The sequence below is a fragment of the Amblyomma mixtum genome, chromosome 3 (assembly GCF_055824585.1).
Source record: "Amblyomma mixtum isolate Tamu chromosome 3, ASM5582458v1, whole genome shotgun sequence".
Taxonomy (NCBI): Eukaryota; Metazoa; Arthropoda; class Arachnida; order Ixodida; family Ixodidae; genus Amblyomma; species Amblyomma mixtum.
This window is the reverse complement of record NC_143014.1, coordinates 303,513,556-303,657,734: the sequence shown is the minus strand read 5'-3', so window position 1 is coordinate 303,657,734 and position 144,179 is coordinate 303,513,556. Positions and strand designations below refer to the sequence as shown.

Sequence of the window (144,179 nt, the reverse complement as noted above, 5' to 3'; positions counted from 1 at the left end):
ATCAAGGGCGCATTCGATAATGTTCAGCATGATGCAGTACTAAATGCACTCGATGAATGTGGTATAGGCGGACGTCTACACAATTGGATTGCAAGCTATTTGACAAACCGGACAGTCTACATGGAGACTCTTGAAGGAGACACAGCAGATCATGTTGCTTGTGGTGTTCCTCAGGGAGGAGTGCTCAGTCCAACGTTGTTCAATCTCGTGCTCATTGGCCTTTTCAAACAACTACCGAAGACTGTTTCGATATCCGCCTACGCAGACGATATTTGCATATGGACATCAAGTGTCACGCGTCCCCAAGTGCAAGCAAGATTGCAGCGTTCGGTTTCCATTATGTCTGCGTACTTGCGCCGTCAGGGGCTTGAACTTTCGCCAACTAAAAGCGTAACATTGGCTTTCACACGAAAGTTAATGGCGTGGTATCCGGTCACAATCGACGGGCAAATTGTTCCATACGTAACACATCACAAATTCTTAGGTGTTACGATAGACCCTGCCCTGTCCTGGACGAAGCACATTTCTGTGCTCAAGAAAAAGCTCGACAGCTTTGCAAGCATTGTGCCGTGTATGGCAGGAAAATGTTGGGGTCCCTCTGAGCGATCTTTACTACACGTGTACCAGGCGCTGGTAGTCGGTCTTCTCAGATACAGTGCACCCGTTCTCTCGGGGGTCAGACTATCAGGCCTGCGGGTGCTTGAAAGCGCGCAGGCTCGTGCTTTAAGAGTATGCTTGGGTTTGCCATGTAAAACTTCTACATGGGGCACATTTTATGAGGCCCGCGCCTGCCCAGCACGAATTTATTTTCAACAGGAGCCACTTCGTGTGCATTTGCGGCATCTGACCAGGCAATGTCATCACCCCCTGACCAACATTAGTGCGGTGCGTTCAGATGCAACCTTTTCCAGAGCCCTTTGGATGCAGCGCAATGCGGTGCCTTCGAACTACGCGCCACACCAGATTGCGGAGGTGCCACTTTGGGCAGTACCAAAACCATCTATACGGACAACAATCCCAGGGATAACAAAGAAGACACACATTCCAACAGTCGGACTGAAACACCTGGCGCTGTCATACATTACATCTATGTATACTAACACCCAGCATGTTTTCGTAGACGGACCCGTGACGACCACTTCTTCAGCTGCAGCGGTGATAGTGCCAGGAAATGCCTCATGTCACCGTTTCAGGCTCATGCACAAAACGTCCTCTACGGCAACCGAATTGGCAGCCATACGAGAAGCCGTCCTTTATATTGGTCACCAGCCAGCGCAGCAATGGACTATATTCTGCGACTGGAGATCGGCATTGCAGGTCGTACAAACTTATTTAAAACCAAGGGCATGCGAGCAGCTGGTTCAACAGATTGTGCTTTTGTTAGCCGAAGCTTTCCACCGCGGCCATATCATAAAGTTTCAATGGATACCCAGCCATTGCGGCATAGCGGGAAACGAGCGTGCTGACGCCGAGGCTCGGATGGCACATAGTGATGGTGCTTTCATTGAGATAGCCTTTTCTAGATCAGACATTGGAGCCTTGTTGGCGCATTTAATGCAAGCGGCAATGCAGTCGCACTGGCATGATTCGAGTCATCAACAGGACCGCGTCTGTAAGCTTGACGCTGGCTCACGATTACATTTGCATCTATGGTGGTGCGACGTCATGGGACTTTACTCCACCGGCTACGGCTTGGCGTTGCCTACACCAAACACTATCTTCACAAGATCGCCATCGAAAGTAACCCAAATTGCGCACAGTGCCACACTCCAGAGACTATTGGACACCTTCTTTGCGAGTGCCCGAACTATACTGCTGAAAGAACATTGGAGGCGACCGTGAAACAACTGGACTCTCGCCCTCTCTCTGAGGAAACTCTTCTGGGCGCCAGGACGAGACGTTCTGATTGGTGGCGTGTGATGAAGGCCCTGCTCAACTTTTTGTGTGAAACAGGCCTGGATACTCGTCTGTGACTGCCTGTGCACAACCTACATGGTTCATAACATGTGTCGGTGTTTGTGTTGTAGACACCAGTTTTATGAGTTTTATGTGCGTGTACTAACCGCGATGCGAGTGCCAGCCAGTGTGTGTGTGTGTGTAGACGTCACCCGTGAAACTCATTGTATTATGCCATCATCAGCCATCATTCGCACTTTCCTTTTCCTCCTCTTCCCTTTCCCCTGTGTGGAGTAGCAGGCCAGGGCCATGTTACCACCGGCCGACCTCTCCACCTCTCCGTCATTAAAATTCCTTTCTCTCTCTCTCTACTCGCAACACGTGCCTCGGCGCATAGGCGCTAATTAACCGCTGTAGCCTGACAAAGAGCGGGTACGCCGATCTGGAAGTAACGTCCCTGTCCTCCCCATCTTTGGCCTGCGTCTCTCCGAGCCTGCGTGTCATTGGAGACACAAGACGCTGGAGACACAAGAGCAAGAAATGGAGAGAGAGATAGAGCAGAGTTCTCTCCAGCTACAAGTTTGGGCCAATCAGCTACCAGGACGCTCGCAAAAATATTGTCCAAAAAGACAGACGTTCCTCACTGCACGAAAAGGGCGGGAATCTGTACTCACGACTGCATTTAAGAGCTCCTGCCTGTTTTGTTAGCGGCGTTCCCCATTTTGATGTCTCTTGGCATGTAGCGTGTATTTCGCTGCAGCAGGATTTAAGTATATTTTTTGCTGTTTTTCCTGTAAACTCTCCGTCTCCTCGTCATTGTTCTTGCCGGTCGGCGACTGCGGACCCGCGTCCAACAACCACTGCGGACCCGTGTCCCAACAACGTTGTGGGCAGCAAGTTCTTTATGCGCGGCTGCAATAGAGAATGCGCGGCCTGCAAGGAGCAGGCATCTCTCTCCAGAGCTACCAAAGACGAAACGCGCCTCAGGGCGAGGCGAAAGGCCATTCTCCGTACAAGAAAGTTCTCGTGAAAATCAGTGCGAAAAGCATTTCGACAGAGGTTACGTCACCCAAAGCAGTTTTCCGAAAGCATGCTGCAAAGCCTGGCAAGTACACCCTCACAATCGATGAAGTGCTTGCATTGCATTCTATGCGCTGAAAATAAAGTGGATCTAAAAGCCGATTTTCTAAATTACTGCTTTACAATGAGGATGCGAGAATTCAGTAAACAAAAATCTCAACCGCGCTCGCTTGGCTGATGCGACGGAAATGCGTGGTGGTGGTGGTGAAAACTTTTATTTCATGAAATAGAGTTTGGGAGCCACAGAGTGACCCCGCTGCATTGTCGGCGTCCCTAGTCCGGGACACCGCATGACAAGGCCCTGTCTCTCGCCCGTTTCACCAGAGCCCTTTGGGACTCAAGCGAGGAGCAGTTGAGGAGGGCAGTCTCCCATGCCTCTCTGGAAGGGGTAGGGGAAGGGGGGAGTTGGGGATTTTGAGTACATGCCCACACCATGTGGAAGATATCACAGGTCTCCCCACATTGCGCGCGGGCATCGCCCATCCGTGTTAGGATCGTAATGTTTTATGATTGCATGACAGAGTAGAGTGCCTGTCTGCAGGCGCCTTAAAGTTCGCTCCTCCGTCTTACTCAGCCCCTTTGCAGCAGCCTGGAAAAGGCGGTGGTTGTCGCTATAATGCGTTATTATTTCCTTGAATCGCAGCAGCGGCTGGTTAGTCTCCGAGCCAGAAGAGCTGGGATGAGGAGCCCAGTGAATAAGCGCTCGGGCAGCCGCGTCAGCGGCCTCATTACCTCGTAAGCCCTGGTGGCCAGGAAGTAGTCATCGTTACGAACTACGCTCATGGACCACACACCGATTTATTTTTAATTTCTCTTCGTTCTAGGCGTCGTCGTTCTCGTCATCTTTTAACGCCGCGACATCGGTCATTCCTTACTCTATATATTCACAGTTCCCTGGGAGTCCTCATACCACTCTTGGCGCAGTGGCGTAGGGGTTAAGCGATGCGCCACTGCTCTGCGATGGCAGGTGCTGCCATCGCTGGGCCTTGTGCGACCCAGTTTGCTCTTCCCGGGCAACCTCTCACGACAAATTATTAACTGCCACCTGCAACGGTGGGCAGTTTGCTCACAATCCGGTAGCCAGGGGTTCACTCCTAAGGCTTCACTCTGTTTACCGCGACATGAACCCTGCAATGCTCAGGCATTAAAAAATATATCTGCCAGCAACAATTTGCGCAACGAAAAAGCTTGCGAAGCTGGTAGCTAAGGCGTCAAATGTGAAAGACGATCTTGGTTCAAGCAGCAGACCTTCGAGCAATTCGAGCCCATCTCTTGAGACTTCAAATTTCCAGCAGCGCGCGTTGGCGCAAAATCGAGGGCATGGAGCACGTGTGCGCGCTGAAACTTGCCACAGTGTTTACGCATGTCGGCCAAAGAAACCAAATATACACGGTGTTGGTTGTGTTTCATTACTTCCGTGGTAGCTTTTCTGTTCTTTAACTTTTGTTTTAAGCATGCAAGCAGGCGAATGCCACTTTCCTTAAGCAAGATCATGTTACCTGCTTGTAATATTTGGCATTGCACTTCTGATAAAAAATAACAAATAGCGACTACAAAGTTTTCTTTTGTTATTACATCGCGTATACAATTGAGAAATCGAATACTATACCCTTCAGTCTGTGCAGCAACGCGAGATTTGAGCACAAAGTTGGGCGAGGTGTTTTAGGTTCATTACGGAAAAACGCGTAAAGACGAGGATAGAACCCAACTGTAGGGTAGCATACTGGGCGTCGCCTAGCTAACCTGCCTGCCTTTCCGTTTATCCTTCTCTCCCTCTCTTTCACTCACATTAAATGGACTATGAAACAGTTTTTAAGAGTGCTAGTAAATGTTTTTAATGCGTAGAACGAATGCTTTAGAACATTCATTTTAAGTATCAGCTCTTGCAACGAAGCCGCCGATTTGTTTTCGTGGGCTGATCGATCAGAAACTCGTGGGCTGATCGATCACCGCGTATTGACAGTTTTATAACTATTCTGTTGAGTGTTTGGTTTATGGGGCTTAACGTCCCAAAGGGACTAAGGCTATTAGAGACGCCGTAGTGGAGGGCTCCGGAAATATCGACCACCTGGGGCTCTTTAACGTGCACTGACATCGCACAGTACACGGGCCTCTAGAATTTCTCCTCCAAAGAAATTCAACCGCCGCGGCCGGGATCGAACCCGCGTCTTTCGGGTCAGCAGCCGAGCACCATAACCACTGAGCCACCGCGGCGGCCGATTCTGTTGACTGTGTACTACCGTACACAGTCAACAACCTTACTAATGTACTACCGAGTGCCGGCGATGTCATGGTGAGTGGCAGGACACCATACGGTGGTTACAGTCACGACAGCCACGATATCAAGGGCACATTTCCCCAGCCGCGAAAGCCGTCTGGCAGTGTAGCTGCGCGAACACCTCGGGTACCTCAGGCGTGTGCGACGTCACGGCCTTCGCGCGCATGGTTTCGGTTTGCAGAAGTCTCTGTCAGTGATTCCGGAGTCACTCGCCGTGTCTTCTGCTTACGCCCGAGGTGAATACTTCTTGATGTGGCGTCGAACGCGGGCGTGTTATTCTTAAAGGCGTGCGCTAGCGAAGTGCCCGAAGCGCATCGGGCTACCAACGCACGCTGGACGCACGCCTTGCAAGTAGCCAAACCGAGTAGCGTAGCAGCTTTGCCGCTCGGCGCCCGCGGGAGAGAGCGATCAAATACATCACGGGATACGAACTGGCATCTCCAGCCGGGGGTGCGGAAAGATCGTAGATAAAGCCTCCCAATTATCTCCTGTCCATAGCTAATCCTCCTATAGGTCAGCGAAACGAACCTGTACAACCCGCCGCGGTGGCTGAGTGGTTATGGTGCTCGGCTGCTGATCCGAAAGATGCGGCGGCTGAATTTGATCCGATGCCGCGGCGGCTGAATTTCGATGGAGGCGAAATTCTAGAGGCCCGTGTGCACGTTGAAGAACCCCAGGTGGTCGAAATTTCCGGAGCCCTTCACTACGGCGTCTCTCATAGCCTGAGTCGCTTTGGGACGTTAAACCCGATAAACCAAACCAAACCGAGCGTACTACAGGGACAAAGGGGACAATGGCGTGAGGACAGAATTGGGGCTCCTGTCATCGTAGAAACGGGCCCTGCAGCCCGGATTAGTCCGGCAATCACTGCTAATGCGCGAATAGTCATTAGTCCCCACCATCCCCACCTACGAGTTATTTCCGGCGCACAAGCCGAGCTCTAACCTGGCCAGACTTCTACACACTCAAACACAAATAAGCCTATATGGGAATAAAGAGCAAGTAAGCTGTCCTTTAGCGCCCTGACTTTTAGGAGCAGAGTATGCTGCCAAATTGCGAGAGGATTTCGATCACTAAATATACGGAATGCTTTCTTTTGGGCGACTTAAGTATATTCCCCATGCAAAGCCTGATGCAGTCACCACTGGGAGAAAGCTTTTAAACGCGGCACCGGAGGCCTTAATGTTAGCGAATAGACTACGTTGACACCTTGGTTAAAATCTTTGTAACTGACCGAAATTCGCATGCTTTGAAGAGGAAACTTATTTCTGTTGCCAACTGTAACTATTCTGTAGTTTTAGTGATGGACATCTAGCCCAGGACTTGGGCACCATACCCTGCTCGGTAAAGGGTGTGCGTATAGAGAAGGACAGCTCACTCTCTTTTCACTCCTTTCTTGTTTAAAGTGCAAGCGCTGGAATTTCGTCTTCAGCGATGCCGAAGGAGTACGCTGCCTTGCAGAAGCGCTGGCTAGCCGCAAAAGCCAGCGACTATAGGGCCCCCATCTTTCTGCTCGTGTGACCGGCGAATAAACATCATGCTAACATGCTGCGTGTCCCGCCGCACAAGTGGATACAAGGGAAACAAGAAAAAAAGACACAATTCTTCGTGGCTCCACGTGATCCGGAACTCCGTGCCACGTGGGCTCGCGCTATTCATCAACTAGGCAGAACAAGTCGCAGAACAAGAACAAGGGCAAGTTGGACAAGTCGCACGCCGTGGTCAAATCGCACAACGTCCTGAAAATGTGCACTCTCATTATCAATAGGCAGAAGGTTTGGTTTGGTTTGGTTTATGGGGTTTAACGTCTCAAAGCGACTAAGGCTATGAGAGACGCCGTAGTGGAGGGCTCCGGAAATTTAGACCACCTGGGGTTCTTTAACGTGCACTGACATCGCACAGTACACGGGCCTCGAATTTCTCCTCCAAAGAAATTCAGCCGCCCCGGCCGGGATCGAACCCGCGTCTTTTGGGACAGCAGCCGAGCACCATAGCCACTGAGCCACCGCGGCGGCCAATAGGCAGAAGGTGGAGATCGATAGGGGCAGCGTTTGCTTTCGAACAAAGTATAGGAAACTCGTTCCAAGCGATGTGGGTGCACACAGCTGGCTTTTCGACCGCAGCTGTTCAGCACATATATTACCTTCTAAACCAATTTTGCGAAATAGCCTAGCGAAATAGCAAGGCAGCGGCGACGCCACGAAACACTACCGAGATTTTAAATTGAAGCTGGTTCTCGTAACTTTGGTGCCAGGAGCATTGAGGCAATCATTTCTTTTCCTTTTTTTCAAAGTACATATATATATAGTCAGTGCACTGGAGGAAAATTTTGTATGTTCTCTGTGCACCACAGCCCTAAACTGCATTCCTTTTTTTTCATGTTTTAAACACTTCAGGCTTCTCTAATACTTAGAAGAGCATCTTTGTCTTTTAGAGAGTTCATAATGATTGCCTACAAGCTTTCGCTTCACGTTTGCTGATCTTTTAAGGACTACTAAGTCGCGTCGACTGCCAAATATTAATTTACAACGAATTAATATTTGCGAAAATTAGCACTGTACCCACCGCATCGCAGCTTTCGCCGCTGCTCCACGGTGGCAGCCGGAAGCTAGTTTGGACCGCCGCGCCACATGCACCAGAAGGCGCCCCAGTGCCATGGAGATACTCATAGTTGTAAACCGAGAGAGAGAAACAACTTTACTACAGTAGAATGACCGGATTTAGGGCAGGTGGGCTTGGTGTGGCCCCCAGGCTGGGGCGACTTCCTTGGCCCATGAAACGAGTGCCAGATGGATGGGCTTGTCTGGCCTTGTGAGGAGTTCGTTCCATCCCTCCTCGGAGGGAGCTGGCAGTAAGGTTCGAGGGGGCGGGTTTCCCGCGCAAGCCCAGAGTATGTGGGCCTGGGTGGCAATTTCACCCTGGTTACAATTTCGGCATACGGGGTCGTATTCCCCGTCTGTGATGAGTGGAAGTCTAGAATGACTAAGTATCAAGTATGTCTGCAACCTGCGGAGCAAGGTGGCTAGCGCTCAATTTGAGTCAGGGTGGGGAGGCGGGAATTGGCGTCTCGCAACTTTTCCATGCGCCCACGCGCTCCCTCCCGCGACCTCCCCATAACTTAATTGCTCTCTTCGCTCCTCCTCCAATGCCACCCCTGTGCGGCGGAAATCAGAGCGCTGGATCGGTGGCAGCGGATCTCGATAGCTGAAACGCATAGCCGCTGCATAGACCTCGTATTTGAGAACCAGGCATTGGTGCAGCAAGTCGAGCATATATCCATATATTTCTCCGACCGCAAAGCTTCCTTCATGACAATCAAGAACTGTTAGTGGAAGGTTTCTTGAAGAAGGAATATGTGTGAAAAAAAAGTTGCCTGTAATTATACATTTATATCTTGCTTTAATTCTTTGCCTCAATCTATCGGAAAGCTGATGAGCCGCGCTCAAATTTCGCATTAGGAAGAAACGGAATCGCGTCGCCAATTTTTTTGCGGATTAGTTTTGACAAGGCGGCTAAGGACCGCTATCGGAACGGGAGCCGTCTATGGAGTTGATGTTGAGACGGTCAAGTATGAGCCACCCGTGTTTGGTGCTGGAGAGGTGGTGGATTTAGGCAGTCTTGTGTGCCTATATGAGTTCTGTGAGCGTGTTGTAGATGCTGAGTTGGAGGGGATTCTGTGTGCTGGCGTTCTGGGGTAGCCCCAGTGGCACTTAGTACGCTGAACGTATAATGCTGTACACAGCTTCCTCGTCCTTCCGGCGAAAGTGATAGTAGGGGTAGGAGTAGACTATCTTGCTAGTGAGGAAAGCTTGTGCGAGCCGACAGAGGTCGCCCTCCTTCATACCTTTCTTTAACAGGTGGGCAGCATTAACAGCATTCATACAGCATTAACAGGTGGGCAGCTAAGGTATTTAAATATTTATACAGAAAGAGCCTTGACTCACAGTGGCGGAAAAGAACTAGAAAATTAACCAGTAAGTATGCAGGTCATGAGGACGGAGAAAGAAAGAGCATTAAACGACAGGTTAAAAACGCGGAAGTTAAAAATTGGATGAATTCAATGGAAAAGAAACATAGTGTAGAACTATATCGATACTGGAAAAGGCAGATCAGGAAAGAATTTCTCTATGATAACTCAAGAGGCAGTGCCCTACTTTTTGAAGCTAGGTCAGGGTGTCTTAGAACGCGCACCTACAAAAAGAAATTTAACGAAGAAGATGACACATGTGCAGTGTGTGGTAGATCTGTGGAAGCAATTGAACACCTCATAATCAAATGTGATGGTACCCATCCGGATGTCGATGCAGGCGCAGTCACTCTTCCTGGGGCCCTAGGGTTTGAAGATAACAGTGGTCATGTAAATAAATCTGCAGTGGAAGTTCGCAAAAAGCGATTGGAGGATTGGTGGCAGAAAAGCAGAGATGTGGCATAAGGTTAGAATTGTAGGAAACTGTAGGTAAAGATGATGGCGATTCTTAATGAGAATTGCCAACACAGTAAACAAAAAAATAATAAAGAAAGAAAAGCTGACCATGGTGGCAATTGCCACCACCCCGTTTCAAAGGGGGCGCTCCTATCCATCCATCCATCCATCCATCATACCAAACAACCATTGACTACTGTCTAATGCCGCAGGGCATCTATACATGATTTTAGTTTCGATACCTGGGCGCCGGTATGGTATGTTTGTTTTACTCGAGCGCCGCCTACCGCCGACGCCATCTTGGGCTGATAATTTGCAGCCGGTGGGCTGCAGCCGAAGCAGCATGCGATCTCTGAAAGTGTCATTCGCCCGTTTTATTCCTGCCAAGCCTAGAAATTTTGGGTGGGCGTTCGCCTCGTGTCAATCCTCGTGTGTGCTATGCCATTAGCTCCTGCAATAACCAATTGGGAGCAAGCGACCATTCCTCGACGCAGCGAACGATCAGCATCGGTGAGTGCCATGCTCGCAGTTCACGCGTGCTTTTTTGTCGCCGGTTGCCTGTAGGGCAAACGTGGCACGGTGTTGCATGTTAGAAAAACGAAAGCAAAATGTGTTGAAACACAAGGTCGCGGAGGGCAATGATTATCTAGTTTTTCGTGGAGCGCAGTTTTTCATGAACGCTTTCGCTGCCTGCTTGGACTTGGCGAGTGCGTCAGTTTAGATGCTAGGCTTGCGACAGAGTACCCGGTTTACAAACTGAACATTTTGGAAACAGCGAGTACATGACCGAAACGAATCCACTTCTGATGATTAGAATGTTTGTTTGCGGAGATACGCGCTATGAAATTGAAATTCGGCCCCTCCTGCCGCTTGCGTACGGCTGTTCGTACTAAGAGCGATACAAGCTAGTTGACTGAAAGCGATTCGCATTCTCGCCTTCTCCGCTCCCGCCAGCACTTACTGGTGCACAAATACCAGAAAATGTGCAGTTACACAATCTAATAGGTTGGTACGCTAAGGAACGCTCCCTAGTAGCACGCTTTGTTGCCTCAGTGCGGCCACAACGTTACCTTCTAACATTGCCTTAACGTGGCTAGCGTCCTCTTTTTGCCACGTTAACGCAACATACATAAGACAACGTTGGGACAATATTGCTCCAATGTTACATCAACTTTCAGTCAATGTTAAAGCAACTTCTGGAGACAATATTAATGCAACATTGCTACAACATTTTCTTAATGTTGATACAACTTTTTATTCGCACACATGCAACATTCCCACGACAATGTTACTACAATATTGCTGCAATGCTGTCATAATGTTTCAGAAACATTCAGACAGCATTCTAAATTACTGAAATATTTCAGCGACCAATAATGGCTGCTGCTCAATAAAGTGATCTCTTGAAAGACTAAACTGTGTACAATGGCATCATCATACCAGAATGGTTACAGCAGCTTAAGGTCACAAGAATGAGCAATTGAGCATTACTCCTTGCTACACAGTAATGCGGTGCTTATACAAGACTGCACTGCACAACACATTGTTTTTCCATACTTTCCAGACCGGTTACTCTAAATAAATCCTTAAATGTTACATTCATTAGCTCTCTACCAGTGCTCCCATCGTTTAGATGCAACAAGATTCCATGACATGGTTATTCTGGCAATTAGACTGATTTATTTAAACAGACAGAAATATAATTCCGAAAAAGGAAGCAGACTTATAATACACTCAACATTTACACAAACACATTGGCAGAGCTTGAAAAATGCAACACGTGGGCTTACATTTTCACGGATATGATTTATTTATTTACTTCATAAAGAAACTTGCAACAAATCTAAAAAAAACAGTACACATGTGAGCTACTCGGGAACAAAAACCAGAGCTAATGTTTGAAACAGTTACTAGGCACATTACCATAGCATGAAAACGTGCACACACCTCTCAACTGGCATGTTATAAATACAAAACACTTGAGTAAACTATTTACACAACAATAGCACACCTTGAAAACATGCACCACCTGGACTTTGTATTTCCCAAATATAACACATTCATTTTGTGCACAAAATTGCAACAAATAAACAAAATAGCAGTTAACCTAGTTGGCCATTCAGAAACAAGGAGCAGAGGTATTATGAACAGCAGAGTTAGTTGTTGGGCTGTTTAACATCACTGATTTAAGTGCATAGTTTTCCAGACCTACGGAACACACACACACAGATACGTGAGCCGCCGCGGTGGTTCAGTGGTTATGGTGCTCGGCTGCTGGTCTGTTAAGACACGGGTTCTATCCTGGCCGCGGTGGTTGCATTTCGATGGAGGCAAAATGCTAGAGGCCCGTACATGCAATCTGCATGCAAGAGATCTAAAGAATGAGGACAGGTTCCAAACTTGTCAAGCACTGCAGTGATTGTACAGATTTTCAAGTGCGAAAATCCTTAGCAGAAGCAGACCACAAACCACATGTGAAGCGACAGAGACGCATCATATTAAAAAAGCTGGTTCACAATGTGCGAGCAATACTTCAATTGTATCATATAATGCAGATATGATGTTTCTTTCATAGTTTTATGATAAAGGTGCGATAAGTTTGTTTTTTTTCCTGCTGGGCTGGTCTGAGGGCATTTAAGCAGTGTCTGCACCGTTAAATAACCAGTTGTCAGTGAGCGCTGTGTTTTATCCTTCTTCCCAACTTCACTAAAACGGCAAGTTGGTACATACTTGAAGAAAACAGCGCAGCAACAAGCACAAGAAAGAAGGGACAGGTGCTGACCAGCAACTCAAGGTTTATTGAAAAGGAACACTTAAAATATACTCACTTTACAACCAAGAGCGCACATGAGCTGCGCAAACAACACCGATAAGCTATCAACTTCAGTCATGGTGGTCAAGATTCAACAGTTCGCAGTCATGAACGACTGTCCGTCCTTGTTCATGATGTGAACTATTGTATCCTGACCACCATGACTGAAGTTGACAGGTTATCAGTGTTATTCGCGCAGTTCATGCGCACTCTTGGTTGTGAAGAGAGTATGTTTTATGCGTTCCTTTTCAATAAACCTTCAGTTGCTAGTCAGCACCTGTCCCATCTTCTCTCTTGTTCCTGTTGCTGCGCTGTTTTCTTCAAGTATCCTTCTTCCCTTCTTTGGTCATGCACCGTTGCACTGGAAAACTACAAATTTAAAGTACTGTCAACATTTGCCTGAACAATTTAGCCCGTCTAAAATAAGCTTGTCTTCTGGTAGCCTCCAGCTGCTCACAATGACGGTCTCTTCTAATTCATGATGTCACAAGCGAAGCTGCATCCCTGCAAAAAAAAAAGAACGAAAAATTTCCTAATATAAGCATACACGTCTAATAACAAATCTTCTACACTCCTCAAGGAACACAGACATTGGACAGCTCTGTTTAAAGAACTTATGTCCAGTCACTTGGCTCAAACCAAAATAGTGAAAAAAAAGGCCCTTCCCTGGCACCGCGAGCATAATTTAACAGCCTGAGCAACAAATTGTTCTGAAAGTGGCTAAAAAATGCATTCATTACATAAAAGACATAGACTATTCATGCCACCTAAAATTCCTCCAAAGAAAGCAAATAATTTACAAACAAAAATTCCCATTCCCGCACCTCACAGCAATGGCCAGTGCTGCTGTCTCACTTGAATCTTGCCTTACAAGCGGACATACTGATGTCATCCATGGGGACGACCATTCAATTGCTTAAAACCACAAGGGCGTTTGTAGATGAAGGCGTAGCCGGCTGGAGGTGGTTGCACATCACTCCCTTTGTCTTCCCTCAATTGTGCCATGGCAGGTGGCCGACAAAGTAAACCGAGCGAAGAGGGCAGGCCCAGCCTATAGTCTTTTTCAGTGCACAATTTGAAAGGCAAAGTTGCTAACGGCTGATTCTTCCTGGGCTACATAAGCTAGATCACAAACTGATGATGGGTGCAGGGGTCAAGTGGATGCAGCTAGCACAGGAAAGAACTAATTTGGGGAATATGGGAGAGGCTGTCGCCCTGCAGTGGGTATAGTCTGGCTGACGATGATGAAGGATGATTGAATACCAATGAATATTTCACTTTTCTTACCCTTGGCGCAAATCGCTGCACAGTCCCATAAATGTTGGTTATAAGGGTATACATCTGATTGGGAATGAGAGGGCAAAGACTAGTATAATGCAGCAGCGTCAGTTTCGAGTGAAAGAATAAATTCTGGTTCCTTGCTTAAAATGCCGCTGGATTTATGCTATCTTCCAGTAGAATGCATGAGAACTGGTGTAATGCCCTCGCACAAAGTGCAGACGTTAAGGAACATGCACATGTTCTTCCAGAGAACGAAACATTCTAAAGTAGTGATAATGACCATCGGTCATCACTGCTGGATCAGTATGCCTCTGCGTCTTTAGTAATTTTCTGGCATCCGTGGGTAACTCTGGATGGTATGGCTTCAGCACTTTAAGCAGGAAATGCAGGTGAGAAGCAGGCTATTAATTGCCCACACGCGCAAGTCGTGCTCTAGACATTGAGTAGCGGCACCAGACTCAAGTGTCATCCTATCTTCATAAACCACCAACTTCTTATTGTCAGAAATCCGCGACAACTCCTATGTTGCCCTTTCTATGTCAGAGATGCTGCTAGCGGTGCTAAAATCCGACAAGTGAGAACTGCGGCTTTCAACTGCGTCCTCGCCTGGCGCTGATAAAGAGGATAAAATAATATTATGGATCAAAAGGCATCTTGATACTGTTCTGCTCATGTTGCGTACAATCTGCTGCCATGACCATTATCAAGCCTAACAACAGCAAAACAGTGTTCTAGTTCGTCGTGAACACCCTCTGCTGTTCTTCGGCGTCGTTGCTGAATGGACACTTCGGTTAGCGAACACTTCATTCTCTTCATGATACAACGAATGTAACACTTTATCAAATTATCACGAAGAACCAACACAAGTCACAGCACAACAATGGAAGTCTAGAAATCACTCACCGTTGAGGTCATCCTCTGGGCAAACCTTTGTTGTTTCAGCTGAATTCCAGTGAAACCACAACGAAACACAGCAGCGCGGGCACGGCGACCGCAAGAAACTGTACTAGAAGAACAAAAAACGTGAATATCTTGCCACGACTGCCGCTGACACGCAACGCAGGTTCTCCGATGAGCGCGCATCGCAGGATTAGACAGTTTTAGCTGTGCGTCCGCAAGGGCTTAGCGTACGCAAGGAGCTTGCGGGGACCGTAGTGCGCATGCGCAGAACGCAAGCGCGATCCGTGCGTCTTGGTTTGGTTGGTTTGGTTTATGGGGTTTAACGTCCCAAAGCGACTAAGGCTATGAGAGACGCCGTAGTGGAGGGCTCCGGAAATTTCGACCACCTGGGGTTCTTTAACGGGCACTGACATCGCACAGTACACGGGCCTCTAGAATTTCTCCTCCAAAGAAATTCCAGCCGCCGCGGCCGGGATCGAACCCGCGTCCTTTGGGTCAGCGGCCGAGCACCATAGCCACTGAACCACCGCGGCGGCTCCGTGCGTCTTGCGTACGTACGCAAGCCAGCGGACTTTGCGTTGCTTGCGTGGTTAACGTTGGCAACATGGCGGCGCCCTGCACGCCCGCTTCGGACCAAATACTGCATCGCCGCTGCATTTTTCGACGCGATAGCTCGCTCTAAACGGTTGTATTCACTTTTATTTTGTGCATTCTCACCCCTCCGTAACGATATATGGGACAAATAGTCATCGTTTTTTAGATAAATCCAAGAATTTCTTGATGTTAAGCCTAACTATCTACTGTGTACACCAACGTTCTTAGACAGTTTCAGTTTCGCAGCTCCCTATACTCGCCGCTTGATGGCGTGCCTATAGTGGACGTCGCTGGAACTAACGGCGCTGCAGTCGCGCTTTTCTACACATCTCGCGCGTCGTCTGCTACACCCTCGTAAAGACGGGCGGTGCCGCGGCCATATCTGCAGGTTAGTTAATTTTTTCCGGCGTGACCAAAAAGAATATTGCATAACTGCTGTTGGTACGTGTCGAAAAGCTGTTCCGCTTGGAGGGTACAAGGGTACAACCTATGGGGTTGGGGCGAACAATATCTAAAGGAGGCAAGCACGATCGGCGCGCTCACCTTTTAAGTGTCTATAGTCCCAAACTTCTCGTGTGTGTCATTGTATATATTATGTTCTTTCTGGCGGTTATAGCACTTCACACCAATCTGTGCAACGAAATAATCTACCGTTTCTTGTGTTCATTAGGTTCGAATAATTGAACGTGGTCTGAATAAGGTAAGACAAACTTGTTTAAATGTTTCATTGTACAGCTCTTTTACGGCACATCGTTCGTTAAACTGCGCCATTTTTAAAAACAATTTATCGATATCTTGAGGAGAAAATTATTTTAAATGTCAAACGCTTCCATGGAAAGAAAAAAAAACATCTTGCTTTGTAAAAAGCGTTCCATTAATGGGTGCTTAAATCAGTTTTGCTCTCTTTCTCGCTGACTGCACTTCATCATTTACCAGCATTTCAGAGTTCATTTTCCTGGAAAGAAAAGTGCATCCTCATGATGACGTAAAACTTGATCACTTTAGGAGTGACTTCCTGGCAGTGAGCATGACAACCGACTGCAGGCACAGAGGACTCTTCAAGCTTGTCTAGTACCTCCCAGAACAGGTCGCCAAATACAACGCGTCTCTCAAGGGCTTTGTGAACAATGTTCTCTATCATATTTAATTTATGACTGCGTACAGCCTTTTCGATGGCTCGCGAAGACATCCTGGCTTGAGCGACCTCAGGTCAGTCAAGTGCCTCTGAACAACATCACTTGGGCTGGCGTGTCCAGGAGCAGTCGTCAGCGTGACCTGGCAATCCTTACAATGCACTGCCTTAGCTATCTTCTTATGCACATATCCTGCTAAGTAATAAACAACCATTTCTTCTGGTCCAGCTCTTTCGTATCCATGCTCGCCCAAGTCATCACTTTCACTCGAAAAAGAGTTTATGCTGAACTCTAGCTGAACTGTATGATCGATTTCAGCTGCTTTAAGGATGTCATGAACGCAGGCGCTGCAAAGGTGGGAGGTCAACCAGTGCTATTTCAATTCCTTGATCTGTAAGCTTTGAGAGCGCTGCTTTCAGTGCCACAACATCGCTCTGTTTTTTCTCCCGGGCGGCAGTTGCTCGAAAAGCTTTCCTCTTCAAGTTCTGCAGCTTCTGGCCCTTCTTAGGTGCTGACATTTTCTTCCTCGCTCGAACCTGTCTTCGAAAACGCAAGCAACGCGCATAGATTAGCTGTTTCGAAAAAACATAACAGTGTTTGTGATGAACAGCTTCCGACTTCGTCGGCTGTTCATGGTTTGTATTTACTCCTGCACAGATATTTAAGCCATCTGTTTCCAGCAGAATGTTCTCAAGGTCAGTGACAAGCTACAGTTTTTAACAGCTGCTTGTGCAGCTTGTTGTAGCCGTTCACGAAGCAGTTACCATCTTCCACGCCTTGGGAATGACTAGACGGCTTGCCGCTATAACTTTCTGCAGTAGAAAACTGCATACACCTTCCCAGTTATTTCGTCCTATATAGAATCATGTTGCCACTCATTATATGGTAGAGTCGCAGTCGCCAGGTCACCAATCGTCAGTGCAGTCGACGTAGTACTGGTTTCCGCTGAGCGGGAAAGAGGCACACTGCCGGCTCTACGCAAGGATCGCCTGAGGAGGACGTACTGTCGCTGCAAGAATCTTCACACTTATCAGTCTGCATGACAGCACGCGTTTTTGGTGACTTCCGTCTGAATTTCACAATTTTTGGCTTTGAGAATCGGTCTGGCAGGCCGGGAAAGAGTCGAGGGACGGCACCGCGCACTAGCGCCCAGTTCCTGCGGGGAATTCGGACCTCTTGCCTATTCACAACGTGCTTGTACTCCTTGATCATATCTTCATGCTCAAAATGACGCTCACATATCTTAGACGAGTGAGAGAGCCGTCTGTCCTTGCCATGCAACGTCTGCTCCCACCTTTTAAATTCGCTTGCATCGCGAGGCGGTTTGAAAAAATGATGACCGGTGGCACCGTTTCTGTTGCCACTTGTGCAGCCGGGCGCAAAGCAGGATGGCATGTGTACCTCTCGCTTGAAGTCACCAAGTGCACATATTTCCCCACAAACACGTTTTCACAACACTAACAGCACCACCACACGGAAAACCAGCTTGAAAATCTGACTAGCCTGTTGTAACTGCAGCGAGCGAAACTCCCGCGACAGCAGACGATGTAGAAAAGCTCGACTGCAGCGCCACTAGTTCCCGTGACCGCCACTTTAGCCACCTTCCGAGCGGAGCTGCGAAACTGAAACTGTCTAGGAACGTTGGTGTACACTGTCGTCATAGCAACGACCTCCGGTAAAGTACTTCTGCAACTTAGCGCTAGAATTTATATTTTCATTTGATTCAATTGATTTACATTAAAAAAGAAACAAAGCCTTCGAATGCAACCACCTTTGCCATTAATAAAAGAGGAAAAAGTTTCCTCAGCACACAGTTCAGGAGCTTTGACTTGCTGTCGCTAGATGGCGCCACCGTACCCTAAGCTTACCGGGCGCTACGCTAGCCACTCCCAACTAAAACTGTCGTTGCCAGGACGGGTGGCACTGCGCGCCCGTAGCGTACGCACAGCTTTTGCGGACGCACAGCTATGACTCTCGGCGCGGCCGCGGTTTGGATTTGTGATAGTGATCTCCATGGCCATTAGACTGCGGGGCGTCAGTGAAACCAGAACTAAATTTCTTCGGCAGTTTTAATTTTGTCTGCGTGTTTAATTGAAAAACAAAGTACTTCCAGCTCATTAAAAATATTTTAGTTAGAAATATATCTTTCTACATCAGTGTCACAGAGTGCAAGTACACTTGGACTGCTCACCATTTGCATACACACCACATGCAAACTTGCCCTCGAAGTAAAAATAAATAAATTAATACTGTCATGGTGAGTAGAAGTGATCTGGTACCGGCTTTTCTATTTGGGCTTCAGAAATAGCCCGAGAGGGCAGAAAATTAACCTATAGCATAAATGTTATATCAATGCCATCGTATGTGGTTCAACATTTATTCATCATTTGGCAATATTGCTGCAATGTGAAAAGACCACTTTAGGGCAACGTTATCAGCATGTTGCTTGGTAACATTGCAGCAACATTATCTAATGTTGAAGAATGTTAGCGCAACATAGTACAACATTGGCAATGTTGTTGCAACGTTGCAGTAACATACTGTGCTACTATGGTAGGATACAACTTAAAGAAACAGCAGTTGCTAACACTGGGCCGCGGTCCGCGGCGTCCTGTCTTACTCCGCTGGCCAACCGCAACTGTAAACGAAACCAGCCTTTTAATGCTTGATTATATCAAACAATCCACGTGTGGAAATCCTAGAGCTCATAATTTTTTTCTTGTGATAAGCTTCTTGTTTACGTAACAAGAAACATTTAACCAGCGGACTACTTTTTCGTCGTGGAGGAATTCTGTGCGCGGAGGCTGAATGTGGGCGGAGCTTCACTGCAGACTTAATTTGTATCCGACTATAGGGCTATTGCCACTTGCTGACAGGCAGAATCGCCGACTTGTGTTGAGAATTCCAATCTCAGTCGGGTCGGGGCACTGCTCAAGTCGCTGCGTTTGTTGTATCTCTGGCACGGTTATGCATAGTGTGGATTTTTTTTACAGTGCATTCGATGCGATTTCAGGCGAATAATTTATTAATGGCAGAGTTTACCGTCCTGTGCATATGCCGTGTATTTTTTCATCTTACGTTGCCATGGCTGCATTTTTTCTCACTTTGCAGTTGGGTAAAAGTTCATGTCGCCGCTTCTATTCATGCCATGCTGTGCAAATTAAATTAGTATTTTTGCCCTAACGACATGTTTATTTTTTTCAGGTGGCGATCCCCACACCCTCCCGATATTGACGATCATGTGGGGCGGCGAAAAGAAGTTGTGGCCAAATTTGTGAAGTCCTCACATAGTGTACTGCTGAATTAAAAAAGAGCTCTGCCAAGGCCGTCCAAATACTTGATCTCTTAAAATTATGCACAGATTGTAGTTTGGTAACCCAGGCGCTGCGCTTCGTTCCGCGCCCGATATTAGGCACAAGCAGTGGGTTTGTTTCTGTCTGCATTTCGTTCACAAACTGCGCGAACGTTTAGCTCTTTGTTGGCGCAAGTATTTTTTGTTCACCAACTACGTCCACTGCCAATGCAACTCGGGACCGGCGGAAAAGCGGTGAAGAAATGGCCACCGCAGACGTGATGAGACCTTCGCATAACATGATGCGCGTGCATACTGGCGGCGTTTGTTTTTTTTCTACTTTAGTCTACTTTTTCCGCAACCGACAATAAAATAGTGATGTCTAGAAGACGTTCGTGTTCCGTACAACATTGCGGCTTTTGTTGTACAGACGAAAACACGCGCTTGACCGGTAGCTAAGCAGCCGCGGACGTTGCTCCGCGCGCCGGATTATCAGCCCAGGGGAGGACGGCAACAGTGGGGTGTCGCGCAGCGCACGTGTTTGAGAGTATTTCTCCCTTTCTTGCCCGCTCCTCGTAAAATGGTCTATAGCAAGCTCACAATAATGGAAATAGACGAAGAGGGGAAGTACAGCCTAGGAAGTGATCATAAACGTATTAGTCTATAGTTGGGAGCCCTAGTCAAAAGAGAAATGCAGCGAAGTCAAAAAGACAACGCAAAATTAAATGATGAACAAATAGCGCTAATATCCGCCGATAGAGAAGAATTAATCGAGAAACGCCCCATGGAAAAGTGGGATTATAATCTCAGAACTGCTCATCGCTAGAAAAATGAAACAAGTGAAAGGAGTAAACCGCTGGAGAGGAAAGAGGAAGCCACGAAGCTGGTGGAATATGGAAATTAAGCAGCCCATCGAACAACGACGGGTGGCTTCAAGGGAACACAGAGAAGCAAAGAGGGCGCAGTTATCTGAAGAGGAAATAGGCGAAAAATGGGAATCTTATCGACAAAAGAAACAGCAATGGCTGGCTGAAGTTAGCGAGGCAAATAAAGGGGGGCGAAGAAAATTCTGGAACCATATAAGCTGGTTGGGAAAAACAAATCAAAGAACGCAGGGACAGATTATGCTGAGGGAAAATGTTGAGGGAGACGATGCTGTGAACTACATTACGTCATTTATAGCTGCGTCTTTTAGCAACGACAATGGGGTAATCTCCCCAAGTGAGGCGGCAACACAGGACAGAACAATAGAGAACAGCTCAGAACTGACTAGTCTTAACTGGGAAAAGGCGGGAGCGAATATTCCTAAAACCACATCCGCAGGGATAGACGAAATTCCAATTAAGCTGATTAATGAACTTGGCCCAAGAAGCAAGGAAGCGCTGATAAAAGCATTGGAGACAGTCATAACAAATCAGCAAATTCCGCACAGCTGGAGACAGAGTAAAATGAATTTGATTTATAAAGGGAAAGGAGATAAGATGAACATAAAATCCTTCCGTCCGATTACGGTTTGGTATGGGTTTAACGTCCCAAAGCGACTGAGGCTATGAGACGCCATAGTGAAGGGCTCCGGAAATTTCGACCACCTGGGGTTCTTAACGTGCACTGACATTACGATAACGTCTGTTATGTACAGGCTGGCAATGCAGGTGGTGAAATTAAAAATGCAGTCATGGTATAGAAGGTAATCCGATACTCGGAGAACTTCAGAATGGGTTCAGAAGAGGTAGGCGCTTAGATAATTCGCAACTTTCACAGACGGTGTCGCCGCCACGCGGGGATCGCTCGAAGCGTCGAGCCGGTGATCAACGCTGTCTGTTGACTGCGGGAACTGAGAGCTCGCGGCTTTCGTGCTGTTTGCTGCGTTTTGTGCTTCTTGTTTCTTTGGTCTAGCACTTTTAATATAGTGTAGAAATGAGCAAAACGACATACAACAGCAACCGGATGTGCTCGGTACCTCAGTGCAGGAATTATGCTGTGAGGGGCAAGATAAGCTTTCACGCGTTCCCTTCGGACAGGCGTAGGCGGAAGACATGGGCGACGAAGCTTCAAATCGGGAAACGCGTCACTGAAGCAGTGACAGTATGTAGTGAACATTTCGCGCCGGATGACATCTTCTGGGGCACAGTAGGTAACTGTGCTTTCTTGCGGCCTTTCTAACGGAAACCGTACTTCAGGAACGACGTACAGAGTCGATCGTATACCTGTACAGAGCGCTCGATCGTGTTGCTACGGGGTAAATAAACTCAAATTTTATTAAAGATACTTCGCTAAGAGCTGTAAAGCATGGTGAAGATAGTTATTAAGTGCATTCTCCTGTCCGTGGGTTAAAATATCACAGTAACTCAGCGACTGCTTCGGAATTTCACTTTATTTCCTCCGCAAAACGCATCTCGAGCGCTCAATACAAGTGTGACCGACTATGTACTAAGAACGTGACTAGCGTGCTAACTGCAATGTATTGTTTGAAGAATACGTTTTAAGATCTGCTTGAGCGTACTCTTGTGTTTATTTCTGGCGCTTTCTGAAGGCGCCTCAGCTACGACGAACACTCAGCGAACGCTGTGCATAACACAGGTTGGTGTACTGAACTCTAGTATTGAAAACGGAGGAGCGTTTTTTTTTTTTGCGGCCTTTGTGCTGTCTTAGACGTCGCGGTTAATTCTATAATTCTTATGCATATCTGAAAAAAAAAAACATGCGCGGTGGCAAAGACGTTTGGCGCTGTCATATGGAGCGCGATCCTAGCATGTTACGCGTGCAGAAATGTGTGGTCTTCCGATATAATAATGAATTCACGTATTTCCATTTTTCGGACAAAGAGTATGCTGTTGATACACCTTCTGTTAACAGGCACATGGACTCCATCCAAAAGGCGCCTCAAGAAGACGGCCGTTCCTTCTAAGCGCCCGCCCGTCCGCAGTCATGAACTTCAGAATGAAGGTGCTAAGCAAGCCCCAGAGATAACGAGTTCGAAAATGGGAAAGCCATCTGTAAATGACGCGCTCCACACCAAATACGACGACTGCCTGTCTCTGCTGCCTTCACAGCCACCGCGTTTTCTCTCTGGCCACAGGTTCTTTGCCTACCCGATCACCGTTTCGCAGCCATATTGGAATGGCGGTGGCGCCCCCTATAGGTCGTGAAAGTTGCGAATAGCCTGTTCGTGCTTACCCAATGCATAGAAATAGCTAAAGCGGAAAACAGACCTCTGTTTAGCCTATCTGGACATAACCGGTGCATACGATAACGTGAACAGGGAACTCCTGTGGAGCATATTGAAAGATTTAGGTATCGGTCATATGAGGTAATTGATTTTCTACAGGAAATATACCGAGATAATGAAGTTGAAATTACATGGGAAGGGAAAAAAAGTACAACTGTGGGGGTGCACAAAGGATTAAGGCAAGGTTGTCCTCTATCACCGCTGCTGTTCATGCTTTACGTGATAAATATGGAAAGAAGGCTAGAAGAAAGTAATCTAGGTTATAATCTGTCGTACAGATTAGGCGGAAATGTAGTTGAGCAGCGACTCCCGGGTTTAATGTATGCGGACGATATTGTACTGTTAGCAGATAGCCAGGAAGATTTACAAACTTTGGTTAATTGCTGTGGAGACGAAGGAGGCTCTCTAGGATTCAGTTTTAGCACAACTAAATCAGGTGTGATGATTTTTAACGATACAACTGATCAGGTGCTTACAATACAAGCCCACGAAATACCCAAAGTGGCCGAATACAAATACCTCGGGATATAGCTAAACGAAGGGCAGATATACACGAAAAAGGACGAAGAGACGCCGGGATAATGAAACATGGGGCATTATGGGGGTACAACAAATATGAAGTACTAAGAGGTATTTGGAAAGGAATAATGGTGCCGGGACTTACTTTCGGCAACGCGGTTCTGTGCTTAAGGGCAGAAGTTCAGTCGAGATTAGACGTAAATCAGAGAGCTGTTGGAAGATTAGCACTAGGTGCCCACGGTAAAATCACAAACGAGGCAGTACAAGGGGATATGGGCTGGGCATCGTTCGAAGCACGGGAAGCTAAGAATAAAATACTATATGAAGAACGCCTGAGGAAATTGGACAATAACAGGTGGGCAGGTAAGGTGTTTAAATATTTATACAGAAAGTGCGTTCACTCACAGTGGCGGAAAAGAACTAGAAAACTAACCAGTAAGTATGCCGGTTATGAGGAGGGCGAAAGAGCATTAAACGACAGGTTAAAAACGCCGAAGTTAAAAATTGGACGAATTCAATTAATGGAAAAGAAACATAGTGTAGAACTATATGGATACTGGAAAAGGCATATCAGGACAGAACTTTTCTATGATAACTCAAGAGGCAGTGCCCTACTTTTTGAAGCTAGGTCAGGGTGTCTTAGAACGCACAGCTACAAAAAGAAAGTTAACGAAGACACATGGGCAGTGTGTGGTAGATCTGTGGAAACAATTGAACACCTCTTAATCAAATGTGATGGTATCCATCCGGATGTCGATGCAGGCACAGTCACTCTTCCTGAGGCCCTAGAGTTTAAAGGTAACAATGGTCATGTAAATAAATCTGCAGTGGAAGTTAGCAAAAAGCGACTGGAGGATTGGTGGCTTAAGAGCAGAGATGTGGCATAAGGTTAGAACTGAAGGAAACCGTAGGTAAAGATGATGGCGAATCTTAATGAGAATTGCCAACACAATAAACAAAAAAATAATAAAGAAAAGCTGAGCATGGTGGCAATGGCCACCACCCCGTTTCAAAGGGGGCGCTCCTATCCATCCATCTTTCTGTGGGTGCCGATGCGGCGGATGAAGCCGTTGATCTGATTGGCTGCAGTGTGGAAGTGCTGAATGGCCTCAGAGTTTTGCATGTTGTTCTGCACTACCATACCCGGACCAAAGATGGTCCGAACGGAAGGTATGGGATGTGTGTCGGCTTGGAGCACAATGGGCTCTTGCGGGTCGAGGACGGGCAGGTGAACTCGTCTGTCTCTGATGAGTAGTAATTCAGACTTCGTTGGGGAGCATGTGAGCCCGTTCACCTGTACAAAGGCCAGTCACCTGCAACTTTGCCAGTTGCCGTTTGGAGGCAGCTTTGGATTTCCCCATCAGAGCTGGAGTTGGTCCTGAGGGTAATGTCATCGGCACATATTGAGTGTTTAATGTGAGGTATGTCTTCCAGGAGTGGAGGGAGGCCTCTCTTTGTAGTGTTGAAAAGGAATGGAGATAGGACTGCTCCTTGTGGTGTTCCTCGGGTGCCTAGGGTGATATTCTTGCTGTGGAGGTCTGCAATGTGAAGTTCTGCTGTATGGTTATGAAGTCAGCGATGTAGTTGCAAGTGCGGGTACCTACATTCATTTGAGAGAGATTTGCCAGGATGGAAGCATATGACACATTGTTGAAAGCCTTGCTGACGTCTAGGCCTAGGATGGTTCGTGTAGCTCTGATGGGGCTTGGATCGAGGATATCCTGTTGGATTTGCCACATAATGTCTTGGGTGGAGAGGCCGGTCCTCAAGGCAATTATAGTTAAGGGCGGGGGGGGGGGGGGGGAGAGGTCCTCTTGGTCTACGTGTGTGGAATCTATTGAGTATGATGTGTTCCATGACCTTGTTTTAGTAGCGTGAAACCTCGTCAATTCGACTGCTTTAATTCCCAAATTTGGGCGGCCGGCGCAGTCACGGCTAGAGCTCATGCAAGTCAATGTTGTCGGACGCCTGTGAACTCTGAAGCTGCTGGGCTCACACCGGTTATGACAGGTTCCCGAAGGGGCGCGGTGTCAATGTAACACCGGCTCGGAAAGATCACCGAAACAGCGCTCAGGGCTGTATTGCGTAGTACGTACTGTCTGTGAAAAGTATACAGCCCAATTAGTCCGCTTCTGAGCCCTGGAGCACGGCTCCTCTCCTAATTCCACCCAAGCTTAATTAAGTCTCTCAAATGTGCTAAAGAGCCCCGCTACACGGCTTGGGAGCAAGCCCCCTCTCTGTATATGTTTGACAAAGACTGTACATTGCTTTCCGCGCACATGCACGGACTCATACATGTTAAGAAGACAGAAAGGCCTGCGTCGATAGGCTGAGAAATCAGCAGTGACCAACCCGTGGTGCCGACTTGCCATGCATAAGGCAACTGAACATAGTTGCGTGCAGCATTCGCACGCACACGTCCCTGGAAGAATCACTGCCCTAGTCAATCGCTTCAGAAGGAACCTCACTGTTCCGATGCCAATATGTGCATTCTCCACACTTAAGTCAACGTTGTTTCTTTCTTGAAGGACGCCAGCACCCGTAACGTGCTGCGTGCTGTTTGTATGGTGGTCTGTTAACATGCAATGCGGCTTGTGAGGAGACTCCACCCTTACTGTATGGCAATTCGAATGACAGAGGACGTGGTAACCGTTAACATTTAGAAGCAGTTTTGCTTTCGATCGACACTGCCGATAGAAAAGCATTGCCGCGCAGTTTTCGCCTCAAAAGCAGACTGCAGCCATTGCGGTTTACAAAATGAATTACTTGCGGGTGGTTTTTTGGCTGCTGTTCAATAATTTCTCCTTTGAATAATTAGTGCAATTTTTGACCCCTTGAACTCCGAATCAAAGATATATAACTGTACTAAGTTTACTAGAGGTAATTACAAGAAACAAAATTCCTAAATATACAGATGAGGGTCTCAATAGGCAGTGAGATTGGACTGTCAATTAAATATGAAGTGAAAGAGACATAGATAAATAAACTAACATAAAAGCACACATTGAATATACATAAGAGAAAAGGAAAATTATTTAAAACATTTTAAACAAGAAAAATAAGGTAGTACACAGAAATACAATGAACGAATACAGATTTATTAATGAATAAATTGCATATCCTAAAATATACAGACCATACTAAAACAATAGAATGAAATAGTTTTGTCCTGAAAATCTTGCTTCACATCACTTGTGCATCACTTGTAAAGTGTGACAATAAGTCAGTAAATGTACCGTATTTTTCGGTGTATAAGACGCACCCGTCATATATGCAAGCTGCAATTGGAAAAGTTGGTATATAAGACACACTGATGTATAAGACGTATTCCAATTTACCGTTAGGCTAGTAAGGATTAATTAAACATGCTTGTGCGACCATCGCCAAAATGCACCGTACCTGTGAGAGGTTATTAAACAACGCGAAGTAATCGAAAAAGGCAACACTCCCGCCATACCCGCCCACGTTCTTGCAAAAAAAAAAGAAAAAAAAACGAAAGAACTCTCCTTATGTCCAAACAACATTACATTTTTACTTAAAACCTTCGAAGTCTTAATTTTCGGATGCGCTATCAAAAAGTTCGCCCATTTCTGGAGGCAATGCGGCTGAAACATTCCCTTCGCACTATGTACGTACTACGTATACGCGGAGCAAACAAAGTTGCAAGGGGTGAATAAAAAAACCCCGGCTTGTCTTGACAATGATGAGAAGCACGATTGTCACCACCTTTTGGCATTTCATATTTCTTTTGCTTGGGGCCTCCAAAACGGCCACATGTTTATGAACCTGGAAGTCGTCATCCCCGCCGTTTCACGATAAAGTTCACCTAAAAAAGTTCCACACTGCGGTCCTGCTATGGAAGTATTAAACGTGTTACAACCGCATCATTGGTAGTGATATATTTCAGTGAAAGAAGCTTGCACGTGAACCTGAGTAACTTCTGAACTCGCAAAAAAGAAACGAAAAATTTGCATGAAATGCACCCTGGTATAGGACACACCAGCAAGATTTTTGAAAAAAGCCGCGTCTTATGCACCGGGAAATACGGTACTTGAGCAGAAATGGTTTTCTGTGAGCAGTGGATTAGCACTTTTGGGAAATTGCATAGTTCTGCAGTCTACAATGGTCACATTTTTCCAGGCCCATAGTAACTAATACGGGACGCTAACCTACAGTGTAACGGAGGCACAAACTGCACGCATTTATTGCGAGCAACTACACAATGAAGTTTGGGAAAAAAGCAGTGACCCTACCAGCTCACAAATGATCAGCACTCAGCTGTGCCAGACAAAAGCGAAAAAAAGGGCCCTGGGCTGGAGAACCATTAATGGTGCCAAAATTGCCACAGAAAATCCATCAAATATGTATCAAACAGTTATCAATACAAATGTTCCAGAGAATCTCAGGCCAAGAATTTGAATGAAGAGGCAGCCCTAGCATGGGAAGCGCCCAGCCTAGTATCAAACTTGAACAGGAAACCACTGAGACTTCCAAAAGTTCTATGACACTTGCGTAAGTTCTCTGTTGGTGTTTCAACATCATGCACAAAAGAATAATAGAATTTCCCTGCTAAATTTATTTCCACCTGTGACAAGGAAAGGCAGCTAAGTATAACATCTGTTTCCAGGCCTTGCCTACTCCTAGCATTTCTGGCATGCTGGAAGAGCAGCACTAGCATTGTGACCTGACAAGGGCGAGCCATCAACACACTCGTGTAACACTCCCAACGTTCAGCAAGCCATGTCTGAGCAGCACGCTGTCCCCTATAGTCTTGTAGAAAGACCAAATGTGATGTTTTAGATGTTTTAGATGTGAATGTTCAAAATCAGACAGATTAGAGGAAATGCATGAAAGAGCCAAGCTAAGTATCTTGAGGCCACCTGAAATGGTAGGATGGCTGCTGCAACAGAAGCAATCACCCTGGGCTCAAGCTTCGGAAAAAAAGGAGCTTTTAGGGAAATATGCAGCATTCGTGTGAAGCTGTCAAATAGCATTTGGTGGACAGAGGGGCAAAGAAACATGATTTTCAAGTATTTTAGCTGTAATGGCCACTAAAACATTTGTAAACATGCATCACATTGTAAATTTTGCCCATACCTGCCAATAATTTATAACCAAATGTCTTCTCAAATTCAATTCCGGTTTTGGTTTCAGCAGCTGAACTGCCACTACAATGTCGCAAGTAGGGATGTGGTCATGCGATGAACAAGAAAACTGCACTGGAGAAACTGTTAGTCAACTTGCCATCTCCCCATCTCCTAGGGCAGGCTGATAAAAGAGGAGAGCAAATTAAAACTTCAAAGCAGTAGTTGTTGTATGCCCCGTCACCTCAACCTTATCTGTGACGTCGTCAACACTGTTCTAAAGAAAGCGAGCTATAAAAATTTCGTGCACACTGCAATGGCCTAGTGGCCCAAAAGCGTGGGACTGAATCCTGGCGGCCGCATTTCGATGAAAGCAAAATGCGCCAATGAGCTGTACGATGTCTCGGCCTGTTAAAGAACCCCAGGCGGTCGAAAATAATCTGAAGCCCTTCACTGTGGCTATCATAGCTACATTTGCATCTTTACCATACATGTCAAACTGTACCATACCGTACCACACCATACCATACCGTACCATACCATACCATACCAAAATCCGGTGCCCTTACCTTAATACCAATTATGACTATTCGTAAGACAAAGTGTAAGCCCATAGAATATGCTAACAGTTGTCTATCAGACCTAACAATAATGGCCGAAAAGAATGACTCAACGAGAAGGCCCTGGCTGCTGGAAATTCCGTCCAGCCAAGCAAAAACACTCAAATTTCAGCACTGAAACACAGTCGGTATTAGTACCCACCTGTGCTGCAAAAAACACCAAACACCGTTTTTGTCGACAGTTGCACTTATTATTAGTTCACACAGAATAATTAATTTCGAATTTCATCATGATCATCCTTTCATGCTCCATAAACAAAGAAAGAGAGTCCTGTATCGGATCAGCAAGCTACTTCTCCCCCTGCAAAGAGAGAGGAAAAGGAAAAGAGGTCAAAACAACATTATGAAGGCAATTAATAGTACGCGCTTGCAATACAATCCTGAATGCATTGCAGTGGAAGATTTTCTTTCCTCTGCTGATTTCACAGCACACGCCACTCTTGTAGCCAAAGCGCTGCTCGCAACTGCCAAGCACTAGACCTTGTCCCAGCTACACAAGTCTTCAAAATGACCGAAAGAGGGGCATGACCCTATGAATAGTCTTACAATCTAGCTACTTTGGGCACCTGACACTTCACTCAACAGTGAAGCAGTGCCGAGTCTGCTGCACTTTACAAATCAATTCATTGGCAGCTTTCATCTACTGTATTTACCACACATAAGTTGACTGCAAATATCAGTTGGCTCCTGCCAAGCACATAGTTCATGCCGGCAGAAAAAAGTTTATAAAAAGAACACAGTGTATATAGCTTTTGTCAAAAATGCACAGCACACACTACTTGATTCTGGGCCTTGCTCTGTGGCGAACGGTGCATCACCACTGCACCAAATCTCTTGAAAATGAGAGGACTTCTCATTTTCAGCCCTGCAAAATTTGGAACTTTCATGGATGCTTGCACTATAGAAAACCGTTGTACAGTTTTGACAAAGCCTGTGATATTATTCAAAACACACCGTGGATAACTCATTATCGCACGACTGCACAATGGTTCAAGTTTTGATTTCTTGAGTCAGGGCCTCAGTAACATGTCACAGCATGAAGGCTTGCCTCAAGAAAGGTTGCAGTGTTAAGACCTAATCCATGTTTTTTTTTTCTGAAAACCAGCAAAACCAAATATACGAACAGCCCAATTCTCAGCATTCTTAAGCCTGTCTACCTGTCGATGCCCAAGGCAGGCTAAAGGTATCCCAGCCAAGACGAAATGAGCAGCTTTTTGAGATAAGCCCTGCTCAATAAGAGGGAATCAATAACCCAACATCAACAGGCAGCCATCAGTAACAGGCATACGCCAAAGATGTCAACCAAATGACTCACAAAATTTGGCCAGAGAGGGCAGAAGGAATGCTGGTCCTTACATGGTCTTAAAATCTGAGCCCCTGGGGTGCGGAGTGGCTTGAACTCCGCTTGTCCGCCGTGGCACGCTCTGCATTGTCCCCGCAGTCGAACCGAGTTGGCTGGCTGGCAACACCGATGCCCGGCAGCTCCAGCCTTCAAGTCGGCTGGTCGTTGTCAGTGCGTGCTTCAGCGCCACACACCGGGTCACCGTCGTCGAAGACAGCGCTGCCGCTTCTGCGCGGGACGGTGCTTACCCTCGTTGCATACCATTTGCAGAGGCCACCGACCTTTGAGTACAGCTGTGCTTCAATGCAGACCTTCTCCCCTACAGAGAAGATGTCCGTCAACTTTTCTCTGCACCAAAGTGGTCTTGGGATGCTTTTCTTATCGAAGAATGCACTCTCGTTGTCTTCATCAGCAAACTAGACTCCGTGGTCATGTTCGATGGATGTGATTACGCCCACCCGGTCGGAGATCACCTGCTGGTCATCGGGGCGCCACGGGGCTCTCTCGCTTCCGCCGGAGTGTTTCCGGCATACCGGACTACATTCCCTCTGTATCTGTAATTGTGCCTCAGAGGGCCCCTCAAGATCTCGACTTACACGGGATCGCCCACATTCGGTCTTCCAGTGCCGACTGGCCACCGTATGATGTTGCTGAGGTGGAAAAATACGCTACATCTGACGGGGTGGTGAGTCACGATGACACCCCGGTTCCACTCATCGATGGTTGTGATCCGACCCTCGGTGATTCCCTTGGCAGAGAAACTGCTGCTCGTTGCGGAGTTAGTAGCCTGTGCCACTGGAGGTGCAGTCCTCATTGGAGCTCTGACTTTGCCGCAGGTGTAAGCCATCCTATCCGTTTCTATGCATATCGCGCTTGGAAACCTGTGAACAGCCAGCCGAATCGTTTCTGTCAATGGTTTGTACCGCCCAAGCATTCTGGCCAGCAGTTGAGACAGCTGTCTCTGCAGACAGGCGATCGGTACGCTGCCGACCTCCTTCTGCACAATACTCTTCATGTACTCCAGTATGTAGCGTTGAATGCCGACATACTCGGCACGGACGCTGCAACGCAAAAGAATAGGAGCCAAAGTTGGGACAAGGGAAGCCAAGGAATTTTCTACTCATCTCGCATTCAATTCAACCGTGAAAAGCGTTCAAAGCTCTCTGTATGCACTGCGCCGGCGTATACGCCTGCTGCTACAAATCTGTCGAGTGCTCCAACGCGTGGCAATACAGGGTTTGATCAGCCGAATTGACAAGCCACACTGCCGAAGAATCGCTGCATCATGAGCTCTTTAAAAAAGATGTAAGCGCAACAGTTATTGACTTTTTTTACTATTTATTACCCTCTTTAAGGTATAGTTAGCAAACGTACCCCTTGCTACCTTTTTACTATGATTGCTAGTTACTACCAAGTTAGTAACCATTCCATTAAATCTAAAATAAAGTCAGAATATAACTAACACAGACTTCTTACGCCTGTCTACCTGTTGATGCCTAGGGCAGGGAAAAGGCATGCCGGCCAAGACAAAATGAGCAGCTTTTTGAGATAAGCCCTGCTCAATAAGTGGGCATCAATAAGCCAACATTAACAGGCAGCCATCAATAACAGGTGGATATCTATAAGCCACAAATGTCAACCAAATAACTAAAAAAAATTGGCCAGAGAGGGCAGAAGGAATACTGGTCCTTGCATGGGCTTAACATCTGAGCCAATAGGTATAGCACGCCAGAGCATTTTGTCATCCCAATTTTATTTTAACAGTACAGCACTTGCCTACGCTTAACCTGCATTACAAAGAAGACACAAAGAAGTCCACATCCAACTCACCAAAGCAGTAGTGCCGGGGATGCTCGAGCAGGTGGTCTCTTCTGAGCACTCCACCACCGTGCTCAAGCGATGCCTCGTCCAAGCGCATTCCTGGACTAACCCGAGCCCAGGTCAGCAAGGAGGTGGAGATGGAAATATAGCGACAGCTTGATGGCACTGTCCCACACCTCTGCTGGAGCTGGAAACACTGACAGTACCAGCAGCATGTGAGGTGAGAGCCATTATGTTCTCAAGAAAGGAGAATATCAGTGATATGAATTTTCTCAAAAAAAAAAGCACTGCACAGGCAAAGTTTTTAGTGCTCCAAACACTTATTCTTCCTTCATAAACTTAACCGCTGCCACTGCACACACTAGCATCATCTTCTCATTCACTAACTGTGTCCCTTCCAGCAGGCGCCATGTCCTGTGGCATCTTTATGGCCATCACAAAAGAGTGGCGGCAATGGGAAGCATTCCCACAGCTGTGCCAGGCTGAAGCTTCACAAGGAAAGAGAATGTTCACGGGAAATGCATCATTCCAGCGTTACAGTTACCAAAATCTCCTCCTAGTTTACCTCAGGAAAAACCTAAGCACACTACAGTAGGCACCCATAAATACGAGCTTGAAGGAACCACAAAATTTGTTCATTCTAATGGAAGTGCCCCTAAAAACATGTGAGCATGCTAAGTGTGTCCATATGTATGTTATATGAAAACAATGAATCAAACAGCTCTCCAGAGAGAGATTAACTGCAAACAGCAGTTATTGCAATACACATGAGGTCAGCTGAAGACAGACCATGAAACCAGCTCGTGTTAACCTATTTGAAAATGGCAGTGGTAAGTGGTCTCAAGTTTTTTCATCTTTTTTTTATTCTCACTGTACCCCACAGCGGGTGCCATTTGTGGGAGAGATTTGCTTTCCATCCAGCTCCAAGTGCTCTTGATCCTACAGCACCACACCTGTTACCAACTCCACAAGCAAATCTGCTGCAGGAACCTTTCCGAAATTTGTTATGGGTTCTCGTGACATATGGGAATGCAATAAGGGTAAAGTTGTCTTCCTGCCTATCACAGAACTTTAGTTACAGGGATTTCAAGTTGTCACTCCAGAACTGCAAAGAAAAGTTTGGATTCCTGTTTCTGAAGCGGCAGCTTCAATACCCTATATAACTCACGTTCTATAATAGGCAGGATGATAATTTTATCCTTATTAGATTACTTTCTTTCAAGCGAACCCAATACATTTCAGCAAGTTTCCTGCAGCAAATTTTCTTGCAAGCTCTGCACAAAATACCAGCATAAATATTACATTACTGCTCAAGGAATTGTTTTACACCAAATTAAACGACATATTTATTACCAGCATGCAAAAAATACATGTTTGCAGGAGATTTGATAATTTTGACTACATTACTAAAGTTTTGTCTTCAACAGCAGGCTCCCCTGAAATAGCATGCGCAGTTCAAGAGAAGGTCCCCAGCCTTCCTGACACTGGCATGAAAGCTTCTTGCCAAGCAAGCTTGCTCCCAAGAAAGCATACTCCCGCAATGCAGATTTCCCTCCATTATGGTCAACGGCGCATGGAAGCTACCTTAAGAGGAAAAGGCAGCTTTGAAATTCAAAAAATTTCGCCAAAAAAAATTTGGTTTTTAAAAACTGTTGTATCCGCTTGTATGCCTCATTCTTTACACTCTCCCAAAGTTTCAGTGCTGAAATAGATCGGGAAGTGCTCGAAAAAAGTTGTTTTATGAACCACGGCAGCTTTGCATTGTGGCGAAACTCAAACAGTGAGAGCTCTTTTCCAGTATGGTTTTGTGCCTAGAATAGTTGCCATTAGCGATTTGTAGCTGGTCGTTAGTAATAGCCATATCAGTGTTTAGGGTTTCAAAAGCGCGATTACTCTTGGTGCTGTGGCTCGATAAAGTTTGGTTTTTTCGACTAGTTACAGGCACTGGAGGGGTTAGCCTGCATGCTTTTGAAAGCTCATGAATTTTCACACGATGCAGCCAAATTTTGTCACGCCACAGCGGCAAGGGTAATTGAGTTTTCAAAATTCTAAAAACTGATTTGCCTATTACTAACGACTGGCTACAAAGCTGCCTATCCATGATAGTTAAGAGGTCAGTTATTTATTATCAGAAATTAGTTAACCACCTTACTACTAAAGACAATTCACCAGCTTTCAGGTGTCCGCCAACACTAGGGATACTAGGCCACACAAGACATACTTTTACCCCTAAAATGCTATAATTGAGTGGATAATTAATATCATTAAGCAGATTCATCACACATTCAAGAGACTAGTAAAAAAATGATTCAAATCGGAGCATGCAAATGAAAGTTATTCTACTTTGAAAATTCGAAATGAAAAGATCAGACGAAAAATGCCTTTAAATCCCGGGGCAGCCAACAGCTACTCATTCTGATGGCGTCGTCCCCCCTTTACGCACGCAGCGCCCCATAGAGAGGGCAGGGGTTACTAGCAGCAAAGGAAGCTCCCCATGTTTCTTAGTTGGTAGGACTGAAAGGCTGTCAACTGTCCCCCCTCCTAACTCAACTCCCATCTCCTGTCCGGCTTTTCTCTTCACATTTATGGGTAAGATGTGTCGACTGCATTTTGTTTTCACTGCCTTCTTGGTGCAGAGTAGAAAGTGTCGCCGCTAGCGTTAATCTCATTAGTTTTCGTTTGCTTTCACTGCTCCTTTCCAGTTTTTGTGGCATGCGAAAAGCTTTCAATACTCAGTCATAATATTTTGGATCCATTTTGTCAGTATAAGGGAATAATATGCATGCTGTACACCAAACTAATCAGAATGGCAGTCCCGAATCTGCATGCCACCTCCTTTCCGCTGCCGAAAATGGCCGCTACGTTGGGACACCATTGGCTTGAAACAAGCATTTCTGGAGAAGATTAAAACATTAAATCTTATGATTTCGGAAAAGACAATAGGCTTCCTGGGTATGGAGCCAATATTCACTCAGGACGGTCTTTGCTAGAGTTAATAATGACTAAACTCAAAGCTGGTTCCCAAAACCTATATTCCGAGCATTTCACCCCAATGATGCGTGAACAGGCCACGTGAAAGTTACTGCCACCTGCAAAGCAGATGGGTAAATGAAGGCACTGCATATCACACGCCAGCCTTTGCTGAGGGTGCCTATTCACCTTCGCTTCTTCGAGCCACTTGGCAAGACCAACACTGGCAGCACGCAACTTGACCGCGGTTCGTACGCTATTTGTGGCAAAAGAACCACACGGTAAGATACCGAGCAGGAACATGGCTTCAGCAAAGGTTGAGGAACACTGAGGTTACGAAGCAAGACGGAGCGGTAATGGAAGGGCAATGTGTGGCACCGTGGGCATGCCGAAGTGTACACTTGTCTCCGACATTACTTACTGCATGTCCCAGCGCTGGCACACTTAAGGGCGACAGCAATCGCACTGTCTCTGCAATTTGGTTGTCCCGTCCCTCGTTGTCCTGGGGTGAACTCTGCACATAAGCAGCAAGAAGCTTTAAATGCAGCAGTTAACCCTCAAAACATGACCTTAATTCAGACCCTACAAAAGCATTCAATGCCTTATGGGGAGAAGAGGAAAACGTGGGGAAAACAAAAGAAGATTATTTAGAGAAGGCATTTTCAGGGGTGGAAGCAGGCTCCAGCTTTTTGAAGCAGGCATGGGAGCAGCAGAAGTCCCATTTTGGAGCAGCTTTGGAGCAGCAAAGGTCCCATTTTGGAGCAGCTTTGGAGCAATTTGTAGGCTATTTCGGAGCAGTTTTGGAGCAGATTGGCGACATTAAATGCGACCGAGAGCAATTTTGTTTGCAACTAGTCCAAAAACTGCATAAATATTGATCACAGATCCCACAGGCCAGAATTAATTAAAAGCACTGCAACTGTTCTGAAGATGTTTGCTAGAGATCATAAAAAATAGACATGTCGCAGCTACTACAAACAGTAGTTGCAGTACATTAGCTGCTATTATTTCAGTTCAGAAAAAAAGAAAACAACATAATGGGGACAGTTCATCAAAACTGTCAAAAGAGTGCAGCAGAATCTCGAATATACTGTCAGGACCGAAAAAAAAAATCAATACCCGCCAACCGGTGGATTTTGAAAATACGGAATATTACCACAGCCAAACCAACAAGGAGGTACTCGCATAATTTGCGCCCTCGCGTAAATCTGCACCCAGAATTTATTACACAAGCATATATGAAAAAAAATGCACCAGTGTGCACGCGGGTGCACGCATGGCAGGCTGTGGAAGATTGGCGCAAACATGTTGCGGTGTACGGCTGTGAAAGGTGAGAGTAGCGAGGGGACGCCGGCCGCGTCACTGTGAAGATGTAACCACGTAACTGGCAAGGCCAAGCCAAAGCAATGTCAACTGCGTGCGAGGCGCTAGCACAACAGGTAGTTAGCCCGGTGTCCATTCCCTGGCAGCTCCACGTATAAGATGTTCGTAATTCGTTTGTTAAATTAGCTCTGGTAAAGAAAAGAAAATTATATTCGCGCGCTGTTTACCTGGCCCAGAGCCGTGTATTACGGCTCTGACCCGGCCCACTCGCGCTGGCGGCTGTTTTCCACGACAAGGTGTCTGAAATCCTAAACAACAGCGATTCGGTTTGCCGTTAGTCAGCCAGGTCCATCGCGAGGACGCCGTGTTAGCGTCGTTTATCGCCACTGGCTCCTGACTGCTGGCTCTGTGATTGAGAGCAGCGTACGCGGCATCATGCCATCCCGCAGGGACAGAGGTTGTGTCGACGGCGAGGGGTGCAAGTGGGGGGTCGACGTACACGCAATAATGTAGGGCATATTACGACCTTTATAGAGTTTTTTTACAACGCGTTTCACGAAATCTCCACGTCTCTTTTAGCAGCCCTAAATTACTGAAAAAAGTGCACAAATTATGCGAGTGAACCTGGTACCTCGTCCGCGCAATAATTACAGCTTGCTATGTGAGGTCATTTCCCAATACCGGCCGCACTAGTGTTATATTACCGATAATAGTTAACAGTACTTTTACTCATGCTTGCACAAGCCTTTGGCGACAGCCACGCCGACCGCCACGAGAAGGGACCACACCACGAGCGAACCCAACTGTCGATGCAAATGTGGTTGCGTCCGTTTCGTCACGAGCACCCAGTGTTGCCCAGCCGACAATAACACTCGGCTAACTTTGGCTCTGTATACTTGCAATGGGAGTAAATTGCAGTTTGGACGCAGCTTGGCGCAGGAGATCAAGTTGGAGCAGCATGGCGCAATTGGCACAGCACTTCCACCCCTGACAAGGGTGGAAGCAGGCTCCAGCTTTTTGGAGCAGGCACGGGAGCAGCAAAAGTGTTATTTTGGAGCAGGTTTGGAGCAGCAAAAGTTAAATTTTGGAGCAGGTTTGGAGCAATTTGTAAGCTATTTCAGAGCATTTGGAGCAGACTGGCGATATTTAAATGCGCCTGAGAGCAATCTTGTTTGAAACTAGTCCAAAAACTGCATAAATATTGATCAAGGGATCCCACAGGCCAGAATGAATTAAACAATTGTTTCGAAGATATTCGCTAGGGTTCATGAAAAAAAAAAAAAGAATGTGGCACCTACTATAAGCAGTAGCTGCATTACATTAGCTGTTATCAATTTCAGTTCAGAAAAAAAAACAACATAATGGGGACAGTTTTATTTGTATTAAACAAATCCAGAGCACTTGACTGCAAAAACACCACATATATGGCTATGACACTAGTGGTAAAGTATCAGCCGAGACAATGGAGGTAAACTGTTTCAGGCTGGTTTACTACTGTATGTATAAGAGAAAACAAGTGAAAAATGAATCACAGGTGGTAATTAGCTTGCAGTATATATAATGACTACAAGCAAAGTTGACTAGAACTAGCTACTGCCATATAAAATACAAAGACCTTACCGTTAAAGATTAAAAACAAAACCAGCAACAAGTGTCAGTTCGCTCACCACAGAAACAAATACACAAATAGATTTGATACAAAATTCGTCCCACTCAATCCACTTAATTGTATCATTCCAGTGAGGAGTATAAAGAAGAAGGGCCTGCACTGTTCGCCTGATTGTGTCACATAACACTGCGCCGAGAATTCGAGCGACAGGACTTGCTTAGTTTTAAAGCCTTTCAGTTCTGCATAACTTTTAACAGCCACAAGCAAACCATTAAAACAGTGCAGCAGAATCTCGAGTATAAGATGTCAGGACCGAAAAAAAATCAATAGCCGCCAACCGGTGGATTTTAAAATTCGGGAAATTGCCGCAGCCAAACCAACAAGGAGGGGGCCAACTTACCCTATTTACTCGCATAACTTGCGCCCTCGCGTAAATGCGCACCCAGAATTTATTACCCTAACATATATGAAAAAAAAAATGCACCAGCGTGCACGCGGGTGCACGTTAGGCAGGCTGTAGATCGGTGCGAACGCGTTACCGCGTACGGCTGTGAAAGGTGCAAGCAGCGAGGGGACGCCGGCCACGGCCACTGTAGTGTTTGGGATGCCCCCCACCCTTCCTGCCTAAGTGGATTAAGGTAGCGAACTTCCCTGACCGGCGAAGGCCAAAGATGCGGCGGGGGCTGGCAGCAGCAGCGGCAGAAACAGCCGCGACGTGGTGGCGACGCTGAGTTATCCTTTTTGTAAATAATGTAAATATTCCTGTATAAAGCTGTCCCTCCTTGTTTTCTCCTCGTAACCCCGTCTCCTGCCTTCCTCATCCCTTCTCCGGCCCGACCACGCTACCCTGATGCTAATACTGTGAAGATGTAACCATAGAGAAACATATGCAACCACGTAATGGGCCAGGCCAAGCCAAAGCAATGTCAAAACTGCTACGTGCGAGGTGCGAGCACAACGAGTAGCGCCCATTCCCTGGCAGCTCCACGTGTAAGACGTTCGTAACTAGTTTGTTAAATTAGCTCCGGCAAAGAAAATTACATTCGCGCGCTGTTTACCCGGCCCACTCGTAATGACGGTTGCTTTCCAGGACAAGGTGTCCGGAATCCTAAACACGGTTCGATTTGCTGCTAGTCAGCCGGGCCTATCGCGAGGACGCAGTTTTAGCGCCGTTTACCTCCGCTGGCTCCTGACTGCTGGCTCTGCGATTGTATCATTGCACGTTTATTGCTTAGAGCTCCGCATGTGGCCTCATATCCCGCGGGGACAGGGGTTGTGTCGACCTGAATATGTTTTTTTTTTTTTTGACCCGCGAGGGGTGCAAGTGGAAGGTCAACGTCTGTGCATTATGACCTTGATGGAGTTTTTTTAGTATGTGTTCGAGAAATCTCCGCGCCTCTTTTTGGAGCCCTAAATTATTGAAATGCCCAAATTATGCGAGTGAACCTGGCATCTCAATGTCCGTACAATAAATACAGCTTACTATGCAAGGTAAGCTACAAATACTGGCCGAGCTGAAGTTATATTACCAGATATTAGCTAAAATTCCTTATTTTTACTCATGCTTGTACAGGCGTTTCGTGACAGCCGCGCCGACAACCACGCGAACTCAACTGGCGATGCGAATGCGGTTGCGTCCGTTTCGTAGCGAGTGTCCAGTGTTGCCCAGCCGACAATAGCGCTCAGCTAAATTTGGCTCAGACTACTTGCAATGGGCATAAATTTCCGTTCAGGAGCAGCTTGGCGCAGGAGATCAAATTGGCGCAGCATGGCGCAATTGGCGCAGCACTTCCACCCCTGAATTATATAGAGCCAAAGGTGCCAAAACCAGTAAAATAGCATGCACTACTATACTTGGGGACAACTTTTTGGCAGTTTAGCCGAAACTAGACAGGAAAGGGAAGGACTTTTGTTGCCGTGCTGTGGGGAGTGGGCTCCTGAGCCGTAGTTACCCTGCACAGTCTCTCCAGCTCCCCCTTTTCACCCCTCCAAACCTCTGGACCAACGGCCAAAAACCCACCCTCCACAGCACAGGGACAGAGGCCCGTCTCTACCTCTTTCCTACCTAGCCTCTGCTGTTTTGCCTCTCCAGTGAATCACTGAGCAGTGTGACGTGAAGTGATTTTCTTTTCTGCTCCTCCAGCAAGCTCCAGCCGCTGACCTAACGCCAAAACATCTCACAACTCACACCTCTATGCCCACCGAACACATTAAGAACAAAACAACGATACAGAATCTTATGCGAAATCTTCACAGATACAACTGCAGAACGAAGAAGCAAACGGCCCTCAGTGGAGGCCCCTTGCAACAAATGGCATTGACCTACTGTCATGACATCATGGCCAACTAACCGGCACATGCTAGCATAGCACTGCAGGTGGGTAGCAGGCACAAGCTATTTGACCACAGTGTCAAAACAATAAGCTAACATCTCTGGTTGGAGAGCCTCCTTTGAGGGCCAATTGCTACTTCGTTCTCGAGATGCAGCCTACTATATTCCGAGTGCAGATTGGAGGTTAAGCTCGACAGGAGTAGACGATTATTACAGATGAGATGTTTTACAAGCTTGTACACCTGATGTCCTCCAGCAACATCGCTGATCAGTAGTTAGTACACTCACCACTGCTTGCACTGAGGCAGGCTTCGAGTTTGGTGCAGAAAAATAGTGACTAAGCATTGCATGTTTCAATTAGTGATGCGTCAAAAAGCCTGGTAAAGCCCATACAGACACTGCACCCTTTGACTGAGCAGAGGGGGCTAATAAATTTCTTTAAGTATGGCCAACAAACGTGACAAGTTGCAGTGGAATCTTGTGAATAATAAGCAGTTGCTCAGCCCTGTATCTTTCTACTGTCACTACAGAGTTTCAGAATTTGCAAAGACCGAAAGGACCACTTTATGCAGCAACCTCATCACTAATTCCACCCTAAAAACAGCTTCTTTAGGCGACACTACCACAAACATTCTACTTCAGTCAACAAGATCCTGAAGTTTAAATGTTTTCGCGTTACACTAGACAGCAGATTTGACTCCAGGCCAAATGCTGTTAACTTAAGCCCCTAAGCTGGTACTAGCAGGCTATGGTCTCAAAGCTGAAGGCGTTTTCATCTTCCCGTGTTAAAAATCATTTGCTTCTCTCTCCTTCATTCTCATACCGCATACCATTGCAAACCATGGCTTTGCACATTTAAAAATATTTGGACCCAACTGTTCGAGTGGAAAAATTAGCGGTGTGAATAATGCCCTCTTCAGGTCTATTGCATTCGAACAGTGATCTATTTTTCAGTGTGAAAATACTTCTCTTCACGTAATTCTCTTGACTGATTGTCTCCATTTCAAATGATATGGAAATTTGTAATAATCACTCATGATGGTTAGGCGTGCTTGTGATTTCTACCCATAACCCTAAATATGACTAAAAAAAGGCCAATTTACCAGTTAACGGAAACACGTATGGCCAATTACTGTTTCAGTATCACAGTTCAAAATACCGAAAACCTTGCCAATAGAAGTCTGCTTTCAACATGGTGTTCATCATAAAAAGGTTCCATCTTTCAAAGGTAACTTAAATAAGTTGAGGTGCCTACATGGAGCCAACGCTTTGTAATCAAATTATATGATTCCTGCTTTGATGTACCTTTTCTATCATTCCAACTGATTACACCATAGTTCCATCCTGTTTTGGATGCTGCAGCAATTATGCATGCATACCTTATGTGCCAACGCATGCTTTCACTATTGACCCAACAGTTGTTTGGTGGTGTTTTCTGTGCAGTTTCATGATGAAATAAATTGAATGAGCATTTCTAGTGCTTCTATAAATGAACTTGTGACCTCACCTGGAAATCATCCAGTGTCGTCGTCCGGAAGATGACAGAACACCCACGTGACGAAAGCACTGTAGACAGACATATGGAGATGGAAATATCATTATGGAATATGGAAAGATGTAAGTTCTCAAATATAAATTCATTCAAATGATTTTCAACCATTCAACACATATATTGCATAAGCAACTTGAAATTCCGAATGTTAGTTCACCCCACACCAAAGTTCTACCATTAAAAAATGTAGTGAAAATGGAGGGCCATATCCAGCTGCAATTCATTAAGATACAAGTCAAAAGATTATCGTATTATGCACAAAAGTGGTGCTTACCATGAATATTCATTAAAGGATGCTGTATCACGGCATTTATGCTGTCAAAGAAACTTTTACTCGCATATTTTCCGCTCCGAACGCACCTTCCCAAAATTAAGTACACCACTAAATGTTTTCGAGTTACACCAGACAGAAGTTCTGACTCCAAGCCACAAGCTCACAACTTAAGCTCTAAGCTGGCGCTAGCAGGCTATGGTCTCAAAGCTGAAGGCGTTTTCATCTTCCTATATTAAAAATCATTTGCTTCTCTCTTTCATTCTCATATCGCATACCATTGCAAACCATCGCTTTGCACATCTAAAACCAATTTGGACCCACCAGTTCGACTGGAAAAATTAGAGGTGTGAATAATGCCCTATTCAGGTCTATTGCATTCGAACAGCGATTTATTTTTCAGGGTAAAAACACTTTTCTTCACGTAATCCTCTTAACTGATTGTCTCCATTTCAAACGATCCGGAAATTTGTAATAATCACTCATTATGGTTAGGCGTGCTTGTGATTTCTACCCATAACACTAAATATGACACAAAAAAGGTCCACTTACCAGTTAACGGAAACACGTATGGCCAATCACTCTTACAGTACCATGGTTCAAAATAAGGAAAAGTTCAAGTCTATAAAAGCGTTCAAGTCTGTGACGCGATTACCCTTCGGGAAGAGCCTCAGTACCCTCTGCTACAATGATAGTGACTGTATTACCTGCTCCGGCAATCGTGAGGCGTGGGTGGGATGCCGCTGGCTATCTTCGGGCTGGGAAGCGCGTACTGAGGCCCGTGTAGCCATGGTACTTGTCCTCCGCTAAGGCCTGAAAGAGATACAGATTATCAGGATCATTCGACCAAAACACGTTGTCGGAAACTTCATCCCAGACCTCTCCTGCATCCAAGAGCACTTTTCCCTTTCGCTATAACTGCACCATTCCGATTTAATACAGGGGGGTCTTCTCCGGCCCTCTCAGATGAAGTGTTTTTCCTTTAATGAATTCTGTTTAATCTGGTTGTCATTCACACCAGCGTAAAATTTTGTTTGCCCTTCCGGGCACCCATTCAGTTTTCATTAAAATTGAATAAGGTACATAGCCTATACCATTTCGTCGATGTGAGGACGGAATGAAAGGGAAGTGTTGCCATAAGATAGATATACTTACAGGAAGGTATTGTCACGTGGCAATAACGGCGCCATGGAAAAGAGATGACCGCACTAAAGTGGAACTAAAACTAACTCTTGAATGCGATGACCCTCCTGAAAAAAGTTATATGATGCAATAACCCAATATAAATCTCGCGATCCTTTCCATACGTTGGTACGTTGTCCCCAATTTATCCTTCACTCTTTTAGTTAACGCTTCTGCCAAATAGGCAGGTACCCGTAAGATGCAGCTATTATATGCTAGTCTCTTGAGGGATAATGCTAGTTGTTTGTAATTGTACATGCATGCCTTGCTCGAATTCTTCGCCCAAAACTATTGAAAAGCTGAAACTACTGATAAGCTGCACTAAAATTTCTCATTAAGAACCGACGTAATCGTCAGCATTTTTTTTTTTCGCCGCTACCGTTAATCTCATTAGTTTTCGTTTGCTTTCACTGCTCCTTTCCAGTTTTTGTGGCATGCGAAAAGCTTTCAATACTCAGAGTCATAATATTTTGGATCCATTTTGTGAGTATCATGCGAAAAGCTTTCAATACTCAGTCATAATATTTTGGATCCATTTTGTGAGTATAAGGGAATAATATGCATGCTGTACACCAAACCAATCAGAATGGCAGTCTCGAATCTGGATGCCACCTCCTTTCCGCTGCCGAAAATGGCCGCTACGTTGGGACACCATTGGCTTGAAACGAGCATTTCTGGAGAAGATTAAAACATTAAATCTTATGATTTCGGAAAAGACAATAGGCTTCCTGGGTATGGAGCCAATATTCACTCAGGACGGTCTTTGCTAGAGTTAATAATGACTAAACTCAAAGCTGGTTCCCAAAACCTATATTCCGAGCATTTCACCCCAATGATGCGTGAACAGGCCACGTGAAAGTTACTGCCACCTGCAAAGCAGATGGGTAAATGAAGGCACTGCATATCACACGCCAGCCTTTGCTAAGGGTGCCTATTCACCTTCGCTTCTTCGAGCCACTTGGCAAGACCAACACTGGCAGCACGCAACTTGACCGCGGTTCGTACGCTATTTGTGGGCAAAAGAACCACACGGTAAGATACCGAGCAGGAACATGGCTTCAGCAAAGGTTGAGGAACACTGAGGTTACGAAGCAAGACGGAGCGGTAATGGAAGGGCAATGTGTGGCACCGTGGGCATGCCGAAGTGTACACTTGTCTCCGACATTACTTACTGCATGTCCCAGCGCTGGCACACTTAAGGGCGACAGCAATCGCACTGTCCCTGCAATTTGGTTGTACCGTCCCTCGTTGTCCTGGGGTGTACTCTGCACATAAGCAGGAAGAAGCTTTAAATGCAGCAGTTAACCCTCAAAACATGACCTTAATTCAGACCCTACAAAATCATTCAATGCCTTATGGGGAGAAGAGGAAAACGTGGGGAAAACAAAAGAAGATTATTTAGAGAAGGCATTTTCAGGGGTGGAAGCAGGCTCCAGCTTTTTGGAGCAGGCATGGGAGCAGCAAAGGTCCCATTTTGGAGCAGCTTTGGAGCAGCAAAGGTCCCATTTTGGAGCAGCTTTGGACCAATTTGTAGGCTATTTCGGAGCAGTTTTGGAGCAGATTGGTGACATTTAAATGCGACTGAGAGCAATCTTGTTTGAAACTAGTCCAAAAACTGCATAAATATTGATCAAGGGATCCCACACGCCAGAATGAATTAAACAATTGTTTCGAAGATATTCGCTAGGGTTCATGAAAAAAAAAAAGAATGTGGCACCTACTATAAGCAGTAGCTGCATTACATTAGCTGTTATCAATTTCAGTTCAGAAAAAAAAAACATAATGGGGACAGTTTTATTTGTACTAAACAAATCCAGAGCACTTGACTGCAAAAACACCACATATATGGCTATGACAATAGTGGTAAAATATTAGCCGAGACAATGGAGGTAAACTGTTTCAGGCTGGTTTACTATTGTATGTATAAGAGAAAACAAGTGAAAAATGAATCACAGGTGGTAATTAGCTTGCAGTATATATAATGACAACAAGGAAAGTTGACTAGAACTAGCTTCTGCCATATAAAATACAAAGAACTTACCGTTAAAGATTAAAAACAAAACCAGCAACAAGTGTCAGTTCGCTCACCACAGAAACAAGTACACAAATAGATTTGATACAATATTCGTCCCACTCAATCCACTTAATTGCATCATTCCAGTGAGGAGTATAAAGAAGAAGGGCCTGCACTGTTCGCCTGATTGTGTCACATAACACTGCGCCGAGAATTCGAGCGACAGGACTTGCTTGGTTTTAAAGCCTTTCAGTTCTGCATAACTTTTAACAGCCACAAGCAAACCGTTAAAACAGTGCAGCAGAATCTCGAGTATAAGATGTCAGGACCGAAAAAAAAATCAATAGCCGCCAACCGGTGGATTTTAAAATTCGGAAAATTGCCGCAGCCAAACCAACAAGGAGGGGGTCAACTTACCCTATTTACTCGCATAACTTGCGCCCTCGCGTAAATGCGCACCCAGAATTTATTACCCTAACATATATGAAAAAAAAATGCACCAGCGTGCACGCGGGTGCACGTTAGGCAGGCTGTAGATCGGTGCGAACGCGTTACCGCGTACGGCTGTGAAAGGTGCAAGCAGCGAGGGGACGCCGGCCACGGCCACTGTAGTGTTTGGGATGCCCCCCACCCTTCCTGCCTAAGTGGATTAAGGTAGCGAACTTCCCTGACCGGCGAAGGCCAAAGATGCGGCGGGGGCTGGCAGCAGCAGCGGCAGAAACAGCCGCGACGTGGTGGCGACGCTCAGTTATCCTTTTTGTAAATAATGTAAATATTCCTGTATAAAGCTGTCCCTCCTTGTGTTCTCCTCGTAACCCCGTCTCCTGCCTTCCTCATCCCTTCTCCGGCCCGACCACGCTACCCTGATGCTAATACCACTGTGAAGATGTAACCACAGAGAAACATATGCAACCACGTAATGGGCCAGGCCAAGCCAAAGCAATGTCATAACTGCTGCGTGCGAGGTGCGAGCACGACGGGTAGCGCCCATTCCCTGGCAGCTCCACGTGTAAGACGTTCGAAACTAGTTTAGTTAAATTAGCTCCGGCAAAGAAAATTACATTCGCGCGCTGTTTACCCGGCCCACTCGTGATGGCGGTTGCTTTCCAGGACAAGGTGTCCGGAATCCTAAACACGGTTCGATTTGCTGCTAGTCAGCCGGGCCTATCGCGAGGACGCAGTTTTAGCGCCGTTTACCTCCGCTGGCTCCTGACTGCTGGCTCTGCGATTGTATCATTGCACGTTTATTGCTTAGAGCTCCGCATGTGGCCTCATATCCCGCGGGGACAGGGGTTGTGTCGACCTGAATATGTATTTTTTTTTTGACCCGCGAGGGGTGCAAGTGGGGGCTCAACGTCTGTGCATTATGACCTTGATGGAGTTTTTTAAGTATGTGTTCGAGAAATCTCCGCGCCTCTTTTTGGAGCCCTAAATTATTGAAATGCCCAAATTATGCGAGTGAACCTGGCATCTCAATGTCCATACAATAAATACAGCTTACTATGCAAGGTAAGCTACAAATACTGGCCGAGCTGAAGTTATATTAGCAGATATTAGCTAAAATTCCTTATTTTTACTCATGCTTGTACAGGCGTTTCGTGACAGCCGCGCCGACAACAACGCGAACTCAACTGTCGATGCGAATGCGGTTGCGTCCGTTTCGTAGTGAGTGCCCAGTGTTGCCCAGCCGACAATAGCGCTCAGCTAAATTTGGCTCAGACTACTTGCAATAGGCATAAATTTCCGTTCAGGAGCAGCTTGGCGCAGGAGATCAAATTGGCGCAGCATGGTGCAATTGGCGCAGCACTTCCACCCCTGAATTATATAGAGCCAAAGGTGCCAAAACCAGTAAAATAGCATGCACTACTATACTTGGGGACAACTTTTTGGCAGTTTAGCCGAAACTAGACAGGAAAGGGAAGGACTTTTGTTGCCGTGCTGTGGGGAGTGGGCTCCTGAGCCGTAGTTACCCTGCACAGTCTCTCCAGCTCCCCCTTTTCACCCCTCCAAACCTCTGGCCCAACGGCCAAAAACCCACCCTCCACAGCATAGGGACAGAGGCCCGTTTCTACTTCTTTCCTACCTAGTCTCTGCTGTTTTGCCTCTCCAGTGAATCACTGAGCAGTGAGGCGTGAAGTGATTTTCTTTTCTGCTCCTCCAGCAAGCTCCAGATGCTCACCTAATGCCAAAACATCTCACAACTCACACCTCTATGCCCACCGAACACATTAAGAACAAAACAACGATACAGAATCTTATGCGAAATCTTCACAGATACAACTGCAGAACGAAGAAGCAAACAGCCCTCAGTGGAGGCCCCTTCCAACAAATGATATTGACCTACTGTCATGACATCATGGCCAACTAACCGGCACATGCTAGCATAGCACTGCAGGTGGGTAGCAGGCACAAGCTATTTGACCACAGTGTCAAAACAATAAGCTAACATCTCTGGTTGGAGAGCCTCCTTTGAGGGCCAATTGCTACTTCGTTCTCGAGATGCATCCTACTATATTCCGAGTGCAGATTGGAGGTCAAGCTCGACAGGAGTAGACGATTATTACAGATGAGATGTTTTACAAGCTTGTACACCTGATGTCCTCCAGCAACATCGCTGATCAGTAGTTAGTACACTCACCACTGCTTGCACTGAGGCAGGCTTCGAGTTTGGTGCAGAAAAATAGTGACTAAGCATTGCATGTTTCAATTAGTGATGCGCCAAAAAGCCTGGTAAAGCCCATACAGACACTGCACCCTTTGACTGAGCAGACGGGGCCAATAAATTTCTTTAAGTATGGTCAACAAACGTGACAAGTTGCAGTGGAATTTTGTGAATAATAAGCAGTTGCTCAGCCCTGTATCTTTCTACTGTCACTACAGAGTTTCAGAATTTGCAAAGACCGAAAGGACCACTTTATGCACCAACCTAATCACTAATTCCACACTAAAAACAGCTTCTTTAGGCGACACTACCACAAACATTCTACTTCAGTCAACAAGATCCTGAAGTTTAAATGTTTTCGCGTTACACTAGACAGCAGATTTGACTCCAGGCCACATGCTGATAACTTAAGCCCCTAAGCTGGTACTAGCAGGCTATGGTCTCAAAGCTGAAGGCGTTTTCATCTTCCCGTGTTAATAATCATTTGCTTCTCTCTCCTTCATTGTCATACCGCATACCATTGCAAACCATGGCTTTGCACATTTAAAAATATTTGGACCCAACTGTTCGATTGGAAAAATTAGCGGTGTGAATAATGCCCTCTTCAGGTCTATTGCATTCGAACAGTGATCTATTTTTCAGGGTGAAAATACTTCTCTTCACGTAATTCTCTTGACTGATTGTCTCCATTTCAAACGATATGGAAATTTGTAATAATCACTCATTATGGTTAGGCGTGCTTGTGATTTCTACCCATAACCCTAAAATGACCCAAAAAAAGGCCAATTTACCAGTTAACGGAAACACGTATGGCCAATTACTGTTTCAGTATCACAGTTCAAAATAACGAAAACCTTGCCAATAGAAGTCTGCTTTCAACATGGTGTTCATCATAAAAAGGTTCCATCTTTCAAAAGTTACTTAAATAAGTTGAGGTGCCTACATGGAGCCAACGCTTTGTAATCAAATTATATGATTCCTGCTTTGATGTACATTTTCTATCATTCCAACTGATTACACCATAGTTCAATCCTGTTTTGGATGCTGCAGCAATTATGCATGCATACCTTATGTGCCAATGCATGCTTTCACTATTGACCCAAAAGTTGTGTGCTGGTGTTTCCTGTGCAGTATCATGATGAAATAAATTGAATGAGCATTTCTGGTGCTTCACTGGAAATGAGCTTGCAACCTCACCTTGGGAACTTCCTATGTCCTCCACAGGAAGGATACCAGGCACCCACGTGACGAATGCATTCCAGACGGAACTATGGAGATGGAAATATGAATATGGAAAGATGGAAGTTCTCAAATATAGATTCAAATAATTTTCAACCATGCAACACACATACTGCATACGCACTTGAAATTACAAATATTACCTCACCTCACACCAAAGTTCTGTCATTAAAAAATGTAGTGAAAATGGAGGCCACATCCAGCCGATATTCATTACAATATCTGTCAAAAGTTTATCATATTATGCACACAAGTGGTGCTTAGTTTGACTAATAATTAAAGGATGCTGTATCAGGGCATTTATGCAGCCCCAAAAAAAACTGACTCACATATTTTGAGCTCCGAACACACCTACCCAAAATTAAGTACACAATTAAATGTTTTTGCATTACACTAGACAGCAATTCTGACTCCAAGCAACACGCTGATAACTTAAGCCCCTAAGCTGGCTGGCACTAGCAGGCTATGGTCTCAAAGCTGAAGGCGTTTTCATCTTCCCGTGTTAAAAATCATTTGCTTCTCTCTCCTTCATTCTCATACCGCATACCATTGCAAACCATGGCTTTGCACATTTAAAAATATTTGGACCCAACTGTTCGAGTGGAAAAATTAGCGGTGTGAATAATGCCCTCTTCAGGTCTATTGCATTCGAACAGTGATCTATTTTTCAGGGTGAAAATACTTCTCTTCACGTAATTCTCTTGACTGATTGCCTCCATTTCAAACGATATGGAAATTTGTAATAATCACTCGTTATGGTTAGGCGTGCTTGTGATTTCTACCCATAACCCTAAATATGACCCAAAAAAAGGCCAATTTACCAGTTAACGGAAACACGTATGGCCAATTACTGTTTCAGTATCACAGTTCAAAATACCGAAAACCTTGCCAATAGAAGTCTGCTTTCAACATGGTGTTCATCATAAAAAGGTTCCATCTTTCAAAGGTAACTTAAATAAGTTGAGGTGCCTACATGGAGCCAACGCTTTGTAATCAAATTATATGATTCCTGCTTTGATGTACCTTTTCTATCATTCCAACTGATTACACCATAGTTCCATCCTGTTTTGGATGCTGCAGCAATTATGCATGCATACCTTATGTGCCAACGCATGCTTTCACTATTGACCCAACAGTTGTTTGGTGGTGTTTTCTGTGCAGTTTCATGATGAAATAAATTGAATGAGCATTTCTAGTGCTTCTATAAATGAACTTGTGACCTCACCTGGAAATCATCCAGTGTCGTCGTCCGGAAGACGACAGAACACCCACGTGACGAAAGCACTGTAGACAGAAATATGGAGATGGAAATATCAATATGGAATATGGAAAGATGTAAGTTCTCAAATATAAATTAATTCAAATGATTTTCAAGCATTCAACACATATATTGCATACGCACTTGAAATTCCGAATGTTAGTTCACCCCACACCAAAGTTCTATCATTAAAAAATGCAGTGAAAATGGAGGGCCATATCCAGCTGCAATTCATTAAGATACAAGTGAAAAGATTATCGTATTATGCACAAAAGTGGTGCTTACCATGAATATTCATTAAAGGATGCTGTATCACGGCATTTATGCAGTCAAAGAAACTTTTACTCGCATACTTTCCGCTCCGAACACACCTTCCCAAAATTAAATACACCACTAAGTGTTTTCGCGTTACACCAGACAGAAGTTCTGACTCCAAGCCACAAGTTGACAACTTAAGCTCTAAGCTGGCGCTAGCAGGCTATGGTCTCAAAGCTGAAGGCGTTTTCATCTTCCTATATTAAAAATCATTTGCTTCTCTCTCTTTCATTCTCATATCGCATACCACTGCAAACCATCGCTTTGCACATCTAAAACCCAACAGTTCGACTGGAAAAATTAGAGGTGTGAATAATGCCCTCTTCAGGTCTATTGCATTCGAACAGCGATTTATTTTTCAGGGTAAAAACACTTTTCTTCACGTAATCCTCTTAACTGATTGTCTCCATTTCAAACGATCCGGAAATTTGTAATAATCACTCATTATGGTTAGGCGTGCTTGTGATTTCTACCCATAACACTAAATATGACACAAAAAAAAGGTCCATTTACCAGTTAACGGGAACACGTATGGCCAAGCACTCTTACAGAACCATGGTTCAAAATAAGGAAAACGTTCAAGTCTGTTCAAGTCTATAAAAGCGTTCAAGTCTGTGGCGCGATTACCCTTCGGGAAGAGCCTCAGTACCCTCTGCTACAATGATAGTGACTGTATTACCTGCTCCGGCAATCGTGAGGTGTGGGTGGGATGCCGCTGGCTATCTTCGGGCTGGGAAGCGCGTACTGAGGCCCGTGTAGCCATGGTACTTGTCCTCCGCTAAGGCCTGAAAGAGATACAGATTATCAGGATCATTCGACCAAAACACGTCGGAAACTTCATCCCAGACCTCTCCTGCATCTAAGAGCACTTTTCCCTTTCGCTATAACTGCACCATTCCGATTTAATACAGGGGGGTCTTCTCCAGCCCTCTCAGATGAAGTGTTCTTCCTTTAATGAATTCTGTTTAATCTGGTTGTCATTCACACCAGTGTAAAATTTTGTTTGGCCTTCCGGGCACCCATTAAGTTTTCATTAAAATTGAATAAGGTACATAGCCTATACCATTTCGTCGACGTGAGGACGGAATGAAAGGGAAGTGTTGCCATAAGATAGATATACTTACAGGAAGGTATTGTCACGTGGCAATAACGGCGCCATGGAAAAGAGATGACCGCACTAAACTGGAACTAAAACTAACTCTTGAATGAGATAACCCTCCTGAAAAAAGTTATATGATGCAATAACCCGATATAAATCTCACGATCCTTTCCATACGTTGGTACGTTGTCCCCAATTTATCCTTCACTCTTTTAGTTAACGCTTCTGCCAAATAGGCAGGTACCCGTAAGATGCAGCTATTATATGCTAGTCTCTTGAGGGATAATGCTAGTTGTTTGTAATTGTACATGCATGCCTTGCTCGAATTCTTCGCCCAAAACTACTGAAAAGCTGAAACTACTGATAAGCTGCACTAAAATTTCGCATTAAGAACCGACGTAATCGTCAGTATTTTTTTTTGAGCAAGCGAATATTCATATAGTTTACTGGCAACAAGGATTAAACATGATCGGCAGCGACTTCGTCCTAAGCACTGTCCGTTGCGGGTTCGATGTGAAGCAGGTAAGGCCTTGCAACGCCAAAGGAACGGTGCCGTTAGCCAGCTGACAGGGTCGCCAAGGCACATAAGCTCCTGGCCATCAGGCGTGATTGACCTGCTGCGTTCTGACGGGCTCCACCCTTGTTTCTCGGTTAATCAATGTTATCGACCATATTTATTTATTTCAATATATGGAGGTAGAAAGCAAAGGCGCACCTGTGCTGTATGATGTAAGAGCATATTAAAGATTCCCAAGCAGTTGAAATTATTGTGGAGCACTCCACTACAGCACCACTCTATCACTTAATTCTTTCACTTGCACCTCCTCCCTTTCGATGGCGGCACAGTTTGGGGGTTCATCGACATGCGAGCCTCCGGCATTTTTCCTTTCCTAAACCATCGATTTTCACCAACCTCAGTCTGCTCACCGCTGAAAATACGGCGGAGTTTTTTAACTTATCTTTCAGCATCCTCGTACTCCTTGTCCAGCCAAAGACTGTCGCAAAGTGATCAGTGGTGTAAAGGGCCTAAAAAGTTTAACTACCTAGTAATAACGGAGAAGACGAGATGTAGGAATGGCTAATGGTAAAAGCTTTAAAAAAGTCAGGTAGCCTCAGCGGCCATCCTTGGCTGACCAAGGATGTAGAGGATCCCAACCAATAAAATAAAAACCTCAGCCTTCTCCACATGAATGAGAAAGTGGCTGAGGTGTATCATGCAATAGAGTGAGCCAGTGGTTCAATAATTATAGTTTTTCCAGTATGCCTGCTTCTTTTAAAAAGCTAAGTTTAGAAGGAATGTTAACAATGGCATTATCATCTAAGAGCAATGCTGGATGAAAAGGACTTCCTCTATTAAAAATCATTTGCTTCTGTCTCTCATTCTCATATCGCATACCATTGCAAACCATGGCTTTGCCCATCTAAATCCAATTAGGACCCAACTCTTTGACTGGAAAAATTAGAGGTGTGAATAATGCCCTCTTCAGGCCTATTGCATTCGAACAGTGATTTATTTTTCAGGGTAAATATACTTTTCTTCACCTAATCCTCTTAACTGATTGTCTCCATTTCAAACGATACGGAAATTTGTAATAATAACTCATTATGATTATGCCTGCTCGTGATGCCTACCCATAACAATAAAAATGACACTAAAAAAATGTTAATTTGCCAGTTAACGCAAACACGCATGGCCAATCACTGCTTCAGTATCACCGTTCAAAATAAGGAAAACCTTGCTGATAGAAGTCTGCTTTCAACATGTTCTCCATAAAGAGCTTCCATCTTTCAAAGGTTACTTAAATAAGTTGAGGTGCCTACATGGAGCGAACGCTTTGTAATCAAATTATATCATTCCTGCATTGACATAAGTTTTCTATCATTCCAACTGATTACACCATTGTTCAATCCTGTTTTGGATGCTCCTGCAATTACGCATGCATACATTATGTGCCAATGCATGCTTTTTCTATTGACCTAACAGTTGTTTGGTGGTGTTTTCTGTGCAGTTTCATGTGATATAAATTGAATGAGCATTCCTAGTGCTTCTATGAATGAACTTGTGACCTCACCAGGAACTCTTCCAGTGTCATCGGCTGGAAGACGAAACACCCACGTGACGAAAGCACTATAGATAGAAATATGGAGATGGAAATATCAATATGGAATATGGAAAGATGCAAGTTCTCAAATACAAATTCATCCAAATGATTTTCAACCATGCAACACATATATTGTATACGCACTTGAAATTCCGAATGTTAGTTCACCCCACACCAAAGTTCTATCATTAAAAAATGTAGTAAATGGAGGGCCATATCCAGCTGCAATTCATTAAGATACAAGTCAAAAGATTATCGTATTATGCACAAAAGTGGTGCTTACCATGAATATTCATTAAAGGATGCTGTATCACAGCATTTATGCTGTCAAAAAAACTTTTACTCGCCTATTTTCCGCTCCGAACACACATTCCCAAAATTAAGTACACCACTTAATGTTTTCGTGTTACACCAGAAAAAGTTTTGACTCCAAGCCACAAGCTGACAACTTAAGCCCTAAGCTGGCACTAGCAGGCTATGGTCTCAAAGCTGAAGGCGTTTTCATCTTCCTATATTAAAAATTATTTGCTTCTCTCTCTTTCATTCTCATATCGCATACCATTGCAAACCATCGCTTTGCACATGTAAAACCAATTTGGACCCAACTGTTCTACTGGAAAAATTAGAGGTGTGAATAATGCCCTCTTCAGGTCTATTGCATTCGAACAGCGATTTATTTTTCACAGTAAAAACAATTTTCTTCACGTAATCCTCTTAAAGGGTCCCTGAAAGGGGTGTCTGAGGTTGGCAAACAAATACTTGCGTTATGTAGAGCGTAGGCCACTGAACGTTCATGCCGCGTACAATACATCAAAGGCGAGTAGATAATTTACAATACATTTTCAAAAACTACCTCTCCCGAGCCTCGCGGCGACCAGCGGCGGTGAACTTCCGCCCGAATCCGTACTCATTACGTCAGTTTGTACTCTTTACGTCACAAGTGCTGGCCTATGATTGGTTCGCGGTGCCAACGTGAAATCACGCATTTAACAAACTAGAAGCTCTAGATACTTCACACTCTTACTCTTTTCGGAAACATTTCGCATTTCAGCAAGCAGAGTTGTCGTTTATATGCATGTTTACGCAGTTATTGTGTGTTTGGTGTCAGAAATTAGTACTGCACTTCCGGTTTACAATGTTTTCGTCTGCTCGTGCCGCTTGTGTCACTCCGCCGGCGCCGCCGTCGAACCGAATCGAGAATCGAGGTGCGATTTGGAGTCACCGCACTACTGATTTCTGTCGCGACCTCCGTCGCATGCGCAATCAAAATGGACCGGCCGTGCTGTGTCGTTGGTTGCAAAGCCAGGGTTCGGCAAGATGTTGCCCTTCGGCACTGTCTGCCGAAAGATGGAAGTGAGCGAGCCGTCGTCGTCGTCAGGATTCAGCGCTCGATTTCTGAACGGCGTCTCCTTAAAAGCTTGGCCGACGCGCTGCACCGATCGTCGCTTGCGAACTGCCGCCCCACTACAAGCAGGGAGACACGGAGCGGTGAGCATCGCTGCGCCGCCCTACCCAAGCTCCGCTCACAAAACGTGTCGCACTTCGCCGCCGTGCAGCAATGCCTGAGCGCTGCTTGGGATGGTGTATAAATATCACAAGGAAAGATCGCCTTGTTATCAGAAATACTTCTCGAGCAGCGACAAAGCACGCCTGCTTATGTTGCGAGCTTTCGGCAACGGCACCGCTCGCGGGCGCTCAGGGCGACGAGCTCTGCTGCTGCCTGGCTGCCGTGGTCGTCGCTAGGCCTATTGCCTCTTTGGCATCGAAGCTGCAGCGGCCGGCGCTTCGGAAGTCGCCTGAGCTATAATACAAGGTTTACTCTACACATCGCTTTGCAGTCAACAGCATCATCTCACAATAAAATAATAGTATGGTCACTTTCCGCGACTCCTTCTGCAGCGAAGCGAGCGGGCGCCAGGCGAGCCGGACCCCACGTCGGACCAGCGGCAGCTGCGAGACGGTTGTGGCAAGAAATTTGCTCGTATCACAGTCGTTACCTTTACCAGCAGCTCAGTATTGGTCAGCGATCCTCAAAAATGACACATTTTTCACATTTCTTATCCCAGGGTTTATTATTTACGTCAAGAACACACTTTAGCTCGTTTTTATGTCGCCGGCAGACGGGATCCAGGCTGGCCGGCCGGCCGGCATGCTCGGCGTACATCACGTTCGCACAAGAAAATGCAAAACAGCCATGATACCAGCGAGGATGCTTCCTAGATTCGAGCAACGAAAATATGTCTGTGCAAAAGTGGATCTTTCGGCAACGACACCGCCTGCGGCAACGCCGCGCGACGAACTGCGCGCTGGCCCCAGGCTGCCCTAGTCGTCGCTAGGCCTATCTGGTTTCGCATTGAAACCGCAGCTGACGGCGCTTCGGAAGTTGCCTGCGCTATAATAAAAGGCCTACTATTCACATCGCTTTACTGCGAACTCGTCCCATAATAAAAGATATGTTCGATTTCCACGATGCCTTCAGCAACGGAGCTAGCAGACGGTAGGCGAACTGCACTAAGTAGCAGCAGCACCAAATCGGCTGTTGGATGAAATTTGCTTGTATCGCAGTCATCACTTTTACCAGCAACTCGGCATTGGCCAACGATCGTCAGAAATTATGCATTTTTGACATGCATCTATCCAAGGGCTTGCTATGGACGAGAACAAACAATACTAGCGCGTTTTTCAGTCGCCGGTGGCCGGCATCAAGGCTGGCAGGCCGGTCCGGCGTGGCTCGGCCCCGAGCAGCACGCTGTACGGCAACATGACGCTGCCGCTCTCCGCACTCGTATTGGCTCCCGCTTCCCGTCCTTGCGTTTTCCGCGCGCGGCTTGTCGTAGACATCCAGCAGGTTGGACGCAGGCGACGGGCTGCGATCGGTTGTTACGACGTCGTTCACAACGGCGCGCCGCAGCGAATCGCACACACTTTTCGCAAATGTGTCCCCGCCTTAAGGCTGAAATCCCATTTCGGCACTCATCCGCAAAAGTCGTTCCTTCTGCTCGGGGTCTATAGTACGAGAGAAGCCGCAGCGACGGTTGCGAGACACAGGTGAACATAGCAGACAGTGGGAAAGCGAGCGAGCGAGCGAGCGATCGAGCGAAAGAGCGCGTCAACCGGAAGTAAACAAACCGATCTCGTCGATGACGTATTTGTGGGCGGAGCATGGTCCCGGCCTGTAATCTTTATTTTTTTATGGTTCGCTCCGGTGTACGAGTTGAGAGGGAAAAGGCTGGTGGTCATTTTTAATATCCATTATCTCTGGTTCCGCACAAGGTAGATCAAAAATTTTTGCGGTAGGATGATGGATCGTTCAATGTCTATCAATACTTCGACTTCTCTTTGCCTACATGGACACCGTTTCAGGGACCCTTTAACTGATTGTCTCCATTTCAAACGATACGGAAATTTGTAATAATCACTCATTATGGTTAGGCGTGCTTGTGATTTCTACCCATAACACTAAATATGACACAAAAAAAGGTCCATTTACCAGTTAACGGAAACACGTATGGCCAATCACTCTTACAGTACCATGGTTCAAAATAAGGAAAAGTTCAAGTCTATAAAAGCGTTCAAATCTGTGGCGCGATTACCCTTCGGGAAGAGCCTCAGTACCCTCTGCTACAATGATAGTGACTGTATTACCTGCTCCGGCAATCGTGAGGTGTGGGTGGGATGCCACTGGCTATCTTCGGGCTGGCAAGCGCGTACTGAGGCCCGTGTAGCCATGCTACTTGTCCTCCGCTAAGGCCTGAAAGAGATACAGATTATCAGGATCATTCGACCAAAACACGTTGTCGGAAACTTCATCCCAGACCTCTCCTGCATCTAAGAGCACTTTTCCCTTTCGCTATAACTCCACCATTCCGATTTAATACAGGGGGGTCTTCTCCGGCCCTCTCAGATGAAGTGTTTTTCCTTTAATGAATTCTGTTTAATCTGGTTGTCATTCACACCAGCGTAAAATTTTGTTTGGCCTTCCGGGAACCCATTAAGTTTTCATTAAAATTGAATAAGGTACATAGCCTATACCATTTTGTCGACGTGAGGACGGAATGAAAGGGAAGTGTTGCCATAACATAGATATACTTACAGGAAGGTATTGTCACGTGGCAATAACGGCGCCATGGAAAAGAGATGACCGCACTAAACTGGAACTAAAACTAACTCTTGAATGAGATGACCCTCCTGAAAAAAGTTATATGATGCAATAACCCGATATAAATCTCGCGATCCTTTCCATACGTTGGTACGTTGTCCCCAATTTATCCTTCACTCTTTTAGTTAACGCTTCTGCCAAATAGGCAGGTACCCGTAAGATGCAGCTATTATATGCTAGTCTCTTGAGGGATAATGCTAGTTGTTTGTAATTGTACATGCATGCCTTGCTCGAATTCTTCGCCCAAAACTATTGAAAAGCTGAAACTACTGATAAGCTGCACTAAAATTTCGCATTAAGAACCAACGTAATCGTCAGCATTTTTTTTTTTCGCCACTAGCGTTAATCTCATTAGTTTTCGTTTGCTTTCAGTGCTCCTTTCCAGTTTTTGTGGCATGCGAAAAGCTTTCAATACTCAGTCATAATATTTTGGATCCATTTAGTGAGTATCATGCGAAAAGCTTTCAATACTCAGTCATAATATTTTGGATCCATTTTGTGAGTATAAGGGAATAATATGCATGCTGTACACCAAACCAATCAGAATGGCAGTCCCGAATCTGGATGCCACCTCCTTTCCGCTGCCGAAAATGGCCGCTACATTGGGACACCATTGGCTTGAAACGAGCATTTCTGGAGAAGATTAAAACATTAAATCTTATGATTTCGGAAAAGACAATAGGCTTCCTGGGTATGGAGCCAATATTCACTCAGGATGGTCTTTGCTAGAGTTAATAATGACTAAACTCAAAGCTGGTTCCCAAAACCTATATTCCGAGCATTTCACCCCAATGATGCGTGAACAGGCCACGTGAAAGTTACTGCCACCTGCAAAGCAGATGGGTAAATGAAGGCACTGCATATCACACGCCAGCCTTTGCTGAGGGTGCCTATTCACCTTCGCTTTTTCGAGCCACTAGGCAAGACCAACACTGGCAGCACGCAACTTGACCGCGGTTCGTACGCTATTTGTGGCAAAAGAACCACACGGTCAGATACCGAGCAGGAACATGGCTTCATCAAAGGTTGAGGAACACTGAGGTTACGAAGCAAGACGGAGCGGTAATGGAAGGGCAATGTGTGGCACCGTGGGCATGCCGAAGTGTACACTTGTCTCCGACAGTACTTACTGCATGTCCCAGCGCTGGCACACTAAGGGCGACAGCAATCGCACTGTCTCGGCAATTTGGTTGTCCCGTCCCTCGTTGTCCTGGGGTGAACTCTGCACATAAGCAGCAAGAAGCTTTAAATGCAGCAGTTAACCCTCAAAACATGACCTTAATTCAGACCCTACAAAATCATTCAATGCCTTATGGGGAGAAGAGGAAAACGTGGGGAAAACAAAAGAAGATTATTTAGAGAATGCATTTTCAGGGGTGGAAGCAGGCTCCAGCTTTTTGGAGCAGGCATGGGAGCAGCAAAAGTCCCATTTTGGAGCAGCTTTGGAGCAGCAAAGGTCCCAATTTGGGGCAGCTTTGGATCAATTTGTAGGCTATTTCGGAGCAGTTTTGGAGTAGATTGGCGACATTTAAATGCGACCGAGAGCAATTTTGTTTGCAACTAGTCCAAAAACTGCATAAATATTGATCACAGATCCCACAGGCCAGAATTAATTAAAAGCACTGCAACTGTTCTGAAGATGTTTGCTAGAGTTCATAAAAAATAGACATGTGGCAGCTACTACAAACAGTAGTTGCAGTACATTAGCTGCTATTATTTCAGTTCAGAAAAAAAGAAAACAACATAATGGGGACAGTTCATCAAAACTGTCAAAAGAGTGCAGCAGAATCTCGAATATACTATGTCAGGACCGAAAAAAAAAATCAATACCCGCCAACCGGTGGATTTTGAAAATACGGAATATTACCGCAGCCAAACCAACAAGGAGGTACTCGCATAATTTGCGCCCTCGCGTAAATCTGCACCCAGAATTTATTACACAAGCATATATGAAAAAAAAATGCACCAGTGTGCACGCGGGTGCACGCAAGGCAGGCTGTGGAAGATTGGCGCAAACATGTTGCGGTGTGTGGCTGTGAAAGGTGAGAGTAGCGAGGGGACGCCGGCCACGTCACTGTGAAGATGTAACCACGTAACTGGCAAGGCCAAGCCAAAGCAATGTCAACTGCGTGCGAGGTGCTAGCACGACAGGTAGTTAGCCCGGTGTCCATTCCCTGGCAGCTCCACGTATAAGATGTTCGTAATTCATTTGTTAAATTAGCTCTGGTAAAGAAAATTATATTCGCGCGCTGTTTACCTGGCCCAGAGCCGTGTATTACGGCTCTGACCCGGCCCACTCGCGCTGGCGGCTGTTTTCCACGACAAGGTGTCTGAAATCCTAAACAACAGCGATTCGGTCTGCCGTTAGTCAGCCAGGTCCATCGCGAGGACGCCGTTTTAGCGTCGTTTATCGCCACTGGCTCCTGACTGCTGGCTCTGTGATTGTATCGTTGCGCGTTTATTGCTTAGAGCAGCGCACGCGGCATCATGCCATCCCGCAGGGACAGAGGTTGTGTCGACGGCGAGGGGTGCAAGTGGGGGGTCGACGTACACGCAATATTGTAGGGCATATTACGACCTTTATAGAGTTTTTTTACAACGCGTTTCACGAAATCTCCACGTCTCTTTTAGCAGCCCTAAATTACTGAAAAAAGTGCACAAATTATGCGAGTGAACCTGGTACCTCGTCCGCACAATAATTACAGCTTGCTATGTGAGGTCATTTCCCAATACCGGCCGCACTAGTGTTATATTACCGATAATAGTTAACAGTACTTTTACTCATGCTTGCACAAGCCTTTGGCGACAGCCGCGCTGACCGCCACGAGAAGGGACCACACCACAACCGAACCCAACTGTCGATGCAAATGCGGTTGCGTCCGTTTCGTCACGAGCACCCAGTGTTGCCCAGCCGACAATAACACTCGGCTAACTTTGGCTCTGTATACTTGCAATGGGAGTAAATTGCAGTTTGGACGCAGCTTGGCGCAGGAGATCAAATTGGCGCAGCATGGCGCAATTCGCGCAGCACTTCCACCCCTGACAAGGGTGGAAGCAGGTTCCAGCTTTTTGGAGCAGGCACGGGAGCTGCAAAAGTGTTATTTTGGAGCAGGTTTGGAGCAGCAAAAGTAAAATTTTGGAGCAGGTTTGGAGCAATTTGTAAGCTATTTCAGAGCATTTCGAGCAGACTGGCGATATTTAAATGCGACTGAGAGCAATCTTGTTTGAAACTAGTCCAGAAACTGCATAAATATTGATCAAGGGATCCCACAGGCCAGAATGAATTAAACAATTGTTTCGAAGATATTCGCTAGGGTTCATGAAAAAAAAAAGAATGTGGCACCTACTATAAGCAGTAGCTGCATTACATTAGCTGTTATCAATTTCAGTTCAGAAAAAAAAACAACATAATGGGGACAGTTTTATTTGTATTAAACAAATCCAGAGCACTTGACTGCAAAAACACCACATATATGGCTATGACACTAGTGGTAAAGTATTAGCCAAGACAATGGAGGTAAACTGTTTCAGGCTGGTTTACTACTGTATGTATAAGAGAAAACAAGTGAAAAATGAATCACAGGTGGTAATTAGCTTGCAGTATATATAATGACTACAAGCAAAGTTGACTAGAACTAGCTAGCTACTGCCATATAAAATACAAAGACCTTACCGTTAAAGATTAAAAACAAAACCAGCAACAAGTGTCAGTTCGCTCACCACAGAAACAAGTACACAAATAGATTTGATACAAAATTCGTCCCACTCAATCCACTTAATTGCATCATTCCAGTGAGGAGTATAAAGAAGAAGGGCCTGCACTGTTCGCCTGATTGTGTCACATAACACTGCGCCGAGAATTCGAGCGACAGGACTTGCTTGGTTTTAAAGCCTTTCAGTTCTGCATAACTTTTAACAGCCACAAGCAAACCGTTAAAACAGTACAGCAGAATCTCGAGTATAAGATGTCAGGACCGAAAAAAAAATCAATAGCCGCCAACCGGTGGATTTTAAAATTCGGAAAATTGCCGCAGCCAAACCAACAAGGAGGGGGCCAACTTACCCTATTTACTCGCATAACTTGCGCCCTCGCGTAAATGCACACCCAGAATTTATTACCCTAATATATATGAAAAAAAATGCACCAGCGTGCACGCGGGTGCACGTTAGGCAGGCTGTAGATCGGTGCGAACGCGTTACCGCGTACGGCTGTGAAAGGTGCAAGCAGCGAGGGGACGCCGGCCACGGCCACTGTAGTGTTTGAGATGCCCCCCACCCTTCCTGCCTAAGTGGATTAAGGTAGCGAACTTCCCTGACCGGCGAAGGCCAAAGATGCGGCGGGGGCTGGCAGCAGCAGCGGCAGAAACAGCCGCGACGTGGTGGCGACGCTGAGTTATCCTTTTTGTAAATAATGTAAATATTCCTGTATAAAGCTGTCCCTCCTTGTTTTCTCCTCGTAACCCCGTCTCCTGCCTTCCTCATCCCTTCTCCGGCCCGACCACGCTACCCTGATGCTAATACCGCTGTGAAGATGTAACCATAGAGAAACATATGCAACCACGTAATTGGCCAGGCCAAGCCAAAGCAATGTCATAACTGCTGCGTGCGAGGTGCGAGCACGACGGGTAGCGCCCATTCCCTGGCAGCTCCACGTGTAAGACGTTCGTAACTAGTTTGTTAAATTAGCTCCGGCAAAGAAAATTACATTCGCGTGCTGTTTACCCGGCCCACTCATGATGGCGGTTGCTTTCCAGGACAAGGTGTCCGGAATCCTAAACACGGTTCGATTTGCTGCTAGTCAGCCGGGCCTATCGCGAGGACGCAGTTTTAGCGCCGTTTATCTCCGCTGGCTCCTGACTGCTGGCTCTGCGATTGTATCATTGCACATTTATTGCTTAGAGCTCCGCATGCGGCCTCATATCCCGCGGGGACAGTTGTTGTGTCGACCTGAATATGGATTTTTTTTTTTGACCCGCGAGGGGTGCAAGTGGGGGGTCAACGTCTGTGCATTATGACCTTGATGGAGTTTTTTTAGTATGTGTTCAAGAAATCTCCGCGTCTCTTTTTGGAGCCCTAAATTATTGAAATGCCCAAATTATGCGAGTGAACCTGGCATCTCAATGTCCGTACAATAAATACAGCTTACTATGCAAGGTAAGCTACAAATACTGGCCGAGCTGAAGTTATATTACCAGATATTAGCTAAAATTCCTTATTTTTACACATGCTTGTACAGGCGTTTCGTGACAGCCGAGCCGACAACCACGCGAACTCAACTGTCGATGCGAATGCGGTTGCGTCCGTTTCGTAGCGAGTGCGCAGTGTTGCCCAGCCGACAATAGCGCTCAGCTAAATTTGGCTCAGACTACTTGCAATGGGCATAAATTTCCGTTCAGGAGCAGCTTGGCGCAGGAGATCAAATTGGCGCAGCATGGCGCAATTGGCGCAGCACTTCCACCCCTGAATTATATAGAGCCAAAGGTGCCAAAACCAGTAAAATAGCATGCACTACTATACTTGGGGACAACTTTTTGGCAGTTTAGCCGAAAATAGACAGGAAAGGGAAGGACTTTTGTTGCCGTGCTGTGGGGAGTGGGCTCCTGAGCCGTAGTTACCCTGCACAGTCTCTCCAGCTCCCCCTTTTCACCCCTCCAAACCTCTGGCCCAACGGGCAAAAACCCACCCTCCACAGCACAGGGACAGAGGCCCGTCTCTACCTCTTTCCTATCTAGCCTCTGCTGTTTTGCCTCTCCAGTGAATCACTGAGCAGTGAGACGTGAAGTGATTTTCTTTTCTGCTCCTCCAGCAAGCTCCAGCTGCTCACCTAACGCCAAAACATCTCACAACTCACACCTCTATGCCCACCGAACACATTAAGAACAAAACAACGATACAGAATCTTATGCGAAATCTTCACAGATACAACTGCAGAACGAAGAAGCAAACGGCCCTCAGTGGAGGCCCCTTCCAACAAATGACATTGACCTACTGTCATGACATCATGGCCAACTAACCGGCACATGCTAGCATAGCACTGCAGGTGGGTAGCAGGCACAAGCTATTTGACCACAGTGTCAAAACAATAAGCTAACATCTCTGGTTGGAGAGCCTCCTTTGAGGGCCAATTGCTAGTTCGTTCTCGAGATGCATCCTACTATCGTCCGAGTGCAGATTGGAGGTCAAGCTCGACAGGAGTAGACGATTATTACAGATGAGATGTTTTACAAGATTGTACACCTGATGTCCTCCAGCAACATCGCTGATCAGTAGTTAGTACACTCACCACTGCTTGCACTGAGGCAGGTTTCGAGTTTGGTGCAGAAAAATAGTGACTAAGCATTGCATGTTTCAATTAGTGATGCGTCAAAAAGCCTGGTAAATCCCATACAGACACTGCAGCCTTTGACTGAGCAGAGGGGGCCAATAAATTTCTTTAAGTATGGTCAACAAACGAGACAAGTTGCAGTGGAATCTTGTGAATAATAAGCAGTTGCTCAGCCCTGTACCTTTCTACTGTCACTACAGAGTTTCAGAATTTGCGAAGACCGAAAGGACCACTTTATGCAGCAACCTAATCACTAATTCCACCCTAAAAACAGCTTCTTTAGGCGACACTACAACAAACATTCTACTTCAGTCAACAAGATCCTGAAGTTTAAATGTTTTCGCGTTACACTAGAAAGCAGATTTGACTCCAGGCCACACGCTGATAACTTAAGCCCCTCAGCTGGCACTAGCAGGCTATGGTCTCAAAGTCCTTAATTAAAAATTATTTGCTTCTTTCTCATTCATTCTCATATCGCATACCATTGCAAACCATGGCTTTGCACATTCAAAACCTATTTGGACCCAACTGTCCGACTGGAAAAATTAGCGGTGTGAATAATGCCCTCATCAGGTTTATTGCACTCGAGCAGTGATTTGTTTTTCAGATTGGAAATACTTCTCTTCACGTAATCCTCTAATCTCATTGTCTCCATTTCAAACGGTAAGGCAACAATATGTAATAATCACTCATTATGGTTAGGCATCCTTGTGATTCCTACCCATAACCTGGTGGCCTTCCTCCACAGGAAGGCCACCAGGCACCCACGTGACGAATGCATTCCAGACGGAACTATGGAGATGGAAATATGAATATGGAAAGATGGAAGTTCTGAAATATAGATCCAATAATTTTCAACCATGCAACACACATACTGCATACGCACTTGAAATTACTAATATTACTTCACCTCACACCAAAGTTCTGTCATTAAAAAATGTAGTGAACATGGAGGCCACATCCAGCTGATATCCATTACGATATCTGTCAAAAGATTATCATATTATGCACACAAGTGGTGCTTAGTTTGACTAATAATTAAAGGATGCTGTATCAGGGCATTTATGCAGCCCCCAAAAAAACTGACTCACATATTTTGAGCTCCGAACACACCTACCCAAAATTAAGTACACAATTAAATGTTTTTGCGTTACACTAGACAGCAATTCTGACTCCAAGCAACACGCTGATAACTTAAGCCCCTAAGCTGGCTGGCACAAGCAGGCTATGGTCTTAAAGCTGAAGGCGTTTTCATCTTCCTGTATTAAAAATCATTTGCTTCTATCGCTTTCATTCTCATATCGCATACTATTGCATGCCCTGGTTTTGCAGTTTTAAAACCTATTTGGACCCAACTGTCCGACTGTAAAAATCAGCGGTGTGAATAATGCACTCTTCAGGTCAATTGCACTCGAGCAGCGATTTATTCTTCGGGGAGAAAATACTTATCTTCATGTAATCCTCTTAATTGATTGTTTCCATTTCAAATGATAAGGCAGTATGTAATAATGACTCGTTATGGTTAGGCCTGCTCGTGATTCCTACCCATAACAATAAAAATGACACTAAAAAAATGTTAATTTGCCAGTTAACGCAAACACGCATGGCCAATCACTGCTTCAGTATCACGGTTCAAAATAAGGAAAACCTTGCCGCTAGAAGTCTGCTTTGAACATGGTGTTCTCTATAAAAAGGTTCCTGCTTTCAAAGGTCAGTTAAATAAGTTGAGGTGCCTACAGGGAGCCAATGCTTTAAACAAAATTATATCATTTCTGCATTGACGTATGTTTTCTATCCTTCTAACTGATTACACCATTGTTTAATCCTGTTTTGGAACCTACTGCACTTATGCATGCATACCTTATGTGCCAATGTATGCTTTCGCTATTGACCCAACAATTGTTTGCGGGTGTTTCCTGTGCAGTCACAGTTGACACACAGAATCCTGTGTGTCAAATGTCAGTTATTCTCTTTTTAAGACTCTTTACGATTGCATAGAAATAGATGCCAGAGGAAAACTCAGAATACACTACATCATAAACACCCGCCCATGTGCAACGACATAAACACTGCATGAAGAAACAAAATGACACCGTCCTGCGAGTGTTGTGTCATGGTATTCTTCCACCGTCTAATGCACATCTTTAATTAAAGCAGCCGATTACTTCGTGCCCTTGTTATTCTAACCCAAGTGTTTTCGAGCTCACTAATTACACGAAACACAGCAGGAACCAACAAAAATTTCCCATGTAATTTTTGAGTACGTAAAAATGGAGAGGGAAGCTAAACTTTGTCTATCAGGAGGAACTTTTTCCCGTGCTCTCTGAAATCAAGCCAAGCAGGCATTTTGAGAACAGAATATAAGGAATTTTTTCCCATTCCGATACGACAAAAAACAAAACAAAAAGAAAGGCATTGAAATACTAAAGTAGAAAAATTCTTATAGTAGCTAGTTTCTGTTTCCTTGGTTCTAAAATCTCTGCACCGATCTGGCATACGAACTGCGAAGGAATGTTGCTCTGCATCCGAAGCTGGACTAAAACCACAAGGCGTGAATACGAACCTTACACTCAGAAATTCCAGCTCGACACCGACTGCGGTAACTCCCTTCTTTCTTTCTATGCGTCCAAAACAACTTCATCGACTCACTCTGACAGGCCTTGTGCATCCTCCATGTACGCATGTGCCTGACCTTCCTCTGTACGCGACGCAGGAATTCTACATGAGACCTGCAAAAATTAGCACACACGACAAAGAATCCTCTTGAAGCAGCACATATATCCCATAGCTGTAGATCTACCCTGCAACACACACACATCGAAAGTCTCTCATAATGATGCCAAAATAGGGTGTGAATTTAGGCCTGTGACTTCTTTATGCTTGCAGACTGGGAAATTCAGTGTATGTGAGGCCTATTATTAAAACGAGCTTCAAGTTCTGGAATAACAAACGTTAGAATTTTACAAAATTAAACACACCCTCTCATCGCCAAAACCATCATTTGACAATTTCACTAGCACGTATTCAACGCTTTCACTAGCACGTACATCAGGACGATGTAAGGTGCATTTCTGATCTTCGTTCTCTGACCGATGTCCAAAGTGTATGTCATCCCCACTAGGAGCTCCCTGTGTCAGAAGCACGTCTTCCGCTCTAGCCAGGTGCCTGCAGGTTACTCTTCCCGGTCCTGACACTGTGCTGAGTTAAAGGTCGATTAACGCAGCAACAGTGGAGATACAATGCAGAGGGGGGTACAAATAGTGGATTGAAAGTAGTTTTATGCCACAGCAAGCAAAGGACAGCCCAGTACAAATTCTCTTGATGGAGCAGAAAACTGTAAGCGGCTTAGTGATGCTGCTGAGTGTGATAGTATTTTGTGGAGACTATGTACAGCGAATAAAGTGGAATGACTTTCGCCAGCATCTGGAATAGCGCCTCTTAATTAGTTTTTTTTATTGGCCAAACAAAACAGCTCTGAGTGCCAAAGCAACTTAACCACCAGCACTGAAAATGCCGGCAAGAAAATTACCATAAGAGGTCTTATTTTATTTGTTGGGAAATCTTACAAAGATAAAATTTAGGTGAGCACTATTTGTCGTAATTTTTTGCCAGTAAAGCTGTGCAGCAGACGCCTTCTTCAGCTCTCTTTCTCTACGAATTCATGAAAATTTTTAATAGACTGAACAGAAGCCCTCTTTTCTGTAAGTGGAACCTACGACTCAGGCGACCTTATCTAAATACATGAAAACAGTAAAACAGTGTTGCTAAACCATTGAATAGGCGAACGCACAGTGACAAATTCAGTGGAAAAGGTGAACTTGAGCCACAGCCACGACTTGCACATTGTCAGTTATCCAGGAGCTTCAAAAGAGCTGTGCTTTCCATGCAGACAAAGTCTCGGCATCAGGCCACCTTGCATAGAACCAGTCTTCTACCAGTGCCCTTGTCGCTCTTAAATTTTTTCAATTTGGGCACAGGCCCGTTGGACGCTTTGATGCATTGGGAGCATGAACACTACATGCAGTGTCAGCCGTCACGATGGATGCCGGTTGCCTCTGCTCAGGCTCCAGCAGGTGGGCAAATGGGAGTGGAGAGGCTATTGAGAATATTCGAGAAACGGACCAGGGCCGTCCTGAACTCGCAGTAACATTATACTGCTTGGAAATCACAGCTTCCAAAATATTACAAGAAACTGCAAAAAAGTTAGAAGAATATGAGTAGGCACAACCAGTTTTTTTGAACATTGAGCTTTAAAGTTAGAGTAATCCAGGTACGTTTTTGGAAATGACTCCAAAGTGACAGCCAAAAGCCAACCTAAATGCATTGCACAGAAGGTTGCAGAAATATACAAAAATTTTAAATATACAAAAATACAAAAAAGTAGTTTTATGCCACAGCAAGTCAAGGAGAGCCCGGTACCAATTCTCTTGAAGGAGCAGAAACCTGCAAGCAACTTAGTGATGCTGCTGAGTGTGCTAGTATTTTGTGCAGACTATGCACAGCGAATAAAGTGGAATGACTTTCGTGAACATCTAGAATAGTGCCTCTTTTAATTAATTTTTTTTGTTATTGGCAAACAAAAACAGCTCAGAGTGCGAAAGGAAGAATTGCGTTGCCTGACTCTTCTGCAGAGTCCTCTCCTTTACCTCCCTTAGGGGTATGCATAAAAAATGGCCAAAGGTCATTCCGGCTACCAGGGTTCACTGCAGTGAAAGAATACAGGCGTGGCAGGGTAAGGCATCCTAGTGCCCAGCGACAGTAGGATCAGGCAATTTACACGGAGAAGGTGGCTGTAGCTGGCCCTGAGTGAAGCTAATTAGAGATTGATAAGGAAAGTCCCTGCCCTGTAGCAGACAAAATTTGTATGTCAATGACGATTATCATCATCATCATGTGTATCTACATCTCTCCAGACAGCATCCGAGCAATGTTATCTACAAAAACCAAGGCTCAGCTTGCCCCTCAACTGGCTGTTTCCTAGAGGGGACCCATCACTGTCCGTGGATGTCATCACTCACGCTTTTGGCTGCACGGCCAGCAGCAAGACTGCACTGAAAGAGGTGACGCGCAGTACCCTGTCTAGGCTACATGTGTATGCAGAATGCAAGCACCTTGATCAGTGCACTAATGAAAAGGTCTGCCTCCTCACCCTTCCTTCGAAACTAATGAAACGATTCTGCTTTTCCAAATACGGTTCCACAAGTGGAAAGGAAAAATTCTGGCGATGAAAGGGGGGAGATTGGAAGCTGAGTGGATGAAAGTGGCAGAGATGAGGAGAATATGAATCAGAATTTGAGCTCCTACAGCGACTGACTTACACCGAACGAGCAGATGTGAGAGTGAAAACAGCTTAACTCCCATTGCAACACAGCTATTTGCAACAAACAACGAGGCAGTGATTATTTACCTAAGCGAGGCTAAATATTAGCTCTTGGTTTTCAATTCAGTAGCTCAAACACGGATGCATGAAAGTGTTAATGGATCCTGCCCATGAATCAATGGCGCAGGTTTCAACAGCCAAAGTGGCACACAAGTCCCACGGAGCGTGCAAAGCATGCACGGAAAGCCTCCACTTCGATGTGTCCTACTACATTGAGGCTTGCAAGTGTACCCGACACAGGCTGTCCCAGATCTAAAAACCCTGCTACTGGTCCCCCTGGGAATGCCAGGCGGATGCTCAGGTTGCACTGGACATTTAGGTGTAATGGGCACCTTAGGAGAGGCATGGCCACAGTAAACATGGCCGGCTGGAAAAAGAAGAAACCATACTTAATTGGAGAGACACGGGAGAGGCCTTTGCCCTGTAGTGAGCCTAGTCACGATGATGATGATGCTAAACTCAATTTGTTTTTGTTGTCTGCCGGGCATCAAAATTAAGAAAAAATGCCTTACCCAATCCTCCTGCTCTCTCCAAGGGCACAGTGCCGGTTGTCGATCTCTGCATGGTAGGAGCACCTAAACATGTAAACAAGTTGGGAGAGGGCTGATGGAGTGAGCACAGCATGAAATAAACATTGTCTGCTACATTTCAGTCATGTCAGGACGAAACTAAAGGTCTTCTGTGAACACCCTTATTACAAATCCAAGTATTTGACCACAAAGTGAAAACATTAAGCTAATATCTCTGGTTGAAGGGCCTCCTTTGAGGGCCAATTCCTACTTCGTTCTCGAGATGCATCCTACTATCTTCCGAGTGCAGATTACAGGTTAAGCTCTACAGCAGATGATTATTACAGATCACATTTTTGCAAGCTTGTACACCTGTTGTCCTCCAGCAGCATTGCTGATCAGTAGTAAGTACATGCACCACTGCTTGCACTGAGGCAGGTTTCGAGTTTGGTGAAGAAAAATAGTGACCAAACATTGTATGTTTTCAATTAGTGACGTGTCAAAATAAAATCATTTTAGCTGAAATCAAGAATGAGGCCACGTCAGGCATAAATACTGTGCGGTGCTTCAAAAAGCCTGGTAGTGCACAAGACACTGCACCCTTTGGCTGACCAGAGGAGGCCAGTAAATTTCTTTGAGCATGGTCAACACACGTGACAAGCTGCAGTAGAATCTTGCTAATAATCAGCAGCTGCTCAGCACTGCATCTTTCAACTTTCACTGTAGAGTTTCAGAATTTGCAAAGACCGAAAGGACCACTTTATGCTGCAACCTAATTACTAATTCCACCTTAGAAACAGCTTCTTTGGCGACACTACCACAAGCATTCTACTTCAGTCTCCGAGATTCTAAAGTTTAAGATCTGAGTGCACCTCTCTTATTATTTGATGCAAAACCAAAGTGGTAGTGAACTGGGCAACCAAAGGTGGCGCCTACTGAACTTGAACAAGGAGAAGCAGAGAGACACACAATGCAAATGCAACAGCGGCTCTGCTTACTGGCTGCTCCGGAGACGCTACATGGCTGCAGATGTACTGGAGGTCCATTTACCATGAACACCTGTAGGACATTAATTCAGTGGTGGAACCACAATCTGCGCAGAAGAATAGCTAGGCTAAACAAGGAGATCGAGGATCACGCAGCTAAACTTGCGCAGCAAAACTGGGAGGAAATATGCAGCCGCATGGATCCCAATGTGAGAGTCTCTAATACTTAGAACTTGCTCCGTCATCAACTTGGCCCTACAGGTAGCAAGACCACTCACAGGCAGAACCTGCAAAGGCTTGTACGTGCCTATGCAGGCATACCAGAGGACTGTTCCCTTGAACCTGAAGACAATATATTGGCAATGCTCCAAGCCAAAGTTTCCCAGATTATGGCGGTCCGGAAAACACGCAGCTCAACTCCCCCATTACTATGGGTGGGGTTAGGACGAAAACTGAGGTTAAGCTGCAAATCCACCTCTGGCCCAGATGCGGTTACCAACAAGATCCCCCATAACCTGGATGAAGTGTCTCTACCCTCCCTAACTGAGTACATGCAGAAATGCTGGTCGGAGGGCTCAATCCAACAAACATGGAAAGCGGCAAAGATCATTCTCACTCCAAAACCAGGCAAGGTGCTCAGCCTTGAGAATCTCAGGCCAGTTTTGCTCATGTCTTGTGTGTAAGCTCATGCTGCACGTAGTTCAGACCCGCCTCAACCGGTTTAAGGAGGAGAACAAGCTGTACCCCCACACCATGATTGCATTCCGACCAAAACTTTCTACGAAGGATATAATGCTTCAGCTAAGACATCAGATTATTGAGCCTACACCATGGGACATGAGAATAATTCTCAGACTCAACCTGGAGAAGGCCTTTGATAAAGTCAGACATAATGCAATCTTGGAGAACCTTCACGAACTCGAGCTGGGAGCACACACCTTCAACTATATCCGTGACTTTCTCTCGGGTAGAAAGGTCTATTTTCCAGTGGTAGGTTTCCACACAAATGACTTCCTCCTCGGCAACAAGGGCACCCCGCAGTGAGCGGTCCTCTCACGCTTTCTCTTCAACGGTGCAAAGCTGAAACTTCCACACCAATTAGCGCAGATTCCGAAAGTCCACTATAGCCTCTATGCGGACGATATCACCTTGTGGACCGTTGAGAGCAGTGATGCCCAAATCGAGGAGAGGCCCCAGCGTGCAACCGATATTGTGGGGAACTATGTGGACCCCAGGGGACTGCGGACCTCTCCAACCAAATCTGAACTTCTCGTATTCTGCAAAACCAGATTAGATTCCTTGCGCAACCCCCACCGGCCATAGAACTCACAATTCGCGGAGTCCCCGTTCCTCAAGTACCCACCAGTGTGTGTCGTCCTTGTGTTGTCCCAAGAGGAGTAGATGATTATTACAGATCAGATATTTTACAAGCTTGCACACCTGTTGTCCTCCGGCAACATCGCTGATCAGTAGTTAGTACAATCACCACAGCTTGCACTGAGGCAGGTTTCGAGTTCGGTGCAGAAAAATAGTGACTAACTATTGCATGTTTCAATTACTGATGCGTCAAAAAGCCTGGTAAGGACACACAGACACTGCACACTTTGGCTGAACCGAGAGGGCCAATGAATTTCTTTAAGTATGGTCAACAAACGTGACAAGTTGCAGTGGAATCTTGTGAATAATCAGCACTTGCTCAGCCCTGTATCTTTCTACTGTCAATACAGAGTTTCAGAATTTGCAAAGACCGAAAGGACCACTTTATGCTGCAAACTAATTACTAATTCCACCTTAGAAACAGCTCCTTTAGGTGACACTACCACAAGCATTCTATTTTAGTCTCCGAGATCTTGAAGTTTAAATGTTTTCGCGTTACACTAGACAGCAGTTTTGACTCCAAGCAACACGCTGATAACTTAAGCCCCTCAGCTGGCACTAGCAGGCTATGGTCTCAAAGTCCTTAATTAAAAATTATTTGCTTCTTTCTCATTCATTCTCATATCGCATACCATTGCAAACCATGGCTTTGCACATTCAAAACCTATTTGGACCCAACTGTTCGACTGTAAAAATTAGCGGTGTGAATAATGCCCTCATCAGGTTTATTGCTTTCGAGCAGTGATTTATTTTTCAGATTGGAAATACTTCTCTTCACGTAATCCTCTACTCTGATTGTCTCCATTTCAAAAGGTAAGGCAACAATATTTAATAATCCCTCATTATGGTTAGGCATCCTTGTGATTCCTACCCATAACATTAAAAATGAAAAAAAAAACTTAATTTACCAGTTAATGGAAACACGTATGGCCAATCACTGTTTCAGTATCAATGTTGAAATAAGGAAAACCTTGCCGATAGAAGTCTGCTTTCAACATGGTGTTCTCCATAAAAAGGTTCCATATTTCAAAGGTATGTTAATAAGTTGAGGTGCCTACATGGAGCCAATGCTTTCTCATCAAATTATATGATTCCTGCATTTATGTACATTTTCTATCATTCCAACTGATTACACCATAGCTCAATCCTGTTTTGGAAGCTGCTGCACTATGCATACCTTATGTGCCAATGCATGCTTTCGCTATTGACCCAAAAGTTGTGTGCTGGTGTTTCCTGTGCAGTATCATGATGAAATAAATTGAATGAGCATTTCTGGTGCTTCTCTGGAAATCAGCTTGCAACCTCACCTTGGGAACTTCCTGTGTCCTCCACAGGAAGGATACCAGGCACCCACGTGACGAATGAATTACAGACGGAACTATGGAGATGGAAATATGAACATGGAAAGATGGAAGTTCTCAAATATAGATTCAAATAATTTTCAACCATGCAACACACATACTGCATACGCACTTGAAATTACAAATATTACTTCACCTCACACCAAAGTTCTGTCATTAAAAAATGTAGTGAAAATGGAGGCCACATCCAGCCGATATCCATTACGATATCTGTCAAAAGATTATCATATTACGCGCACAAGTGGTGCTTAGTTTGACTAATAATTAAAGGATGCTGCATCAGGGCATTTATGCAGCCCCCAAAAAAACTGACTCACATATTTTGGGCTCCGAACACACCTACCCAAAATTAAGTACACAATTAAATGTTCTTGCGTTACACTAGACAGCAATTCTGACTCTAAGCAACACGCTGATAACTTAAGCCCCTAAGCTGGCTGGCACTAGCAGGCTACGGTCTCAAAGCTGAAGGCGTTTTCATCTTCCTGTATTAAAAATCATTTGCTTCTATCTCTTTCATTCTCATATCGCATACTACTGCAAACCATGGCTTTGCACATTTAAAACCTATTTGGACCCAACTGTTCGACTGTAAAAATTAGCGGTGTGAATAATGCCATCATCAGGTTTATTGCACTCGAGCAGTGATTTATTTTTCAGATTGGAAATACTTCTCTTCACGTAATCCTCTAATCTGATTGTCTCCATTTCAAACGGTAAGGCAACAATATGTAATAATCACTCATTATGGTTAGGCATCCTTGTGATTCCTACCCATAACATTAAAAATGAAAAAAAAAACTTAATTCACCAGTTAATGGAAACACGTATGGCCAATCACTGTTTCAGTATCAATGTTGAAATAAGGAAAACCTTGCCGATAGAAGTCTGCTTTCAACATGGTGTTCTCCATAAAAAGGTTACATCTTTCAAAGGTCAGTTAATAAGTTGAGGTGCCTACATGGAGCCAATGATTTCTCATCAAATTATATGATTCCTGCATTTATGTACATTTTCTATCATTCCAACTGATTACACCAGAGTTCAATCCTGTTTTGGAAGCTGCTGCAGTTATGCTTGCATACCTTATGTGCCAATGCATGCTTTCGCTATTGACCCAAAAGTTGTGTGCTGGTGTTTCCTGTGCAGTATCATGATGAAATAAATTGAATGAGCATTTCTGGTGCTTCTCTGGAAATGAGCTTGCAAACTCACCTTGGGAACTTCACCAGGCACCCACGTGACGAATGCATTCCAGACGGAACTATGGAGATGGAAATATGAATATGGAAAGATGGAAGTTCTCAAATATAGATTCAAATAATTTTCAACCATGCAACACACATACTGCATACGCACTTGAAATTACAAATATTACTTCACCTCACACCAAAGTTCTGTCATTAAAAAATGTAGTGAAAATGGAGGCCACATCCAGCCGATATCCATTACGATATCTGTCAAAAGATTATCATATTATGCACACAAGTGGTGCTTAGTTTGACTAATAATTAAAGGATGCTGCATCAGGGCATTTATGCAGCCCCCAAAAAAACTGACTCACATATTTTGAGCTCCGAACACACCTACCCAAAATTAAGTACACAATTAAATGTTTTTCCGTTACACTAGACAGCAATTCTGACTCCAAGCAACACGCTGATAACTTAAGCCCCTAAGCTGGCTGGCACTAGCAGGCTATGGTCTCAAAGCTGAAGGCGTTTTCATCTTCCTGTATTAAAAATCATTTGCTTCTATCTCTTTCATTCTCATATCGCATACTATTGCAAACCATGGCTTTGCACATTTAAAACCTATTTGGACCCAACTGTCCGACTGTAAAAATCAGCGGTGTGAATAATGCACTCTTCAGGTCTATTGCACTCGAGCAGCGATTTATTTTTCGGGGAGAAAATACTTCTCTTCATGTAATCCTCTTAATTGATTGTCTCCATTTCAAATGATAAGGCAATATGTAATAATGACTCGTTATGGTTAGGCATGCTCGTGATTCCTACCCATAACAATAAAAATGACACTAAAAAAATGTCAATTTACCAGTTAATGGAAACACGCATGGCCAATCACTGTTTCAATATCACGGTTCAAAATAAGAAAAACCTTGCCGATAGAAGTCTGCTTTGAACATGGTTAGGCATGCTCGTGATTCCTGCCCATGACAATAAAAATGACACTAAAAAAATGTCAATTTACCAGTTAATGGAAACACGCATGGCCAATCACTGTTTCAATATCACGGTTCAAAATAAGGAAAACCTTGCCGATAGAACTCTGCTTTGAACATGGTGTTCTCTATAAAAAGGTTCCATCTTTCAAAGGTCAGTTAAATAAGTTGAGGTGCCTACAGGGAGCCAATGCTTTGTAATCAAATTATATCATTTCTGCATTGACGTATGTTTGCTATCCTTCCAACTGATTACACCATTGTTTAATCCTGTTTTGGAACCTACTGCACTTATGCATGCATACCTGATGTGCCAACGTATGCTTTCGCTATTGACCGAACAATTGTTTGCTGGTGTTTCCTGTGCAGTCACAGTTGACACACAGAATCCTGTGTGTCAAATGTCAGTTATTCTCTTTTTAAGACTCTTTACGATTGCATAGAAATAGATGCCAGAGGAAAACTCAGAATACACTACATCACAAACACCAGCCCATGTGAGACAACATAAACACTGCATGAAGAAACAAAATGACACCGTCCTGCGAGTGTTGTGCCATGGTATTCTTCCACCGTCTAATGCACATCTTTAATAAAAGCAGCCGATTACTTCGTGCCCTTGTTATTCTAACCCAAGTGTTTTCGAGCTCACTAATTACACGAAACACAGCAGGAACCAACATAAAAAATTTCCCATGTAATTTTTGAGTACCTAAAAATGGAGAGGGAAGCTAAACTTTGTCTATCAGGAGGAACTTTTTCCCGTGCTCTCTGAAATCAAGCCAAGCAGGCATTTTGAGAACAGAATATAAGGAATTTTTTCCTATTCCGATACGACAAAAAAACAAAACAAAAAGAAAGGCATTGAAATACTAAAGTACAAAAATTCTTATAGTAGCTAGTCTCTGTTTGCTTGGTTCTAAAATCTCTGCACTGTTCTGGCATACGAACTGCGAAGGAATATTGCTCTGCATCCTAAGCTGGACTAAAACCACAAGGCGTGAATACGAACCTTACACTCAGAAATTCCAGCTCGACACCGACTGCGGTAACTCCCTTCTTTCTTTCTATGCGTCCAAAACAACTTCATCGACTCACTCTGACAGGCCTTGTGCATCCTCCATGTACGCATGCGCCTGACCTTCCTCTGTACGCGACGCAGGAATTCTACATGAGACCTGCAAAAATTAGCACACACGACAAAGAATCCTCTTGAAGCAGCACATATATCCCATAGCTGTAGATCTACCCTGCAACACACACACATCGAAAGTCTCTCATAATGATGCCAAAATAGGGTGTGAATTTAGGCCTGTGACTTCTTTATGCTTGCAGACTGGGAAATTCAGTGTATGTGAGGCCTATTATTAAAACGAGCTTCAAGTTCTGGAATAACAAACGTTAGAATTTTACAAAATTAAACACACCCTCTCATCGCCAAAACCATCATTTGACAATTTCACTAGCACGTATTCAACGCTTTCACTAGCACGTACATCAGGACGATGTAAGGTGCATTTCTGATCTTCGTTCTCTGACCGATGTCCAAAGTGTATGTCATCCCCACTAGGAGCTCCCTGTGTCAGAAGCACGTCTTCCGCTCTAGCCAGGTGCCTGCAGGTTACTCTTCCCGGTCCTGACACTGTGCTGAGTTAAAGGTCGATTAACGCAGCAACAGTGGAGATACAATGCAGAGGGGGGTACAAATAGTGGATTGAAAGTAGTTTTATGCCACAGCAAGTAAAGGACAGCCCAGTACAAATTCTCTTGATGGAGCAGAAAACTGTAAGCGGCTTAGTGATGCTGCTGAGTGTGATAGTATTTTGTGGAGACTATGTACAGCGAATAAAGTGGAATGACTTTCGCCAGCATCTGGAATAGCGCCTCTTAATTAGTTTTTTTTATTGGCCAAACAAAACAGCTCTGAGTGCCAAAGCAACTTAACCACCAGCACTGAAAATGCCGGCAAGAAAATTACCATAAGAGAGGTCTTATTTTATTTGTTGGGAAATCTTACAAAGATAAAATTTAGGTGAGCACTATTTGTCGTAATTTTTGCCAGTATAGCTGTGCAGCAGACGCCTTCTTCAGCTCCCTTTCTCTACGAATTCATGAAAATTCTTAATAGACTGAACAGAAGCCCTCTTTTCTGTAAGTGGAACCTACGACTCAGGCGACCTTATCTAAATACATGAAAACAGTAAAACAGTGTTGCTAAACCATTGAATAGGCGAACGCACGGTGACAAGTTCAGTGGAAAAGGTGAACTTGAGCCACAGCCACGACTTGCACATTGTCAGTTATCCAGGAGCTTCAAAAGAGCTGTGCTTTCCATGCGGACAAAGTCTCGGCATCAGGCAACCTTGCACAGAACCAGTCTTCTACCGGTGCCCTTGTCGCTCTTAAATTTTTTCAATTTGGGCACAGGCCCGTTGGACGCTTTGATGCATTGGGAGCATGAACACTACATGCAGTGTCAGCCGTCACGATGGATGCCGGTTGCCTCTGCTCAGGCTCCAGCAGGTGGGCAAATGGGAGTGGAGAGGCTATTGAGAATATTCGAGAAACGGACCAGGGCCGTCCTGAACTCGCAGTAACATTATACTGCTTGGAAATCACAGCTTCCAAAATATTACAAGAAACTGCAAAAAAGTTAGAAGAATATGAGTAGGCACAACCAGTTTTTTTGAACATTGAGCTTTAAAGTTAGAGTAATCCAGGTACGTATTTGGAAATGACTCCAAAGTGACAGCCAAAAGCCAACCTAAATGCATTGCACAGAAGGTTGCAGAAATATACAAAAATTTTAAATATACAAAAATACAAAAAAGTAGTTTTATGCCACAGCAAGTCAAGGAGAGCCCGGTACCAATTCTCTTGAAGGAGCAGAAACCTGCAAGCAACTTAGTGATGCTGCTGAGTGTGCTAGTATTTTGTGCAGACTATGCACAGCGAATAAAGTGGAATGACTTTCGTGAACATCTAGAATAGTGCCTCTTTTGATTAATTTGTTTTGTTATTGGCAAACAAAAACAGCTCAGAGTGCGAAAGGAAGAATCACGTTGCCTGACTCTTCTGCAGAGTCCTCTCCTTTACCTCCCTTAGGGGTATGCATAAAAAATGGCCAAAGGTCATTCCGGCTAGCAGGGTTCACTGCAGTGAAAGAATACAGGCGTGGCAGGGTAAGGCATCCTAGTTCCCAGCGACAGTGGGATCAGGCAATTTACACGGAGAAGGTGGCTGTAGCTGGCCCTGAGTGAAGCTAATTAGAGATTGATAAGGAAAGTCCCTGCCCTGTAGCAGACAAAATTTGTATGTCAATGACGATTATCATCATCATCATGTGTATCTACATCTCTCCAGACAGCATCCGAGCAATGTTATCTACAAAAACCAAGGCTCAGCTTGCCCCTCAACTGGCTGTTTCCTAGAGGGGACCCATCACTGTCCGTGGATGTCATCACTCACGCTTTTGGCTGCACGGCCAGCAACAAGACTGCACTGAAAGAGGTGACGCGCAGTACCCTGTCTAGGCTACATGTGTATGCAGAATGCAAGCACCTTGATCAGTGCACTAATGAAAAGGTCTGCCTCCTCACCCTTCCTTCGAAACTAATGAAACGATTCTGCTTTTCCAAATACGGTTCCACAAGTGGAAAGGAAAAATTCTGGCGATGAAAGGGGGGAGATTGGAAGCTGAGTGGATGAAAGTGGCAGAGATGAGGAGAATATGAATCAGAATTTGAGCTCCTACAGTGACTGACTTACACCGAACGAGCAGATGTGAGAGTGAAAACAGCTTAACTCCCATTGCAACACAGCTATTTGCAACAAACAACGAGGCAGTGATTATTTACCTAAGCGAGGCTAAATATTAGCTCTTGGTTTTCAATTCAGTAGCTCAAACACGGATGCATGAAAGTGTTAATGGATCCTGCCCATGAATCAATGGCGCAGGTTTCAACAGCCAAAGTGGCACACAAGTCCCAGGGAGCGTGGAAAGCATGCACGGAAAGCCTCCACTTCGATGTGTCCTACTACATTGAGGCTTGCAAGTGTACCCGACACAGGCTGTCCCAGATCTAAAAACCCTGCTACTGGTCCCCCTGGGAATGCCAGGCGGATGCTCAGGTTGCACTGGACATTTAGGTGTAATGGGCACCTTAGGAGAGGCATGGCCACAGTAAACATGGCCGGCTGGAAAAAGAAGAAACCATACTTAATTGGAGAGACACGGGAGAGGCCTTTGCCCTGTAGTGAGCCTAGTCACGATGATGATGATGCTAAACTCAATTTGTTTTTGTTGTCTGCCGGGCATCAAAATTAAGAAAAAATGCCTTACCCAATCCTCCTGCTCTCTCCAAGGGCACAGTGCCGGTTGTCGATCTCGGCATGGTAGGAGCACCTAAACATGTAAACAAGTTGGGAGAGGGCTGATGGAGTGAGCACAGCATGAAATAAACATTGTCTGCTACATTTCAGTCATGTCAGGACGAAACTAAAGGTCTTCTGTGAACACCCTTATTACAAATCCAAGTATTTGACCACAAAGTGAAAACATTAAGCTAATATCTCTGGTTGAAGGGCCTCCTTTGAGGGCCAATTCCTACTTCGTTCTCGAGATGCATCCTACTATCTTCCGAGTGCAGATTACAGGTTAAGCTCTACAGCAGATGATTATTACAGATCACATTTTTGCAAGCTTGTACACCTGTTGTCCTCCAGCAGCATTACTGATCAGTAGTAAGTACATGCACCAATGCTTGCACTGAGGCAGGTTTCGAGTTTGGTGAAGAAAAATAGTGACTAAACATTGTATGTTTTCAATTAGTGATGTGTCAAAATAACATCATTTTAGCTGAAATCAAGAATGAGGCCACGTCAGGCATAAATACTGTGCGGTGCTTCAAAAAGCCTGGTAGTGCACAAGACACTGCACCCTTTGGCTGACCAGAGGAGGCCAGTAAATTTCTTTGAGCATGATCAACACACGTGACAAGCTGCAGTAGAATCTTGCGAATAATCAGCAGCTGCTCAGCACTGCATCTTTCAACTTTCACTGTAGAGTTTCAGAATTTGCAAAGACCGAAAGGACCACTTTATGCTGCAACCTAATTACTAATTCCACCTTAGAAACAGCTTCTTTAGGCGACACTACCACAAGCATTCTACTTCAGTCTCCGAGATTCTAAAGTTTAAGATCTGAGTGCACCTCTCTTATTATTTGATGCAAAACCAAAGTGGTAGTGAACTGGGCAACCAAAGGTGGCGACTACTGAACTTGAACAAGGAGAAGTAGAGAGACACGCAATGCAAATGCAACAGCGGCTCTGCTTACTGGCTGCTCCGGAGACGCTACATGGCTGCAGATGTACTGGAGGTCCATTTACCATGAAAACCTGTAGGACATTAATTCAGTGGTGGAACCACAATCTGCGCAGAAGAATAGCTAGGCTAAACAAGGAGATCGAGGATCACGCAGCTAAACTTGCGCAGCAAAACTGGGAGGAAATATGCAGCCGCATGGATCCCAATATGGGAGTCTCTAATACTTAGAACTTGCTCCGTCATCAACTTGACCCTACAGGTAGCAAGACCACTCACAGGCAGAACCTGCAAAGGCTTGTACGTGCCTATGCAGGCATACCAGAGGACTGTTCCCTTGAACCTGAAGACAATATATTGGCAATGCTCCAAGCCAAAGTTTCCCAGATTATGGCAGTCCGGAAAACACGCAGCTCAACTCCCCCATTACTATGGGTGGGGTTAGGACGAAAACTGAGGTTAAGCTGCAAATCCACCTCTGGCCCAGATGCGGTTACCAACAAGATCCCCCATAACCTGGATGAAGTGTCTCTACCCTCCCTAACTGAGTACATGCAGAAATGCTGGTCGGAGGGCTCAATCCAACAAACATGGAAAGCGGCAAAGATCATTCTCACTCCAAAACCAGGCAAGGTGCTCAGCCTTGAGAATCTCAGGCCAGTTTTGCTCATGTCTTGTGTGTAAGCTCATGCTGCACGTAGTTCAGACCCGCCTCAACCGGTTTAAGGAGGAGAACAAGCTGTACCCCCACACCATGATTGCATTCCGACCAAAACTTTCTACGAAGGATATAATGCTTCAGCTAAGACATCAGATTATTGAGCCTAAACCATGGGACATGAGAATAATTCTCAGACTCAACCTGGAGAAGGCCTTTGATAAAGTCAGACAATGCAATCTTGGAGAACCGTCACGAACTCGAGCTGGGAGCACACACCTTCAACTATATCCGTGACTTTCTCTCGGGTAGAAAGGTCTATTTTCCAGTAGTAGGTTTCCACACAAATGACTTCCTCCTCGGCAACAAGGGCACCCCGCAGTGAGCGGTCCCCTCACGCTTTCTCTTCAACGGTGCAAAGCTGAAACTTCCACACCAATTAGCGCAGATTCCGAAAGTCCACTAAAGCCTCTATGCGGACGATATCACCTTGTGGACCGTTGAGGGCAGTGATGCCCAAATCGAGGAGAGGCCCCAGCGTGCAACCGATATTGTGGGGAACTATGTGGACCCCAGGGGACTGCGGACCTCTCCAACCAAATCTGAACTTCTCGTATTCTGCAAAACCAGATTAGATTCCTTGCGCAACACCCACCGGCCATAGAACTCACTATTCGCGGAGTCCCCGTTCCTCAAGTACCCACCAGTGTTTGTGTCGTCCTTGTGTTGTCCCAAGAGGAGTAGATGATTATTACAGATCAGATATTTTACAAGCTTGCACACCTGTTGTCCTCCGGCAACATCGCTGATCAGTAGTTAGTACAATCACCACAGCTTGCACTGAGGCAGGTTTCGAGTTCGGTGCAGAAAAATAGTGACTAAATATTGCATGTTTCAATTACTGATGCGTCAAAAAGCCTGGTAAGGACACACAGACACTGCACACTTTGGCTGAACAGAGAGGGCCAATGAATTTCTTTAAGTATGGTCAACAAACGTGACAAGTTGCAGTGGATTCTTGTAAATAATCAGCACTTGCTCAGCCCTGTATCTTTCTACTGTCAATACAGAGTTTCAGAATTTGCAAAGACCGAAAGGACCACTTTATGCTGCAAACTAATTACTAATTCCACCTTAGAAACAGCTCCTTTAGGTGACACTACCACAAGCATTCTATTTTAGTCTCCGAGATCTTGAAGTTTAAATGTTTTCGCGTTACACTAGACAGCAGTTTTGACTCCAAGCAACACGCTGATAACTTAAGCCCCTCAGCTGGCACTAGCAGGCTATGGTCTCAAAGTCCTTAATTAAAAATTATTTGCTTCTTTCTCATTCATTCTCATATCGCATACCATTGCAAACCATGGCTTTGCACATTCAAAACCTATTTGGACACAACTGTTCGACTGTAAAAATTAGCGGTATGAATAATGCCCTCATCAGGTTTCTTGCTTTCGAGCAAAGATTTATTTTTCAGATTGGAAATACTTCTCTTCACGTAATCCTCTACTCTGATTGTCTCCATTTCAAAAGGTAAGGCAACAATATGTAATAATCACTCATAATGGTTAGGCATCCTTGTGATTCCTACCCATAAAATTAAAAATGAAAAAAAAAACTTAATTTACCAGTTAATGGAAACCCGTATGACCAATCACTGTTTCAGTATCAATGTTGAAATAAGGAAAACCTTGCCGATAGAAGTCTGCTTTCAACATGGTGTTCTCCATAAAAAGGTTCCATCTTTCAAAGGTCAGTAAAATAAGTTGAGGTGCCTACATGGAGCCAATGCTTTCTCATCAAATTATATGATTCCTGCATTTACGTACATTTTCTATCATTCCAATTGATTACACCATAGCTCAATCCTGTTTTGGAAGCTGCTGCACTATGCATACCTTATGTGCCAATGCATGCTTTCGCTATTGACCCAAAAGTTGTTTGCTGGTGTTTCCTGTGCAGTATCATGATGAAATAAATTGAATGAGCATTTCTGGTGCTTCTCTGGAAATGAGCTTGCAACCTCACCTTGTGAACTTCCTGTGTCCTCCACAGGAAGGCCACCAGGCACCCACGTGACGAATGCATTCCAGACGGAACTATGGAGATGGAAATATGAACATGGAAAGATGGAAGTTCTCAAATATAGATTCAAATAATTTTCAACCATGCAACACACATACTGCATACGCACTTGAAATTACTAATATTACTTCACCTCACACCAAAGTTCTGTCATTAAGCAATGTAGTGAAAATGGAGGCCACATCCAGCCAATATCCATTATGATATCTGTCAAAAGATTATCATATTATGCACACAAGTGGTGCTTAGTTTGAATAATAATTAAAGGATGCTGTATCAGGGCATTTATGCAGCCCAAAAAAAAACTGACTCACATATTTTGAGCTCCGAACACACCTACCCAAAATTAAGTACACAATTAAATGTTTTTGCGTTACACTAGACAGCAATTCTGACTCCAAGCAACACACTGATAACTTAAGCCCCTAAGCTGGCTGGAACTAGCAGGCTATGGTCTCACAGCTGAAGGCGTTTTCATCTTCCTGTATTAAAAATCATTTGCTTCTATCTCTTTCATTCTCATATCGCATACTACTGCAAACCATGGCTTTGCACATTTAAAACCTATTTGGACCCAACTGTTCGACTGTAAAAATTAGCGGTGTGAATAATGCCCTCATCAGGTTTATTGCACTCGAGTAGTGATTTATTTTTCAGATTGGAAATACTTCTCTTCACGTAATCCTCTAATCTGATTGTCTCCATTTCAAACGGTAAGGCAACAATATGTAATAATCACTCATTATGGTTAGGCATCCTTGTGATTCCTACCCATAACATTAAAAATGAAAAAAAAAAACACTTAATTTACCAGTTAATGGAAACACGTATGGCCAATCACTGTTTTCAGTATCAATGTTGAAATAAGGAAAACCTTGCCGATAGAAGTCTGCTTTCAACATGGTGTTCTCCATAAAAAGGTTACATCTTTCAAAGGTCAGTTAATAAGTTGAGGTGCCTACATGGAGCCAATGATTTCTCATCAAATTATATGATTCCTGCATTTATGTACATTTTCTATCATTCCAACTGACTACACCATAGTTCAATCCTGTTTTGGAAGCTGCTGCAGTTATGCTTGCATACCTTATGTGCCAATGCATGCTTTCGCTATTGACCCAAAAGTTGTGTGCTGGTGTTTCCTGTGCAGTATCATGATAAAATAAATTGAATGAGCATTTCTGGTGCTTCTCTGGAAATGAGCTTGCAAACTCACCTTGGGAACTTCACCAGGCACCCACGTGACGAATGCATTCCAGACGGAACTATGGAGATGGAAATATGAATATGGAAAGATGGAAGTTCTCAAATATAGATTCAAATAATTTTCAACCATGCAACACACATACTGCATACGCACTTGAAATTACAAATATTACTTCACCTCACACCAAAGTTCTGTCATTAAAAAATGTAGTGAAAATGGAGGCCACATCCAGCCGATATCCATTACGATATCTGTCAAAAGATTATCATATTATGCACACAAGTGGTGCTTAGTTTGACTAATAATTAAAGGATGCTGTATAAGGGCATTTATGCAGCCCCCAAAAAAACTGACTCACATATTTTGAGCTCCGAACACACCTACCCAAAATTAAGTACACAATTAAATGTTTTTGCGTTACACTAGACAGCAATTCTGACTCCAAGCAACACGCTGATAACTTAAGCCCCTAAGCTGGCTGGCACTAGCAGGCTATGGTCTCAAAGCTGAAGGCGTTTTCATCTTCCTGTATTAAAAATCATTTGCTTCTATCTCTTTCAGTCTCATATCGCATACTATTGCAAACCATGGCTTTGCACATTTAAAACCTATTTGGACCCAACTGTCCGACTGTAAAAATCAGCGGTGTGAATAATGCACTCTTCAGGTCTATTGCACTCGAGCAGCGATTTATTTTTCGGGGAGAAAATACTTACCTTCATGTAATCCTCATAATTGATTGTCTCCATTTCAAATGGTAAGGCAATATGTAATAATGACTCGTTATGGTTAGGCATGCTCGTGATTCCTACCCATAACAATAAAAATGACACTAAAAAAAATGTTAATTTACCAGTTAATGGAAACACGCATGGCCAATCACTGTTTCAATATCACGGTTCAAAATAAGGAACACCTTGCCGATAGAAGTCTGCTTTGAACATGGTGTTCTCTATAAAAAGGTTCCATCTTTCAAAGGTCAGTTAAATAAGCTGAGGTGCCTACAGGGAGCCAATGCTTTGTAATCAAATTATATCATTTCTGCATTGACGTATGTTTTCTATCCTTCCAACTGATTACACCATTGTTTAATCCTGTTTTGGAACCTACTGCACTTATGCATGCATACCTGATGTGCCAACGTATGCTTTCGCTATTGACCGAACAATTGTTTGCTGGTGTTTCCTGTGCAGTCACAGTTGACACACAGAATCCTGTGTGTCAAATGTCAGTTATTCTCTCTTTAAGACTCTTCACGATTGCATAGAAATAGATGCCAGAGGAAAACTCAGAATACACTACATCACAAACACCAGCCCATGTGACACAACATAAACACAGCATGAAGAAACAAAATGACACCGTCCTGCGAGTGTTGTGCCATGGTATTCTTCCACCGTCTAATGCACATCTTTAATAAAAGCAGCCGATTACTTCGTGCCCTTGTTATTCTAACCCAAGTGTTTTCGAGCTCACTAATTACACGAAACACAGCAGGAACCAACAAAAAAAATTTCCCATGTAATTTTTGAGTACCTAAAAATGGAGAGGGAAGCTAAACTTTGTCTATCAGGAGGAACTTTTTCCCGTGCTTTCTGAAATCAAGCCAAGCAGGCATTTTGAGAACAGAATATAAGGAATTTTTTCCTATTCCGATACGACAAAAAAAACAAAACAAAAAGAAAGGCATTGAAATACTAAAGTACAAAAATTCTTATAGTAGCTAGTCTCTGTTTGCTTGGTTCTAAAATCTCTGCACCGTTCTGGCATACGAACTGCGAAGGAATGTTGCTCTGCATCCTAAGCTGGACTAAAACCACAAGGCGTGAATACGAACCTTACACTCAGAAATTCCAGCTCGACACCGAGTGCGGTAACTCCCTTCTTTCTTTCTATGCATCCAAAACAACTTCATCGACTCACTCTGACAGGCCTTGTGCATCCTCCATGTACGCATGTGCCTGACCTTCCTCTGTACGCGACGCAGGAATTCTACATGAGACCTGCAAAAATTAGCACACACGACAAAGAATCCTCTTGAAGCAGCACATATATCCCATAGCTGTAAATCTACCCTGCAACACACACACATCGAACGTCTCTCATAATGATGCCAAAATAGGGTGTGAATTTAGGCCTGTGACTTCTTAAGCTTGCAGACTGGGAAATTCAGTGTATGTGAGGCCTATCATTAAAATGAGTTTCAAGTTCTGGAATAACAAACGTTAGAATTTTACAAAATTAAACACACCCTCTCATCGCCAAACCCATCATTTGACAATTTCACTAGCACGTATTCAACGCTTTCACTAGCACGCACATCAGGACGATGTAAGGTGCATTTCTGATCTTGGTTCTCTGACCAATGTCCAAAGTCTATGTCATCCCCACTAGGAGCTCCCTGTGTCAGAAGCACGCCTTCCGCTCTACCCAGGTGCCAGCAGGTTACTCTTCCCGGTCCTGACACTGCGCTGAGTTAAAGGTCGATTAACGCAGCAACAGTGGAGATAGAATGCAGAGGGGGGTACAAATAGTGGATTGAAAGTAGTTTTATGCCACAGCAAGTAAAGGACAGTCCAGTACAAATTCTCTTGATGGAGCAGAAAACTGTAAGCGGCTTAGTGATGCTGCTGAGTGTGATAGTATTTTGTGGAGACTATGTACAGCGAATAAAGTGGAATGACTTTCGCCAGCATCTGGAATAGCGCCTCTTAATTAGTTTTTTTTTATTGGCCAAACAAAACAGCTCTGAGTGCCAAAGCAACTTAACCACCAGCACTGAAAATGCCGGCAAGAAAATTACCATAAGAGAGGTCTTATTTTATTTGTTGGGAAATCTTACAAAGATAAAATTTAGGTGAGCACTATTTGTCGTAATTTTTTGCCAGTAAAGCTGTGCAGCAGACGCCTTCTTCAGCTCCCTTTCTCTACGAATTCATGAAAATTCTTAATAGACTGAACAGAAGCCCTCTTTTCTGTAAGTGGAACCTACGACTCAGGCGACCTTATCTAAATACATGAAAACAGTAAAACAGTGTTGCTAAACCATTGAATAGGCGAACGCACGGTGACAAGTTCAGTGGAAAAGGTGAACTTGAGCCACAGCCACGACTTGCACATTGTCAGTTATCCAGGAGCTTCAAAAGAGCTGTGCTTTCCATGCGGACAAAGTCTCGGCATCAGGCAACCTTTCACAGAACCAGTCTTCTACCGGTGCCCTTGTCGCTCTTAAATTTTTTCAATTTGGGCACAGGCCCATTGGACGCTTTGATGCATTGGGAGCATGAACACTACATGCAGTGTCAGCCGTCACGATGGATGCCGGTTGCCTCTGCTCAGGCTCCAGCAGGTGGGCAAATGGGAGTGGAGAGGCTATTGAGAATATTCGAGAAACGGACCAGGGCCGCCCTGAACTCGCAGTAACATTATACTGCTTGGAAATCACAGCTTCCAAAATATTACAAGAAACTGCAAAAAAGTTACAAGAATATGAGTAGGCACAACCAGTTTTTTTGAACATTGAGCTTTAAAGTTAGAGTAATCCAGGTACGTATTTGGAAATGACTCCAAAGTGACAGCCAAAAGCCAACCTAAATGCATTGCACAGAAGGTTGCAGAAATATACAAAAATTTTAAATATACAAAAATACAAAAATGTAGTTTTATGCCACAGCAAGTCAAGGAGAGCCCGGTACCAATTCTCTTGAAGGAGCAGAAACCTGCAAGCAACTTAGTGATGCTGCTCAGTGTGCTAGTATTTTGTGCAGACTATGCACAGCGAATAAAGTGGAATGACTTTCGTGAACATCTAGAATAGTGCCTCTTTTGATTAATTTTTTTTGTTATTGGCAAACAAAAACAGCTCAGAGTGCGAAAGGTAGAATCGCGTTGCCTGACTCTTCTGCAGAGTCCTCTCCTTTACCTCCCTTTGGGGTATGCATAAAAAATGGCCAAAGGTCATTCCGGCTAGCAGGGTTCACTGCAGTGAAAGAATACAGGCGTGGCAGGGTAAGGCATCCTAGTGCCCAGCGACAGTGGGATCAGGCAATTTACACGGAGAAGGTGGCTGTAGCTGGCCCTGAGTGAAGCTAATTACAGATTGATAAGGAAAGTCCCTGCCCTGTAGCAGACAAAATTTGTATGTCAATGACGATTATCATCATCATCATGTGTATCTACATCTCTCCAGACAGCATCCGAGCAATGTTATCTACAAAAACCAAGGCTAAGCTTGCCCCTCAACTGGCTGTTTCCTAGAGGGGACCCATCACTGTCCGTGGATGTCATCACTCACGCTTTTGGCTGCACGGCCAGCAACAAGACTGCACTGAAAGAGGTGACGCGCAGTACCCTGTCTAGGCTACATGTGTATGCAGAATGCAAGCACCTTGATCAGTGCACTAATGAAAAGGTCTGCCTCCCCACCCTTCCTTCAAAACTAATGAAACGATTCTGCTTTTCCGACTATGGTTCCACAAGTGGAAAAGAGAAATTCTTGCGATGAAAGGGAGGAGATTGGAAGCCGAGTGGATTAAAGTGGCAGAGATGAGGAGAATATGAATCAGAATTTGAGCTCCTACAGTCACTGACTTGCACCGAACGAGCAGATGTGAGAGAGAAAACAGCTTAACTCCCATTGCAACACAGCTATTTGCAACAAACAACGAGGCAGTGATTATTTACCTAAGCGAGGCTAAATATTAGCTCTTGGTTTTCAATTCAGTAACTCAAACACGGATGCATGAAAGTGTTAATGGATCCTGCCCATGAATCAATGGCGCAGATTTCAACAGCACAAGTGTCACACAAGTCCCAGGGAGCGTGCAAAGCATGCACGGAAAGCCTCCACTTCGATGTGTCCTACTACATTGAGGCTTGCAAGTGTACCCGACACGGGCTGTCCCAGATGTAAAAACCCTGCTACCGGTCCCCCTGGGAATGCCAGGTGGATGCTGAGGTTGCACTGGACATTCAGGTGTAATGGGCACCTTAGGAGAGGCATGGCCACAGTAAACATGGCCGGCTGGAAAAAGAAGAAACCCTACTTAATTGGAGAGACACGGGAGAGGCCTTTGCCCTGTAGTGGGCGTAGTCAGGATGATGCAGATGCTAAACTCAATTTGTTTTTGTTCTCTGCCATGCATCAAAATTAAGAAAATATGCCTTACTAAATCCTCCTGCTCTCTCCAAGGGCACAGTGCCGGTTGTCAATCTCGCCATGGTAGGAGCACATAAACGTGTGAACAATTTGGGAGAAGGCCGAGGCAGTGAAGACAAGATGAAATAAATATTGTCTGCTACATTGGAGTCATGTCAGGACGGAACTAAAGCTCTTCTGTGAACACCCTTATTACAAATCCATGCCAAGACACACTACTCAGCTGAGCACATCGCACACGTGGTGTTGGAGCCCAACATGAGCAAATGAAACAAGCTCCCAACTCTAGCAAAGTGCAGGAGAGATGCGAGAAAGGGCAAAAGCTAGTGCTGGTTTTTAATAAAAAAGAATCAGATATCTCACTTCAGCAGAAACCTAGGGTCAACAGAAATATGGTACCAAAATGAGGTCCTAAAAAGTGGTGCCATTAATAAACTCGTGATTTGTCAAAGGTGGGAAAATATGAAATGTTAACCAGTAAGAGTTTGTACAAGTACTTACAATGCACCAACTACAAATGAATATGAAATAATATCCATGGAAGTGGAACATAATTACAATAAAACTGCAATGCCTTTGCATTACTTGCATGCTCCTTAAGTGCCTCCAGTTATTTTTTTTCCTTTTTACCATCTCAACACGAGGAACATGCAGAATGGTTTAGGTTTGGTTTGGTTTATGGGGTTTAACGTCCCGAAGCAACTCAGGGTATAGGGACGCCGTAGTGAAGGGCTCCGGAAATTTCGACCACCTGGGGTTCTTTAACGTGCACTGACATACTTTTGAATATAGAAGGCATGAACTAAAAGGAACATAAAATATGCCAGGCGTTTCAGGAGAGATTATAAGTAATTCTTGAAAATAGGTTCCTTGAGGTAAAAATATTGCTTTTTCAGCGTACTGCAGTAGTACCAACGTTGGCGGACACCTGAAAACCAGTGAACTGTTTCAAGTAGTAACCTAGTTAACTAACTTTTAACAATCGGCTGTTTAACTGTTAGAGTTAGGTGCCTAGTTGCGGCTCCCAGGGAGTGAGGGCGACAGCTAGGACATTCGTTAGCACCTCCACCAGATGTCAAGTAGTGGTGACTGCAGTCCGGCGAACAGGACGTCGGTGAAAATGGCTTCTAAACAAAACTCTTTGTTTAGGCTCACTTGCACCCACAAAGGACTAAATGAGACTGCGGCGGCATAGCAACAGGCGTGCTCCGCGGTCATCGAACAGAATGCCCGCCGCTCTCGGCCGCACTCATTTTAAAGCTGATAGCGAACTTTCGGAATAAAGCGTGCAAAGTTACTAGAACGTTCTAGAACAACGTACAATCGGCTCCGCGTGGATGCGATCAATCGTGATAAATCAGGTCGCGTCTTGCATCACAAATAAAGGGATAAGTAGACGTTCCGGCAGCTTTGAAGAATGAACAAACAAACACTACAAAGACTCGCGGCCATATCCTTACAAAACAGTTTTAGAGTCTATTTAGTGTCTATAGACTTCTCTCTATAAAGTACAAATGCCACAGACAGTCTATAGATTTATGGCCATACACTTTTAGTAGATTTGAGTCTATAGACTATGAATAGAGAAAAAGCAGTATCTATAGGAAGTCAATAGCGTCAATAAGAAGTCTATAGACTGTCTGTAGACCATTTTTATAAGGGTATTGCACCCTCCTTTGGCACGAAGCGGCCACCATGTGTGGTTGACTCACCGTGTGGTTGAGGAGTGTGTAGAGCAGCCTTCCCTTGAGCAAGTCCAAGACCCGTGTGACGCCGTCGTCGGCTCCAGTCACCAGGTACTCGCCCGACGGGTGGCACAGCGTTCCGGGCACCCTGGTGTGCGATGTACTCCTGCAGAATGAAGAGAACAGAAATACCATAGAAATGAATAGTATGGCAAATGATTTATTAGTGCAACAATTTTGTTTGCAGGCATAAGACATGGCAGGATGTGACTGATCTAGTGGGGGAACACGTTGTGGGTAGAACACAGAGAAGGCAGAGCCTGCACAGCATTATTATGCTGTGCAGGCTCTGCCTTCTCTGTGTTCTACCATGGAGCAAAGTGGTTGTGCACTGCAATGATGGACAGGATGGTGTAGTAACGGCTAGCAGGCATCATTCAGAGCCAAAGGTGCCAAAACCAGTAAAATAGCATGCACTACTATACTTGGGGACAACTTTTTGGCAGCGCAGCAGAGAAACTAGACAGGAAAGGGAAGGACCTTTGTTCCCGCGCTGTGGGGGGTGGGCTCCTGAGCCGTAGTGACCCTGCACAGTCTCTCCAGCTCCCCCTTTTCACCCCTCCGAACCTCTCTCCCAACACACAAATACCCACCCTCCACAGCACAGGGACAGAGGCCCGCCTCTACCTCTTTCCTACCTAGCCTCTGCTGTTTTGCCTCTCCAGTGAATCACTGAGCAGTGAGACGTGAAGTGATTTTCTTTTCTGCTCCTCCAGCAAGCTCCAGCCGCTCACCTAACGCCCAAACATCTCACCACTCACACCTCGATGCCCACCGAACACATTAAGAACAAAACAATGATACAAAAACTTATGCGAAATCTTCAGATTCAACTGCAGAATTAAGCAGCAAACGGCCCTCTGTGGAGGCCCCTTCCAACAAATGGCATTGACCTATTGTCATGATATCACGGTCAACTACCCAGCACATACTAGCATAGCACTGCAGGTGGGTAGCAGGCACAAAGTATTTGACCACAGTGTCAAAACAATAAGCTAACATCTCTGGTTGGAGAGCCTCCGCTGAGGGCCAATTGCTACTTCGTTCTCGAGATGCAGCCTACTATATTCCGAGTGCAGATTGCAGGTTAAGCTCGAGAGGAGTAGATGATTATTACAGATCAGATATTTTACAAGCTTGCACACCTGTTGTCCTCCGGCAACATCGCTGATCAGTAGTTAGTACAATCACCACAGCTTGCACTGAGGCAGGTTTCTAGTTCGGTGCAGAAAAATAGTGACTAAATATTGCATGTTTAAATTACTGATGCGTCAAAAAGCCTGGTAAGGCCACATAGACACTGCACCCTTTGGCTGAACAGAGGGGGCCAATAAATTTCTTTAAGTATGGTCAACAAACGTGACAAGTTGCAGTGGAATCTTGTGAATAATCAGCACTTGCTCAGCCCTGTATCTTTCTACTGTCAATACAGAGTTTCAGAATTTGCAAAGACCGAAAGGACCACTTTATGCTGCAAACTAATTACTAATTCCACCTTAGAAACAGCTCCTTTAGGTGATACTACCACAAGCATTCTATTTCAGTCTCCGAGATCTTGAAGTTTAAATGTTTTCGCGTTACACTAGACAGCAGTTTTGACTCCAAGCAACACGCTGATAACTTAAGCCCCTCAGCTGGCACTAGCAGGCTATGGTCTCAAAGTCCTTAATTAAAAATTATTTGCTTCTTTCTCATTCATTCTCATATCGCATACCATTGCAAACCATGGCTTTGCACATTCAAAACCTATTTGGACCCAACTGTTCGACTGTAAAAATTAGCGGTGTGAATAATGCCCTCATCAGGTTTATTGCTTTCGAGCAGTGATTTATTTTTCAGATTGGAAATACTTCTCTTCACGTAATCCTCTACTCTGATTGTCAACATTTCAAAAGGTAAGGCAACAATATGTAATAATCACTCATTATGGTTAGGCATCCTTGTGATTCCTACCCATAACATTAAAAATGAAAAAAAAACTTCATTTACCAGTTAATGGAAACACGTATGGCCAATCATTGTTTCAGTATCAATGTTGAAATAAGGAAAACCTTGCCGATAGAAGTCTGCTTTCAACATGGTGTTCTCCATAAAAAGGTTCCATCTTTCAAAGGTCAGTAAAATAAGTTGAGGTGCCTACATGGAGCCAATGCTTTCTCATCAAATTATATGATTCCTGCATTTACGTACATTTTCTATCATTCCAATTGATTACACCATAGCTCAATCCTGTTTTGGAAGCTGCTGCACTATGCATACCTTATGTGCCAATGCATGCTTTCGCTATTGACCCAAAAGTTGTTTGCTGGTGTTTCCTGTGCAGTATCATGATGAAATAAATTGAATGAGCATTTCTGGTGCTTCTCTGGAAATGAGCTTGCAACCTCACCTTGTGAACTTCCTGTGTCCTCCACAGGAAGGCCACCAGGCACCCACGTGACGAATGCATTCCAGACGGAACTATGGAGATGGAAATATGAACATGGAAAGATGGAAGTTCTCAAATATAGATTCAAATAATTTTCAACCATGCAACACACATACTGCATACGCACTTGAAATTACTAATATTACTTCACCTCACACCAAAGTTCTGTCATTAAGAAATGTAGTGAAAATGGAGGCCACATCCAGCCAATATCCATTATGATATCTGTCAAAAGATTATCATATTATGCACACAAGTGGTGCTTAGTTTGAATAATAATTAAAGGATGCTGTATCAGGGCATTTATGCAGCCCAAAAAAAAACTGACTCACATATTTTGAGCTCCGAACACACCTACCCAAAATTAAGTACACAATTAAATGTTTTTGCGTTACACTAGACAGCAATTCTGACTCCAAGCAACACACTGATAACTTAAGCCCCTAAGCTGGCTGGAACTAGCAGGCTATGGTCTCACAGCTGAAGGCGTTTTCATCTTCCTGTATTAAAAATCATTTGCTTCTATCTCTTTCATTCTCATATCGCATACTACTGCAAACCATGGCTTTGCACATTTAAAACCTATTTGGACCCAACTGTTCGACTGTAAAAATTAGCGGTGTGAATAATGCCCTCATCAGGTTTATTGCACTCGAGTAGTGATTTATTTTTCAGATTGGAAATACTTCTCTTCACGTAATCCTCTAATCTGATTGTCTCCATTTCAAACGGTAAGGCAACAATATGTAATAATCACTCATTATGGTTAGGCATCCTTGTGATTCCTACCCATAACATTAAAAATGAAAAAAAAAAACACTTAATTTACCAGTTAATGGAAACACGTATGGCCAATCACTGTTTTCAGTATCAATGTTGAAATAAGGAAAACCTTGCCGATAGAAGTCTGCTTTCAACATGGTGTTCTCCATAAAAAGGTTACATCTTTCAAAGGTCAGTTAATAAGTTGAGGTGCCTACATGGAGCCAATGATTTCTCATCAAATTATATGATTCCTGCATTTATGTACATTTTCTATCATTCCAACTGACTACACCATAGTTCAATCCTGTTTTGGAAGCTGCTGCAGTTATGCTTGCATACCTTATGTGCCAATGCATGCTTTCGCTATTGACCCAAAAGTTGTGTGCTGGTGTTTCCTGTGCAGTATCATGATAAAATAAATTGAATGAGCATTTCTGGTGCTTCTCTGGAAATGAGCTTGCAAACTCACCTTGGGAACTTCACCAGGCACCCACGTGACGAATGCATTCCAGACGGAACTATGGAGATGGAAATATGAATATGGAAAGATGGAAGTTCTCAAATATAGATTCAAATAATTTTCAACCATGCAACACACATACTGCATACGCACTTGAAATTACAAATATTACTTCACCTCACACCAAAGTTCTGTCATTAAAAAATGTAGTGAAAATGGAGGCCACATCCAGCCGATATCCATTACGATATCTGTCAAAAGATTATCATATTATGCACACAAGTGGTGCTTAGTTTGACTAATAATTAAAGGATGCTGTATAAGGGCATTTATGCAGCCCCCAAAAAAACTGACTCACATATTTTGAGCTCCGAACACACCTACCCAAAATTAAGTACACAATTAAATGTTTTTGCGTTACACTAGACAGCAATTCTGACTCCAAGCAACACGCTGATAACTTAAGCCCCTAAGCTGGCTGGCACTAGCAGGCTATGGTCTCAAAGCTGAAGGCGTTTTCATCTTCCTGTATTAAAAATCATTTGCTTCTATCTCTTTCAGTCTCATATCGCATACTATTGCAAACCATGGCTTTGCACATTTAAAACCTATTTGGACCCAACTGTCCGACTGTAAAAATCAGCGGTGTGAATAATGCACTCTTCAGGTCTATTGCACTCGAGCAGCGATTTATTTTTCGGGGAGAAAATACTTATCTTCATGTAATCCTCATAATTGATTGTCTCCATTTCAAATGGTAAGGCAATATGTAATAATGACTCGTTATGGTTAGGCATGCTCGTGATTCCTACCCATAACAATAAAAATGACACTAAAAAAAATGTTAATTTACCAGTTAATGGAAACACGCATGGCCAATCACTGTTTCAATATCACGGTTCAAAATAAGGAACACCTTGCCGATAGAAGTCTGCTTTGAACATGGTGTTCTCTATAAAAAGGTTCCATCTTTCAAAGGTCAGTTAAATAAGCTGAGGTGCCTACAGGGAGCCAATGCTTTGTAATCAAATTATATCATTTCTGCATTGACGTATGTTTTCTATCCTTCCAACTGATTACACCATTGTTTAATCCTGTTTTGGAACCTACTGCACTTATGCATGCATACCTGATGTGCCAACGTATGCTTTCGCTATTGACCGAACAATTGTTTGCTGGTGTTTCCTGTGCAGTCACAGTTGACACACAGAATCCTGTGTGTCAAATGTCAGTTATTCTCTCTTTAAGACTCTTCACGATTGCATAGAAATAGATGCCAGAGGAAAACTCAGAATACACTACATCACAAACACCAGCCCATGTGACACAACATAAACACAGCATGAAGAAACAAAATGACACCGTCCTGCGAGTGTTGTGCCATGGTATTCTTCCACCGTCTAATGCACATCTTTAATAAAAGCAGCCGATTACTTCGTGCCCTTGTTATTCTAACCCAAGTGTTTTCGAGCTCACTAATTACACGAAACACAGCAGGAACCAACAAAAAAAATTTCCCATGTAATTTTTGAGTACCTAAAAATGGAGAGGGAAGCTAAACTTTGTCTATCAGGAGGAACTTTTTCCCGTGCTTTCTGAAATCAAGCCAAGCAGGCATTTTGAGAACAGAATATAAGGAATTTTTTCCTATTCCGATACGACAAAAAAAACAAAACAAAAAGAAAGGCATTGAAATACTAAAGTACAAAAATTCTTATAGTAGCTAGTCTCTGTTTGCTTGGTTCTAAAATCTCTGCACCGTTCTGGCATACGAACTGCGAAGGAATGTTGCTCTGCATCCTAAGCTGGACTAAAACCACAAGGCGTGAATACGAACCTTACACTCAGAAATTCCAGCTCGACACCGAGTGCGGTAACTCCCTTCTTTCTTTCTATGCATCCAAAACAACTTCATCGACTCACTCTGACAGGCCTTGTGCATCCTCCATGTACGCATGTGCCTGACCTTCCTCTGTACGCGACGCAGGAATTCTACATGAGACCTGCAAAAATTAGCACACACGACAAAGAATCCTCTTGAAGCAGCACATATATCCCATAGCTGTAAATCTACCCTGCAACACACACACATCGAACGTCTCTCATAATGATGCCAAAATAGGGTGTGAATTTAGGCCTGTGACTTCTTAAGCTTGCAGACTGGGAAATTCAGTGTATGTGAGGCCTATCATTAAAATGAGTTTCAAGTTCTGGAATAACAAACGTTAGAATTTTACAAAATTAAACACACCCTCTCATCGCCAAACCCATCATTTGACAATTTCACTAGCACGTATTCAACGCTTTCACTAGCACGCACATCAGGACGATGTAAGGTGCATTTCTGATCTTGGTTCTCTGACCAATGTCCAAAGTCTATGTCATCCCCACTAGGAGCTCCCTGTGTCAGAAGCACGCCTTCCGCTCTACCCAGGTGCCAGCAGGTTACTCTTCCCGGTCCTGACACTGCGCTGAGTTAAAGGTCGATTAACGCAGCAACAGTGGAGATAGAATGCAGAGGGGGGTACAAATAGTGGATTGAAAGTAGTTTTATGCCACAGCAAGTAAAGGACAGTCCAGTACAAATTCTCTTGATGGAGCAGAAAACTGTAAGCGGCTTAGTGATGCTGCTGAGTGTGATAGTATTTTGTGGAGACTATGTACAGCGAATAAAGTGGAATGACTTTCGCCAGCATCTGGAATAGCGCCTCTTAATTAGTTTTTTTTTATTGGCCAAACAAAACAGCTCTGAGTGCCAAAGCAACTTAACCACCAGCACTGAAAATGCCGGCAAGAAAATTACCATAAGAGAGGTCTTATTTTATTTGTTGGGAAATCTTACAAAGATAAAATTTAGGTGAGCACTATTTGTCGTAATTTTTTGCCAGTAAAGCTGTGCAGCAGACGCCTTCTTCAGCTCCCTTTCTCTACGAATTCATGAAAATTCTTAATAGACTGAACAGAAGCCCTCTTTTCTGTAAGTGGAACCTACGACTCAGGCGACCTTATCTAAATACATGAAAACAGTAAAACAGTGTTGCTAAACCATTGAATAGGCGAACGCACGGTGACAAGTTCAGTGGAAAAGGTGAACTTGAGCCACAGCCACGACTTGCACATTGTCAGTTATCCAGGAGCTTCAAAAGAGCTGTGCTTGCCATGCGGACAAAGTCTTGGCATCAGGCAACCTTGCACAGAACCAGTCTTCTACCGGTGCCCTTGTCGCTCTTAAATTTTTTCAATTTGGGCACAGGCCCGTTGGACGCTTTGATGCATTGGGAGCATGAACACTACATGCAGTGTCAGCCGTCACGATGGATGCCGGTTGCCTCTGCTCAGGCTCCAGGAGGTGGGCAAATGGGAGTGGAGAGGCTATTGAGAATATTCGAGAAACGGACCAGGGCCGTCCTGAACTCGCAGTAACATTATACTGCTTGGAAATCACAGCTTCCAAAATATTACAAGAAACTGCAAAAAAGTTACAAGAATATGAGTAGGCAGAACCAGTTTTTTTGAACATTGAGCTTTAAAGTTAAGAGTAATCCAGGTACGTATTTGGAAATGACTCCAAAGTGACAGCCAAAAGCCAACCTAAATGCATTTCACAGAAGGTTGCAGAAATATACAAAAATTTTAAATATACAAAAATACAAAAAAGTAGTTTTATGGCACAGCAAGTCAAGGAGAGCCCGGTACCAATTCTCTTGAAGGAGCAGAAACCTGCAAGCAACTTAGTGATGCTTCTGAGTGTGCTAGTATCTTGTGCAGACTATCCACAGCGAATAAAGTGGAATGACTTTCGTGAACATCTAGAATAGTGCCCCTTTTGATTAATTTTTTTTTGTTATTGGCAAACAAAAACAGCTCAGAGTGCGAAAGGAAGAATCGCGTTGCCTGACTCTTCTGCAGAGTCCTCTCCTTTACCTCCCTTAGGGGTATGCATAAAAAATGGCCAAAGGTCATTCCGGCTAGCAGGGTTCACTGCAGTGAAAGAATACAGGCGTGGCAGGGTAAGGCATCCTAGTGCCCAGCGACAGTGGGATCAGGCAATTTACACGGAGAAGGTGGCTGTAGCTGGCCCTGAGTGAAGCTAATTACAGATTGATAAGGAAAGTCCCTGCCCTGTAGCAGACAAAATTTGTCTGTCAATGACGATTATCATCATCATGTGTATCTACATCTCTCCAGACAGCATCCGAGCAATGTTATCTACAAAAACCAAGGCTCAGCTTGCACCTCAACTGGCTGTTTCCTAGAGGGGACCCATCACTGTCCGTGCATGTCATCACTCACGCTTTTGGCTGCACGGCCAGCAACAAGACTGCACTGAAAGAGGTGACGCGCAGTACCCTGTCTAGGCTACATGTGTATGCAGAATGCAAGCACCTTGATCAGTGCACTAATGAAAAGGTCTGCCTCCCCACCCTTCCTTCGAAACTAATGAAACGATTCTGCTTTTCCGACTATGGTTCCACAAGTGGAAAAGAGAAATTCTTGCGATGAAAGGGAGGAGATTGGAAGCCGAGTGGATTAAAGTGGCAGAGATGAGGAGAATATGAATCAGAATTTGAGCTCCTACAGTCACTGACTTACACCGAACGAGCAGATGTGAGAGAGAAAACAGCTTAACTCCCATTGCAACACAGCTATTTGCAACAAACAACGAGGCAGTGATTATTTACCTAAGCGAGGCTAAATATTAGCTCTTGGTTTTCAATTCAGTAACTCAAACACGGATGCATGAAAGTGTTAATGGATCCTGCCCATGAATCAATGGCGCAGGTTTCAACAGCACAAGTGTCACACAAGTCCCAGGGAGCGTGCAAAGCATGCACGGAAAGCCTCCACTTCGATGTGTCCTACTACATTGAGGCTTGCAAGTGTACCCGACACGGGCTGTCCCAGATGTAAAAACCCTGCTACCGGTCCCCCTGGGAATGCCAGGTGGATGCTGAGGTTGCACTGGACATTCAGGTGTAATGGGCACCTTAGGAGAGGCATGGCCACAGTAAACATGGCCGGCTGGAAAAAGAAGAAACCCTACTTAATTGGAGAGACACGGGAGAGGCCTTTGCCCTGTAGTGGGCGTAGTCAGGATGATGCAGATGCTAAACTCAATTTGTTTTTGTTCTCTGCCATGCATCAAAATTAAGAAAATATGCCTTACTAAATCCTCCTGCTCTCTCCAAGGGCACAGTGCCGGTTGTCAATCTCGCCATGGTAGGAGCACATAAACGTGTGAAAAATTTGGGAGAAGGCCGAGGCAGTGAGCACAGCATGAAATAAATATTGTCTGCTACATTTGAGTCATGTCAGGACGGAACTAAAGCTCTTCTGTGAACACCCTTATTACAAATCCATGCCAAGACACACTACTCAGCTGAGCACATCGCACACGTGGTGTTGGAGCCCAACATGAGCAAATGAAGCAAGCTCCCAACTCTAGGAAAGTGCAGGAGAGATGCGAGAAAGGGCAAAAGCTAGTGCTGGTTTTTAATTAAAAAGAATCAGATATCTCACTTCAGCAGAAACCTAGGGTCAACAGAAATATGGTACCAAAATGAGGTCCTAAAAAGTGGTGCCATTAATAAACTCGTGATTTGTCAAAGGTGGGAAAATATGAAATGTTAGCCAGTAAGAGTTTGTACAAGTACTTACAATGCACCAACTACAAATGAATATGAAATAATATCCATGGAAGTGGAACATAATTACAATAAAACTGCAATGCCTTTGCATTACTTGCATGCTCCTTAAGTGCCTCCAGTTATTTTTTTTCCTTTTTACCATGTCAACACGAGGAACATGCAGAATGGTTTAGGTTTGGTTTGGTTTATGGGGTTTAACGTCCCGAAGCAACTCAGGGTATAGGGACGCCGTAGTGAAGAGCTCCGGAAATTTCGACCACCTGGGGTTCTTTAACGTGCACTGACATACTTTTGAATATAGAAGGCATGAACTAAAAGGAACATAAAATATGCCAGGCGTTTCAGGAGAGATTATAAGTAATTCTTGAAAATAGGTTCCTTGAGGTAAAAATATTGCTTTTTCAGCGTACTGCAGTAGTACCAACGTTGGCGGACACCTGAAAACCAGTGAACTGTTTCAAGTAGTAACCTAGTTAACTAACTTTTAACAATCGGCTGTTTAACTGTTAGAGTTAGGTGCCTAGTTGCGGCTCCCAGGGAGTGAGGGCGACAGCTAGGACATTCACCTCCACCAGATGTCAAGTAGTGGTGACTGCAGTCCGGCGAACAGGACGTCGGTGAAAATGGCTTCTAAACAAAACTCTTTGTTTAGGCTCACTTGCACCCACAAAGGACTAAATGAGACTACGGCGGCATAGCAACAGGCGTGCTCCGCGGTCATCGAACAGAATGCCCGCCGCTCTCGGCCGCACTCATTTTAAAGCTGATAGCGAACTTTCGGAATAAAGCGTGCAAAGTTACTAGAACGTTCTAGAACAACGTACAATCGGCTCCGCATGGATGCGATCAATCGTGATAAATCAGGTCGCGTCTTGCATCACAAATAAAGGGATAAGTCGACGTTCCGGCAGCTTTGAAGAATGAACAAACAAACACTACAAAGACTCGCGGCCATATCCTTACAAAACAGTTTTAGTCTATTGAGTGTCTATAGACTTCTCTCTATAAAGTACAAATGGCATAGACAGTCTATAGATTTATGGCCATACACTTTTAGTAGATTTGAGTCTATAGACTATGAATAGAGAAAAAGCAGTATCTATAGGAAGTCAATAGCGTCAATAAGAAGTCTATAGACTGTCTGTAGACCATTTTTATAAGGGTATTGCACCCTCCTTTGGCACGAAGCGGCCACCATGTGTGGTTGACTCACCGTGTGGTTGAGGAGTGTGTAGAGCAGCCTTCCCTTGAGCAAGTCCAAGACCCGTGTGACGCCGTCGTCGGCTCCAGTCACCAGGTACTCGCCCGACGGGTGGCACAGCGTTCCGGGCACCCTGGTGTGCGATGTACTCCTACAGAATGAAGAGAACAGAAATACCATAGAAATGAATAGTATGGCAAATGATTTATTAGTGTAACAATTTTGTTTGCAGGCATAAGACATGGCAGGATGTGACTGATCTAGTGGGGGAACACGTTGTGGGTAGAACACAGAGAAGGCAGAGCCTGCACAGCATTATTATGCTGTGCAGGCTCTGCCTTCTCTGTGTTCTACCATGGAGCAAAGTGGTTGTGCACTGCAATGATGGACAGGATGGTGTAGTAACGGCTAGCAGGCATCATTTAGAGCCAAAGGTGCCAAAACCAGTAAAATAGCATGCACTACTATATTTGGGGACAACTTTTTGGCAGCGCAGCAGAAACTAGACAGGAAAGGGAAGGACCTTTGTTCCCGCACTGTGGGGAGTGGGCTCATGAGCCGTAGTGACCCTGCACAGTCTCTCCAGCTCCGCCTTTTCACCCCTCCGAACCTCTCTCCCAACACACAAATACCCACCCTCCACAGCACAGGGACAGAGGCCCGCCTCTACCTCTTTCCTACCTAGCCTCTGCTGTTTTGCCTCTCCAGTGAATCACTGAGCAGTGAGACGTGAAGTGATTTTCTTTTCTGCTCCTCCAGCAAGCTCCAGCCGCTCACCTAACGCCCAAACATCTCACCACTCACACCTCGATGCCCACCGAACACATTAAGAACAAAACAATGATACAAAAACTTATGCGAAATCTTCAGATTCAACTGCAGAATTAAGCAGCAAACAGCCCTCTGTGGAGGCCCCTTCCAACAAATGGCATTGACCTATTGTCATGATATCACGGTCAACTACCCAGCACATACTAGCATAGCACTGCAGGTGGGTAGCAGGCACAAAGTATTTGACCACAGTGTCAAAACAATAAGCTAACATCTCTGGTTGGAGAGCCTCCGCTGAGGGCCAATTGCTACTTCGTTCTCGAGATGCAGCCTACTATATTCCGAGTGCAGATTGCAGGTTAAGCTCGAGAGGAGTAGATGATTATTACAGATCAGATATTTTACAAGCTTGCACACCTGTTGTCCTCCGGCAACATCGCTGATCAGTAGTTAGTACAATCACCACAGCTTGCACTGAGGCAGGTTTCGAGTTCGGTGCAGAAAAATAGTGACTAAATATTGCATGTTTAAATTACTGATGCGTCAAAAAGCCTGGTAAGGCCACATAGACACTGCACCCTTTGGCTGAACAGAGGGGGCCAATAAATTTCTTTAAGTATGGTCAACAAACGTGACAAGTTGCAGTGGAATCTTGTGAATAATCAGCACTTGCTCAGCCCTGTATCTTTCTACTGTCAATACAGAGTTTCAGAATTTGCAAAGACCGAAAGGACCACTTTATGCTGCAAACTAATTACTAATTCCACCTTAGAAACAGCTCCTTTAGGTGATACTACCACAAGCATTCTATTTCAGTCTCCGAGATCTTGAAGTTTAAATGTTTTCGCGTTACACTAGACAGCAGTTTTGACTCCAAGCAACACGCTGATAACTTAAGCCCCTCAGCTGGCACTAGCAGGCTATGGTCTCAAAGTCCTTAATTAAAAATTATCTGCTTCTTTCTCATTCATTCTCATATCGCATACCATTGCAAACCATGGCTTTGCACATTCAAAACCTATTTGGACCCAACTGTTCGACTGTAAAAATTAGCGGTGTGAATAATGCCCTCATCAGGTTTATTGCTTTCGAGCAGTGATTTATTTTTCAGATTGGAAATACTTCTCTTCACGTAATCCACTAGTCTGATTGTCTTCAATTCAAAAGGTAAGGCAACAATATGTAATAATCACTCATTATGGTTAGGGATCCTTGTGATTCCTACCCATAACATTAAAAATGAAAAAAAAAAACTTAATTTACCAGTTAATGGAAACACGTATGGCCAATCACTGTTTCAGTATCAATGTTGCAATAAGGAAAACCTTGCCGATAGAAGTCTGCTTTCAACATGGTGTTCTCCATATAAAGGTTACATCTTTCAAAGGTCAGTAAAATAAGTTGAGGTGCCTACATGGAGCCAATGCTTTCTCATCAAATTATATGATTCCTGCATTTATGTACATTTTCTATCATTCCAACTGATTACACCATAGCTCAATCCTGTTTTGGAAGCTGCTGCACTATGCATACCTTATGTGCCAATGCATGCTTTCGCTATTGACCCAAAAGTTGTGTGCTGGTGTTTCCTGTGCAGTATCATGATGAAATAAATTGAATGAGCATTTCTGGTGCTTCTCTGGAAATCAGCTTGCAACCTCACCTTGGGAACTTCCTGTGTCCTCCACAGGAAGGATACCAGGCACCCACGTGACGAATGAATTACAGACGGAACTATGGAGATGGAAATATGAACATGGAAAGATGGAAGTTCTCAAATATAGATTCAAATAATTTTCAACCATGCAACACACATACTGCATACGCACTTGAAATTACAAATATTACTTCACCTCACACCAAAGTTCTGTCATTAAAAAATGTAGTGAAAATGGAGGCCACATCCAGCCGATATCCATTACGATATCTGTCAAAAGATTATCATATTACGCGCACAAGTGGTGCTTAGTTTGACTAATAATTAAAGGATGCTGCATCAGGGCATTTATGCAGCCCCCAAAAAAACTGACTCACATATTTTGAGCTCCGACACACCTACCCAAAATTAAGTACACAATTAAATGTTTTTCCGTTACACTAGACAGCAATTCTGACTCCAAGCAACACGCTGATAACTTAAGCCCCTAAGCTGGCTGGCACTAGCAGGCTATGGTCTCAAAGCTGAAGGCGTTTTCATCTTCCTGTATTAAAAATCATTTGCTTCTATCTCTTTCATTCTCATATCGCATACTATTGCAAACCATGGCTTTGCACATTTAAAACCTATTTGGACCCAACTGTCCGACTGTAAAAATCAGCGGTGTGAATAATGCACTCTTCAGGTCTATTGCACTCGAGCAGCGATTTATTTTTCGGGGAGAAAATACTTATCTTCATGTAATCCTCTTAATTGATTGTCTCCATTTCAAATGATAAGGCAATATGTAATAATGACTCGTTATGGTTAGGCATGCTCGTGATTCCTACCCATAACAATAAAAATGGCACTAAAAAAATGTCAATTTACCAGTTAATGGAAACACGCATGGCCAATCACTGTTTCAATATCATGGTTCAAAATAAGGAAAACCTTGCCGATAGAAGTCTGCTTTGAACATGGTGTTCTCTATAAAAAGGTTCCATCTTTCAAAGGTCAGTTAAATAAGTTGAGGTGCCTACAGGGAGCCAATGCTTTGTAATCAAATTACATCATTTCTGCATTGACGTATGTTTGCTATCCTTCCAACTGATTACACCATTGTTTAATCCTGTTTTGGAACCTACTGCACTTATGCATGCATACCTGATGTGCCAACGTATGCTTTCGCTATTCACCGAACAATTGTTTGCTGGTGTTTCCTGTGCAGTCACAGTTGACACACAGGATTCTGTGTGTCAAATGTCAGTTATTCTCTTTTTAAGACTCTTTACGATTGCATAGAAATAGATGCCAGAGGAAAACTCAGAATACACTACATCACAAACACCAGCCCATGTGACACAACATAAACACTGCATGAAGAAACAAAATGACACCGTCCTGCGAGTGTTGTGCCATGGTATTCTTCCACCGTCTAATGCACATCTTTAATAAAAGCAGCCGATTACTTCGTGCCCTTGTTATTCTAACCCAAGTGTTTTCGAGCTCACTAATTACACGAAACACAGCAGGAACCAACATAAAAAATTTCCCATGTAATTTTTGAGTACCTAAAAATGGAGAGGGAAGCTAAACTTTGTCTATCAGGAGGAACTTTTTCCCGTGCTCTCTGGAATCAAGCCAAGCAGGCATTTTGAGAACAGAATATAAGGAATTTTTTCCTATTCCGTAACGACAAAAAAACAAAACAAAAAGAAAGGCATTGAAATACTAAAGTACAAAAATTCTTATAGTAGCTAGTCTCTGTTTGCTTGGTTCTAAAATCTCTGCACTGTTCTGGCATACGAACTGCGAAGGAATGTTTTTCTGCATCCTAAGCTGGACTAAAACCACAAGGCGTGAATACGAACCTTACACTCAGAAATTCCAGCTCGACACCGAGTGCGGTAACTCCCTTCTTTCTTTCTATGCGTCCAAAACAACTTCATCGACTCACTCTGACAGGCCTTGTGCATCTTCCATGTACGCATGCGCCTGACCTTCCTCTGTACGCGACGCAGGAATTCTACATGAGACCTGCAAAAAATAGCACACACGACAAAGAATCCTCTTGAAGCAGCACATATATCCCATAGCTGTAGATCTACCCTGCAACACACACACATCGAAAGTCTCTCATAATGATGCCAAAATAGGGTGTGAATTTAGGCCTGTGACTTCTTTATGCTTGCAGACTGGGAAATTCAGTGTATGTGAGGCCTATTATTAAAATGAGCTTCAAGTTCTGGAATAACAAACGTTAGAATTTTACAAAATTAAACACACCCTCTCATCGCCAAAACCATCATTTGACAATTTCACTAGCACGTATTCAACGCTTTCACTAGCACGTACATCAGGACGATGTAAGGTGCATTTCTGATCTTCGTTCTCTGACCGATGTCCAAAGTGTATGTCATCCCCACTAGGAGCTCCCTGTGTCAGAAGCACGTCTTCCGCTCTAGCCAGGTGCCTGCAGGTTACTCTTCCCGGTCCTGACACTGTGCTGAGTTAAAGGTCGATTAACGCAGCAACAGTGGAGATAGAATGCAGAGGGGGGTACAAATAGTGGATTGAAAGTAGTTTTATGCCACAGCAAGTAAAGGACAGCCCAGTACAAATTCTCTTGATGGAGCAGAAAACTGTAAGCGGCTTAGTGATGCTGCTGAGTGTGATAGTATTTTGTGGAGACTATGTACAGCGAATAAAGTGGAATACTTTCGCCAGCATCTGGAATAGCGCTTCTTAATTAGTTTTTTTTTATTGGCCAAACAAAACAGCTCTGAGTGCCAAAGCAACTTAACCACCAGCACTGAAAATGCCGGCAAGAAAATTACCATAAGAGAGGTCTTATTTTATTTGTTGGGAAATCTTACAAAGATAAAATTTAGGTGAGCACTATTTGTCGTAATTTTTTGCCAGTAAAGCTGTGCAGCAGACGCCTTCTTCAGCTCCCTTTCTCTACGAATTCATGAAAATTCTTAATAGACTGAACAGAAGCCCTCTTTTCTGTAAGTGGAACCTACGACTCAGGCGACCTTATCTAAATACATGAAAACAGTAAAACAGTGTTGCTAAACCATTGAATAGGCGAACGCACGGTGACAAGTTCAGTGGAAAAGGTGAACTTGAGCCACAGCCACGACTTGCACATTGTCAGTTATCCAGGAGCTTCAAAAGAGCTGTGCTTGCCATGCGGACAAAGTCTTGGCATCAGGCAACCTTGCACAGAACCAGTCTTCTACCGGTGCCCTTGTCGCTCTTAAATTTTTTCAATTTGGGCACAGGCCCGTTGGACGCTTTGATGCATTGGGAGCATGAACACTACATGCAGTGTCAGCCGTCACGATGGATGCCGGTTGCCTCTGCTCAGGCTCCAGGAGGTGGGCAAATGGGAGTGGAGAGGCTATTGAGAATATTCGAGAAACGGACCAGGGCCGTCCTGAACTCGCAGTAACATTATACTGCTTGGAAATCACAGCTTCCAAAATATTACAAGAAACTGCAAAAAAGTTACAAGAATATGAGTAGGCAGAACCAGTTTTTTTGAACATTGAGCTTTAAAGTTAGAGTAATCCAGGTACGTATTTGGAAATGACTCCAAAGTGACAGCCAAAAGCCAACCTAAATGCATTTCACAGAAGGTTGCAGAAATATACAAAAATTTTAAATATACAAAAATACAAAAAAGTAGTTTTATGGCACAGCAAGTCAAGGAGAGCCCGGTACCAATTCTCTTGAAGGAGCAGAAACCTGCAAGCAACTTAGTGATGCTTCTGAGTGTGCTAGTATCTTGTGCCGACTATGCACAGCGAATAAAGTGGAATGACTTTCGTGAACATCTAGAATAGTGCCTCTTTTAATTAATTTTTTTTGTTATTGGCAAACAAAAACAGCTCAGAGTGCAAAAGGAAGAATCGCGTTGCCTGACTCTTCTGCAGAGTCCTCTCCTTTACCTCCCTTAGGGGTATGCATAAAAAATGGCCAAAGGTCATTCCGGCTACCAGGGTTCACTGCAGTGAAAGAATACAGGCGTGGCAGGGTAAGGCATCCTAGTGCCCAGCGACAGTGGGATCAGGCAATTTACACGGAGAAGGTGGCTGTAGCTGGCCCTGAGTGAAGCTAATTAGAGATTGATAAGGAAAGTCCCTGCCCTGTAGCAGACAAAATTTGTATGTCAATGACGATTATCATCATCATCATGTGTATCTACATCTCTCCAGACAGCATCCGAGCAATGTTATCTACAAAAACCAAGGCTCAGCTTGCCCCTCAACTGGCTGTTTCCTAGAGGGGACCCATCACTGTCCGTGGATGTCATCACTCACGCTTTTGGCTGCACGGCCAGCAACAAGACTGCACTGAAGAGGTGACGCGCAGTACCCTGTCTAGGCTACATGTGTATGCAGAATGCAAGCACCTTGATCAGTGCACTAATGAAAAGGTCTGCCTCCTCACCCTTCCTTCGAAACTAATGAAACGATTCTGCTTTTCCAAATACGGCTCCACAAGTGGAAAGGAAAAATTCTGGCGATGAAAGGGGGGAGATTGGAAGCTGAGTGGATGAAAGTGGCAGAGATGAGAATATGAATCAGAATTTGAGCTCCTACAGTGACTGACTTACACCGAACGAGCAGATGTGAGAGTGAAAACAGCTTAACTCCCATTGCAACACAGCTATTTGCAACAAACAACGAGGCAGTGATTATTTACCTAAGCGAGGCTAAATATTAGCTCTTGGTTTTCAATTCAGTAGCTCAAACACGGATGCATGAAAGTGTTAATGGATCCTGCCCATGAATCAATGGCGCAGGTTTCAACAGCCAAAGTGGCACACAAGTCCCAGGGAGCGTGCAAAGCATGCACGGAAAGCCTCCACTTCGATGTGTCCTACTACATTGAGGCTTGCAAGTGTACCCGACACAGGCTGTCCCAGATCTAAAAACCCTGCTACTGGTCCCCCTGGGAATGCCAGGTGGATGCTCAGGTTGCACTGGACATTTAGGTGTAATGGGCACCTTAGGAGAGGCATGGCCACAGTAAACATGGCCGGCTGGAAAAAGAAGAAACCATACTTAATTGGAGAGACACGGGAGAGGCCTTTGCCCTGTAGTGAGCCTAGTCACGATGATGATGATGCTAAACTCAATTTGTTTTTGTTGTCTGCCGGGCATCAAATTTAAGAAAAAATGCCTTACCCAATCTTCCTGCTCTCTCCAAGGGCACAGTGCCGGTTGTCGATCTCGGCATGGTAGGAGCACCTAAACATGTAAACAAGTTGGGAGAGGGCTGATGGAGTGAGCACAACATTAAATAAACATTGTCTGCTACATTTCAGTCATGTCAGGACGAAACTAAAGGTCTTCTGTGAACACCCTTATTACAAATCCAAGTATTTGACCACAAAGTGAAAACATTAAGCTAATATCTCTGGTTGAAGGGCCTCCTTTGACGGCCAATTCCTACTTCGTTCTCGAGATGCATCCTACTATCTTCCGAGTGCAGATTACAGGTTAAGCTCTACAGCAGATGATTATTACAGATCACATTTTTGCAAGCTTGTACACCTGTTGTCCTCCAGCAGCATTGCTGATCAGCAGTAAGTACATGCGCCACTGCTTGCACTGAGGCAGGTTTCGAGTTTGGTGAAGAAAAATAGTGACTAAACATTGTATGTTTTCAATTAGTGACGTGTCAAAATAACATCATTTTAGCTGAAATCAAGAATGAGGCGACATCAGGCATAAATACTGTGCGGTGCTTCAAAAAGCCTGGTAGTGCACAAGACACTGCACCCTTTGGCTGACCAGAGGAGGCCAGTAAATTTCTTTGAGCATGGTCAACACACGTGACAAGCTGCAGTAGAATCTTGCGAATAATCAGCAGCTGCTCAGCACTGCATCTTTCAACTTTCACTGTAGAGTTTCAGAATTTGCAAAGACCGAAAGGACCACTTTATGCTGCAACCTAATTACTAATTCCACCTTAGAAACAGCTTCTTTGGCGACACTACCACAAGCATTCTACTTCAGTCTCCGAGATTCTAAAGTTTAAGATCTGAGTGCACCTCTCTTATTATTTGATGCAAAACCAAAGTGGTAGTGAACTGGGCAACCAAAGGTGGCGCCTACTGAACTTGAACAAGGAGAAGCAGAGAGACATGCAATGCAAATGCAACAGCGGCTCTGCTTACTGGCTGCTCCGGAGACGCTACATGGCTGCAGATGTACTGGAGGTCCATTTACCATGAACACCTGTAGGACATTAATTCAGTGGTGGAACCACAATCTGCGCAGAAGAATAGCTAGGCTAAACAAGGAGATCGAGGATCACGTAGCTAAACTTGCGCAGCAAAACTGGGAGGAAATATGCAGCCGCATGGATCCCAATATGGGAGTCTCTAATACTTAGAACTTGCTCCGTCATCAACTTGACCCTACAGGTAGCAAGACCACTCACAGGCAGAACCTGCAAAGGCTTGTACGTGCCTATGCAGGCATACCAGAGGACTGTTCCCTTGAACCTGAAGACAATATATTGGCAATGCTCCAAGCCAAAGTTTCCCAGATTATGGCGGTCCGGAAAACACGCAGCTCAACTCCCCCATTACTATGGGTGGGGTTAGGACGAAAACTGAGGTTAAGCTGCAAATCCACCTCTGGCCCAGATGCGGTTACCAACAAGATCCCCCATAACCTGGATGAAGTGTCTCTACCCTCCCTAACTGAGTACATGCAGAAATGCTGGTCGGAGGGCTCAATCCAACAAACATGGAAAGCGGCAAAGATCATTCTCACTCCAAAACCAGGCAAGGTGCTCAGCCTTGAGAATCTCAGGCCAGTTTTGCTCATGTCTTGTGTGTAAGCTCATGCTGCACGTAGTTCAGACCCGCCTCAACCGGTTTAAGGAGAACAAGCTGTACCCCCACACCATGATTGCATTCCGACCAAAACTTTCTACGAAGGATATAATGCTTCAGCTAAGACATCAGATTACTGAGCCTAAACCATGGGACATTAGAATAATTCTCAGACTCAACCTGGAGAAGGCCTTTGATAAAGTCAGACATAATGCAATCTTGGAGAACCTTCACGAACTCGAGCTGGGAGCACACACCTTCAACTATATCCGTGACTTTCTCTCGGGTAGAAAGGTCTATTTTCCAGTAGTAGGTTTCCACACAAATGACTTCCTCCTCGGCAACAAGGGCACCCCGCAGTGAGCGGTCCCCTCACGCTTTCTCTTCAACGGTGCAAAGCTGAAACTTCCACACCAATTAGCGCAGATTCCGAAAGTCCACTATAGCCTCTATGCGGACGATATCACCTTGTGGACCGTTGAGGGCAGTGATGCCCAATTCGAGGAGAGGCCCCAGCGTGCAACCGATATTGTGGGGAACTATGTGGACCCCAGGGGACTGCGGACCTCTCCAACCAAATCTGAACTTCTCGTATTCTGCAAAACCAGATTAGATTCCTTGCTCAACCCCCACCGGCCATAGAACTCACTATTCGCGGAGTCCCCGTTCCTCAAGTACCCACCAGTGTGTGTCGTCCTTGTGTTGTCCCATGTCTTTTCAAAAGCGCAGTTATGTGTGACCATGTTAACTACCAACTAGCAAAATTTGAAACCCTCTGAATACCCAAAATTAATATTTTGGGTCTAATGCTGTGGGAACACGGCTTCAATGGCGACACAATCCAAAAACTTCAGGTAACCTCGCAGCAAATTATGAGACTCATTTGCCGCATTAGTAACCACCCCTTGGGCATGAGGGAAAGCAATACTCTCCGTTTAGTACAAGCCTTTGTGATCAGCCACATAGCCTACATATGCCCTTGCGTATATCTCAAGTCAACTGAAGAAGAGAAAGTGGAAGCCATAATCAGAAAATGCGTCAAACAAGCAGTTAGGCTCCCCATCCACACAGCGACTGTAAGGACTCAATCTTCATATAGCCCTAAGTGAGATTATTGAAGGGGTCACCATCTCACAATACCAACGGCTATCGGCCACACCAACTGGAAGACGCATTCTGTCCACACTAGGTACAACATACAAACAAGAAAAGGTGCACCAACCTTCCCAAACATGCACAACAGCTTATGGTCATCCCACCGATACCTCAGAACATGTACCCCAATTTCAAAGTCATGCAGAGAGATCCAAGCCTTTGGGCAGAACTTTTCTTAATGATACCTCTGTAGTATATGTAGATGCAGTAGATACCCCAGGTGACAAGATGGTAGCTGTGGTCACCACAGAATATGGCACACTCATAAACGGGGCACTGTACACACTCAGCCCACACATGTTGGAGAAGAAACAGCCATTGCTCTAGCCATTACGGGAACCTCGACAGAAACCATTGTCAGCGACTCAAAATTGGCGATACGTAACTACATGTTGGGAAGAATCTGCCCATAAGCAGCACAGATTCTGCAAAATTCTCGGCCCACACGGCACTTTCGCCTAATCTGGACGCCTGCTCTTGCCTCCTTTGGTGGTAGTGAGGCGGCTCATAAGCTAGCTTGAGAACTGTCCCACCGTGTTTTCTCAGAGAAATCCTGCAGCACTACAGGCTTGCAAGACTCAGATTCCGCCAGCAGATAAAACACTATCCAAATGACAGGTCAAAGCCTGGCGCAAACTTAAAGCTAACACCTATCCAAATCCGCAGTTGTGTAGGTTATATTCGGAGGGACTCTCTCTGACAAATGCAAAAACTGTGATAGTGAAGCCAATCTAAATCATATGACCAGGAACTGCCGACAGTATCTACCCGCGAGTCACTTCATTACAGACTCTGATCACTGGGAGGCTCTTACGCACAGCTCCGACCCGGGGATACAGATCAAGCACCTCCAGCTGACTGAAGACGCTGCCCGCTGCCCAAGGGATAGCGGCCGTCATTTAAGCGAGGGGGCAGCTTTGGGTCGCTATTTTGTATCGGCTGGTAATAATGTTTCACCACCACCACCACTACCCCAGTTGGCCAGAGGCAAATTAGCGCTACCTTCCTACACATTGCTTCGAAAATACCCTTCACGTATGCACCAAAACACTGGTGCTAAAAGCGCACCAGAAAGTTGTAGACAAGCTGCAGAGCAGTTGTTAGCACTGCACACAATTCTTGTCACCGACGGCTCTGAAGGTCAAAAAATGACGGCTGCCCCAGTGACGCCACCTGTTGAGCCGAGTGCAAACTGTAAACTGTGTAAGCTCCCTGAGTTGCGCATAGGTTTGTCATATTCCTCTCCCAAGCATCCATGTTATGAGGAAAAGCAGCAACTTTTGCATGCAGGAGGCAGACTGGTGCAGCGGGAGTGCAGCATAATTCCCTTATTTTTAGCTACCGAAGTTGCTTTATTCTAGGCAGAATGCTGTTTAACGGGATGACACAGCTTGTCAGTAATGCGTCGGCTGCACTAAGGCCTGTCTCAATGAGCTACGAAATAAATACTTGCCATGTGGATGGGTGGCAACAGCTGTTGTAAATGGCATAAATCACATGCGTCGCCTTTTTTGCGATTACCAAACACATGCCATAACACTGCGCATTTTTATCACATGCGTAGTCTTTTTTGCGATTAGCAAACTCATGTCATAACACTGCATATTTGTTAAAAAGAAAAAAAAAAACTTCCATTTCAAAAAGCATGTGCCCTTGCACAAAATGAAATCTCGCGGGTATTAAGACGTAGTGTTAAGCAGGTATTTCATTGTGTGCTGTTGTTTTCATTTATATTCTGAAACTGCAAATTTGTTTATTGTATTGATTCACACACTCAGCGCGGTTTCAGTCCTCCGCAGGATGCATGGCAGCGGTGCGTCTAGGCTGCTCCATGGAACCATGCAGATGGCATGCATGTAGTTGTAGCTATTTAAAAAAAAAGAGGAGTCTTATTCGCACAGCCAAACTTCAGGTTCTGTTCCCCAACCTCCAGGGAACGCAGCATGTATGCAGGTCCAGCAGACCATCAGCTTGGATTTTTAAGCGCTTGACATAATAGCAGTCAAGTCTGAATGGATCTTTCAATACATGTCTAAGTTGAAAAAGAATGCCAATTCACTAATTCAACTGGGAAGTTTCCATACGTTCAAAACTGAGTACATGACCATCCTCTGCCTTTAAAACGTGTACGGGAAATACATATATCTAGGGAGCGCTTGTCTTCACGCCGTTCGGCTTAAGAGTGGTAAGCACAGAAATAAAGGTCTTAGGCTGTTGCTGCCCATCTTATCCGATTCGAATGCCTCCCGGAGAAATTTGCACTCTAGTGTTTAATTAAACATCACCTGCATTTTTTGAAAGAAGGAAACAAATGATTTGCTGGACACTCACCTTCGAAGTTCAGGACAGATAAGCCGACATGAAAAACTGAGGGGTTCTCAGTTGCAGGGGAGCTGAAAAGGAAGAAACAGAGGTGCAAGTTTTAAATTCTTTTAGAAGTTTCAAGTACAAGCCATTTCAATATTTATCGTATATGGCGGGTCTTATAGAAAGAACTAAAGCAAAAAAAATCTGAAAGAAAAGGCATCTACAACAAAAATAATACCCCTGTCAGAATAGCAGATTTGGTTGGTTTCTGGGGTTTAACGTCCCAAAGCGACTAAGGCTATGAGAGACGCCGTAGTGGAGGGCTCCGGAAATTTCGACCACCTGGGGTTCTTTAACGTGCACTGACATCAAACAGTACACGGGCCTCTAGAATTTCTCCTCCAAAGAAATTCTAGCCGCCGCGGCCGGGATCGAACCCGCGTCTTTTGGGTCAGCAGCCGAGCACCATAGCCGCTGAGCCACCGCGGCGGCAGAATAGCAGATTTAATGTCACTCGAACCGAATAGCATTCGATCCGTCGAATGTCATTCGGACTCTCTCGGTGCTACACGGCAAAAAATAATGTCATTCGAAAATGATGTCAGCGACAATCAGTGAAAAAAAAATAGCACAACTGAAAGACATCAGCGCATATGAAGATGTTTGAAATCGTTGTGTAGTGTTTCAAGAGCGGGTAAGAACATTTCTGTGCAATATTATAAACTTAAAATAACATTTCCGGCCAACTTGCAGCACTGCATCCATCACAAGCCAAGCCAAGTACAAAGTCAACCACACATTCGATAAATGTAAACAAATAAAATTGCTGACAACGTGGAAATGACTTCCAAAAGGTGAACTACTCTACTACATCTTCAAGTACTTCCGAGCTAAATAAACAGGTAACACCAACCAGCAAGAAACACACCACCCGAAATGATTGGCGGTTGCGGGAAATCCCTGCTTCACTCTCGCCGCTGCCGATGGCTGCTGCTGAGACCAAGACCGAGAGGAATAGCTATCCACAGCAACCTCAGATGTGAACAGTTTGCACCTAAACTAACATTTTTTTAGCAGAACTAAATAAATACAATTTCTAACTTTGGCAGTGCACTCATAATTTTTTCGCATCGCTTGTTTCTGCTGCGTATCTGGTGTCCAGAGTAGGCATTCGGTTCGAGATCGAATGCGAATGAGTTCCATAAGCTCATTCGATGCCGAATGTGAATATAATGTCATTAAATCTTCCCGTGTAACAGCCAATTAATGACATTGTGAGCTAATGTCATTCGATGAGAATGACATTAAATTTGCTAGTCTGACGGGTATAAGTCAGGCGAGTTCGCTCAGGTACTGTGCTGCTGAAGAGTCAATAAAAATCAGTTACTCCGGTGAAAAGGGCACCTTTTGAGACTACAAAGATCTCTTGTAGCAAAATTCCATGATAATTCCTTAGACTCAGAGCTGAAAATGGCCCTAAACAAGGGTCTATGTGGACTCAAGCCGAAAAAATGGAATTTCTTTCGGGTGGTGGTGTTAAACATTACATGTGTCAGTGACAGATATCCTTCCAAAGCTTCAACAACTGAAAGGACTGGCCTATCCTTGACCTTTTTAGATGTTTTCATTGTTAGTACCGGCAGAGAGACCTCAAATAATCGTTGCTCAACTTCATCTTCACGTCTAAGATCGCTTGTAGGTACTCACACCGACGGGCTTTGCGCCTCTTCTGGCCTTCCCTGCACGTGACGAGGTTGGTGTGGGCGACGGCTGCAACAATTTTTAGAGCACAGGACCATTAAATTTGCGGCACAAGAGCTAGTGACAAATGAATGTGCGAAATCCATGGTGCTCAAATGAAACTGTTCTCCTGTATATAAAAACAACCAAAAATGCTTTAAAAATTCTTTTGAGTCAGCCCATATACCTTTTACTGGATATCATTTTTGCAGCACTCACACATCGCAGGCTTGTGAAAACACAGAAGCTGGAAATTTTGCATTGGCTATGACCCATATATCATTTATGGTAAAAACTCAGTAAATACCTGGCTGCTGTAGGACATGTTTGTAGCAATGCACTTTTTCGAAAAATGTCTCCAAAGGCTCTCTGGTAACGAAGTAACAACCGTCAGAAATGAAGTCCTTGCATGATTTTTCGCCAGCGTACCTACCACTCATAGTTTCGAGTAGCAAGTGAAGCGAACGACGAATCTAGGTCAATTTTTGATCATCCTCTTCGTTTGACAATACGATCTTATAACAAAAGTCTACGCCATGTATCCGGTAAAAATGTGTCTGCCGCTGTACCCTGAAGTGACGGGACACACACTTCCCGGTCACGCAGAACTAAGTGCAACTGCTCCAACAATGAATGATGGAAACGTGCAGAGAAGCATGAGGAGTGGACCGGAAGTATTTTATGGCACAGCTAGTCGGGGGGAGGAATGTCGAAAGCGATTTACATGACGCTGCAAATGTATTCTTTCTGTCCTCGCACTTCGCGTTAGGTACATCGTAATGAGAAAACAGCCTCCAATCATTCTTTTTTTGCTTGGGGAGTAACAAAAATAGTAGAGAGAACAAAGGTACCAAGCAGTTCCAAAGGTTGATTGTGGACAAGTCACTACAAAACCAGCATTGAAAATAGTGGCTAAACAAAACACTGATCAGCTCTAGCATTTTTCACTGCTTTACCGCTTGTATTCGCATCAAAATCCCACACAGAGCACAACCATGGGCTAGAATTTCTGGTAACCAAAGCTTTGAAGAAACGAAAGGCTTCTTAAGTGTTTCATCGATATGAATATGGAGATCAGATACATGCGGTTCGGGCACCAAAAACGAGGCTGGTGCTGTGGCGGCTTTGGATGCCTGGCAAGAAGAGTCTGGGTGGAATGAGGAGACCTCCAGCAGCGAAAGGGTAGGTCGCAGTCAATAAACTTGAAAACTACCCAAAGGACGGGACTCAAAAAGAGAAGCAGCACACAGGGCAAGCCCAGAATAACTGGCTTATTGCACCAGCGCCTTCGTCCCTCTTCAAAACAACGTGCAAGCGCCTCAAACACACACTGTCACAAACACACAATCACCTCGTCATGCCGAGAAATTCCCTTCCTGCACAAGTGGATGTAAGTCAAATCTTGCTATGTGCTTTTGTGTATGTCCCGTCCTTTGCGCAGTTTTTATGTTTACAGAATGTCATCCAACTAAGCCCCTATCACACTCTTCTGGAGGCTCCAGTGCTTGCTTGGAGCTATGGCGGAGCATGTGCAGGAATCCTAGCGTGGTGCACGAGCGCAGCAAGGAGGTAGAAGCAAATATTTTCTGAATGGTGGTTCCATAGGCGCTGACCGTGGCTCTCGCCACATGTTTCATTTGAATAAGTACAGCACTAGCGGGAAATTGGAAGTAGCGCTCATGCATATGTGTCTATGTCACTCTGTCCATGTCAAATTTCAGTGCTCCTGAAATGAAGTTTGAGTCCCAATTCACCTGACCATTTACCCTTCACTCGTTTTCAGAAATTTTAAGAAACAGCATATAAATTAAACATTTTACTGCCAAGGATAAATACAAGATATGTCAATAAAATACTGTTGCTAATGAACGATACCAGCAACACAATAAAAGCAATGTGCTGCCATTTTACGTCTTTTTACGCACCTTTTTTCATAAGTTCTTTCTTTATCTGGGGGGCAAATACCGTGATTTTCAACTGATGCGTCTCTCATGGCCGTATGCTGTGTTGGTCACCCTAATCAGATGTTCACAGTTTAAAGCTTTCACCAGGCCAGCAATAAGACATTCCAACGTCAACCTTTTTAATTTCGGTTTTCAAAAGTATGGTGTCAACCCATAAGACAGATAGATGAATTGGTTAACTAGTGTAACCACGATCAGCTCACAGTAGGCCGAGTTGTGAACATCGTGTAAAACAGTCGGGTTCTTTCTAATCAATTACCTGCTTAATTACACTGCTTACTTTAGAAGGTGTATTCTACTCAAATACAGAAAAACTGGGCTATTTATTGTTTCAAGATGTAGCCCTCAGTGGGGCTGGTTGGAAACCTTTCTTTTGGGCCCACCCTACTTCACATACGCTCTGAAGAGGAGAAAACACAAGCTCGCGCAACGAGCACTTCTTGGCGATTTCATACACGTTTGCCTCCATTTATCTGAACAAAAAGCAATGATTAAAAAAAACTGACGGTTTAACCCTGCTTGTAAATGTGTTGTATGTGCGAAAGCATGCCCAGCTATGAAAAACTGTTGCAAAATTTTTATGAACATGTTAGACATACAGCTTATAACATGTCTACAATGCACGAAGACCTCACATCTCCAAGGTATGCTTCCATATTTAGCTGTGGTTAACAATGCTCAGGTTTGAATAGTACAAACACTGTTTTGTGATCAGTAAAGTAATTTGAGAAGCCGGAAACACCTTCAACTAAGAGACCTGTTCCAAAACAATAGACCATGCATGTTTTCCGATCAGTCACGACCATTTTTGGCGCTGTTTGCTCATTTTCTTTTCAGTGCTCTCTCCTGGCTACAAACAGCGCAGTCACCCGCCGCATCCTGAAACCCCCAACCACCCATTGCTCCCATACCCGCAGCCACCACTTCACTGCACACTTTGACCTCTCAACTGCTAGAACCAAGGAATGATCCTCTGTATCGTCCAGGCTCCCTAAACTCGTGTAGATTTATGCCACCATCACCACCTCCGTTCAGGCTCCCGCCTTTCACTAAGCTCCTTCACTAGCAGGGGGCCTGTGTAGGAATATCCACAGCCGGCGGTGAGAAAGTGCAAGGGGAGACAGAGCCGCTGCTCGTCGCCGTCTCCATATGCTCTGAACGCACACAATGACCTTGGCTGACCGGGTCAGTTTTCAGGGTTCTCTCCTGGCATCGCAATCTGTAGCAACCACGCACTCCTGTCTGTTTGCCTTGCACTCTTCTGGGTAATATAATTTCAAGTTGCAGAGCTGCGTTTTACTGGTGTTTTAATTACATCACGTAATCAGTACAGCAGTTACATTTACACATCTGCTTAACACATCTCCTTAAAGCACTCGTGAGGCGAGCGCAAAGCATGTGTGAAGCAAGCGCGTGAGCAGACGACTTCACATAGCATATGGTGCCACTGATGTGACCCTCCTCTCATCCAATAATCCATTTCGTAAGTTCCTTGCAGCAGTATACAAGGTAGAGACCCCCTCAGCAAAGCAGGAGGACGCGTGAAAAGCATTCCTTCATTCATCGCCGTCTGCATGTCCTTGGCTCGCCGCGTATGCAGATATGGAAGTGTATGCACAATTACGTACGCTAAACGCAAGCATCTTGCAAAGTGTTTCGCCATTTGTCACATTCCCTTAATTAGATCAGCGTGTTCACAGACACAAAGATAAGCTCAGCCTAGTGGCGCCATCTTGTTAAATGAGAACCACTTTTTCCGACAAACCAATGCTCCTCTTTAGGCCTAGAAGGGGTGGAGTCGTCTCTCTAAAATAAAAATAAAGCAAATTTATAGCTCATATGTTTTGTTACAGGCAAAATGAGATGAAGCGAAATCCCGGTGTACCAATTATGGCCACTGAGCACACAGAAAGCGGCAGTAACAATGATGAATTTAGTGCGAAGCGAGGGGTCCTGCTTTGAAGGGCACCGCCATTTTGGGAACGATATTTTAGCGTACGCAAGAGCCATGCACGCTAAATTCAGCAAATACCGCAAGTAATGCGAGCGTACGTTAAGGTTCGATTTCAATAGCGTTTGGCGCATGTGCACTTCAAAGCACGCTATCCCATGTATGCCCAAATGTCCATTTTATGCCGGCACTACATTCCGCAGCGTCAGAACATCGCCTGTGCATTGATTGCTGCTTTCGTAGTGCTGCAAAGAAGTACTGACATGGAGTGCAGTGCGCACCGCCGACCCCCGAACCAGCTGCTTCGCCACATCCCGTGACTTTCTCTGCCTCCTCCAATCAACGTGCATGCGTCTCCTTCCAGCTCCGCTAATCCCCTTTAGTCCTCTCCCGCTCAGCTCCTGTTCCTCACCAGGCCTCATACTGACATGCGCTCCTGTATCGCAAGCGGGCCATTTGTGCTATCACACTAAAATACTATAAAATGACAGTGGGAAAATTGAGCCACATTGTAAACTGCTGCAGGGAGTAGTGCCATAAACAGATTTTCTGGGTCTTTGTAGGACAACATTCGGATGCCATATGAAACACCGCTGGCCTAGGCAACTTTTTTTTTTTGTGAAACGAAGGCATGTGAGCCGGAATTTCTCAAAGGCACACTCGTCAGGTGTGGTAGCTCAGGGGCGAGAGGTTGTCTCAAGTGCAGTATTGGTAATATCGGTAAAAACGGACCACCCAATTCCTGTTCACCTCTATAGGACAGCAGGCGCCCTAAGGGACCGCATCAGCTGTGGAGAAGAAGGGCACGTGAGCCGTGTCTTTCTCCACCCGGACTCCTGAGCTGGCAGAGCAGAGCTCTTCAGTGACGAGGCCTAGCATCTGCGGGACCATCTGAAACAAGATGGTCACATTGCTATGGACTGCACCAATTAGCCCCTCCCAAGAATAGAACAGCAAGTTCATGCCACAACCACTGCCAAAAGAAGAGGACACCCTCTTCTCTACGGTCAACTTCAATATGTGCAGACCCACTGCAGTGCAAGCGCCGCCCAGTGTACAGCATTCTCTAATCCAGCGTTGAGACAAGCCACCAGGGTTCTGGTGGGAAGCCGCGACTTCATGGCATGCGCACAGACTGGATCTCACAAGACGCCGGCATTCATGCCTCCAACTCCGCCCAAGGAAAAGCGATAGCGCTATGAAGAACCCTTCGTGCCAACTGGTGCACACTCTTCGGACCACCATTCTGTCTGGTTAAACAAAATCAGCACAGTACAAATCAAAGCGAATGATATATGCAGCTGTGCTAGAAAATGTCTTAGTAAAAGTTTCCCCATTACTAAGTCCTAAGCCACTGCATGCAATCTGGTTGTGGTAGTTGTCATGCCTAGATAATGAAGCCTCCCCTGTCCCCCCTCCCCACCTCCACCATCTCCCTACGGCCAACATGTTTCCATAAGCAATCAAATTTTGTCCCTGATTCAGTCATGTCATAGGCTTGATGCTTGCTTTTTCCTTTTGACTGGCTGATGACAAAAAAGGTGAAGTTGGCAGCCCTATTTCTGAAAAAATGTAAGCATGGTAAAGCTAGATTTGGGTGCAGAGCACAGCTCGTAATCAAGGTTCAGGTCATCATACTCAGGACAGCTCGTGCTGGTGTTGATCAATGGAAGGTTAATAATTGTATTATCGCTCAAAGATAAAAAAGATAATTGATTACAAAGTAGAACAAATCCAACCACAAGCCACACGCGAGATTTGAACCCTTGGCCTCCGAACCTCGAGTCTCTTGCTCAGCAAACATATCTCCACTCTTCTGCTTTCAGGGGTATTTATGTGTAGTGCACAGTGTGCAGTGTAACCGAGCCTTGAGTGTTGTGTTGTGTTGGGTTTAATGGCGCATAAGCGGCTAAGGCTATATCATGTGCCAAGAACAAGGTATGGAAAAATTGGCTTGTGTAGAGTTTGAAAATAAAGTGGATAAAAACGGTGGTGTAAAGGGCCTAAAAGTTATTTTTACTACTTAGCTGATGAAAGACAAGAATTTTAAAAATGTCTGATAGCAGAAACTTTTAAAGGTTGGGTAACCTCCGCGGACATTCTTGGCTCGGCAAGGGTTTCGAGGCTCCGAACAACTCAGATAAAGACCTCAGCTTCCTTCTCATGATTGAGAAAGTGGCTGAGGTGTATAATTGTATGTAGTGAAGCACAGGGTGAGTAGATTTAGAGTTTATGAAGAATACTGAGCCTTAAAGGTGGATCTGGCGAACCGAGCCTTGAGTATGTTCACCAGATCCACCTTTGGCCATAGCAGCGGATGTAGTAGGTGCTGTATTACTGCGAGTGCCATGTGAAACGTGATCAAACCGTGAGGGCAGAAGCTTCGCGAGAGCCCTCTCATGCTACCTATGGCAACAAGACTACCAAAGGCTACCTATTGCATAAAAGAAGGAAACATCCCCTATGCTCCTTGGTTTCGGCATCTGTTGGCTTCCTCCATGTATGTCATAACGAGCCCTTTTTCTCTTTACTTGTTTGCTCAATTGCTCAACCGTATACCTCACGCGCGGAGAAAGGACCAGGGTATCCAAACACATGGCACAGACTCAAGCAACTTAGTCTTTGCACGCAGAGTACAGCATGAATGCCAAGGGAATGTAGGGGTCAGATCCTCTGTGCAGTCAGCATAGCATAAGGGACTAGGCATACACATGCAATGATCGAAAGCAATTACGTGAACTGGGACGCAGAAAAACGCCGTCATGAGATGAAGCACACTGAGCAATTGGAGGTTATTCCTGTATACGTGTGTGCTTAATAGTCGTTGGTCACAGAGCGTCACAGTCAAAAACACAAGGAACACAGAAGCACCACAAGGTGGCCTCTGACAGTCATTTTAGACGCACTAAGTATACCAACATCAGTGCCATTTCGCATCAGAATGTGCCCGTCGCTGCGAACAGTGAAGGGCCCGTGGGAAGGAAACTGGCTTACTACCATCGCATTGTATGTCTCGACGTGGTTTAGATGCACTTGCATAGCTATACAGAGCACATCTAAAAGTCACAGCCCTGACATAGCAGTTTGGTTTGAGAATTGCTTTTTGGTACAGAAACAAAAAAACGACTCACTGGCTCCCTCACATGTTCATGCAAAAGCCTCACGCCGGGCAAATCAACGCATTTGGCAAATGTGCATAAAGTTGAGAATGAGTGAAAATGTTGATGGCTCAACTATGAGCTGACAGCCCCAAGAAGATACTGCTTACGCCTTTCGTGATGTTGTAGTGGGCATTACAATGACAGCTTTGCAAGGCATACATCGGAGGCAGACAGCTCAATAACAACTGTGGCATTTCGCAGTCAGTGCTGTCCGTCCTGGAATCGCACAGACACAAAGGACAGTGAGCAGCGTCCAGTTCCCAAGTGCTTTCGTGCGAAGTACGGCAGCTCGATTCCGGATATCACCGCATTTTAACACTAGTGAGGAATCCGTCGCGCACATATATAGCTTGCTCCCTTTCGAGCAAGTATATGCAGCAACTACGGATTGAAAGGGACTGTTTACCTTCTCAGAATGCTTGGGGATCACATCGCCGCACCACAGGCATTTGTGTAGCCACTGATCGTGGCTCGCGTCCTGTGCTGGCGTTGAGCTGTGCTGGCACTGCTGAGCGGGCTAACAACTGAGTACGAAGGCGGATCGCCTCCAGACCTGAGTTTGCCTTTAGCCATTTCGACGCCTTCATGGAAAGCTGGAGCTGTTGCGTTGCAGAGGTCAACACCAGTTGCAATAACACTAGAGGCTGAGAGCTGCCGACAAAATTGTACACTTTCCCAGGAAATTCAAACGCTGTGCAAAGCGTAGATCACAGCAGACTGCATTTATAAGTGTTACCTTTCTGGACGAATAGCCATTCTTAAATATAGTGACCACAGTAATAAATTGCACCGATTATCTCCGAAGCCTCTACGAAGGCAGGCTTAGATGCCTAGTAGGAAGAGAAACGAGCGTAGAAGTGATAGCGGAGATACCATTATTTATTTTCTTTTTTTTGCAGCTAGTCTCTCGAATAAATGCGACATTGTTGAAGAGTTAGCTCTGTGGGCATGGTTGGTCAGATATCATGAAACTGCCGTTAGAGACTTCTGGTTCTCAATGCGGAAAGTGTCTGCAGTGAGCTAAACGGCATGCTCGATTTGTGCCGACAGTGGTATATGTAGATTTATGGACAAAAGTTTCTGGAATGAGACTGTGAAAGAAATATTTATCCGTAATCAGGCAAAGGAGATCAATCAAAACTGCAAAACCAAGAAGGATTACGCATGCTTAATTCGCTGGAACAAATACAACTTACTGCCACAGTCAGGCAACGCTGGAATAAATTCTCCCTGAATCCACAACCCGCCAACTTCTGTCCATGACTGTACGGAGCTGCCTTTGTTTTAAGAGCCCTGGCTATGCCCTACGCTCCCCATGTATTTAGAGTAATATTTGAGACCCGTTTTCTTAGCAACTACTACGCATAGGCGAATGACCTAATTGCGTTATTTAACTGAACTAGAATTACTGTTTTGTAGCGATTTGATTTTTTTTCCAAACCATTAAATTTTTACTTGAGCACATAAAATAGGACCTACCATATCAACACGCACTATTCTGAACAGCTTTGGAGCTCTCTGTAGATGAATCTGGGAAAGAATAAAAACCTGATGTCCTTTCTTTTTCTAATAATGGGACCAATGCATAGAGAAATGAGACATTGAAATCTTTGATGTGAAACACGACAAACCTATTTACATCAATATGTTACCAGAAAAACAAAGACAACCTTCTATATGTTAGCCAATACCTGTGCTATGTCATATCTCCACTTTTTTGCTCGCCAATTTGCTTCTGGAGCCCTTTCATCTGCTCTGCACTTCCCTAAGTGCCTTCAACGACCGTCCTTGTCATGCAACCACATCATGATGTAACGCCACAGTTCTAGGCTGAATGCTTTAGCAAGCCGCCGGAAATATCACAGGGCGGAAACTGAGGCCATGCTGTCATCACCGAATGCGTGAGCTGTGTCTAAAATGATAATTAGGAGATGTGTATTCAAAAATGTCCATTCTTTCCTGTGCACAGTCAGACTAGGTCATTAAACCACTCGCTGGACTTTTGGCTTCGCCTCTGAGGTCTTTCGAGCACAGCGCGTAACATGCGTCCCTGTCACTAGCTAACATATCGACATATGTGGCCCAATCTGCCGCATGCATTTTTTCTAAGTCTCTTCAACAAAAAAGAAAACAACAGAAACAAAATAACCCCACCCCACGAGTGTTGCACCATGGTATTGTTCCAGCGTCTAATGCATACCTTTAATTAAAGCAGTCAATTACCTTGCGCACTTGTTATACTATCCCAAGTGTTTTCGAGCTCACTAATTACACGAAACACTGCAGGAACCAACAAAGCAGAAAAAAAAACATCTAATTTTTCAGTACGTAAAAATGCAGAGGGAAGCCAAACTTAGTCTATCAGGATGAACTTTTTTCTGTGCTCTGTGAAATCAAGTGAGACAAGCAAGCATATTGAGAACGGAATATATGAATTTTTTCCAATTCCGATGTGACAAAAAAAAACAGAACAAAGAAAGGCATTGAAGTACTAAAGTAGAAAAATTCTTATAGTAGTTAGTTTTTGTTTGCTTAGTTCTAAAATCTCTGCACTGATGCACAAAAGTGGTGCTTACCTTGAATATTCATTAAAGGATGCCGTATCAGGGCATTTATGCAGCCAAAAAAAATCTTTTACTCACGTATTTCGAGCTCTGAACACACCTACTGAAAATTAAGTACACCATTAAATGTTTTCACGTTACACTAGACAGCAGTTTTGACTCCAAGCCACACGCTGATAACTTAAGCCCCTAAGCTGGCACTAGCAGGCAATGGTCTCAGAGCTGAAGGCATTTTTATCTTCCTGTATTAAAAATCATTTGCGTCTCTTGCTTTCATTTTCATATCGCATACCATTGCAAACCATGGCTTTGCACATTTAAAAACTATTTGGACCCAACTGTTCGAGTGGAAAAATTATAGGTGTGAATAATGCCCTCTTCAGGTCTATTTCACTCGAGTAGTGATTCATTTTTCAGGATGAAAATACTTCTCACGTAATCCTCTTAACTGATTGTCTCCATTTAAAATGATAAGGCAATATGTAATAATCAGTCATTATGGTTAGGCATGCTTGTGATTCCTACCCATAACATTAAAAATTACACTAAAAAAATGTTAATTTACCAGTTAACGGAAACACGTTTGGCCAATCACTGTTTCAGTATCATGGGTCAAAATAGGGAAAACATTGCCAATAGAAGTCTGCTTTTAACATGGTGTTCTCCATAAAAAGGTTCCACCTTTCAAAGGTCAGTTAAATAAGTTGAGGTGCATACATGGAGCCAATGCTTTGTGATCAAATTATGTCATTCCTGCAGTGATATATATTTTCTATCATTCCAAATAATTACACCATTGTTCAATCCTGTTTTGGAAGCTGCTGCACTTATGCATGCATACCTTATCTGCCAACGCATGATTTCACTATTGACCCAACAGTTGTGTGCTGGTGTTTCCTGTGCAGTTTCATGATGAAATAAATTGAATGAGCATTTCTGGTGTTTCTCTGGGAATTAGCTTGCGACATCACCTTAGAACTTGCAGTGTTGTCGACAGGAAGACAGCCAAGCACCCACGGGATGGAATGCACTCTAGATGAAAATATCCGTACGAATGACAGATTTGCAGATGAAGCAACATGGGATGGCCACCCGCCAGAGCCTTGCACCCAGAGTTGCACGCAGGTTTGCACTGCAGAGTGCAAGTGAGAACGATATACAATCTTTGAATACAGATCTGGGCAATAATGGCACAAATTTATCCATTCCGGAGAGAACATACAATAGCCCTGAAATCAAGGATATAGATAATAATAGTGGCAAAGAGGGTGATTGCACAAGGCACTGAAGCAATGCAAAACATATTTGGAACAAGGCCTCCAAGACTACCCCACCAAGTAGAGCGAAATACTATAATACCAACACATCAATTTAGGTACGCTGCTTTTCCCAACCATCAAGGCAGATAGATAATCTGTGAGTAACAGTGGCATTCGCATGGCTGCAACTACAACCCTACTGTTCTTTCAAAGCAATGATTAAATGTTTTCTTCAGAAAGCTTCCTTTAGCTTTTGACAAATGCACATGGAATTTTTCAGTCATCGAACCCGGCCACGGAGGACGCGTTTCGATGCAGGCAGAAAGCAAAGCACCCTGTGCTGTATGATGTAAGAGCACGTTGAAATTATTGAAATCCCTTGCACGTTGAAATCCCAAGCAGTTGAAATTATTGTGGAGCACTCAACTACAGCACCCCTTTCTCTCTATTTTTTCACTTCAATTGTGGCACGGTTAGGGGGTCCCTCAACATGCCAGACTCCGACATTTTTCCTTTCCTCAAACACCGATTTTCACTGACTTCAGTCCCCTCACCACTGAGGAAACAGCAGTTTTTTAGCTTATCTTTCAGCTGCCTCATACTCCCTGTCCAGCCAAAGACTATCGCCAAGTTTTGCCTCCCTTTTCTAAGCCCTATTCACTGTGCTCCTTTAAAATGCAAATATGAAATTTTGAAGACTATTATGCTTGTTATGCGGTCCAGATTTGATTCGAGAAAAGGATATTTGAAAAGTTACATTTACTTGGAGGCAACTGAATACTGCGCCGACTTCCAGAAATTGGACCGAGACAAAACGACAATATCTGAGCAGATTAAAAGAAGATCAATTCTAAAGCGTCACAAAAAGGATGTGAAGGCATCCCCTTATCTTTTTGCACAATCAATTGACGCATGACCACAGACATCTGGACCCTAATAGGCTCGAACCTCATACGAAGCGCGAGTGGGCTTTCATACGAGGAACAAGGGTACCCAACCACCAGCTTCGAACTATGTCGAAGGGAAAGCACATGGTTTCTCGCTTTATAGTTCCATGTTTTTTTTCATGCTAAAACTCCACAACTTTAGCAGTAGTTGTTTTACATCTAAAGCTCTTTTTAGTGAGAGCTCTGAAATCTCGTTCACCAAACTGAGACAAAGGAAAGCCCACTATCAATACACCACATATGACTGCCGAAGGCTGTCTAGTTTAAGTGTCACAGGCCACGCAAGGGATCTTTGAAAATCCCACCTTTTGCATGGCGTATTTCACTAAATAAAAAGCACTCGCACATTCTCGCAACGAGTCCAAAAAGCTTACCTATGATCAAACTTGGTCAGTACAACCAAGAAATGAGAGACAAGAGAAGGAAAGAGTGCTTTTGTACTGCGTCCTTAATACTTTAAACCCAATGTTCAGATGATTTGGAAAGATATTGTGCAATGGCGAGATCAGATTTATAAAAGTCTGCGTGGTATTTGAACACGACTCAAAACTATGAAGTTCTCAAGTATAAATTTATCCTAATGATTTTCAACTATGTAACACATTAAATGTGCACTTGAAATTCCAACTATTAGTTCGCCACACACCAAAGTTCTGTCATTAAAAAATGTAGTGAAAATGGGAGGACCACATCCAGCTGCAATCCACTATGATATCTGTAGAAAGATTATCATATTATGCACAAAAGTGGTGCTTACCTTCAAAATTCATTAAAAAATGCTGTATCAGAGCGTTTATGTAGCCAAAAAAACTGTTACATATTTTGAGCTCCAGACACAGCTACCCACAATTAAGTACACCATTAATGGTTTTGGTGTACTTGGCACACAAAACATGTGACGAATATACAGGTTCTTGAATATTTGGGGGCCGGGTTTTAAAAAATTCCTATGTAAAATCTACTACCCCATTCGAGCTGAAATAACGTTCCCAAAGTAGCAAAATGTGGTCTACGTTATCTGATAAGGGATTCAACATCGGTACTTGCCTAGATTTTCCGGAATGGACGGAAAACTGGTTTTGGCGGCGTGCACAACTTTCGCGGAAGCGAGTCGAGAAGCTGCGTTGACATGGTGCGCCATCTGTTGAGCGGCGAGGCAGATCGTGCAACGAGCAGACGATCTTTTCCTTCTTTCCTCCATGATCTGCACCTTCGAAGCAAGCGCGCCAACGGCCTTGCCGGAGATGGCGGTTGCCTCGCCGCTCGACAGATGGCGCACCATGTCAACGCAGCTTCTCGACTCGCTTCTGCGAAAGTTGCGCACGCCGCCGACAGCAGTTTTCCGTCCATTCCGGAAAATCTATTAAAGTACCGATGTTGAATCACTTATCAGATAATGTAGACCATCTTTTGATACTTTGTGAACGTTATTTCAGCTCGAATGGGGTAGTAGATTTTACATAGGAATTTTTTAAAACCCGGCCCCCAAATATTCAAGACCCTGTATATCGGAAAACAGCGTTTCATTGTCAGAACGAACAAAAACGCAAGATTTAAAATAAAGAGAATTTACATAAGAAGGCGACTGTCGTTTGCCGATTCGCCAGGTAAATACAGGTAAATATATTTTGGCCGACATTCGCGGCATTTTTCTCGATCGGAATTTTTGTCGACGCGTCTCTACCATGCAGCACACAAAAGCAGACACCAGCGAAAGGCGCAGCAGAAGGGCCTTGTAATCAGGGGTTCACCACCGATTAGTTTTGCTGCACGTAACGCACAAAACAGAACAGTGGTTATGGGTCTCGGCTGCTGACCCGAAATACGTGGGTTTGATCCCGGCCGCGGCAGTCAGATTTCGATGGAGGCGAAATTCTAGAGGCCCGTGTACTACGCGATATCAGTGCACGTTAAACAACCCCAGGTGGTCGAAATTTCCGGAGCTCTTCACTACGGCGTCTCTAATAGCCCGAGTCGCTTTGGGATGTTATCCTGCCATAAACCATAAACCAAACCAGAACGGCCCAGACACGTGGCATATTGGTAGAGAGCGGAATGGCTTCTGCACCTAACGCACTTTAAAAACCGCAATAAAAGGGCTGCCGCTGCGCAGAAAGTCATTCTACACGCAATGTACTGCTAACAGACGGTCAACACACAAGGCAAACAAAACAGTATCGTGTAGACTTACCGTGAATGCCCGATTAAGTCGGATACCCTTCGAAACACAAACCTCAACCGCCGCCTACACAATGTTGCAGCAAGGTAACATGGTTGCCTGTTCCATAAATGGTATTCCGCCGTCTTGTCATGAAACACCAAATAAAAACCTATTTGCCGAGCTTATCGTTAATATTCCCCCATTTTGCGTCTACAGTGTGTGCTGATGCAAGCAAACACTCAACAGTGAGTTTTCAAAACCACATTTTTTCTACGAATGCAGAACCGAAACTTTTCTATTTTACCTGCACTAACGTTTCCCTGCTCGAAAACATGGGCGCGCAGCTTGAATGGTTCGCCGGCGTCAAAGCCAAATTCTCACCAAATTACTCCAAATCGATATCGGTCCCAGCCCATTCCGGGAATTTGGGGAACGAGTTGGCCCACAATAAAGCCCGAGGTTTCGTCGACCGGGCAGGGGATGAGTCTGGCTCTCTGAATTTCACAAAGGACTCTATGATCACATATGATCACACATTTTGCTTTTATTCTTTTGGTATCCGTGTGCTGCTAATATTGAATAATTTTATTCTTTTGGTTATGTAACAATGTAAGTTCACTCCTGCTTGGGCCAAGCAGTGGCCTGCAGTATTATAAAATAAATAAATAAAATATCATGATCTCACTAATCATTTTAAACTAGAGAGGAGAATTTTCCCCCCTCTGCATAAAAGTCTGACTAAAGAACAAGAGGTAACGTGGCGTCGTCTACAGACGAGATCGATACGCACCCCATCACTCCTCGGGCACATTTACCCAGATTTTTACAACCCAAACTCTAAACACTGTGGCCAACGAGCCACTTACGATCACATCATCTGGGACTGCAAAATAGAGCCACCTCCGGGTGATCTAGTTACCGCTCCTTCTCTCGAGCGGTGGGAGACCGTGCTGGCTAGCTCTGATCCAAGAACGCAAGTTTTGGCAGTGGAGTGGGCTGACAAAGTCGTCGAGGGCTGCGTAGTCTCGACCACTTCACGCGACCTTTTACCAAGCACTCTCCAGCGAATAAACTGTTTTACAATCAATCAACCGAGTGAATGGGAGAAACAAGTATATTCGGCGTGACTGGTGCATCGCAGCACGCCTACGCGTGAATGTAAAAAAGCGGAAATACAAAAGTCATGTTCCTCATGCATCAAGAAACGCTCTTTTCCGGTCTATATACTAGTGGGGTTTCAAAGGGATGGGCGCATTCTAAATTGGCAATTTGGTTTTTGAGGAAAGGAAATGGCGCAGTATCTGCCTCACATATCTCGGCGGGCACCTGAACCGCACCATAAGCGAAGAGAGGAAGGTGGGAGTGACAGAAGAGAGACAGCACACGGGCGTTTTCTGCGTTTCACCTCCGTTGAAACGCGGCCGCCACGGTCGGGATCGAAGCCGGGTACTCCGACTCGGTAGACGAGCGCCTTAAGCACTGAGCCACCGTGGCGGGTATGGACGCATTCCTGAATTACCGCATCGGTATTCCCGAATGAGGAATGTTGGATCACTCACAAAACGTACCTCTGTCAAGCGCGTTGGACAATGATGACCGGATGATAAAATTAAATCCTTTCTAGACATTCCTTTTATAAGAAAGCTGCTCTTTTACATCACTGAATAGTTTACTGCTGCCCTATGAATAGACAAACGTTGGCGGTGAAACTGCGCATAACTTGGGTATAGTAAAAAAGGAGTACTTACTGACTGACATCCACCCAAGCGCAGCCATACGGCTACTCCACCATATACGGCTCCTCCACAAATCTCTTCCATCTTGGGGATTCTCCTAAACATTTGGCCAGAGCTTGGGTATTGCGGTAACTTTTGTCTCGTAGTGAGTTTGACAACGGCACCTGCCAGGTTCAGCCACGCATGATGCAAACCCGTAATTGTCTACGCCGAAATCGATGAACTGAAAGCCGCCAGCGCCTGGCTGCTGCCGACGGGCGCGGCGACGCGCCATCAAAGGAGTCGCGTCGGGTGCCTCGATGCGCGCCGCCCTCCGCCGCTTCGTGGAGGAAGGGGACATCCTTTGAAGGGTTCAGTGCAGTGCAAGTGCCGCTAGGGTCCCTACAAATACTAGGAACCCTAGTGCCGCCTCGGCGAGGGCACGCACCATTTTTGTGCCCGCTCCTTATCCCGCCTGCGTCAGTTGCACATGCAGAGGCCTGTTTCCCATCTATTGCAACTTTTCTTGGCCGCAAGACAGGGACGACATGTCGGGGTGTTGCATGCACTAATCATTCCCGAAATGGCTGGAGAATGTTTTCATTTCCGAGAGATCCGAAAAGAAGGCTCCTGTAGACTGTAAAGGTGAAACGTGACAAGTGGCAGCCGGCCAACACTTCACGCCTATGCAATGTAAGTGCCAGGGTGTCGAACCGGATTTGTTTCGGGTTCGGTCAGGGTTCGGGTTCACGCCTTTTGGACTCAGTTCCGGGTTCGGCTCAGGAGCGACATTCCGTTCCGGTTCGAACCGGTTCAAACGGGTTCAAACGGTTCCAGAGTATAAAAAATTCTCAACGTAGACTGTTTTTATTCAAAGTTATATGGCTGTTGACTTTTCGTTGTGATATCAGCATATAAAATAAAAACTGCAAAATTTGCTCAATGCAAGGTTTTTTTTACTTTGCATACTTTAATTTACTGTCCCGGCAAAAAGCTATAAATTTACGCAAAAGCCGCGAAATGAAATGCACTCATAATTAGTGCACATGGGCTCTTTATACGCTTGAATCTTTCTTATGAGGAACGTAAGGGAAAAAGCTGATAGATTTTACATCTACTATAGCCTTCAGCTTCAGTAGTTTCAGATCGTGTCCATGTCACGCGAGGGAATTTCCCTTGCGCAGAGTAAACACGCAGACGCCGTGAGGAGGAGGAGGAGGAGGAGGAGGAGGAGGAGGAGAGAGACTTCAATGAATAATGGAGAGGTCTGCCTGGTTATAGGCCTGGCCGTGAGGACCAACGCATGTGCCTACTATGAGAAGAAGCTGTCCTGTATGAGCAGGCATACAAAGCCAAGACATCTTTAGTCACCCCAAAACCGACATTCCACTTTTGTAGGTTGGGAAGGCACGTTGTTTGCGCAGAAAGCAGGTGTATGTATCGGCTCCGGCGTCGCCCCTGTGTTGAATGACATTTTTCTAATGTACGTTGACGAGGATTTGGAAACAAAACCACCATCTACACCTGAGGTCCTTCAGATATGTTGACGATTATCTGGTTTATGTAGAACGCGGTGATTCAGCAGCTCACATATATCCTGAATGTGTTCAGGGAGTGAGGGTCAGGCTTACAGTTCACTTTCGAGGTTCCAGTGGACGAGGAATTGCAGTATCTGGACCTCCGGTTGCATTTCGAAACCAACCATTCATGCTGAAAGTATAACCCGAGGATGACAAAGACCCTTCTCAGTTGTCATTCAAAACACTTAAAATTGGTTAAAAAAAACAGCATAGTTAGTGCCTGCGAAGTGCTTTGACCAAATCATGCCACCATGCCGTCGGAGACAGCTTCCAGTGCCAGTTGTATAGGGTGAAGAATGCCGGATATCCAGACGAAGTAATAACAGGGGCATATTCTCCCGGTTACTGCAATCATTAAAGCACCAGGCCGCTCAGCACATGCTGGGCGTTCAGCCTTAAAAGAGTTGCCATTTTACCATACGTACACCGCCCAATCAAGCTAAAGCAAGTATGCCCAGCTATTCAAATAAAGAAAGAGCCAGGCAATAGTAATGGATGTGGTGTCGCACACAGCGACAATTAAGTTCGTTGCCTGCAGCACAGGTGTGGTGTATACAATTCTCCTCTCCTGCGAGGCCCGTTATATTGGCCAGACCGGACGGTGCTGTTAAGGTAGAAGCCTACGGTGCCAGTAGCTCCTTTCCCCCCTCTCGCCGGTAACTACCGTGACCTCGGAAGTCTGGAGGGGTTAGGAATGGTGACAGCGCGTGGCGCGCTTCGGACGCTGTCCAAAGCCGCGGGGAATGAGAAGCAAGACCGCGAACAGCCTTGTCAGGGTCGCAAAGGGCCGACGACCGTTTCCCTTTGAAAAGGTGGACTTCACTGGCGCCACGATAGGTTGCATGTTCGAGGAAAAGTGCGCGGTCCGCCATAGTCAGGCTCTGGCGAGCACTGGGCTCCGCCCACTTGTATCTGCAGTGCCATTGCAGCGGTATAGGTCGAAATTGGGAGAGAGCAGATTTACTAAAGCTCCGTCCAATTACTGAAGGGATTAAAAGCCGCTGCAAACAAAGAGCAGGGAAGCGCGCCGAGTCCCAGTCTCGGCCGCTTTTAGACAGCCTTTCTTTAAACCGCCTTTTTCTCTTTTGTTGCCTTTATTTTTGGTCTCGTCTTAAAAAAACTAGTTTTGTTGTCAAGAAGTTAGAACTGCTGCCCCAACTGGCAACGTTTCGCCGGACGAGTTGACGAAGACTTGAAGTGTCCAGCATTCGATCAGACCAACCAGAATCTTTCGTGCACTTTTTGTCCACAGACTTGTTTCAGGATTTTTATTTTTCAAAACCGAAAACCACCGCTTCCTGGCAGCTGTGCTTATTAGGTGACTAAATGATCAACTGTCTTTTCTGTACATAGTCGTGAGAGAATTTGTGCTGATGCTTTCGATTTCCTCAATCGTCACTTTTCCATGGAATACCTGTACTGCCTCTCCAGAAGGCAGCTGACAAAGGTTCTGGTCGGTCATTACTTCGTTTACGCATATACCTGCAGCATTGCCTAGCCTTTCTTGACGCCGGATTCATTAGGCCGCAAAAGCCTTTCCTAGACTTCAAACGTGGACCTTACGCGTTAGGGCGTGCCATCGAGCAAAGGGGACGTTTGTGCCGTGATCAGTGAAATGATACACGTGAGAGCAACGAGAAACTACTGAACAACGCGATTATTTGTGTTGCGTTGTCATGCTATGTTCATTTGGGGCATAGCCTACTTCAGCAGTCCCTTAAAGGGCACCTGCCCAGGGTCAGGACATTTTTTAAAAATAAGCCCACTCCATAGATGAGGCATCGAAGATAACCTCTGCAAAATACTAGAGCCATGCGCGCCCCGAGATCCTGTAATAATTCAAATCAAAGCCCGCTAGTTCTTTCCTTCCACAAGCAAACGTCCACGCCCTCTACTCTGGCTCGTTTGACGTCATACGGGACACTTTTGCTAAAGGCATTCCATTGGTGCGTCGTTCTGACTGATGGCAGAAGGTTGGGCGTAGCCGTGGCGTCGCGTCGTCTGCGCAGCGCTTTCCGCAGCGCCTTCCGTTTTATCACATGCCTACAAACCTGCATAAACGAAGAAAAAAAACTGAGGAGGGAGCGTCTGGCGATAGCTTGAACCCTAGTTATAAAAAGTAAAAAATAGTAAAACTGAGAGAGTCGGTTACCCCCCCCCCCCCCCGCCGTGATCACGTCATGAGTAGGGCCCGGAAATTTAGGCGTTTGCCTAAACATGCCTATAAATGCCTAAACGGGGGATTTTTGCACTTGCCTGCCTTTTTGTCAATTTTTAGGAAATACAACCTATTTAAGCGCACGTTTTGCCTATAAATGCCGAAATCCGGCACTTTGGTCCTATGTGCCGTTTTTTTTTTCAATTTTGAGACATCTGTCTATGTATGGTGAAAAGCGCGCGCCGATGCACGCACAAAAGGTACGGGTCTCGCCGAACGTTTTTCTCGAATTGTAACTTGAACGCAGTGTAACGAAGTGTTTATCTCGAAGTGCAGCAAAGAGGCGAGTTTGCAAAGAGACCTGACATACATTAGTGCAAACTTCTCAACATTGGCGGAAAGGATGACAAAGTTGGAAAAGGCTGGACTCTCAATAGATGAATAGTTGAAGGTAGCGGCAAAAGTACCAGCAGCACTTCGGGGACTGAAGGAAAGGGCGCTACTGCTTCTACGAAGGTGCTACAGTTGGTAGAAAAAAATAGATGCCTAGAAACAATTTCGCAAATCAAAGACTTTCTACGCGGAGACGATACGTCCACATCACCTGAAGGCCTAAGCCTTTATCAGCTCTCATGTTTTAGGTTCGCGCCACTAAGTTCATGTGATGTCAAAAGAAGCTTTTTAAAGTAGAAAGCTATGCTTAGCGAAAACCGAAGGTTCTTCAAGTTAGAAAACCGGAGAATGCGCTCTATTGCTTCAGTTGAGGACTGCATACGCTCCGTGTTGACTTACAAATCTTGTACTTATGAATAAAGAGTATTATTGAAAGCGCCTATTTTTGCTTTATAGCGCCTATTTCAATATATTTTAGAGCCTAGATGCCTGCCTATTTCGGGGTTCTTTAGTGCCTAGATTTCCGGGCCCTAGTCATGAGATAGCCCTCTGCGTGCCGCGCTCCCTTAGATTTTTTTTTTCTCCATGAAAACCCCCCAAAAACAAGCTTTTAGTTACTTGTGCGTATGCCGTGTCGTGTGTAGAGCCTTTCACTCGCACACTCGACCGCTCTGCACACACACCGCTTATCCTTCGTGTATCTTGCTTGCGCCTTGACTGCGTCGAACGACATGAGCTTAGGAGCGGAGAAGAGACACAAACACACAGAACACATAAATACATATAAATACACACGGATAAAAGCAAGCGGGTGGTTGCCGGGTCCGCGCTTCGCCGTGCGTTTCGAACAAAACCAACTCCCGCTCCTCCGGTCGTGAAACGATGGGGAGGCCTAAAAAAATGAAAAGGTGGCTCGCTAACTGGGGTTGACAAACAGATGTATGGAAGGATACGCTGGCTAACAAGTTTAGGTGGTCGACCGACTGCACCTCTCGATCGTTCAGTATGCCGAGAAAATGCAACGACGCTGTTTCGCGGTTGGATGCGCACGCAGCGACTGGAGACGAACCACGATCCGGCACAGATTTCCAGGAGATTGTGAGTTGAGTCGTGACTGGCTCCAACGCATCAGCCTTCCTCACACAACGGTAAAGAATGTGGTGGTTTGCGCAAGACGATTCGCTCCGGACGGCTACGCCCACGACCCAAGCAGGACTCGCTCCGCGCCCACCGACCGGAGCAGATGTGCGCGGATGGGCTCCCACCCGACCCCAAAGGCTGCGAGTATCTCTCCCCACCATCGCCTGCTGTGAGCCGGCTGCCTCGACCGCCTCCCTACCGACCCGACCGGTTCGGCGCGGAACCTGCTTGCCGGATCGACGGCGCCACGGTATGAGGGCCTTCCGCTCGCCTCCCGCGCCTCGTCTCCGTGCTTCGTGTTGGCGGTTTTCAGCGAACTAATTTCCCGTGAGGCCACAGGGCCACCAAATGGCCACTGGGTCGTCGACGAGCGGTGCGACACCGCTATGCGGCACCTCTGCGAATGCATTCTCTCCAAACCCGTTCCACGACGACTCCGAAATGGATTCCCGTGACACTTCCCCGCAGAACCAGGATCTTCTGTCCTCTTCGTCCGTGTTGAGTGCGGGCTTACCTCTTGGCGGTGGCCCAGGCTCGGAGCACGCACTCAGCAAGCGACGGGCAAAGAAGCTCCGCAGACAGGCCAGGCAAACTCAAAATTCATCCACTCCGGACTCTTCTGCCTCCGTGGGCGGAAACCCGCCGAACACGTCTGGACAATCATCGAACGAAATCCGTCAACCGGGAACTCGCCGTCCGAAGCTTCAACCACTACCGAAAAATGACATCAAAGTCGTCATTCGACCGACACGCGGACTACCACTCAAGGCCTATCCGGCTCGGGTCATTTCGGCAGCGCTCGTTCGTTCCTGCCGAGACCCGACCAAGGTAAAAGACAAGTACATTCTCCGACCTCATGTCGGGTCCAACATCCTTGTAGTCAGCACCCCGCACGAAGAAACAGCGGCGGAGCTTTGCCAGATCACCCACCTCACCCTGGACGAGAGCCCCCACCCCGTGCGAGCGTATATCCCTTTCCCAGCCACCACGCTCCGAGGGGTGATTCACGGACTCGATCCCCGGGAGACACGCGACACCCTCATGGCGGGGGTGCGCATCAGAGACCATCGCATTGAGCTGTTAGACGCCAGAATCCTAGGCTCTTCGACGAGAGCCCTTCTTACACTCGAAGGACCCAAACTTCCCCGGTCCGTATACTACGACGGCTGCGAATACCCGTGCTTCACGTACAGGCCAGCCAGGCAATTCTGCCAGATATGTATGCAACCCGGACACCGCCCGGACGTCTGCCCGACACCAAAGGTCAAAGTCTGCCGCCTGTGCGGGGCCCAGGACCCACCCCTAACACACGAATGCCAACCCAAGTGCGGACTGTGCGCCGGCCAGCACGAGACGGGAACCCGGGAGTGCCCAAAACGTCTAAAGCCAGCCAGAACACCACGACCCGCCACTAACAAAGGCGACAAGAAGACGGCTCACCAGTCCCGTAAAGACATGGGACCCAAGATCTACTACAACAAATGGTTCTCATCGGACGACGAGGACACAACGGGTCGCAGCGAGAGCGGCAGCCGCTCACGGAGCCGCCCCAACTCCAGATCCCGGACGAAGACACCAGTCCCGGCCCCAGCTCTTCCGGCCGCGGACGGTGGAAAACCAGCTAAGAAGACGCCACCACAAGGCTAAAAGCAGGTGAGCTGGGCAGAGAGAGTGCAGGGACTTCCCGCTCCTTCAAACGACCCCCGTTTCCAACAGTTGCAGGCTACCATTGCGTCCCAAAGCGCCAAGATAACCGACCAAAACACAAAAATTAAGGCCCTAACGGCCAAATTAGAACAGGTCCTCCAACAAAATCAAGTACCCCCGCACCCACGCAAAGACGAAGAGCCACCCCTCGCAAAATCGGCAGAATATGTAACCGTCCAAACGCTCCGCGACATTGAATAACGGATAATGAACTCCCTGCAAGTCTCAATGTCCACAATTCTCCAAACACTAACGGAGAAAATAGAAACTATTCAACATACACTGGGGCAACACGAGGCTATTCTAAATCAACATGCAACTACAATTCATGCACTTCAAACTCAATATCGTAAACGAGCCTCGTCGGACGAACACAGCCAAGGCCCCTCGCAATTGCGCAGTCGCACCAGCTCAGTTAGCAGCGATGCGGGTCGCACCTCATTCCGAAACGCCCAAGATGGCTATGCAGCCTAAAAACAGCCAAAATGCAGAACACATAGAAATCTGGCAGTGGAATTGTAGAGGTTACAAGCGCAAAGCGGGTCTCCTGAAACAGTTCATTGCCACCACTCCAATCCGCCCAGATCTTATCTGCCTACAGGAAGTGGGAGCTGATAAGGCCCCGACGCTGGCAGGATACTACACGATTAGTCAGCCCCTGATGCCATCGGTTGCGATCTTAGTGGCAAAGGAGATAACTGTCGTAGAACACGCCCTACCGGTACCGGACGCTGAACACTTGACGGTCCAGGTTGTGCCCAACAAGCGCGGCCGAGCAAGTACCTTTGTCATAAACATCTACAAGCCCCCCAAGCCTAGGAGAGGGGACTTCACAGATCTACTATTAGCTGTCTCTCACAAAGCGCAGCGTAATCAGCTCGTGATCATAGGAGATTTCAACGCGCCCCACATAGAGTGGGGGTATCGCGATAACACGGCAAGAGGTCAGTCTATAGTGAAAGCGATACACACGATAGGACTGGAATTCTTAACTAATCCTGCCTTTCCGACACGAGAGGGAAACAGTGTGTCTAGAGACTCCTGTCCTGACCTAACCCTGGTCAAGAACGTAAGCCACTCGAAGTGGACCAACCTAACCGAAACATTGGGAAGCGACCACTGTATCCTAAGCACCTCCATCACTTCGTCCAAAATCCGGAGGAGCATTGGACCAGCCAGAATAACGGACTGGCCAAAATTTCGCAACTCGGAATCCCCCACGGGACATATCGAGTTTATTCAGGATAGGAGCGCGGCGCTCCGCCAGGCTCACAACACCGCCACCGAAGTCGCACAGCGCACAAACGAGACACCTGAGATGGACAGGCATCTACTCAAGTTATGGGATCAGCGCGCGAAACTCGTTCGCCGTTCGAAGACCCAAAAGTTGAACCGACAACTTCGAACCCGCATAGTCGAGCTCACGGAAGAGGCACAAACGTACGCCACGCAACTCTCGCATCAGAACTGGCAACATTTCTGCGAGCCACTGCGAGGCTCTTTGGGCTCGTCTCGGACATGGGCAATTCTCAGAAACTTGATGGACCCAAGCAAGTCTAAGTGCGAGGCGACCCGTACACTCAAGCGGATTTCCCACCTGTTCCTGGGTGACGACGCAGCTCTTCTCGAAGCGCTACGCGACAGATACACAGGCACTGGGACTACAGCACCTAACACGACTAGCTACCAGGGCACCCCAAATCGAGCTTTGGACGCCCCCATAACTACGGCAGAAGTATACGCTGCGGCGCGATCCTGCGTTCGTAATACGGCGGCAGGTGCGCCATAATACGCATAATACGCAACCTCAGCACGGACCAAATTCAGGATCTAACTCAATACATTAACGAAGAGCTCTGGGAAAAGAATTTCATCCCTCAAGAGTGGAAACACCCCGAAATCATCGTCATTCCAAAGCCGGGAAAGCTGATCACACTTGAGGCGCTCCGCCCCATCTCGCTCACGTCGTGTCTGGGCAAGCTATACGAGAGGGTGATCCAAACTCGTCTGCAGAACTATATCGAAGACAGCAACCTCTTCCCTCCTTCCATGATAGGCTTCCGATCCGAGCTATCTACTCAAGACGCCTTCCTTCTACTCAAAGAGGAGGTACTGGCGCACGTTCCCAGCGGAGGGGAGCACCTTGTGATGGCCCTTGATCTCAAAGGTGCCTTCGATAACGTGTCTCACGATGCCATCCTCGCAGAACTGAACAACCTAAATTGTGGGGAACGCCTCTTTCACTACGTCCAAAATTTCCTATCCAACAGAACAGCTACGATCGGCATAGAAGGCACACGCTCGGAACCCCAGGACATGCCGCACAACTCGGGGTTCGATTATATCCCCTCTCCTTTTCAATATCGCCATGGTTGGAGTGGCCCGCAGCCTTCAAACCGTATCGAACATCGGATTTGCACTGTACGCCGACGACATAACAATCTGGACTACCAAAGGCTCTCTGGCGGCCAAAGAAGAAACTCTGCAGAAAGTTGGCACCTGTGTCGAGAACGCAGCCGCCCAGTGCGCCAGAAAAGTATGTTGTGCGCCAGAAAAGTCAGAGATCATCCGCATAGACGGACGTAACTACAAGTCTCCAGGAGACATTCAGGTCCTCCTACACGGCGTCCCCGTCCGGGAGACCCGTCAGATCCGCATCCTCGGCTTATGGCTCCAGAGTAATATAAAATCCACCCACGCTATCAAGCTGTTATCCACCACAACAAAGCAAGTCGCCAAAATGATCAGGAGGGTGGCACGCAACCGGACAGGCATGCAGGAGGAGGACACGCTGCGCCTCGTTCAAGCACTTGTGGTGAGCCGCATTTCCTACGGCCTACCGTACCTGCAATTAACTCGACAAGAACTCACCAAAGTCAATTCCACGTTACGTACTGCTACAAACATGCGCTGGGCCTTCCTATCTACACTTCAAACGCCAAGCTAGAGGCCCTCGGCCTATGCAACTCGTTCGAGGAGATCCAGGAGGCTGTTCTCCTCTCGCAACATGCACGCCTCCTTCGCACGGACACCGGTAGGCAGACTCTGGAGCGGGTGGGCTACCCGGCAGACGTCCAGATAATACAGAGCACGACCAACCTCCCAACAACATATCGCTCGCGGGTGCACGACGCCCCGATTCCCAAAAACTTGTCGAGCGAAGCCGGCTCGGGCAGACGCTCAGCCAGAATCGACTACTTGAAGCGGACGGCGGCACGCAGCCCCCGCACGGTGTACGTCGACGTAGCAACACACAGCGAGGTCATGCGGGCGACGGCAGTTGCTGTGAACTCCTCCCACAACGAGGTTGTCAGCGCCTCTTTGAAACACACGACGCCCTTATGAAAATTTCTATAGACAGTCCATAGACTGTCTATAGACTTTAGTCTATGAAGTCTATAGACTGTCTATAGACAAATCCTTTAGACTGGTCTATAGACAGTCTATAGATTTATGGCCATACACTTTTAGTAGACTTTTGTCTATAGACAGTCTATAGGCAAATGTCTACTGAAAGTCTATAGGTCTATAGGAAGTCTATAGACACAGGTCTATAGACAGTCTATAGACGATCTATAGACTTATGGTCATACATTTCCTATAGAGCTGTCTATAGACCGTCTATAGACACTTGTCTATAGACGACCTATAGACTTATGGCCATAGACTTCCTGTAGATTACTGTCTATAGACAGTCTACAGACAAAAGTCTACTAGTCCAGTAGACATATGTCTATAGACTGTCTATAGACATTCCATAGGTGTGTGGCGTGGCAGTGCTATAGACCTTTGTCTATAGACAGTCTATAGACCT

The 144,179-nt window shown here is 45.1% G+C and overlaps 2 protein-coding genes, 1 long non-coding RNA gene and 1 pseudogene across 3 annotated transcripts; 1 reads left to right on the top strand and 3 right to left on the bottom strand.

The window, feature by feature from the left end:
• Positions 1–27,836: 27,836 nt before the first annotated feature.
• Positions 27,837–107,587, bottom strand: LOC149355441 (uncharacterized). The gene is made up of 19 exons (XM_089576113.1): positions 107,562–107,587; positions 103,207–103,345; positions 98,269–98,348; positions 96,355–96,403; positions 95,082–95,152; positions 92,660–92,798; positions 87,713–87,792; positions 85,799–85,847; positions 84,526–84,596; positions 80,857–80,919; positions 77,613–77,692; positions 59,522–59,613; positions 51,711–51,816; positions 43,069–43,174; positions 42,046–42,104; positions 35,696–35,788; positions 32,314–32,500; positions 30,498–31,544; positions 27,837–29,442 (listed from the first exon to the last, which is right to left on the bottom strand). The coding sequence occupies exons 1-13, from the start codon at positions 107,585–107,587 to the stop codon at positions 51,751–51,753; spliced, it is 1,005 nt and encodes a 334-aa protein (XP_089432239.1). The 3' UTR covers positions 27,837–29,442; positions 30,498–31,544; positions 32,314–32,500; positions 35,696–35,788; positions 42,046–42,104; positions 43,069–43,174; positions 51,711–51,750.
• On the bottom strand, positions 65,415–75,582 carry LOC149355442 (uncharacterized). The gene is made up of 4 exons (XR_016291945.1): positions 75,570–75,582; positions 74,276–74,346; positions 67,366–67,445; positions 65,415–65,508 (listed from the first exon to the last, which is right to left on the bottom strand). It is a non-coding gene; the product is annotated as an uncharacterized LOC149355442 (long non-coding RNA).
• Positions 107,588–107,603: 16 nt separating the features above from the next.
• LOC149355440 (uncharacterized) lies at positions 107,604–131,751 on the bottom strand. Its single transcript, XM_089583795.1, has 6 exons — positions 131,703–131,751; positions 128,277–128,437; positions 117,633–117,695; positions 115,950–116,011; positions 110,803–110,865; positions 107,604–107,641 (listed from the first exon to the last, which is right to left on the bottom strand). The coding sequence occupies exons 2-6, from the start codon at positions 128,384–128,386 to the stop codon at positions 107,631–107,633; spliced, it is 309 nt and encodes a 102-aa protein (XP_089439921.1). The 5' UTR covers positions 128,387–128,437; positions 131,703–131,751; the 3' UTR covers positions 107,604–107,630.
• A 7,255-nt stretch (positions 131,752–139,006) lies between these two features.
• On the top strand, positions 139,007–140,566 carry LOC149355439 (uncharacterized; annotated as a pseudogene).
• Positions 140,567–144,179: the final 3,613 nt, after the last annotated feature.

Excerpts from the sequence above, each read along its gene's own strand:
- LOC149355441 (XM_089576113.1), bottom strand. The coding sequence starts at position 107,587 with ATGGAAGATGCACAAGGCCTGTCAGA. Across the intron at positions 80,920-84,525 it reads GGACACAGGAAGTTCACAAG|GTGCTCCTACCATGCCGAGA; the intron begins GTGAGGTTGCAA and ends TTACATGTTTAG. Across the intron at positions 59,614-77,612 it reads GATGCACAAGGCCTGTCAGA|AGTTCACCCCAGGACAACGA; the intron begins GTGAGTCGATGA and ends GCTTATGTGCAG.
- LOC149355440 (XM_089583795.1), bottom strand. The coding sequence starts at position 128,386 with ATGTTGCTTCATCTGCAAATCTGTCATTCGTACGGATATTTTCATCTA. Across the intron at positions 117,696-128,276 it reads ACAACACTGCAAGTTCTAAG|CCGTCGCCCACACCAACCTC; the intron begins GTGATGTCGCAA and ends AAATTGTTGCAG. Across the intron at positions 110,866-115,949 it reads ATCTGTCCTGAACTTCGAAG|GTGCTCCTACCATGCCGAGA; the intron begins GTGAGTGTCCAG and ends TTACATGTTTAG.